Source organism: Cydia amplana, chromosome Z (assembly GCF_948474715.1).
Source record: "Cydia amplana chromosome Z, ilCydAmpl1.1, whole genome shotgun sequence".
Taxonomy (NCBI): Eukaryota; Metazoa; Arthropoda; class Insecta; order Lepidoptera; family Tortricidae; genus Cydia; species Cydia amplana.
Genome location: NC_086096.1, coordinates 5,236,707 through 5,358,515, shown reverse-complemented (window position 1 = coordinate 5,358,515; position 121,809 = coordinate 5,236,707). Strand labels below are relative to the sequence as shown.

Sequence of the window (121,809 nt, the reverse complement as noted above, 5' to 3'; positions counted from 1 at the left end):
TTTAAAAAATATGTCTTGTCGGTACGTTTTCTGTGTTTGCAACTTAAGTTTCAAAATGTATGCATTAGAGTACACTTGTTACAACATGAAACTGAGCTCCAAGTTTTGTTTGTGTAAGAAATTGCGCAGTGTCGTATCAAGGACTCTATCCTGATCTTAGATTTCGTGTTGAAGCTAGTGTACAGACTGTCGAAAACGTCAGGTGTGAACGCTTAGGTCCAGTGTATGTGGTCCAATTAATATTTTTTAACGAGATTGATTTCAGATCACCCTAAGTTCATTCGTCCTACTGCGTAAATCATAACGATTATTCACCTAGGTACTTACCGATTTTAAGAGTTCGTGTCGCTAGAAATTTGTCACTACTTTTAAAAGGAATATGTAATAATTATTTATGAGGCTGATTTGCACTTTGGTTTTACTTAGACAAGTCTGGGATACGAGCTATAAAGTAGTGTAAATTCCTATTTATAGTGTGTTTAGCACTGAAGTTCGGTACTCATTTAATGGCACGAACAACATGGTTTGACTTGAATTCGTTTTGTCTCTTAGTAAGGTACTGACGGGATGTAAGATCTCTACCAATTTTATTTGGGACGTATACACTGGTCTTACAAGGCGTAGTTCTTTTATAAGGCTTTTGCTAACCATATGCATTCGCCATATGAAAGAACGAGCTCAAAGTTGGTTATACCGAAGGTGGATTTTTAGGGAAAGGTTCAGTATTATCTAAATTAATTAAACATTTGGTCGCATACATCTAAATTAGGAATTGATTTGAATTTAGATTGTTGGTCCATCGAAATCCATTTTTCCTATTCACATTTTGCCGGTCTCGTAAGGAAAGTGCTGTATAGAAACGTTGCAACAATACACTCGTGCCTGAAAAGTTAAAGTTCAAAGTTCAAATTTGCCTTTAAGTGTGATATCAAGCATATTTCCTCATGAGACTCGCCGACTCACGTGTGTTAGGGCTTTAGCGCAAACAATGCCGATTAATAATGAACCCTATATAGAGGTGGTTTAAGGTCGACATTGCAGCTGAAGCCCCTCGTCCTTCACGTTAGAATATTCGGATAGAAGCAGTGCACGGCCATGGACTCATACGAGTGTATCAATGTGCTTATTGTTTTGCTGTCTATCTACTTAGCGCTTCGATTTAAGATTTTTTAATTGCTCATATCAATGTACGCGTTCACGTTTACTTTGTAAGTGTTGTATATCGGTACCAGGGGCTGATGATGCTAACAGATCATTGTATTTGAGAACTGACTCGATTTAAACACTTCATCTCTTTCAATAATTGTCTTCTTAAATTCGGTGTTTACTTATGGCGGCAGAGAGTTCAAGAATGTGAGAATTATCGAACGTAACACAGATATAGTGAATAATTCTTTCCCATTGATTTTTTTCGGAAACGGTCGCAATTGTTGTGCTACTTTGGTCAGTCTCAGTACAATACTGACTCAGTTAAGCGGAAGCACACAAAGGAAAGATGTCATACGACTCGCGACGTGCACCACATTGGTACTTTTGTACTGGTATACAACTCTTTGGCTGGCAACGCAGGGTACGTTTGCGCGTTTAGATATTTAACAATATACATGATACTACTACATCACTAGTACATGTTCATGTTTACGCTCAAAACAATAAATTCAGTGAGTTTCTTCGCTGTTTTACGAATTTTATAATATATTTTGTTAAATATCTCGAAGCGCATAGTGTGAATATGCAACATTCTCATAAATAAGTATTTCACATCAAAAAGCGTTGCATTAATTCATGCAATACTCGTATATGAATGGTAAACAGGAAAGCTTGCCCGCTGATCCTGATGGTATAATACTAACCGCGGTACCATTGACGTGAGGTATGTTTTTGTGAGAATCGTTACATTAGAACGGACTCGCTATCGACTAAGCATAATCTAATCTCATCTAGGAATATTGTACAAGATATAACCACCAAATAATTCATTTTAGTAGTGTTATATAGTTATTAGCTTAGATATTGGAGATTTTTTATAATAATAACTAAGTATATACATTATTGTGTAAGGACTCTGAATGCTAACCATACGGGCTGTGTTTATGTCATCTGCATCACAATATTTTTAGGTGTTTTTACGTTACGTGTGATAAAAGGTTATGAGGCGGTGTTATACATACTTACGACTCGTAGATAGATCGCTGTTAAGTTTTTATTTATTTTGAGTGTATGGCGAGACTAGGCTCGGAGGTACCATTGCATTACCAGAGATAGAAAATCAAATGCAGAAAAACCTTAGTAGAGATGGCGTTGTACAGCAGTATATTAAGGTTGTGAATATTTTACGTTCTCGAAAAAAATTCAATAAGACGCTTGAGAATTCGGACGGGAGCCATATCCACAGACATGAAGTTAAAGGATGTTTTTCCTAGATATATGGAATTATAGTCATGGTAATTGAGACCTCTGAGTGTAGTTTGATTTTGCGAACTGACCCTTTTGTTAGTGTTGTAGACATATAAGTTTGCTGTATAGTCATCTTGGGCATTTCTCAGTAAATTGATCCAAATATAAATATGTCATACAAACCAAAAGCAATAGTGCACAGACTTTTCTGTGAACCGTAGATGAATTGATTTAATATATAGAGATCAGAGAGCAATGGGTTCTAACAGAGAGTTAAACTTGTGCTATGAATATATCTCTTCCGCGAGATAGTGTCTTAGTCTAGGCATTTCCTATGTCGAATTGCATTCGTTTGGAGACTCGAATGGAATACCATCTAGTAAGTGGTATTTTAAGGCAGGATTTTTTACTCTATTATGACCAGAGATCGGACAAATTTGCGACATTGCTCGCAATAATGTGGACATGACTCCAAAATTGATTAAATAATTAATCATTTAATTAATTTCTTACCTGAGGTTTAATTTTGATTCCTAATCAATAAAAAACACAAAGATTTCTTATAATGTAAATTTATTAAAGAAATTAATCAGTATGTTTTCCAAATTTTCTGTAGGTACTCATTTTTTTATATCAATAATATATTTAAGTGCTATTTATTGACGAGGGAACAAAATTAAATCTCAAGTAAAAAAATTATTAAAATAATTAAATTATTAATTATTTAATCAATTTTGGAGTCATGTCCACATTATTGCGAGCAATGTCGCAAATTTGTCCGATCTCTATGACAACTCGCTTATAGAGACAAAGTATTTATTGAACTCCAAGATAGCAATATTTTTGACAAATGAGCATAGATGATATCTTATAAAAGCGGTTAAATATTGGATGAATGTTATCGATGTTGTTGCGGACGGCATTATAGTACCTTGTCCAATCTATCAAATATATTGTACTTTATTTATATATATAAAAAAACTTAAGGATGGTAATGTGACAAAGTACTATATTTAAATACGTTTACTGCGAATCTTGTTGGGATTCTGTCTGCCCAGTGTAGTAATATTTAATATTCATAAACCTGCCAAACTGGATGTTTATTCGGTATATCTGTCTTCTAACCGCTAAGACTAGTTCTCGTTATGTCCTGTAACAAATTATCTACTTTGATCAGTTTTAGACCGCACTTTTGGTATTTCGTTTGGGATACATCAAATATTGTATTAGAACTTGAATAAACTTACAGCCGTTCATATCGGAATAGGATGTTGACGACGTACTCGTGTCGATTCTTTTGTCAAACTTGTCGCCATTATAGTCTAACGCAGCTAAGCAGTCAATTTTGAGAGTTATGAATTGACCCTTATATATATGACACTAAGGCTATATGTTAAACGGTAGGTCTTAGCTTCGTGAATATAAGGGTTAATACACAACTGTCAAAATTGACTTGCAGCTTGCTATGGAACTTTTCATAGTTCTAATCTTTTGTTTGATTGATACCGGTAAAACATTTCTAGATGTCTGTGCTAGAGCTACAGTCGTTTAGGTACCTGGTTTTTCCACAGTAACTACAGATGCAGTAACAGCTTCCATGTTTACAGAAATCGCTAGAAAATTATATATATCCGCTATACTCACACTATACAGGGTGGATCTTTTAAACGAGACAATGAGGAAAGCTACCTGATCCCATGCTGAACGCGAACTGATTTGTATAGTGTGAATTGTGTAGGTTGGTCCTTAAGAAGATTTTGATCCTGAATAGAGATGGAGAAGATTTTCCAAAAAAAAAAATCAGAAAAAAATAAGTATAACTTTGTGTCTGATTGTTCTTTTAACCAAAATATGTACCGTGCCGTTCACCGTTAATTAAAACTGAGGGAATATCTAAAATCTTGCTCCGGTAGCTGCTCTCAGTGCCCCATTTGTGAAATCCACCCTGTATACTGAGAATAACTACGATATGATTTAATTTATGATATTTTCTCTTATGGTGCAACAATATTATTAATAAAAAGACTAGGTTATTTGTTATCTTTTTTTAACAACTACTTTGATCTATCTAATTATGATTATGACCCGGTATGTTTCGCCTCCGATGTATTTAAGGCAGGGACACACTAATCCCACGTACGCGACGTATGCAATGCATTATGACAATCTGAAACCTGAAATGTGTATGCTTATAAACATACTTGTCATGCGTTGCGTATGATGCATTGCATACATTGCGTACCTACGTGGGCTAAGTGTGTCCCTGGCTTTAGCACTGTATAATTCGTAATTTTAATTTTCAGATGTATATTTTAACACGTCAAATTTGTTAAATTAAATATTAGAATAATTTATTTATAGTAGTCTTATGGTTAGTTTTTTAAGTTTTACAGAGGGAGTTGGTTTTATTGCGAAATGTGTGTGCTGGTTTTCTGTTTCGCGAATATTTCTGTGAATAGAGTAGGAGTCATTTTTATACTTATGGTGTAGCTGTAGTGATATGATATTATTTATTCGATATTTTTATGTTTTATACAATTTTGCATTAATATACCTATAGATAAAAACAAAAAATGAAATTTCGTCATGCTTTTATTAATTAATTGATCATTACAGTTTTGAGAAATATGAGCGTATTGACAGGGTGTCAGACCTAGGTGATTAGTGCTGCCATCTAGTTCCCAGGATGTGTTATGACGTCTAGGTGCCACCTAGTGAACTTATAACTTAAAACATTTCCCTTAAAACCAATTCCGGCTGTAAGTGCTAGTCAAAATAAACAACTTAGTGATGTTAGCTAGGCTTACATTGTTTTGCTGATTAACAAATGTCGATACCTTTATACGGCAAAAGTTGCCTTTTGTACTGGACGGTGTGTTTTGATTAAGGCTCGTCGGGTAGAATGTGTACTTACTTGAAACTATTATGCGAACGTTTAAAAGTTTTAAAACCACCAAATTTGGTGCACTTATTGACCTTTTCAGATGTAGTGCATAATTATTTTCTATACGAACGTGTCTTGCTATTTCAGTCAGTGTCGGTACAAAAAGTACTGAGGTTGACTGAAGTAGGATGACAAATACGACCGTTTCCGAAAATATACAATGGAAAACAATAATGCACTACATCTGTACTCAGTTAATAGTAGACTCTGAAGATTTCCGTGTACATTGGCATTAAAAAAATGGTTAAATTATTTACACATTTTATCCTTAAAGCGTTATTCTGGTTCCATATTTTGCTGTTATAATATAAGTTATAATAGATATACTTTAGTGCCACAGGCAAATAATTTGTCTTGTATTAGAGATCGAATGTGATACAAAACTAAACTAAAATCTTCATTCGAAGATCTTTTGAATATTATCACGAAATATGTGCATTGGATTTTTCAAATACGTACCTGGCACCCTGGCAGTGATTTAATTATGACAGATCTTGAGCGGGCTGAATTTGTGGTAGCAGAGGGACCGTGGCGGTTCTCTGCAGTAGGTACCTATATACGTTTTCTATTTTGAATGAACTACTCTGCCAGAATGGAAACGGTAATGTCCCATTTTTGTGACAATAGTACCAGCCTGTGGTATGCAAGTTAGAGGTAAAATCATGTGAGCGTTATAGTCGGACCACGAGGATGCCCAAGTGCTCCCATGGGATATGTAGGTATTCGCTAGGTGCACGACTGGTGCTGCCCTCATTTTGGCGGACTTTCTACGTTAAATCTTATGGAGTAAAATTAGTTCAAGCGGCTGCCGCTAGTACTAATGGCGGACATTCCATAAGATTACCTGTGTTTGTGACGATCAGCGCCACTTCCCCCTCTACCGACTTCGCACCTTGCCAATTGTTACTCCCGAATCAGTGCAAAGTCGGCGTGGCCGGAGTCTAAAAACTACTACCGGTACTGGTACTAAAATAATTTTTCAATTACTTCATAAACTGTAGTTATGAAACAAAATGTGACGTTCCACGGCAAAAGGTACCTTATGGCACTTGGCGCTTACGTCGCATAGCGCCGCAATAATAATAGCGCGCGGCGGCGGAGCGGCGTTAATAATAGCGTAAGCGCCAACGGCCATAAGGTACCTTTACCCGGGGGACGTCACAAATGTGGAACCAGAATGGCGTCACCTAGCGACAAATTTTAGACTCGTGCTGAGCGCTGTAACAGTGTTGATATAATAACAGCCTTTTGTACATAAGCCTTCTTTAGATAACCGCAATGTATTTTAAATTTTTGACTTATTATTTGTACTTAGTCTTATAATGAATTACTTACCATATAAATGTACACATTTCTGATAATAAATTCGTTTCTATTATTTTATGACCAAGTATAAATTGTCTCATAAATTATTCACTTCTCAGTTTGTGTTTAGGTGACCGCCAAATAACTTGTGTGGAAAGCTTTATATATTGTTAAAATAATTTAATTTCATTTAAGTAATAGTAATGTTTTAAAAATCTGAGTTTTATTTTACACAATATATTTATTTTTTATAAAAAGCACCTGTGTCTTGAAAGGTATATTTTTATTTATTTAACCGTTTAACTTATAATATAATTTTACAAATGGATAAATACATTATTTATAATTAGTGTTTAACGTTTTTCTTGTTTGTAATAAATATGCAATCAAATAAAGGAATGCTGACAACGAAATTCTTTTATTTTACAACCTTGGGAATAAAACTATTTTTAAATAAGAGAGGAAAAGTGAACAGGGTGCCTAGCCATGATGCTCTTTATCACTCTTCCATATAAGTGCGACGGAGACATTGACAGTCACCGAGTTACAAAAACGTATGGTATTTTCGTAACTCAACGGGAAATTACTTTTTTTATCTAAATTGGGATTTCTTATGTATTCTACCCAGAATAAAATAAAATAAATCCACACTAAAATATAATCGGCCCATGCAAGGTCCCATTTCTCAAAAGCTTGTAAGTGGAAGTCCTTTTCTAACAAAAGCTGTCAAAAAGTGACATCCGCTTGTATTACAAGTTACAAGTTTTTGAGAAACGGGCCCCTGATAGCATTCTAGGGTTATTTAATAAAACACCAATTTTTACAATACAATTTTATTTTTATGAGTATTGAAACAATTCTAACTCTAAAATCAAAATGCAGAATGCAACAAAACTCATGTAGCTCACAATCAACGCAACTTACCGCACTAAAATTGTAAAACTATTATAACGCCATAACTTTGTGCTCTAGGTCTCTACTATTAATAGACTTTTGAACTACGTTTAACCAAATAACTACTAGTCATACGACTCATGTTTTTAATTTCTGATTCATACTTTTACAAACAGCACAAATAAAAAAACTATAAAAATATTAATTAACAATCATGTAGGTTTTTTGGTGTTGTGTTAAAATCATACTTACCTAATTGATGGCCAGTCTAAATAAATAGTTAAGAGGCTATAGTTCTCCAAATGCTACATTTTTTGCACGTATTTATTATAAATAAAAATAGAGATCCCTGTTAGATTTATGACGTAAATTAAATATTAAATGTTTGGGTCATTATTGGAACACTATTCCGAATCACATCCGTTGACAGATTTTCGTACAAGTTATCTTTTAGGAATCACAGCTACACAAAATGTGTCGTTTCCAAGCAGAAAGTCCCACTTTTGTCGCTTGCCATAAGGCCGCTATGACAGGTTATTCGTATAAAGATACAAGCAAATCTCATCCATATAGTAAGCGACAAAGTGGGACATTTGACTAGGTTTGGACACAAATATCCGAAAATGCAATCAAAATTAACAGCGATTTCGTCAAAAATGTACCAATGACAGTGACGCTGTTGAGAGTTAGGTTAGTAGATACTGTGTAGGTACACGCTAAAATGTGGTGTAACAATATAAACGATTAGGGTCATCTTTTTATTTTTTACTTACCCACAGGTATTTATTTCAAATCGTTCACGAAGATTTCTTTTTAAAGCTAGCCTTCGCCTCTCTTAGTAGCCAATTGAGCAAATAGGTAACAGTAAAGGTGATATTTAAATAAAACTGTAAAAAGTGTCCAATAATCCGTTGTATCGTTAACCTTTTCCACGCCGTGTCAAACACAAAAGCTGTCACTCAGACGCCACATCATTGAAGTGTCAAAAATGAAGTTGAACTTTATGTATATGCACGTAGGTCGATGTTGCTCTGTGGTCCGTGACCGATTAATCGGTCTTTGGCGTTGAACCTACGGTGCGGATATGGCGTCCAAAAGGTTAAATGGTTATTGTTTGCTGGATTCGTATGCGTATTCAAGGCCGACGATTGCTCTGTGAGCTTCAACAATTCCGAACCGTTCTTTTATTTTGACGTTTCCATTTTTAAATTGAAGCGCCATAAATCCAGCAGCAATTTGTTACTGGCCACAAAGGCTTTCGGATGGAGGCGCGAGCCCGAACGGTATTTACCTAAATGAAAAATAGAGCTTCAACGAAATGCTCTGGCTAAACTGGTGGAAAAAGTGTTCTGTACCAGTGTTAGACCTAGACCACGCGAGTTGCCCAATTTCAATTGTTTGATCAAAGCTAGGATTCGTTTTTCTGGCAATAACAAAAGCACGCTGCCATTAAAAGTTAAAACAGTTCCATGTTATCTGCACGACTGAAAATAGGTTGTCTCACCAGGTTTTTATTCAGTTGATTGAATTGACAGTTGATTGCCTGTGTTGCAAAACGTACCTACATATGTCGTACACATCAATTATCACTTAGGCCATTATTACCTTGACGTAAACGAATATTGATGAAGGGTGGCGCGGGAATTGTCTGGTTAATGCAGATTGTAACGATTAACTACACATAAATAAAGGCCGTTGAACGGTACGGTGTACATATTGGATTCACTATCATTTTCTTGGATTCATTATCAGTCGACTTTTTGACGTATCCAATAGGAATCCATTTATTTTATATTTTTAAAATTGTGTATTAAAAGATAGGTACTTAATGTAGGTTAGTTATGACACAATTTAAATTAAATTGTCAATTAATTTTAGATATTTGGGTAGGTATCGTAAGAGCTTCAAAAACATTTACTTTATTGTATTTTTGTAACGAGTAGAACCTAGGCTACTTTGTGGTTAATAAGTTGAAGTATGAGAATTGAATGAAACTTGAAATAAAGCAGACATGATGAATAAAATTTAATAATATTGATTTTTCATTATTTCAGGTTCTACTTACAATAAAATTAAAATATTTAGCAATTAAAACGTAGAACTTTTGTAGCGTTATTATTATTTTATTAATTAATTGAATGAAATATTAGAGGATATCCGGACTATTATATCAGAACTTTCTTAATGCTACTTCTATTTTTTTTATTAAAAAATGCAGGTAAAATAAATTGTTAGGAACAAAATGTAAATTCGACAGATCAAATGCAACAAGTAAGAATAATTAAATATTTCAATATGCTTACTTTACATACGTTTTTATTTGCTATAATATTTTATAATAATATATATTCCATGCAATGTTATACTAACTCTGTAGGTACTTTTGGTACTATAATAATTGCTTATTAGGAAGGAATAGATGAATTAAAAATTGACGTTCTACGATTAATGGTTATTTTGGAAAGGTACGACAGAATGGGTTGAAAATAAACTTATATTTACATTAATGTACATGGGTATGACTCCTAAAAGCCTTTGCGAGATGCCACATAATGTCTTAATAAAACTGTTGTATATTTGTGAAAAAATAATACAAAACACAGGTAGGTATCCGTACCTATACCTACTTCTGACAGGAAAGTATGTTTTAAAGTATTTTTTATTGAACAAATTATACACCTACTAAACCTTCCTCAAAAATCACTCTATTGAAAGACGAAAACCGCATAAAAATTTATTCAGAAGTTTTTAAGTTTATCGCGAACATACAGATAGACAGACGCGGCAGAGGATTTTGTTTTAAAAGGTTATTAATAATTAAAGAAGACCCATTTTAAGACTGAATTAACACAACCGACTAATCGAATAACATAACAGTAAAGACGCGAACATGGAACAATATGCGGCATTGCGCAAAGGCCTTAGAAGTACGTCCGTTGGTCAGGGTCAGGCTACCAAAGACACTCATTAGAGAATTTGGTCGACTTCTTCTTAAATATAGCGATTGCACGGCATCTTAGCTAGCTAGCTAGCTAGAGTTTTTGAAACTTTTTGTACGAGTGCACAATGTTCAATTGTTCAACCCTAAACGCAGGTAATATGTGCGTATAGGGTAAAATAAATACGTACATGTCCGATATTTTTTCCTTACATTTAAAATTTAGATCAATTCATCTCAATTCCTTTACATATTCAATAAGCTTGGATTTGCGGTGTCCATCCAATGAAATTGCTTGAAAAAAGGAATACTTTTTAAGTTGGTCACTCGCACAAAAAATAAGGCAAATTTTTAGTACTTTTCTGTGTATTCTACAATACCTTTCACATCCTAATGTTTCCTAGTCGATCGCTACGATTGCATCACATTACTCCGTCACTTCACTCTACTTCTAATGGTATAATATTCGTTAAATCTAAATGACTAGACCGTCTACAGGCTAGATTATCCTGGTTCTCAAAATCGACTGTAGAAAATAATTATACCATAATACTTTACATGATCACAGTGCTGTATGTTTACAAAATGAACATTAGACACCGATTAAAAGGTTTAAACTTAATTTAAATTAAATACGACAAATCATAATAAAATAATGAATATTGCACATATAACTTGTAGGTACACCTGATACATAAATTAATTAATTAATGTACACTCGCGAAAAAGTAACATTAAAAACATTTTTTTGTTTATAAGGTACTTGTGTACCTACCTACGCAAATTTGAATATCTCCGTTTATTAAAATAATAATAATGTAGGTAATAGTTAATTTCCTTCACCCTTAATAATTAATGTTAAATCATAATAATTCGTTTGTCACTCTGTAAAATGAGATATTTACAAATAAAACTTAGACATAATAACAATCAAGCCCTTCATTAAACTAATTAATATACACAGCACAAAAATGCACGTCACAAAAAATACCTGCGACATGTGATCCTTATTTAAAACATCGTAGATCCCTTGCGATCAAAATTCATTTTAACCATAAAAATCTTTCCAAAACTAGAGACGCCCACGACAATTGTGCCTATAATATTTCTAAAACTACTTACAATTTTTATGTTGTATGCCATATTGTCGTGGAACACTCTATAGGATTACACTCGCTAGTTCTAACAAAATGATCCCCGAGTTACAATTGCACTGTCTACAGAAATTATCGTGTAAATCGCTACTAGTTAGGTATCTAAATAAGTAGTACCAAACATTCCGTTTAGTTTACGACAATCGGAACTTCTAAATATTTATTTAAGAATCCCCAAAACCCTTTCAAAATATTAAAGAAATTCCGTACGTCAGTAACAACATTACATTTCCATATTTTAGTAATCTTCACATTATGTAAGGCATACTTTCCGATGAGTATTCTATTATAGATCTATATTATGATTACCTGCGGGGGTCATTTTGTTTCCATCTTACAGTGCTACAAGTAAACATTTTATTTCGTTGTACACGCAAAATAACTATAATTAAAAGATTCGTTGTAAAACTTCGATAGGTATTATATTGCTTGTATTTATTGCTTTTAGTAATACATACTAACTCTTCGTTAAATCACCAGAGGCTTGAAAAATAAAGCCAATATCTACAGTCAATGGATCGGAAACATTATAACAACATGTTAATTTTTTTTTTCAATGTCATACTTGTACCTTCATAATATATCAATCAGATATAATTAGATGCGATAGTTTGTTTTTTCAATATGATTGTGCATTTACAAGCCTCTGAACAATATACCAATCATCCCAAATTCACTGACAAAAACTTTGTAAATATTGCTTTTAACGTCTCACATCACAATCGGTTAATTATTATACATTTTGCTTTTCGAAGTTATCGTACAGTTAGACCATAATAGGCTCATTGGGGGAAATATTCAAATGTGTCTGTAGGTATATGCGTGCCTCGACCAGGCCATGTTGAACTATCAAAAAAATTATGAGGTTCTACCAACTGTATAAATAGCAAATCCTCAATATTGCGATGAATGTCTCATCAAATAATATTATTTTTATTTTTACTAATTAATTTAAAAGGCTTTTCGTCTACAGCCTACGTCCTTATATGTTGGATAGATGTAGCTTACTTAGTGTACATACATATTTGTATACATAATTACATATGCAAGGTATTGAATCCCGGTCAAAGCTTGCATATACCTACTTTATTACTAAGCTAAAACTAATATACAATTAAAAAAGTTTACGACATTCAATGCAAACAAACGAATAGCTTTAATTCTTGACTTCAAAATGACATGTAAATTGAATATTCATTATCAAACCAATGTATAAATACTTAATTCATGATTCCAATTAAAAGATTTTTTTCACATTTTATTTATATTTATCACTTGTTTACAGTCTACTTATCAGCGACATTTGGTAAATTAAGACTTTTGTCTTATTTTAATTACAATTGCATATTGCTTCGGTATTGCTCTTGTAGTATATTAGACTTATAGTATATTGCTATATGCTAGTAATGGCCTAGTAGTTACATTAAATCTAATGTTTTTATTGCTTAAGTTAATTGTGTATTGCTAGTTTGGACATTTTTTTATTTATTACTGTATTTGCAATCTTATCTATCATCTTTTTTTCCTTTTTTTGTTGTATTTATACGTTACTTAGATTGACGGGCAGTATGTACTTGGGTATTATAATATAATTTATATGAAATAAATGTAATAATTTTACGTTGTAGCACATACAGAGAAACAATGATGTTATGTACTTATGTACCTATTGCTTAATATAAGTAAGTCCTTTAAATTCATAATATTCAAACAAGCAATCAAATTATCCCGTTAATTTAAGTAACATAATTGTTTTTCATTGTAGAATTCATACTTCGTTGAGAAATTCATACTGTCATATTTTTGACCAGTAGGTAGGTATGTTGATTTCATTTTTATAAAAATGAAAGTTATTTTAAAAGACAGTGACTTTTAATACATCTTAAGCACAATCATTTTTACTGGAAACCTTCATGATTATTTTCTGACCGATTGCTTGAATGTCACTTATATTATGAGTGGCTCGACCGCTTTGCAGTGTATTTGCCATTTACGATGTTTACCGCAGCAAAGCAGTCTCCGTGTAAACTAACGACACTAGACGTGACTCACTAAGTTATAATCTATAATATATATAACTGTTCTTTTACCTACTATAAAAGGTATTTAATACTACACCTACAAAAATTGTAAAGAAGGAAAATTTTGGTACACAGGGAAATATTTACAATTAATTGTATATATTTTTGTATATAAGTTGGTTTCGTTAGTTACGTTACTTATTCGTATTCGCTACAATTACAATAACGTTAGTATAAATATTTGAATAAAATATTTTGCTTTAGACTTTTATTTAAAAGCTTCTTGCGACTACTACAAAAGACGATCGGGACAGGACAGCTAGAGTTTATAAGAGATCGAGGGAGTACTCGCGGATACTTCTACTCAGAAGGAGAAAGAGAAACGAACTTCGAACAGATATAAACCTACCACCTAGTCAATAATAAAAACAATTACTTTATAATTTACTCAATATTCGATGTCAGATTCGATTCAAATTTCAATATAGTACTCCAAAGCACCAAAAATATCTAAAAATCTACAAAATTTCTCGATTAAACAATAAATACGTACTACATTATAACCTACAATAGTATTGCTTATTCATTTACATTATATTGCTTTTACGCGCGACCATCGTCAGTTAAAACTATCAAAAAAGGTAAACCCAAATGATACTCAATAGTGATTACTAGGGGAAATATTAAATACTAGATTTAAAATGTGGCACTACAACTACTAGTAGGAATGGGAATATACGTCTAGGATCGAGTCCAGTGCCTCCCTAGGCTTTGTGTTAGTCCATGCAATGGAAGCCTCAGAGAGAGACCGACCTGTGCGCTAGAGTGAGACGCAGAGCGTGCTTTGATCTCTAATACGCAGAGATGCCCCTCTCCGACGATCCAAACAGTATGCGATGGTTTACATAGGATAGGTACAGACAGGGGGATGGCAACCAGCAACATAAATTAGACTGTGACAATGTTCGTCTCTAAATTATTGGTTTTGACAGTAAAATTGTACCAATAATTGCTGGCTTAATAGTTACAGGCCTTTATATGTATCTTATAATATTCGTTACAAAGTTCGTGCATTTTATCCCTATGTTCTCCAAACCTTATGTAACAATGTTCACGTGATCCCACTCATTAAGTAGGTACTTCAAAACCAAGCAGTCTGGATATAATTAAAACATCATATCACTTTTTCGTTGCCTTCCCCAAAATAACAACAACCATTCAGATCACTTCAACTGAACTAAATTAGTTAATAAGATTTTTAATTGAAACAGGAACGTCATCTTTTAAAAGATGGTAATTGACAGGCTTAAATTAAATCCACCAACGACGAATTGACTTGTGAGGCACTAACTAGAATCAACTGTGGTAACTTTTCCCTAAAACTTACTCTTGTTAACTTGTATAGATACTGTTACCCCAGTGTCGCTAAAGTAAGTGATTCTTTTATTTTGGTCGAATTCGATTATTTACTTCAGTTTTCAAAAAATAACCATACTGGAGCGCTTTGTTATGCATTTTTGCGTAATGTTAAAAACCTGATAATGTTGGCTGGTATTTACTACAACATGGTAAGACCCATAAATGTATTTTTATAACAAGTGAATCATACTCGTATCATGTCATAAAAATATGTTATTCTTTTTTCTGGAAACAAGGTCTTAAAAACTTGATCTTGTGGGTCATTTTATTGTCGACATAGAAAAAGGATCATTGGTTTTGCAAAATCAAACTGCGTCAGACTCCAAAACAGTCGATAATGGAGGGTAAACTTACCACAATTGATAGTAAAGAAGGGTCGTCGACCTCACAGGACGGCCAGGCTCCGAAAGTACCCATGTCTACGTCCCTACATTCCTATACACTATGGTGCTGGTAACTTTCCCTTCAATGGCCTATGCCTTGGAGGATATAATCAAACGGAGATGCCATGTCTGTAATTTTCTGTACAAAACAGTCTGCCGATTTTTGCGGGGGAGGGGAACGTCAAATGTATGCGTAACGTAAAAATAGCCATGTCAGATAAACGTCAGTCCATACATTGTGTATGACCGTTGGCCGCCTAATTTCGACAGAGGGGAAAGCCTGTTAATGGCTACTCCGTTTAGTTGTATCCTCCACAACACACATTTTCGTCCCGGTAACGCGTTTTGATCCCAACAACTGACTCCATTACATTTAAGGTAAATTTACCAAAATGATGAAGTCAAAAAAGTGACGATATATTTTTACCACAATTTTTTTGGGTTCTGCAGATATACATATACATGTATATTACTCAATTACGTGGATCAATGACTTACTAGAAATGACACCCGTCACCAACAATGAATTGTCATGTTAAACTACTTATAGATTCGTCATGTCTGTCTGTCTGTCTGTCCGTCTGTCCGTCTGTCTGTCCGTCCGTATGTCACAGCCACTTTTCTCCGAAACTATAAGAACTATACTGTTGAAACTGGGTAAGTAGATGTATTCTGTGAACCGCATTAAGATTTTCACACAAAAATAGAAAAAAAAAACAATAAATTTTTGGGGTTCCCCATACTTCGAACTGAAACTCAAACATTTTTTTTTTCATCAAACCCATACGTGTGGGGTATCTATGGATAGGTATTCAAAAATGATATTGAGGTTTCTAATATCATTTTTTTCTAAACTGAATAGTTTGCGCGAGAGACACTTCCAAAGTGGTAAAATGTGTCCGTCCCCCCCTGTAACTTCTAAAATAAGAGAATGATAAAACTAAAAAAAATATATGATGTACATTATCATGTAAACTTCCACCGAAAATTGGTTTGAACGAGATCTAGTAAGTAGTTTTTTTTTATACGTCATAAATCGCCTAAATACGGAACCCTTCATGGGCGAGTCCGACTCGCACTTGGCCGCTTTTTTCGATTAGATGACACTTCAAACATTGTTACTTGTTAACTTACCACATTATTTTAATTTAGACTAGAATTGTGGTTGGTCATGGTGCGTATCTGCGTATTTAAGAAAATCAGGAGATGTGTGTACCTTTTATCCTGTGAGGTCGACACGCGGGTGTACTACTCTACGGACTACGGGATTATCAAGACTGCGTCATTTCGACTGCGGTGCGCGACATTTTAGTGCCTACATTATTATTGCTTTTCGAATACCCTCTTCGCGAGCCGCGCTCGCCTCATAGCCTAGTTATCTCTAGCTTATTCTACGTCACCGAGTACACAACCCTTGGAAAAGCTGTGAAATGCGGTGTTCAGTCAATTGGAAGTAAACTTGCGCCTCTGTACCGTTAGGCACTGTAGCCGTCCTTTCAAGTGCAAAAACACTAGTTATGCAGTTGACAGAGCAGTGCGTATTTTGTATTACGTTTATAAGGGTTGTGTCATCGTTGTTCTACGGTTACTTTATTGCCAGTTACTTTAACATTTCTAATAATGCACGCTCAAACTAAAGGCATGCTGTCTGTTTGGCGCGGCCCTGCCTGCCGCCACAGTCAGGGCTACCACCCGCTTATCGTAGATAATAAAGAATTTTATTTTGGAAGGCTCATGACACGCTTAATGACGTGTTAGATTAAACTATGCTAGCAATCTTGACTACTGATCCTTAATTAAGGCTGTTAGGTGCCTGTTTATTTATTAGACTATTTCTGTTGGTGGTAACCCTAGCCATAGGGTGCGCACGTCGCGCCGCCGACACGCGCTCCAGCCCATTAACGTTTTTTCTCAACCTGGAAGTCACCTAAGTCTCAATAATTCATATTTAAGATTAATTAGTCGTAATACATATTATTGAAAGCCAAATGGATCCTATATATTTTTTTTGTTTTCAGTAAGTCATAAATATTATAAATATATATGTATAGCGTATAGATTACGGAAGGCTAAAGTTATTAAATGTGTAGGTACTGGTATTTGCGATGCTATACCTAGTAGATAATATGTATATAGTTAGGCAAGTACTGCTTCATATACGAGTATAAATACATTATGGCAACACTAATTGTCTGATAGACACGCAGTCGGGCGCAGTGATTAATTTACCTTTAGCTTGTTCATTATTTACGCCAATCATGGCCAAATTGGTTTAACAGATTGAGTTTGGCAAATTTATTTGCTAATTACAGTTCATGCTACAACAATAGAAGGTCGGCAATCAATTATGAAGCTAAAATATATACCTATTTGTTATATCAAGGGCCGCCGTTCACTAAAATGATAATCAGTATATGAAAAGTGATTGGTCAATAGCCATTCAAAGCTTTTTTGTCCTTAGCGAAGTGTTAGATCGTATGTTAATTTGCACGCTCTGTTGGTTACAACGCATCATGGACCCATCATTACTAGTATAAGTTATATATAGTATAAGTTAAAGGTCAGGGATTCTAGGAGCGTTTGCCCTCCGGGACAGTCGGGGAGCGGTGGAGCGGTGCGACGTGTCGCCGCTAAGGCACTGCCGCGGCCGGGCGCGGCACATGAGCGCCTTCGGACGGAAAGTTTTGGCAAGTTTCATACCGAGGGACAACCGGACGAACTGTCAGTGGCGTGTACAGCTCAGTGTCGGTTCATGTCTGATCCTGTGTACTCGGTTCTGACAGTCCCCGGCACCCGAGACGGAGACGTTCTCCTTGCTCCGTCGACTCCTCGGCTAACTTACACCCTATCTCTAACCTACGTAGCGGTTGTAAAAATCACCTACAAAAGATATTAGTTTCATCCATATTTCAATACTATGTATATAAGGGTATATTTATCGACGAGTACATACATATAGGTAAATGTTTAACGTATCGGGACGTCTGACGCTACGGCCTACTGCCGCGGGGCGGCCTACGGGGTCGTACGTTATTCGTTGTTTGCGAAACGTTGCTCGAGTGTCGCGGCGCCGGCGCCGCCTCCCCGCGCCTCCTCGACGCGGCCCCACACTCGCCACCTACACACTCATTCATTCGTACTAAGTAAATCAAAATACGACTAAACTATCTTCCGCTGTCGGGACGATCCACAAAATATTGCTTTTATATTGCTCTTGTTTACGTTGCAGCACAACCAAAATTCTTATTTAATACACGAGTGCCGAGTTCCGGAGGCTACAGGTCACGAGCGGGACGCCGAACGCTCGCTCCTAGTTTAAAAATTTGTAAATTTATATTACGCTATTATCTAAATTCATATTAATACTTTATGTTTAGTTGTAAACCATACGGCGGTTACGGTCCCTAGTTGCGTGTGCGCGTGCGCTAGCCCGACTCGGCGGGCTCGGGCTGCGGGGAATCGTCGTCGCGCACGCACGCCGACTCCTGGTGCTTGTTGAGGTAGCTCTTCAGTGCGAACGTCTTGTGGCAGCGCGAGCACTCAAAGTTCTTATCGGACGAGTGCGTCTGCATGTGCGCGCGGAGGTTGGAGCGGTCCGCGAACGCCTTGCCGCAGTGCGCGCAGCCGTACGGCTTCTCGCCCGTGTGCGAGCGCAGGTGCCCCTGCAGCAGCCACGGCCGCGAGAACAGCTTCCCGCACACGCCACATACATGCGACAGCTGGTGCGTTAGCACGTGCATCGCCAGCGCCGGCATGGAAACGTAAGCCTTGCCGCACTCGCCGCAGCGCTTCGCCGATACCGAGTCAAGACTGCGGTGTGTCTGCTTGTGTCGCGACAGGTTCGAGGAAGTCGCGTACCGTTTTCCGCATTCACTGCAGGTGTACTTGGACTTCGGTTCGGGTGGTGGTGGCGGTTCGACGGGCGAATTTACATAGTTTCGTCGTTTTGATCGGCCGTCGCTGACAAAAAAGGCGTCGTAGGTGTACGCGACGGTTTCTCGTGGTCTTTCGGGGCTCTGTTCCGCAGCTACGGGCTCAGGAGGCGGCGGTGGTGGCGGCGGCGGCTCTGGGGGCGCGGGGTCGACCCGGGGTGGTGTGGTGAGGAATACTGCGTGTTGGCTGAGGTCGAGGATGGCGTGGGCCGCGTTGAGGTCTTCTTCCGCGCGATGGAGATGTGCGGCGCGGTTCTCGAGGCAATAGGGGCGGTAGATGTCCTTCTTTTTGGGCGGGAGAGAGAGTAGAGCGCCCGTGCTCGTGTAGCACATGGAGATGGACTTGCCGCTCGCCGGTGGCGGGGGAGGAGAAGAAGACTGAAGCTGCACGTGGAGGAAGGGCTCGGGGGAGGCGGACAGTTGCAGAAGGGCGTAGGAGAGCGGCGGGGAGGTGTCGGCCGTGGCGCTCACCTCGCTCGGCAGCCGCGCGGTGAACTGCGAGGAAGGCTGCTCCTCGGTGTAGCCTGTCGACAAACGATACAATTTAAATTCATACTTCCTTTAAGTTTTCTGAAACGTTTAAGGGCAGTGAACAACATACATTAATTTATTATTGGCATTTGTGAATAAACGATTTTGGCTTGCTCCCTGGGGACCCAGACAAGATGACAATTGTTGATAGAAAATGCCAATCGAAATCGAAATAATGTATGGAAATAGTCACGTGACTTTTCGTGGCATCTGGCATCCCGATACCTTTTTTCTATTCATTTTCTCTGCGTTTGTCGATGTACGATTGTCATCTTCGCTAGGTCCCTAGTAGACCTCAAGTTTAAGTTCTTTGAGTTGACCGTGCACAATTGAACATAGCCCGCGTCCGCGCTACAGGTTACAGGATTGGCTACAAGTGACGGCAACCTGTGGCGCGACCTGTGGCCGATCTTAAGGACACACCCAGACCTACCGATCATTAAGCTACACCTGTCTATAAACGCCTTAGAAACGTTTTCACAAGGCGTTTAGTCCTGCGACTAAAACGCCCAATGAGAAAGGCCCCTAAGTATCCTCCTACAAATAATCTTACTCTATAACTGCGCATATTGTATATCAAGCCCTATCCCGCAATAATAATACGTTCCCCGAAGTATTTGATCAGAGCTCCTCTGTGACTTGATTGCAAAGATAACTAGCAGACTATTTTCATTGTCTGAGTACCTACAGATATTTCATGGAATGTTTTTTCGAAGTACTTATTAAGACATGTGTATTTTATAACGAGGTTTTTTTTAGTTTAAGAATTCACTACACATACCTAACTAAATATAATGAGTGTTGCTAATTTAATTATGCACTTATATAAATTCTTGTATCTTTTAACTACCTATGTAGCCCATGTAGACCAAGGTTAAACGTCTGAATCTGTACTGAAGTTATAAAATATATACCGAGAGAAAAAGAATTCATAATACCCTATAGGTATTTTTTTTTTGTGTGAAATTTGGTAGCGAAATACTAGTATTTTCATAAATAAGGTATAACTCAGTCAAATCCAAAAAGAACGATGCGACGATATTTAATTACGTATTGAACTTGTAGACCATATGCTTAATAAACGGCATTTATTGCAAAAACTTAAATATAAATACAAACTAAAAATATAAAAAATAAATACTTACTAAAACCCGTCCCGGGCTGTCCCTGACGCAAAGGTGCCCATCACGCTCGCTGCGTTGCCGCGTTGTATTGCGATGGACAGCCTTTGCATCAGGAAGAACCCGGAGCGGGGGTCAAGGCCCCTTTCGCTCAGGCGACGACCCAGCTCGCGAAGGAAGGTCTTACCCTCCGCGCACCAGCAACCTGAAGTCTCATATGCTTAATTAGGTATGTATAGGGCTTGTGGATACTACAACTAGTATTGGACTATTAGTTGGGTGGTTTTGTGGTTGTGTGAGCTTGGGTAAGCCAGTTAGACGGACATCATACCGATGCGGCTTCCGCATGATTTCCGCAGTGCAAATGGGACGTCGCTGAAGATGTTTTGGTTTCATTACACCTGCATTTCGTTTTACACATTACCAAAATGCCTATATTTCAAAACGAAATAGTGTGAAAATATGTAATGGGTTTTTATTTCGCATAATACATTTCTAATATACGCTACAGGTATTCAACGCAAGCAATGTGTCAGCTGCCATATTTTTCCATAGATTACAACGGAAGCGTATTACATAACGCTTCTGGTAACGTGTAGTTCGGCCTTTACGTACCTATCTCCCGTCCTGGGCTTGGTACGTGGCCGAAATGATACCTCTGGAATCTCGGATTTTCGTATAAATATACTGATTGAACATTTTAATTAACGTAAAATAATTAAAATTCATGACGGCGCCCGGCGGGACGATGTTTCGAATGTTTTGTCAGCAACACATTCGCGGACATCAATTCAATAGGCTAGATGACAAATTTTTATTTATGATATCAATCAATCAGGTTTGTTTTTAGGATCAAATGTCTATATGGGACCCATTGCATTAAAGCAATGCAAAAGTCAGATATGATAGTCAAAGTCCGACAGTCGTACTTCACTCGCGAACACGCCCCGAACAAAACGCTATATGAACGTGACGTCAAGGTCACTGAGATCGCATCTTGAAGTATGAACAAAACAAGAAAATTGCATTTTTGTCGGTGAAATATTGCGTTTATGTATATAGTTGCTATACAATCTTTTTTTTGATAAAATGTGAGGAATCGAATGGTATCCTTACTTATTTCGTATTTAAATGTGAAAAAAAAACTTAAATTTTGAAACTTTCAGGTGTTGTATTATTATTTCCATATACTTTTTTAAATTCCACAATATTGTGATAAATTGCTCATTTGCTATTTTAGTAGATTTTGTTATAAAATTCAACATGTGTCATCATCAGCTATACGAAAGAATCATTTCGATAGTTCGATATTCATGCATTATTTTGTACAAAAAAAACGAATTTAGTCCCATCTGGGTGCGTAGCCAACATGCCAATTGTTTATGCTCCATAGCGAAACAAACGCAACTGTCACTGTCTCACTATTATGAATAGAGAGACACAAAGCGTTTCGTTATCGTAGCGCAAACAATTGTCACCTTGGCTAGGCGCCCAGCAATAACCTTTAACTTAAAATATCTGTACCAGGCCGCGTAGCCAACGTGCCAATCCCTTACGCTCCGTAGCGATCGAAACGCAACTGTCACTGTCACACTAATATGGAATAGTGATAGAGAGACACAAAGCGATTCGATGGCGAAGCGATAGATTGTCACCTTGGTTAGGCCGCCTGTTCATATTTCAGTTCAATAAAACACCGTTAAAATATAGGTTTTTTGTCAATCAACTGGCCAACATAGCTGTAGGTACCTATTTGTTTACATTTTGTGATTTCTATTAAAGTCCAGTTTAACCAAAAACTGTCTGGAATAGCCTAAAGTTATGCAGCTCAAAATGTCATCCCTAAAACAAAAAGCTACTTTGTACCTGTATTATAAAGAATTTCGCCTCACAAGCGCTTTTATTCCCACATATATCTCGGTCTCCCAGTTCTATTGTAAGGAAGCGCCATTGTACCTTCGTATCTCAGGAAGTGGCCCCGACTTCGCCTTGACACACATCAGATTGTTAACAGACGGCTCGAGAAATGTCTCCAAGAATGCAACGAATAGCTACCAGCGTATATCTAATGCGGGCGGTGCACTGCGACTAAAAAGTGTGACCAAGAAGTCAAGGTACAGAATTGCAACGTTTTGTTAACGAAGTCTTGATCTCAACTTCAACGAGACAATTTTAGAGTCCGTCTAAGCCACTAATGTAGGTCGCACACGGGAATGTTACGCCATTTAGGGTCCTAGCTAAATTAGTTGTTCCATACTTACGCTATGGAATGTGCAATTTGGCTAGAACCCTAAATGGCGTAACAATCGCGGAGCGTGATGGTACATACAAGATTACCTGTTCTTCCGAAATGTTAGGGTATATCTAGGTAATATTTCGGTACAATAATATGTAAACGACACTATTATGTAATTCGGTGCATAGTTAGATTTATTTTGGAAGAAAAAATATACCACTACCTTTGAGGTTATAAAATTTCTAATCTGAATTAAACGGACTAGGAAATAATTCTTTGAATTTAACGCTATTGATCTTAGCATATTTACTGCCGAATCTTTCGCGAATTCGAATTTCGCGTGGTTATTTCGTTTCCTTTTTCAGTGTGGGTACCAATTTAGCAATCTTATATTTGCAAGCAAGGCAAGGTAATTTAATTTCAACGCCGATAAAGCTAAGACAGCTTTACAAGACGTACTACAGTCAGCATCAATAGAAGGGATCTGCTACCCTGGGATTCCTTTCCAAATAGACATATTTCTACAGTTCACGTTCAAAAGTATTTCTTGTAATAATGGGTAGATACACAATGTACACATATCTCCTTTTGTTAAACTACGTATTAGAGAGTATTTCTGACGAATACTCTGTTCCGCTTATTTTCACGCTTACTGTACAAATAACAAGCAACAACGGTTGCATTCCGGGAGTGCCCATAGAAGTGAAAACTCACCTCACTATGTTACCGACACCCGGTAACACGATACATACGTTTAGCGGAGGTATTCTATTTATTTATTATACTCGTATATTATTATCATTCTCAAATAAGATCACACTTTTTCATTGACATGTATTTGAGCGTTTTCTAAAAAAAGTGTACATTTCATTCATGTCTTCAAAATATTGACTTCTTGGGCTCATTTTACTCAGAATCATTTGTACATTTACGCCTCATACATAAAAAAAATGTGTCCAAAGATTTCCTTTCCAGATCGTCACATTCTTGTATGAAATTCTTTTTATATTTGTATGAACGTGACGCACTGGGAAATACATTTTTCATACAAAATTTTGGGACACATTTTTTCATGTATGAGGCGTGAATGTACAAATGATTCCGAGTAAAATGAGCCCAAGAAGTCAATATTTTGAAGACATGAATGAAATGTACACTTTTTTTGGAAAACGCTCATTTACATACTGCCATAACAACGTCAAATTATTTGAACATAGGTAAAGAGTCTTGAAAAGGAGTCCGCAACATAAATGTCAAGTAACATTGAGTTTTTCTTTATTAATTTAAATGCCATCTAAATTATGAGTTGCCATCTAAACCTTACGCCCCTTATGGTCACGTGATCGCCTTACGCTGTCTCGAGTTTATCATTTTTTCCCCACCTCAAAAAGTGCCCAGCGCTGCTAAAGAAGTTTTCACTTCAAAAAGGACAGCGTATTTTGGTACGAACAGCGTTGGTATTTGGTAAGAACAGCGAAAAGGAATAATAATATGATAATTAGGTAGTAATTTTATACAACTTGAAATAGGAATCTCACAGTCAATTTTAAATTTCATAACAATTAATCACGACTGCATTTTTTCCGTGCATGGTTGGTCGGGTATGAGAAATTGAACCCTAACGAGTAGCAAGCATAGAAAAATACATATATTAATAACCTATCTGAAGGCCTAAAGTAGTAAACCTCGATTTTATACAAGAATTGCATTTAGCTGGTCCCAATATATGTTATCACAATGTTATACATATTGTGAGGTATATATTGTTGCGAACGAGTAAAGTCAAATCAAGACCAAATTTTTCAATATTTGAATGCCGCTTCTGGCCATGAGATTCATATGGAAAATTTAATATCGTAACTGCACCGGGTCGGTCAACTCGAGGTAAATTTGAAAACGTTTACGTCTGTTTGCGAGTGCCATCGAGATATGCCTATTGGACGCTGTCTGTCAAACTGAAACCTATTCGAGTCTGCAATGTATCAGATAGCTCTATTAGCAGACCGTTTCAATCATAGCAACGTTCCAACACTACGAGGCCGATTCTGTGCTGAGGCTTATAACAGTTAAATATAATTTACTTTTTATTTCGATACGACCTTTAGTCATGCCATCAGGCATCTCACGCGCAGCAAAAAGTGAGAGCGTGAAATCTTAAGACACAGCACCCGATTGATGCAGCATCGCGTTGCAAGATCGTATAAAAATAAACACTGGTAAATCAGAATCGGCCCCCGCCGATTCGGCAATAGCCAGAAAATCGATTTAACAACTTGTTGGTTCGCGGCGTGGATAAATCGAATGGTGCGCCTCGGCGGGTGCAGCATTCGATTAATTAAGGCTGGGCGGGCGCCGAACAAAGACCAGGATACTACATGCTGTACACAACGTGTACATAGCCTCTGAACATATTGAGGGTTTTTATAACCGTTATCCAAAGTTAATAACAATCGGTTTAATTCGGTTTAGTACTCGTATATGGGAAGGAACTAACGTTTTACGATTACATATATATTATTCATATAATCCTGGGCCACCTGGTCGGTCCGACGTAACAGCAATTACATAGATGGGTTAGTAAGATGTCAATCAATTCTACTTCCTGTGATATTGCATTGTTTTCAAAAAAACGTGCAGAAACATTCAAATTACAAAAATAATGCGAGTAAAAACGCCCCATACAAAAGCGCGGCCTGTGAAGTCACAGTTTTTAGTTATTTACGCCGCACATAAAAAATGATTTTTCGTTATAGCATAACAAATTAATTAAGTGTTGAATATACATATGGTAATGAAAAAAAATTACCTTTTAAAAACCCAACCATATTTACAAAAGATTAATAAAAATATGTGGATTTTACATTTATGCATTAATTCCGTGTTGTTGAACATGTTTATTGAACAACATTTTCATAGTTTGCCGTAAGTTCATTCAATTGTTTACCGTATTCTCGCCATTTTGTAGGCCATGTAAATTCAATTAATTTTATGTTTTATTATAAACAACTGATTAACTTTTTTTATGGAATTAAAAAAATACTCTAGCTCTTAGCCGCCCACTCGTCAAAACTTGCCAAAAATGCAATTTTGATTTGTCAAAACAAAGATTCAAATTAGAATGGAACAGGAGACCTTTTTATAGGTCTCTGGGCGGCTATAGGCTAGGAGGTTCTTGGGAAGAATCCTTACATGTATAGAAATAACTTCCAGAAGAGATCAATGCAAGTCTACAACAATAATTTGTAAGATTTTGAACTCTAACACGGCACAAGATCGAGTATCACACAGCACTAGATGCCGTGCCTGCGTAATCGAACAATGCAATTAATTGCCACTTTGAAATTTTAATGAACGCGCTGTTTCGGATGATCGTTGCGTCGAGCTCCGGTAGATAAGGGCCCATTTAAACGATGCGAGAACTAGCATGCGAGTTTCATTACATTGCGGGTTTTGATCGGTCTGCTGAATTGGACGTAACCAATAGTCCGAAATGTAACTAAAATCGCATGCGACCTAACTCGGCGAATCGACAGACAAGGCTTGTTAAATGATGAGTTGCCAAATACAGGTTGGCTATTCTGAGGGGCTACCGCGAAAACCGAATTTCGCAAATTGCGGGGATCTTTCTCTTTTACTCCAATGAAGGCGTAATTAGAGAGAAAAATGTCCACAATTTGCGAAATTTGGTTTTCGCGGTAGCCCCTCAGCTTGTTGCTTTTGTCTATAAGTAGACGAATGGTAAAGGATAAAGTCAGAAGAGGATAATCCTTCTTTTATATTTCTGTTTGCTGATTGTTCCTATTATTAATCATGCTCAGCGTTTATCTATTTATTCGTTGTATTACTTTAAACTTTATTGTACATAAACTTGATGTTCGACTGGCAAAGTGGAGAACCTTTGGGAGCGTAACTAAGTGAAAATCGTAAATAAGTAATCAAATACGCCAATAGAAAAGCATTAGAATGTCAGAACGAGAAGTCAGTAGATCATTTCCATACGATACTTCTCAGATATACCTATTAGGAGTATAAAATGTACCAAGACAAGACCCAAGTAACTAGAATTGTTTATCAAATATTTATTAGAATTATAATATTTTCAAAATACGAAATAAATATGGTTCGACGCTATTTTTTGTCCATCGTTTCTTTGAACGCGCTAGCCCCCGCTTGCGCGCCCGCTTTTAAAGCATTCAGCAACGTACTCCCATACTCCGCCAAGCACTTGGAAATGTCTTTAACATTCTTCTTCTGTTCATTGGCTATTTTACCCACAGCCTCTTTGAACTTTTCGGCGGTTATTTCAGTCTTGTCGGCGGCGTCATCGAAATATGATCGTACTTTGTCCTCACTTTCTTTCGCTTTGTCGATGATTTGAGCTAAAAGATAAACGCCCGTCCTTTAATATATTAAATAAAGTAGTACCGTAAAATGGGGTGGGTAGGGGCAAAACTGACATTCAAACCTCGATAACATTTTATTTTTACATATGCAAACTGAATGGTGTATATAATAAGTGTTCCGGACGTTTGTATTTTAGTTTTTATTTTATTTTGGGTAGGTCCATTTCATAACTTTGACGATAAACAGGAAATCCCACCTCACCCCGTAGTCCGTCGTAATTGGGGTGAGATGGGATTTCATACAAAGGCGATTTTGGAAGATTGTTGGAACGATTTTTTTATTATAAGTGTTACTATAGCTCCATTTTAAATTGGAATACATTATTTTTGTAGCAGTAGCCTTAAAACCCCATATCACCCCCCATTCATAACCCAACTCTCCCCGCGAACCCTACTCACCCCATTTTAAGGTAAGTACGTGACAGGTCGTTAATACACTACAGGGTTAGATAAACGTCGTTACAGGAGCGTTCATACTTTGCAACGACTTACAGAGTAATTTCGAGTACATCTTTGAGAAATATTTCTCGGTGCTTGCTTCCTCGAGAACACTCGTCATTCGTTTATCTAAATAAGTAAATACCTAACACTATAATACGATGGCAATCTGACCAAACAAAAATTTGTTTGCTTTAAAGTGTGACATAATTCCAGAAGCTACAAGATCTGACAGTCACAGCGGGTCTGTATGCATCTATGTGCTCGTTTAATTTGTGCAAGAATTTATTAAGATTCAAATCGAATAGATATCATAATTGTATTCCCAAATACGTTATGAGGAGCGTGTATAATGTATACCAAAATTATGTCTCCAAATACAAATCGGTTGTTAGAAGTTAAGAGAGTAGGTACTTAAGCTTTTTTATGAAATCTAATTTATACATATTTCAACCAAACTAAGAACTATAGGTTACACTAAAATATTACTTACATCTACTTCTATATTTATAAAATACCTTCTGTGAACTTACAATCCTGCAGCCACTTTACTATGCCATCTACGCTATTTTTTCCAGCTTTCTTAATTTGATCATAAGTTGCTTGCAAATCGCCTGTTAATAAATAAACAAAATAATAATTTTTAGTAAGTACCTACTTAAATATATCTGCTGTCTTATTACTGGACGAGCGCTTGTCTTTACAAGCGTAGTCCCATTTTCCTCCCTGGCTATTGACATTATTGAAAATATTTTCGTACAGTTTGTTGTATACAAATCACAACTATGTCTGTTCTATTGTATATAGTCAACGAAGGGGTTGCATTTATTAGATTTTTTAATTAGGTATTATACGATTTAGAAGTGGAAATCAAACTCCATACAACTTTTCAAAAGCATCTAACTCTCATAAATCATAATATATGTATTTAAAATCGAAAAACATCAAAGGAAGAGATATAGCTATGGTTAATATACATTAAATTGTGTAATTTATCTGTAATGTCCATATCCAGAGCAAAAAATGAGGACTACATTTGTATGGAAAAGCAGTCGTCCTCTTTCCTCTTAATTCTTATAACTCCACGATATATATATATTTATTCTTACATATAAGTATTATATGAATTATGTATATCAAAACATATTATTGGGCTCGATTGTGTAAGTTAGATCTATAATTTAAACTGTAACTGGTTCCCCGCGATACAGGCTTAGCCTAGTGCGGAGACCTCTGACAATTTCTGTTATGTATTCTTTTGAAAATATACTTAGTTATACTTAATTTAGGAATATACAGAGTTCAATGTGACGCAACCAAGAGCCGAATTGCACATTTACACGCACTCGCTTGTTCGTGGACCCTGCTACACTACACCGTGTAGACTCATCATCTAGTCATATGGCAGGCTGGCGTGCTGCATTTGTATAAATTAGCCCACAAGCTTGCTGAAAATGTATTTGACGGGCGTGTAAAGTCGTAGCCACGTAGAAATAATCACGAGAAATAGTAAATATAAATTATCGGAATTATTAGATTTCAACTATACTAACCCATGGTACTTAGAGTTCCTCCAAATATCAACGGAGCTAACGATTAAGTATATGTTTACAAACTATTATGCAGCTTTATTCTGAATAGTAAAAGTTGTTCAAGTTTTTTGTACAAATATGTAGTATAATAATTCTTTTAACAGGATTTTAGGTTGACAATCGTCACGTCAAAACATTTGTCCGAAACGTCTGGAAATATAAACCCACTCCGTCACCGACCAAATAAAGCCATTATACATTATAAAGGTACACTCTTCGAAACATGAAAACTACAGAACGACAATTTGGTCACACCTTTAAAATAAATAAAATATTCATTGTCACTGCCCAGGGGACAGTACAACGAACAATTATTCTTGTATCTAATACCTTTAAACTAGCAATTCTTGTTTATTTATATCTAGTACCTTTAAACGAGCAATTCTTGTTTATTTATATATTTATATATATATATATATTTCGGGGATCTCGGAAACGGCAAATTTTGAGTTTTTATATGTTTTCCGAGCAAAGCTCGGCCTCCCAGATATTATGTTATTATATGTTAGTATATGGTGAAAACTAGGCGTGGCCGGAGTGTAGTTACTGCAGAAATAAATACGTCAATCAGAAATATGAAGTCACTGCGCCTCAGCAGCATTCTGTATTGTTTAGTCCACAGGTTTATTCGCCTTAGTTATTACGAACCAACAAAACAAGGTTATAATTTTTCTAGAGATTTATTTCTGTTTAAACAGTTTAATAACTTGTCACTATTTAATCCCCAAGGCGCCCAGTGCTGCACTAGCGCCCGCCTGGACCGCGGCCCCCAACGCACCCACATACTACTCCAAGTCTTTCGCTAGATCTTCGACACTCTTCTTCTGATCCGAAGCTATTGTACCGACGACCTCTTTGAACTTATCGGCGGATATATCGATCTTGTTGGATGCGTCTGCGAAATATGAACTGACTTTCTCTTAATTTTCTTTGGCTTTGTCGATTATTTTAGCTAAAAAATATAGTGTCATTTTAGTATTATAACAGCTTTTGGGTCAGTTAACTCTTATAACAATTTTATTGGGGGATTACAATTAAGTAGGTACTTTTCCAATTTCCAACAGCCTAATTTGACGTCAGTTGATCCATAGTAAGTTAGAGCCGCAATAATAAGAAAATGTACATTTAATACGATAGTTCGCAATAATACTTATAGATCACATGCAACAGATTCTAGCTAGAGGAAACTTACACTCCTGTAACCATTGAACAATGCCATCCACAGAGTTTTTTCCAGCTTCTTTGATTTTATTAAGCACCCCTTGTAAGTGAGCTTATGTAAAAAAACAGGAATAATAAATTACTCTGATCTCTTTTATACGTACTGGGAAGCAGTACCAATACCCCACATTCAATATAACGTAGAAACGTGTGTCTATTTTGAAGTAGAAAACTATAAGTTGGACGTCGAAAAGATGTAATATTTTATATCGTTATAAAACTTATGAAAGAGATTGCAATGGTAAAGTATTATCGATTTCAGAGATTACTTATGTTTCTCCCGGAAGGGTAATACCATTCCATCTTGTTCCTTGAGGTAATACGACCTCAAGGAACAATATGGAATTAAAACTAAGGAGTGACATCGCGACAACATGTGCTATCTACATATATCTTTGAAAATGGGGTGGCGTATACAAAAACAGACCCGGAAGCTTAATAAAACGTACTAACTCTTAAATAAAATACTAATAAGTACCATTGGTATGTACTTAATTAGAGCACTAACTTTTAGTATAATTGTATTGGTTACGATAGCCGTTAGGCTTTTATAGAATTATTATAAATACATATGTATGTGTTATATTTACCAACCCATGATACTGATTGAGTTGAAGTGATTTTAAAGTTTTGTAACTATTACAAACTAAACTGAAATCTAATAAAACTGCACAGCCTTTTGTGAAATAGAACTTGGTTAATAAATAAGTTAAATAACACACCTGAGAAATGAAATATTGAATTGGCTGATAAAACCTCAGGTTGACAACAAGATTTAGACGAAGTAGACAAATTTCATTAAGCCGCTTTTACACTGTTCCACAACGCCGTTGAAATACCATATGGAACGGCCTTGGCCATGGTCAGGTGGAGTGGAGTGGACTTATATTTTAAAAGATGTTTTATGGGAAAAATTTGGATTTATTGGAAAACACGATACATCGTTTCAAAGGTAAAATTGAAGTTTGGTTAAGATTTGTATTCTTTGAAATTTGGTACAAACCGACCCACACCCAACCTACACAAAACTAAGGTCTGTGCGGAAAGAGAAGAGTCATGAAATGAATGGGATCCAATACATTCTACGACTCTTCTCTTTCCGCACAGACTCTATTAATTCGTGTTCCCGCACAATGTTTTAACGCTGCTCAGTGTTTCAGTGTAGCGTGGCACAGAAATGCGCCAAGACAGCCTTTCGGCCCCGTTCCAAGCTTTCACTTTGAAAGCACCTAAGAGCTTTATGCTTTATGAAGTGCCAGTCAATAACAGTTTGATGTTTTTTGCATAACATGCTTTTTGAGTTCTGTGAGAAAATGTTGACAATATCTACAGCCGCCGTTTGTGCATGTTTCGAATGTGTAAATCATTAAATTGCTACGACGTAGCACGCTGTAGCGCGTAGCATGCCCTGTACCAAGCATACTCGTATTTATTTAAGTTCATTTAAATTTTACTCTGCGCTGGCAAATAATAAGTCCAGATAGCATTAAACCCCGTCTTGACCTCAGCCACTCATCTATAAACAAAGGTTTGAATGTGTTATTTAATTTCACTGAATGTGTTATTTTAGTTTGTAATTTATACCTATAGTAGTGTCTAGTTGGCAGTCAGATACAAATGCGCGTTTAATTTTAAAGTATAAGTAGCGTTTGAAACATCGCTGTTGAGGTGGCGAGAACCACGCCGACAACTTCCGAAGAGTTAAGCCCACTGTGTGAATAATTAACTTTGAGGAGATACCTATTCTCGCTTCTTATCGAGTCGGGAATTTCCTTAAGCGCAATCGATTTTAGCGTTCGCTGAACTATTGGGGCGGCGAAGGGAATAATGAGTTTGTGTCAATAAGTCTATAAGTCTCTAGATGGGCCATTATATTTGAAGTTGTCCCCTACACTTTTTTTTAATTTGTGAATGTATATGTTATTTCTACTCAGAATCCACGAGCTATTTCTATCCTAATACGAGAAAAAGTGTTCCAATTTTTTTTCCCATTCCGTTACCATTTTTTCATAGACTTTGTATGGCGGTTTTGGAATAGATAGATCGAAAAATGTATGGAAATCTTGTGACACTTTTTTTCTCCTATTAGGATCAAAAGAGCTCATGATTCTGAGTAGAAATAACATAAAAAATCCCAATTTAGAAAAAAAAGTGTAGGGAACAACTTTAAATAAAATGGCCCAGATACAGTAGGTAATGTAAAAGTAAAAGTTCTTGAAAATATACGTTTTCTTTCTATTCCATTTTCTCTCCGTCAACACTCGTTGTATTATAAACACTCTTAACTGTCCATTGGTGGACCTTATGCCTTTTGTAATTAGGTTTACGAACTGTCAGTTAACTGTGGTACTAACTGCCCTCGTACATCTGTCACCACCAATGGAAAAGTACGATTTTAAATGAGACACGTGTTACTTAAGTATTTACCTAGAGTTAGAGCAAGATAAGTCTGCAACGATTTTGGTAGGACAGGCAGTGCAAGTGTTATTTATATGTGATAATTTCATAGAAGTCTGACGTTTAAAATAACAGTTGTACTGCGTGTGCTATCAAAATCGTTGCAGACTTTTCTAGGTTCAACTCTACTCAAGTAGTGAGTCTTGTCAATATAATTGTTTATGAGTGATAACCTAATAACTAGGTACGGTACGCGATCTACATATACATAAATATGTTTTAATTTAAGTACCGACGGTTAAAGTTACGATGCTCTGTTTTCGTTCGTGTTAAGATTTCTTTAAAGTCAACAAAATTTCATAGCGGCCTTCAGTATTGCAAAACGCTTGAATAAATAATGTTTCAGTGGCTTTGATGCATGACAGTAACTCCAATTTACTAATCGAAGAACAACCCGCCCGTGGCACTACTTCAGTGTCAATGTCAAGGTTATTATTGGCTTGTGAATTGTGATTGTGAGGTTATTATTGGTTTTGTGTGTTTTTTATAAGTACGATTTTTTCCTAAGCTAATAATAATTTCTGACCGCGATTTTTTCGGTACTGAGCAATAAGTTGAGCGATACTTCAACGATAAGCTGGCACCAGAAGATGGACCTGCTCATGACTACTCGAGGAAAAAACATACAAAAAAATATATCTCAATTTATTATGGAAGTACAAAAAAAAATCGACACCCCTAATGGTATTTTTAACGACCATGTCTACAACTTTACAAATATTTCTGTTTTTTTTGCATCGACAACCTAAGTAGCACTGTTATCCAGAACAACCCTTAAAAATACCAGAATACATGTAGTTTTTACACAAACATTAATCAAAGTTAGTTTTTCCCTAAAATTTTAACTTTTAGTCCACTTTCACTCATCGTGGTGTATACAAAAAACGTACTGGCACTACTATGGCAAGTATTTTAGAAAGTTGACGTAACTAACCAAGATTCCAAAATGGTATAATACTCCAGGAAATCTAGGTACAAAATTAAAAAAAAAATCTAAACAATGGCCACCCCGTTCGCCCGACCTAAACCCCCTGGACTTCTTCTACTTGGGTTGTCTCAAAGACAGACTCTACTCAAAACCCATTGAAACATTGGACGAGCTTCGCCAAATAATGAGCTGCGTTACGATGAAAAAGTAAATACAAATACAAATACAAATGCATTTATTTCATTACTTTTTACATCAGTTCTTAGGTATAATATAAGGGTTAGGTAGGTAATTAGGTAGTAAATGACATTTTATCTCTAAATGTGATCCGGAATACACTAGGTATGTAACATTGTAAATCCTTCAAATTTCTTTTGAGTGTCTTGTTTGAGAATCAAACCGAAAAATTAATGTACTGAAATTTTATTATTTAAAAATTCGCTATTCCTTGTTTAGACGATTGTGCACTAATACATGTTTTATAATAAAAAACATAAGTTGTAGATAGTATATAAGTAAGTCTGTTCTATAGTCACGGAATATTTTAGTTCCTTTGCCACAAGGACACTGTAATCTACAATAAGGAAGAAACATAAAAGGATGTTCCTTCGATATTCTTATTTGTTACCACTTTCCCGATTGCTTCTTGGATGGAGCGTTTGTCCGACTCAAAGGTTAAGTTCTCGGTTTGACCTCCGTTTTATGTTGTGTTTGCGAGTACTTATCGCTTTCGGTTATTTTATTTTTGTTTCATAATGTACAGAAAAATGTTTTCCATTTCCGCTAAAATAATATTGTTCATTTTTACTTACATAAAGGAATTTATTCCTAACTTTAGTCGAAGAAAAGGAAATATTTTAGGTACGGTAAATAAATAGCTGTGATCAAGGTTTGCGAAAAATTAAATCAGAACCTAATATAAACGCTGGTTGCTATTAATTGAGAGTATATACTTAGTAGAATTGTTTATTGCTTTTTATATAACCTACATATAAAGCGATTCATAATCTTCTTTTTGAGTTATTGCTCGTTTTTAGGGTTCCGTACCCAAAGGGTAAAAACGGGACCCTATTACTAAGACTCCGCTGTCCGTCCATACTAAAAACAGAATAAAATAAAGATTTTTTCACCTCAGCAGCTCGAACAAGGGTACTTTGCTACTTAAAAACAGTGAGCAAAATCGCATTTTTCTCACTGAGTGAGACAAAATGACATTCAAGTGACCTTAATATTCAAATGTCATTTCAACATGCGGGGTCTAATACAAGTTCGAAATACTTGGATTTTATTATCTCTGTCCCTTTCACGTCGTTAGCAAAAAGAAAGAGAAAAAAAAATTTTCAAACGACATTCAACGGTATATTGACGGTTTATAATAGACCCCCGAAAAACGTCAGAACGCATCGTTCCAAAACACATACAAGTATGAATTCTTAATATGTAATTAATGAAAATAAAGTTTCAGATTTGATAAAAACTGATAAAAACACTATATTTTACGTAATTTATTGTACGATTAAAATAATGAACTCAAAAAATACACAGTATATCACGTAAAATAAATAATTGTACTTTTAAGAATTTCTACAATAGTTTACAAATAGTAAGTATCCGTAATTCGGACCGTATCTTACAATGTTTTTTTTTTACAAAAAAAAAGTTGCCGATTCAAATGTCAATCAATTGATGGTCGTTGTTTTCATATATTACCTATTTTACTGAAATTTACTACGTTTGTTTGTTTGTTTTTGTGTTTGATTGTGGTAATTATACTTAATTGTTAGTATATCTTAAGAAACATGACTAAATAGGTAAGTGATGAAGAAGGATTACATTTTTCGGGTTGTCTAAATGTTCTCACTGCTGAGGTGAAAAGTTTTATGAACTACACGAGATCAAAGTTATTTACATCTCGTGCGCTTTTGAGTCCCTTACTACGCTCAAGATTCTAAATTAGATTCTACTATAGAATCTTTCGCTTGCACGGGACTCAAAATAAGCACTCGAAGAAATATCAAACTTTGATCTCTTGTTGTACAAATAACTAAAGTACAAAAAACTCCCATACAACAAACGTGATTTTTGACCGAAGTTAAGCAACGTCGGGCGGGGTCAGTACTTGGATGGGTGACCGTTTTTTTGCTTGTTTTTTTTGCTTGTTTTGCTCTATTTTTTGTTGATGGTGCGGAACCCTCCGTGCGCGAGTCCGACTCGCACTTGGCCGGTTTTTAACTTTTGGGAGCAAAATAAATGATGCCCTAAAATATCTCTGTGCACCCAATTACTAGTATACAAATGATTGGGACCTTACAAGTAATCATATAATAAACACTTCAATGGTAGGTAAGTTAACTATGAACTATGATGGCTCTGATCTGACGACGACGTCGATATGAATCATGCATGTGCTGATCCATGTCGTCGTCTGGATCATTCATGTGATGATGAATGTTGTGCAAAATTGTAGCTGTACCAGCTTTTGGTACAAAGGTGCCTTGCGGACCACGGCCTTTTTAGCTAGCCGTAGCCAAAAGCCGATACAAAGTTAGGTCGGAAAGGGTCGGTTCGGTAACCTAGTTATAAAATATTTGTATATTTAATACTTCAATAAAAGCAAGGTTAGAATTACGAAGATCTTAGTGAAGCCACATAGATTTAAAAAATATTCATATAATTTTATTAAAAGCACATTTGTTCCAGGTAAATCCCGGACTTATGAAGCGATTTTATTAATTTAAAAGAATTTTCCAGCTTTTTTCACCCGATATTCGCTGCCTACCTTACATTTGAATTATGAGGACTGCTATTTCGAAGATGCGAGTAGTGATGTGCCGGAATGATTTGCGAAAATAAAATATTAAATACGAAAAATAAATAGATAAATCTAAATTTCATGTAATATGCTGCTTTTTAACTTTACGCCCTCGAAAAATGCTAACCGGAACCGTTTTCGTGACCTTTTAAATACAACGTGTATTTAAAACGTCACTAAATGGTTATTAGGTTTTTAATAATACGATAATTAAGTAAGATTTTATATATTTTCCTATACGATCTAAGGCATTTTTTTATCTTTATTTACGATATCCGTAAATCACCTACTTAAGGTGATTTACGCTGTACTTAGTTGTTTCGATACGAATGTACTTATGACAATAAAGTAATCCAGATAATGTATTATAATACATGCATGTTTTTCAACTTGACAAAACCCTTTATATTATTTATTCAAAGGATTCTTTGCATTATTTATGCAAAGAATCCTAAATATTCCTTGATGACGTAAATACAGGCAGTATAGGTATATATATTTTCATGAATCTGTATCTTTTACTGAGGTGTGCAAAAAAAGGCTATCAACTATCATGCTATGTACTATTAGAATAGCATATCACCGGCTGGAAAAGCTCGCGGGTGACTATAGGCACCTACCTCTACCTACCTATATAGAGACACTATACTCGTAACTAAATTGAAACATGTAAATTACCACTATTCCTAATGTAAGATTGTCAGAAAAAGCCCATCACTAGACGGATTCAGCCACCCGGACAGCCATCGCAGCCCGGCTCGCAACCAGATGCGCGCGGGTAACCAGAGCGATGTCTACTACTAGAGACATGTAAATTAATAAACACTATCAAGCTACATGCAAAGCCGAATTCTCGGTTGGAGTAGATGGAGCCATCACAGCGACAATTACTTTGTATTTTTTCGTCAATGCCTTGCATCGACATTTGATCCTTTTGATATATGTAACTTTAAAATCTATATTCAGACAATTTGGCCTTGATATCACCACCCATCATAAAATTAGCAACATAGTAGCTGCCCTTGTCACATCTCTGACTAATCGGTCCCCTGAAATCTCGTATAAAAATATTATCTATCCGTAATTTATTTTCCATCAAAACTAATTATCACAAGGAAATCATACGTACTGCACAGATTTCGCACCACCGAGTTTGGAGTTTGAACAAAGTCTTACGAATAAATAAACGTAGTAGGTACCTATATCCCAATGTTGCAGACAGCAGTCTTTATTTAAATAGTATCTTTGCTGCTAAAGACTACTGTGTTCTTGCGGCACATGGCTGCTATTATTTAATCCATTCCTTTACGCTTTTCACATTGGTTTGTATGCGTTAATGTTGAAGGGTTAATCTCGACACTGAAGGCCGTAAAGTTGTAAAAAGTTCAACTATGGTTCACATTGTAGTAAAGTAAAATAAACATTTACCTACCTAAGTAAATGTTTATTAAGAGTTTTTGTTACACAGAGGCAGTTCTTGCTACTTAAGATTCGAAAAGTAATTTTTAAGTCATAGTTTAAGAAAATTTTTCTTAAAGAAAGCCAGAAACGGCATTCGAATCTCAAAATCTAATATTGATATGTCACCTGTGGTCTAGCTAGAGTGACGCTTAGGCTTAAAGATAATTGTGCAAATGGGAAGCCCTGACATACCTATATGCAAGTGCGAAAGAGGAAGACTACAAACAACTTTTGAGCTTGATAGCGGCAACCAGCGGCCACTCGAGTGCACCAAACCGTAAGGTTAGCGGACTGGAAAATACAAAACGTTGTATTCAGGAAATACGGTGGTTATATCTTGAAATATACGCACACAACGCCAACGTAACAAGGGCAAATAAACCAACACATTATTTTTTGATTCTATACTTCCAATGACACTTCACATTTTGGTCGTATTTCCCATTCATTCAGATTTTGGTCGCACTTTTAATATTTGAAAGGCAATTTCTCATTGTAGATTTGTGCTTCCACCAAATATGTAAGTTTTAAGTAATCGAGCGAATGATATAGAACCAGAACAAGATGAAAGAAGGAAGAAAGATGAGGAGAAGAGAAGATAAGATTTGTTATCTTAATTACATTGCGTATACATTAATACACTACTTGCGTATAACTTTTAATCGCACTTCCGAACTATATTTTCATAGCAGGTCGGATACATCGACTAGGCCTACTCGTTAATAGCGTTTGTGTGATAATATTAGCATCATTAAAGGTAACAGGGAGATAAGCGACCTGTGAAATTTATCGCAAATTATACCACGCACGCAGTTGCGGTCGCGGCAAATTGCCGATCGGCACCATTACAAACGCCACGCTTACCATAAATATAGTATTTCAGCTTGTAGCTAGCGATAAACCGATCGTAAATTTAAAATTCATATGAGATATATGGAATAGCTAGCGAAGGCTAAGTCCTGGTGATTTATTCAAGACGTGCATGGCTTCACTACAAATGCCATGTTGCGTCAGGGTGAGGGTAAGGACTTAACTTAAATTAAGTATTTCTTAGTCGATTGGTCTTAGTAGTTGACGGCCTGCTAGCTTAGTCGGTAGTTACCCTGCCGTTGAAGCAGAAGGCCAGGAAAGGTGTGTGCTTATCACTAATATTTGTTTCGGTAGTTATGAATGTTCATAGTCCTTCCGTGATTATTTCTCACTTGATGGTTTCATCGGAAGATCAGCGCTGGAAGTCGCCAGCAACATGCTGAGATGGGGCCATTTCGTGACACTTTATTTTTCACTATGTTATTTCTATGTATGTCTTTTGTCTGTGTGTTTACGAATAAAAAACTATTCTATTCTATTCATAGAGGTACCTATTTAACTATATTACTTATATCGTCGTCTAATACCCACAATACAAGCCTTACTGAGCTTAATGTGGGACTAAAATATCTTAGTGGAATTAACACGCCCAGTCGACCCTCTAGACCCAGACTGCGCTTGCGAGTATAAAGTGTAGTTTAAAACTATTTTGTAAGTAAATGCTTAAAATCTAGTGAAGTGCGCTCCAGACCGGCTTCGGCCTTCACAATATTGCAGTGCAATGGTGCAGCTATAACTAAAATATATGAATTAAATCGTCTTAACTTGTCAGATCCCACGGCTCATATATGAGCCAGAACGCTTATGGGTGACGTCACACGTGGGAGTTGAGAGATGAACATTAAAGTTTCAATCCCAGCCACGATGCATTCATATAACAAAAGCTTAAAAACGAAATTAAGCGCAACCAATCACAATAAAACGCTAAAGAAACACTCTCATTTGAGCACGAATTTAAATCGAAAGCAGAGCTTAGTACGAAGGCGAAAACAACGCAGTGGGATGGGACAGCGCATTGCACCAGTTGAATCTACCCCCACCCCACGGGAGGGGGAGGCAGTACTTGTTGACGCTCCGTATAGCAGGGATGCGTAAAGGATTGATTTTGGAGGGTGAGTTCTGAAACGTTTTATGCTACCTACTTTTGCTGTTGCTGCAATGAAAGTGATGTAAAGCATAATACGGCTAACAAAAGTATAACTAAATGTTTACTTCATATAACATCATGTCAGTCGGCCCTTGCATAGGATGTAGGTAAGTCTTTCTCGTATATTCATTGTGTCGAAGATTTTAATTAAAGGTAAAGTGGAAAGATTACCTATAGGTACATACATACATAAATGTATAATCATCATATAGCCTTAAGTCAAAACTGCAGCGAGTTTTACGTGATACAAGTTGATGGAAGCATATACAGTATGTAACTAAACGAAAAGAAGAAAGGATAAATTTTTGTATTCTCTGTTTTCTTAATTACTTCTTCTGTGTATCTTTTGCAAATGTTTTAATATGTATCTTTTTGTGTTATCTGTCGTGGCATCACCGAGTGGGCCCTACGGAAGACCAGCGCTGGCTTTATAGCTAGCATTATGCTGAGTTGGGTCCATTTCGTGATGCACACTTATGGTTCTCTTCTGTTCTTGCTGTTGTTGTCTGTACATGTTCGTACATGTTTTGTGAACGTCACGAATAAAAATCTTTTATCTTATCTTATCTTATCTTAAAAGCAATTACTCAAACCCGTTAATGTTTAGGTCATACTGAGCAACTTTTACTATGGGACCAACCCCGAAAACGCGGAAAAAAATTGGAAGTTTCATAGGTACATTTTGTTGGTCTGATGTTGAAATTTCCTATGGGAGAGTCAATCTCGAGATTTCGGGGTTGGTCCCATAGTAAAAGTTGCTTAGTATGACCTAAATATTAACGGGTCTGAGAAATTGCTTTTCGTTTAGTTACTATACTGTATGTTACACTAAAAAAATGTAAGTACTCGTAATAGAAAAAATACCTCAAATTATAAGGACCTCCAGGCAAGAACGTTGTGAAACCACTTTGTTTGGATAAATCTCTATCTAGAAGACACCCGTCCCCTTCGATACGCCGCGCCCGCATCAGGGTGCTTCGAACGTTTAAAGCGGAGCATTCGGCGTCTGAGCTGATTTAGATGTCTGCCGTCACTGTCGGATCTCATTGTGGAGCTTTGGTGCTTTCGCGTCGGCACAGACCGCACCCCTTCATCGTACACGCCATTCAGTTGCGATACGACTTTTGTGCCCAGCGGTCATTCCTTCTTGTTCGGGTTTCAAGAGGACCATTGAGCATGATTGAATTGAATTGATAAATGCGTATAACACGCAAATTTGCCAATCGTAGTGAGTTAATAGCAGAGTTAGTAACACGCAGTATTAAAATTTCTAAGATGTTGAGTTTAGTTAGAGGAGGTGCGGTTGGTGCGGACCGCTAAGTGCGACGGGTTCGCGTAAAAAACAAGCAAATCCATGAGATCTCGCGTCTCGCAGCGATGCCATCGACACGAGGCGCCTGCACACTCCAACTGAATTAACATTGAGCCAACAAAAGCGAACATTGACTCTAAAATATTTCCACTATGTGTAAAAAGATTCCAACTTTCACTCTTTTTAAATTTCAACTTTATTGGCATTGTCATTAAGTTGATTCTTCTTTTTTGCGTCCGTGGCAGTTGCAACCTTTTGATTAAGGTCAAGTTTTAATGCAAAGGAGTTCTGTTCCTAATTAGATTGCTTTCTCGCGACTTGCTCTTTCTTGCACGCAAATATTCAGTTAGCATGAGAGGGAGAGTCGTTACCAATTATGAGCTCAGGGTGTATTGCGTATAAATGGGGATTTTGGGAATTACATTTTATCTCGAATAGGCGTTAGGTAGGGATCCCTAATATTAAGAGTGACTTTTTGAAATAGGTAATACAATATCAATCTTTCTTATGTAGCTAGCCGATTATGAAACTACTAACTTTAACCTAAAATTATCGAGGATTGAAATCTATTTTTTTTAATGATACAATAATTGTACGTACAATAGAATTTTGAAACAAAAAACAACGGGTTGCACTCCGGGAGTGCCGATAGAAGTGAAAACTCACCTCACTATGTTACCGACGCCCGGTAACACGATACATACGTTTAGCGGAGGTATTCTATTTATTTATTATATATTATTATCATTCTCAAATAAGATCACACTTTTTCATTGACATGTTTATTTACATACTGCCATGACAACGTCAAATTATTTGAACATAGGTAAAGAGTGTGTAAAAAGGTAAGTATAGGTTTTGAAAAGGAGTCCGCAACATAAATGTCAAATAACATTGAGTTTTTCTTTAGGTATTGATTTAAATGCCATCTAAATTATGAGTGGCGACCTTACGGGGCTTACGGTCACGTGATCGCCTTACGCTGTCTCGAGTTTATCATTTTTTCCCCACCTCAAAAAGTGCCCAGCGCCGCTAAAGAAGTTTTCACTTCAATAACAATGTAAATAGGCGACACAACTGCTGCACCACCGTGTGTGCGTCTTCATGCTATAACGTGTAACCGTGCTTCTTTAGGATGAAGTCGCACTTTCTGATTTCTTTTTATTGAATTTAGCTGGGTCTCCTTTTGGCAAAAATCATTTGTGGCCTGAGCATCAGCCGATCTAGAAGAAGAGTTGATGGATTGCTTAGCAATCCAAAATACTTTCAGAGAATTAACCAATACAATTTTGTTTATCCAACTATTTTCAGTTGAAACCAGTCAAAAGTCCACTCGCTTTGAATGCGCACCTATATTTAAACTCGTAACATTCCACTCGTACCTTTACAAAGCCTGAGCGCTCGACTCCTCTACGCTCAATGAACGATTAGAAGATTAGAACGACACCCCTAAAGGCCTGTCGCTAGCCTAGAGAATCAAATTTCATGTATTTGCATCCCTGTCACTCCAACAAGCAAGAACGATAGAGAAAGCGATCTTCGAACTTCGACGTCCGCGGTAGTCCGATTACTCGATATGCCCCCGTGTCTAACTGATGGGTGGCCCAGGCAGGCAATTTACAACTCCAGTTTAATATCAATCTATCAGTATGTATGCCTCCGTTTAATATATGGGACCTCTAACAGTGACGTAGAAGGTATCAACACTGATGGATGACATCTATTCGTTGGATGGCGGTGCGGCGCATGCAGGGTTGATTAGTCATACTATTGGATGTTGCTCGGGTTAAATAGAAGATAGGGTAAATATAAAAGTTTACAAATTGTGTACCTCCACCTGCCTAGCCCTAGCCATACCTAAGTAGGTATATTTAGCTAAATCAAAACATATTTTTTGTAGAAGAAGAAAATTAATAAATAAATAACATTGATTTATTCAGGACGGTTACAATATTGCTTAAATCTATTTTACACTTTTATAGTCATTAATTCGTTTGTTTATAAGAAAGAAAATGAAGCTACATGTATGTGTAGTATCTAGTTTAGTTAAGTACACTTTTGTATTTACGGCCGTGTATTTAATGACATCATCCTGATAGGTACATAAAAGAAGCGCATGAAACAACGCACAAAAAAAAGGTTCCGATCCGCATCGAGGATCGACAAAAGGACATAAAACTAGCGCGCATAGCCGGGAGTTATACCGAGGTAATTAAAATAGAAAATCTGCATCAGTTATGAGAACTGAATAAGTGTATAATAAGTTAGTAACAGTCCACCCTCCTTTTTTATTCAGGCACGAGTGCGATCGAATAATTCCACTGCAGTGCTGCAAATTGCTCAATACCGCGTAATAGCACTTTTATTGCATTCCACCACTTGTTTGAAATGGTCGGGAAATAGTTTTTATGCGAGATTAATCAAGTACTGGTGTTCACTTAATAAAGGAATGTGATGTCGTTTTGTAATTTCACGTCGTTGATTAGCTTTCATTTGTTTAATTAAGGTAAGAAATAGAAGACAAGCCAACAATGTTACTCCGTAAAAAAATATTATCATCTTCCTAGCATTTGTCTCAGCTTTTTGCCATGGCTCATGGGAGTCTGGGCCCGCTTGGCAACCAATCCCAAGAATTGGTGTAGGCACTATTCAGTAAAAAAATATATTAGTACATTCGCTCTTACATCGCTCAGTGGACGAATCGGAGCCACATGTTATTTTAAATTATCAATAAATTATTAAGATTATGATTATGATTACCTCCCTGGTAAAATATTCTAATATATGTTAAATTTATTATTTACGTAAAATTATCAATGTTGAGGTTTGTTTTGAGGTTTTACTTTTTGATGATCGATGTGCAAAAATACAGTCTCATTTTTAAAGAAAGTATATTACTTATTTACTTTTACTCCCTACTAATTTACAATTTTTACACAAACTTTAGTATTTTGGTTTTCGGTAGTTCTAATGCAACACTGCTCATCTCATCAAAAAACCATTTCACATTATTACCCCAACGAACTTATATAGCTGGTCAACCAAATCTTGTCAGTAAAAAAAGGCCCGAAATTCAAATTTTCTATGGGACGATATCCCTTCGAGCCTACATTTTTCAAATTTGCCGCCTTTTTCTACAGTCAAGATCTGGTTGACCAAGTATACCTATTTTATTACCAAAATTACATTGAACATGAAATGTTAAGGTGAACATCATATATCAATATAAGTAGTTGTATCAAATAAATCATATAACTTTATCTTAACATTCCCAACAAATAGTTTCTGACGTTCGACTAAGGTCACCTGCTCTGCAGAAAACGTTTTCCACCATTTCGGTGTGCACATAATACCAGTTAAGACCGTCAAAGTGCAGGGGTTGTCACTCCGAACTTTAGCGCGCATTACACTCAAATGAGCCTGAGCCGAGTTGCGTCCCGTGTACGACCCGGGACCGGCACACCTGCCCGCTCCCACGCCCGTACAAACTAGTTTACTAAGGGTTTACCACGAACTCAATTTCATACATGAAATTGTGTCAATCGGTGAACAATCATTTCACGTCAATTGACAACACCGTTTGATAAAATTATGATTCCTAAATACTATCTAGTACCTACGTAAAACTTAACTTACTGATACATTTAACTGATAATGAGCCATATTAAGTTAAAATAGAATTCGAATAACCATTAATTTATTCCTTCGATTACCTATATATGTATTAAAACGACACACATGCCAAAAAGTATCTTTGAGTGCATATGTAGGTACTTAAAATTGTAATATAAATATAACTGTTTCGCGATACATTATGTAATCAAGTGCTTAGAACGCGACAGACTCTGGGCTATAACCGCGAAAATCGAATTTCGCAAATTGGGGGCATTTTTCTCTGTCACTCTAATTACGCCTGCATTGGAGTAAAAGAGAAAGATCCCCGCAATTTGCGAATTTCGATTTTGGCGATAGCCCCTCTGCTCCTCGTTCACTCGTGGTAGGTACGCTCTCATCTCTAGATGTTTCGGTAATACCTATTAGATAATTTTGAATTTGCTATCACAGGCTATAATTAATATGACATTAGGCAAAAGTTACCATAATGTCGACGTTTATCTAGTTTCCGTTTGAGTATGATTTACAACCGACATTAATAGCTACCTTCTTCCTGTATGTTTTGGTTAAAAGAAATACCTGTGGGCTGTGGGTAATATAGTATTACCTGTAAGTAGGTAATATAGTCCAAGAACAACGGATACCCGGTAGCAAGGGCGCAGCCGCCTTTGTTACATATTAAACACGTGTATTAGTCGCCGAAATTATTTATAATGTTTTAAAACAAATTCAACCAACAATTACGTAGGTATACAAATAAATTATGAGACAGCTGTATACGAAAATAAATAAGATTCCATCGATTAAAATTTAAAGTTAAGTTAAATATTGGGAGTTAATTTTATATCATTTTGACATCACTCGCAATTGCATCTCATACATACATTATATAGACAGCCATATTCGAACTTAAAGATACGTCAAATAATAAATATCCAAACGATATGGATTGGATATGTCAGTGTCAAATAAGTGTCAAAAGTGGCGTTTCTTCAAACAAAAACGTCACTTTTGACACTTGTTTGACACTGACATATCTTGGTAATGTCTAATAGATAGCTAATAGATATCTAGTACAAAATCCGAATCTGGCCCAGAGTACGAAAAAGTTTTAGTACGAATACCGCTGCCGATATGCAGTCTTGCAAAATATAGTGTGTCAAAGGTCTGTTTGATTTCAAACATAGACAGAGAGAATCATAGGTACTATCTTTGTCTTACACTAGTACTAGAACCTAAAAGAAAAGGATGAGTATAGTTTTTTTTGTTCCTATTTACTGACAAGATTTGGTTGACCCAGTATAAAGACACGCATCGCTACGCGGCGGCGTAGCTCCGTAGCGGTCTATGCGAACCGTTAAAAGATTTTAGAATCGGAATATCGCTGCGATATATTTATATCACATTTTTAATATTCATTATAAAACGTCTTTCAAATCTGCTAGTATCATGGTTTGATATTTCTAAACAGTAGCTTTTCGGTGAAGATTTTCCATTAGGGTTGAAAGTTCAGATACCTAAGTTTTTTATTAAAGACTTAGTATCTCAAGTTCAGGGCTCAGAAGCCAAAAAAACGGGATAAGCACTAGGAATTTGATGGTAACTTCGATATCGTTCTAACCATCTGTTACTTTAATAGTGGTTTGATATTCATCGATTTATATTTACCTATAGCTCTAACTAAATTATAAATTCGGAAAGCTCGCTTGTAACACGTGGAAATAATAAAGAAATTGTAGCAAAAGATAGTGGGAGTCCGCTTCTTTTATACAAACGTACTTATTCCCCATCGTCCTCTGTCATTATAGAAAATATTTTTACACAATTTGCGCGCGGTCTTCCACTTTCCTCTCTCTTTGTTCTGTATTACTCTTTACCGCTCGAATATTCATGGGTAACTTCCCTCATTCGTTTAACTTGATGGATTAAAAAAGTGTACCATAGATAATATCTTATTTATCCACGTAAGGCCACACCATAGAAGGTAGCCTATAGAAGTGGTCTACGCGTGCCTCCGTGAGGGACAAAACACACGCAATGCGACGCTATGATTGGTCGAATTTATTTGTTGCCCACTAAAACACACCACATAATCCATACTAAATTTACGGTGGGGAACAAAAATATGTGGGACTGTGACAAGGACAAACAATAATAGCGCTTTCGCTGCTACTCCTACTGAAAGATACATAAGACTATCCCGTTCTGTCAGTTATCCCCACCACTCATGCCCAATCCAGTTTAAATACTAGATTCATGGGCCACACGTACTTGAACAAATACAAAAAGAAAGTTCCAAATTCAAAAGCATAAAGATTGCTCTGGGTCTCACGAAGCTATGTATAGTCATAGAGAAATATAGTAAGACAAGAGTGCTTACTCCATACATCAGTTCAGACTATTAATTTCAGTGTCTACATCTAGCATCGAGTAGCGGAACTATCAGTACTGCTACTTGACAATAGATGTAGCAGTATTAATAGTTCCGCTACTCGATGCTAGATGCTAATAGTCTTTTTGGTACTAAAACTGATGTATGGAGTGAGCACTCTATGTATTTTTTTCTCTATGGTATAGTTAACTCGGTAACCGAAAACTTTTCTTAATCCATCAGTAAATCCTTTCTCGGAAAGAGCTGCTGGGATAAATACCCGGCAGGCTAAGTAACCTGCATTAAAAAGTAGGTTAGATAATTCGGCTCGGTTGTCAGAGTCGATCGGCAGCTGCATTGCGGCGCCGAATGCGCTACGGTGCCCGTTAGCCCTACTAGTATAAATACATATACTAGCTTTTGCCCGCGACTTCGTCTGCGTGGAATAAGTAATTTGAGTACCTTACTTTTCAAACAAATTTGTTTTTTATACATCATTCTCTTCATCCCCAAATTAGCCCATTCTATATATTTCCACCCCATTTTTTACACCCTTAAGGGATGATTTTGGGAATAAAAACTATTCTATATCCTTCCTAACAGCTCAAACTATCCGCATACCAAGATTCATCTAAATATTCTAAATCGGTTTAGCGGTTATTGATTCCCTATACAAATTTCCACCCCCCTTTTCACCCCCTTGATGGTCTATAAAGTGTCTGTATACCAAATTTCAACTAAATCGGTTCAGCGGTTTAAGCGTGAAGAGGTATAGATAAAGTAGTAATAAGTACCCTCTTCATAGTGCGGTACTTAATTAAACAAATTCGAATACGATTTTACGAGTATTATTTTGCTTGAAATTAATAAACGTAATCAATAACCTCTAGCAGCCTATGAGAAATCCTTCTATTTCATTGTATTTTCTTTTATATTTAAAGACTAATATTTTTTTTTCTTTTTGGGATGAAATTAAGGGTGAAAGTTGGTCTAGTGGTTCTGCCCGTTATGTACCTATAAATTTGCTTAGGTAAATGTTAGTCGTGTTTATGTTTACATAACCTAAATGTTATGTAGGCATGATACAAAATCAAATATATTTCTAGCTTACCCGTAGTCTATTATTTTAAGACTAAGAACTTTCCAAACTTATCAAGAAATTTAGTAACTAATTTATTACACCGTGGTTCGTTTAAGTACGGGTCGCTATTACCTGCGTTCGAAAGTTTCAGAGTGATTAACCTCGCTTCAGTGTACTTCTTAGGGATTTAGAGCTTAGAAGAATGACTAATATGATAAAAGACTTAGAACTTTGAGCTTGATAAGGACCCAGGTATCAAGCAATGCTCCGAATATTATCTAATTAACAAATCGATGTCTGTTACTAGATTATCCTGAAACACATGATTTAGGTATATCAGGGGTCGGTAAAAGTACAAGCTATACTTCAAATACCTTGGTACTTTTTTCTTCTAGAATTCTAAGAGCTTGGAACAATCATTTAGACATTTTAGACCGTATAATATTCATTTTTCGTAAACTAGAACTTAAAAATCGTAAACTTGTGCAACACGTGAGTCTCGTTTGACGACCCCTGGCGCCATTAATTGTAAAGAAGCCAAGTATGCGCCCAACAGGGGCTCGGCGCACACACTCCCAATCCTTCAGACTGAAATTCCTCGAAGCATGTTTAGGTTTAGTAATGCTTGTTGCACTGTGTATAAGATAAGATAAGATAATATTTATTCAATAAAACTTATGCTAGTTTGATTTTTACAATGGTAATTATGCAATATATACTTAAGTAATAGGACATTCATACATACTATTTTCTAATACACTGTGTGTGTGGTATGGTTGAATGAGGCGGGTAACGCACATGCAAACATTTATACCAATAGCACACTTTACGGGTTTACTTGCTACGGATTTATCGCCGGATGCATCCCGTTGTTTTAGGGTTAGGATGCTGGCATCAATCTACCGGCGACGCCCATTGCGGCCTTGGCCCAGTTTTTACACTCTGAGCCGCGCGTGTTAAAGACATGGGACGTGGTAACGGTATAGATAATTATAGACACACAGCAGTGTGCCGGCCAAGTATTGTTTTGTACAGTTACTTAATACTAACCACTTCGAGCCTTTTTCCACCCTCCGTAAATTTTCTTTCGATTATAGCGGTGGACCTATTCAGAACTTTTTAAACTTAGTTTGATATCTATCAGTGCGTTGATGTTAATACGCCTAAAAACGACTAGTTCGTAAGCGCTTACTTACGACTCTTCGTCCATCTCCTTAGCATTAAAGGATGACCCACCTAGGTCCTGAGAGCCTACCGCGAACTACGTTCGACGTGTTACCTCCCTGTCACACTTACGTACGAATTTACAAGTGCGACAGAGAGGAAACACGTCGAACGTGGTTCGCGGTAGGCCCGCTGACCGTACCGAGGCGTCCGATACTTCGTTTTCTATGAGGGATGATCAGTAATCACGTGATGCTTTCTATAGAAAACTAAAGTATCGGGCTCCACGGCCCGGACCCGGATCATTCTAGCGTCAGTCCTCCTTTATTTCGAACCCATACAAGCAATACAAGAATTGAAACATTTATTTAACATCTTGTAACTTACCTATGTTGAACAAATAAATCTTTGAATCTTTGAAGAAATATTAATTCAATCTCATTGGATAAACTAGACGAACTGAAAGTCGAAAAGGTATTCAACAGAATGGTTTTTTTTATGTAATGTACAAATCACTTTGAGCGCGAAAAGCCATAAAATGCTATAAAAAAATAAAAAGCAAACAAATGGAAAAATGGTTACGCGAAGCAAATATTTTGTGCCAACGGCGAGGGCCCTGTTATAGGTTCAGGCGGAGTATGTCACTTTCTTAGGACGTCACATTCTGAGTTCGTCACTTTCTGACTTTGTCACTTTCTGAGATCGTCACATTCTGAGTTCGTCACTTTCTGACTTTGTCACTTTCTGAGATCGTCACATTCTGAGTACGACACTTTCTGAGGACGTCACTTTCTGAGTACGTCACATTCTGAGAACGCCACTTTCTGAGGACGTCACTTTCTGAGTTCGTCACTTTTTTAGCATAGGTACGATTTAACAGTATAATATACCTGCACGAAAGATGTATACTGCCAGCAACCAGATTAGCTGTTCGACATACGGTCGCTTTTATATCCTACATAGCAATACCAAACTCTGTTTGCCTTATACCTGACTGGTAGAGAATTCCATTTGGCAAAACGTCCTATGTTTCGTGCAATAAAGTGAAAATAGAGAAATAAATAATAATAATAAAACAATCTAATTATGTTTCAATCAGAGTATTTAATTCAGAATAAGTACTTAGAAACTAAAAGCACCAAAACATTTAGCCACAGATTGGAGTTAGGCCGGCAACAGCTTCGATTCAATACACATAAATGTTTCGCACAGTAGGAACCATGATTTTGTCATTCGCCGCTGTGATTAGCTCGTGAAGGTATCACGGCAAGCTCGCTGACACCAGTAGTAGGTCATTCCAACATATTTATATTTAAACGGACTGCCGCTCCTTTCGTGACAACATATTCTTCAGCATCTTCTGTCATGTCTCCATAAACTCAAACGTCTTTTTTTCTGATGGTAGTGTAAATTTTGGATACCTATCTGCGTATAAAATCAGCATTGCAGTTTTGTTTCAGACAATATTTCTTCTCGTGTCATCTGTGGAGAATAGGCGTCAATGGATTTTTTCTTCAAAGCGTTGCCGAATTTCAAAATATATGTTCAGCCTCAGCCATCAATCACTTCTGCGTATGGAGTGATCCATACTCTCATAGTTCTCATGTTCTTTATTTGTTTGTTTTCTTCCTATATGTATAGGTTACACGATGAATTTTTAAATTATTATTACATTATACTTTTAGCCTGACAATAAAAATCTAGCATGTCGCCGATTTGACATCGCTGATTTTTTTTCTATTTAAAATGCGAAACTACAAAAAGGTTATATATAAGTAGTTTGTCAAAGGACTCTCTCATTTCAAACATAGACAGAGATAATCATACTATCTTTGTCTTACTCTAGTACTAGCACCCAAAAGAAAAAAGGATGAGTATAGTTTGTATTGTTCTTATTTAATGACAAATTGGTTTAACCAACTATAATTTGATAATATGGTGCGCTAGCTTCGACCCGTGACTTCATCTGCGTGGAAATATGATGATAATAATTATAGCTGGTCAACCAAATCTTGTCAGTAAAAAAAGGCGCGAAATTCAAATTTTCTATGGGACGATATCCCTTCGCGCCTACATTTTTCAAATTTGTCGCCTTTTTCTACTGTCAAGATCTGGTTTGGTTTGGTGTTTGAAATGAGACAGTCCTCAAACTATATATAACCTTTTTGTAGTTTCGCATTTTAAATAGAAAAAAAATCAGCGTTGTCAAATCGGCGACATGCTAGATTTCTATTGTCAGGCTAAAAGTATAATGTAATAATAATTTAAAAATTCATCGTGTAACCTATATAGGAAGAAAACAAACAAATAAAGAACATGAGAACTATGAGAGTATGGATCACTCCATACGCAGAAGTGATTGATGGCTGAACATATATTCTGAAATTCGGCAACGCTTTGAAGAAAAAATCCATTGACGCCTATTCTCCACAGATGACACGAGAAGAAATATTGTCTGAAACAAAACTGCAATGCTGATTTTATACGCAGATAGGTATCCAAAATTTACACTATCATCAGAAAAAAAGTCGTTTGAGTTTATGGAGACATGACAGAAGACGCGGTATGCTGAAGAATATGTTGTCACGAAAGGAGCGGCAGTCCGTTTAAATGTAAATATGTTGGAATTATGACCTTATACTGGTGTCAGCGAGCTTGCCGTGATACCTTCACGAGCTAATCACAGCGGAGAATGATAAAATCATGGTTCCTACTGTGCGATACATTTATGTGTATTGAATTGAAGCTGTTGCCGGCCTAACTCCAATTTGTGGCTAAATGTTTTGGTGCTTGTAGTTTCTAAGTACTTATTCTGAATTGAATACTCTGATTGAAACATAATTAGATTGTTTTTTATTATTATTTATTTCTCTATTTTCACTTTATTGCACGACACATAGGACGTTTTGCCAAATGGAATTCTCTACGAGTCAGGCGTAAGGCAAACAGAGATTGGTATTGGTATGTAGGATATAAAAGCGACCGTATGTCAAACAGCTATTAATCTAGTTGCTGGCAGTATACATCTTTCGTGCAGGTATATTATACTGTTATTCTAAATCGTACCTATGCTAAAAAAGTGACGAACTCAGAAAGTGACGAACTCAGAAAGTGACGTCCTCAGAAAGTGGCGTTCTCAGAAAGTGACGTACTCAGAAAGTGACGTCCTCAGAAAGTGTCGTACTCAGAATGTGACGATCTCAGAAAGTGACGAACTCAGAATGTGACGATCTCAGAAAGTGACAAAGTCAGAAAGTGACGAACTCAGAATGTGACGTCCTAAGAAAGTGACATACTCCGCCTGAACCCTGTTATATACTGCCTGTTACCCGCTAAAAGATTTTACTCACATTCGGACGCTTTCCGATGACCATTCCATCCGTTTGAAATAGTAAACTTCATCTGTTTTTACTTTTTATTACCCGCTCGCATTTGAACATATCTGTTTAATTCAAAGCACAAAAGTAACTATGACAAAACGTCATTTTATTCAATAGGTAAGCGTTATCATGGTTATGAATTCAGAGTTAGCTTAGATAGAACAAAGTGTAATGGTGTCATTATAAAGGTCATTATTTAGCTTTGTTTACTAGATATTTTAAATGTATGCAGCATCATAAAAACAGTTACCTTCGTTTGTATAAACATGTTAATATAATTTAGCATAACTCACTGCATTTGCCTTAAAAATACTTCTACTGCTTCTTTCTTACATAGAGCAAACAAAAGAAATGCATACACCTCCGAGTGAAGTGCCATTTACTTTTTTAACGAACCAACCAGACTCCAGCTCGACTTAAACCAGGAGATGTATGTTTTATAGAGTCAGACTGAGATAACTCTGCACAGACTTTTCAATGACCTAGTGTGGTAGTGTCACCATAAAGGTCAATTTTTTATGGGAATCTTCATCAGGAGATCTTACACATTTTTTACAAAATATAATTAAAAATTAAAATAATTTAACTAAAACAAAACGTATTGCCTTCAAAATATTCTCCTTTAGCTTTCATACACAAACGCAAAAAAAAAAAATCAATAATATGCCGCAGTAAAAATCCTAGTTAACGTATTTTTGGGCCATCCTGTGTATACAAAGTAGGTACGAGCATAAAATTTATATGAAAAATGTGCTCCGAAAAGGGCACATCCTGAATCCTAATTATTTAGTCGAAGTTCCGTTGCCTAACGGGCAAAGTTGGGTGGTTAACGATTTAGGCATTTAGCTCGACACATTAGGGTCATTCTCTCATTTCGTGCAAATCGGTGAGATTCTCTCGATTTGTAATTTTTGTTTTAAATGGTAAACTTTTGAGTTTCGTCAATTTGTGGATTCATTTATTAACATTTTTCTGCTAAAGGCACCTTTGTAACGTTATTACTTTTCATTTAATAAGGCTACTGGTAATGAACTACGCGCTGGTAATGAATTCGGCCGAGATGGTAATTTTATCAGTGGACGGTAATGAAACAAACTTATGAAATCGAACATATTCTATGTATATAAGTATGTATTTATCTATATACGTATGTATATCGTCGCCTAGCACCCATAGTACAAGCTTTGCTTAGTTTGGGGCTAGGTTGATCTGTGTAAGATGTCCCCCAATATTTATTTATTTATTTATTTATTTATTATTTATATAAAAAACTGTATTTCAAGAAAATTAACACCAATTAAAACCAACAATATTAAAAACATGTGTCTTAAGCACTGCGGAGATGATCAAACCGACTTGACATACACTTGGAGTTGACAATCTCAACTTATAATGTTCAAGCTAGATGGTACATTCACCATTTACTTATCATCATTATAAGTCGAGATTGTTAACCCCAAGTGTTTGTTAAGTCGGTTTGATCATCTGCGCACCATATCACATAAAACATAGTTTTAAAATTTTCAAAAATTAGCATAGACAAAATATATTTAAATCATTCGCGTTTTGTACCTATGTAATTTTTTTTTATCGTTTTAACCCTATAGTGTGGGGTGTCGTCGGATAGGTCTTTAAAAATAAATAGGAGTTTGCAAACAACATTTTTTGATAAAGTCAATCAATTCGGAAATAATAATTTAGAAAGAATAAAAAACGGTTATTCCTTCTAACTTTTGAAAAATCGATCCAAAAAATATGGAAAAAAATCATAAAAATAGTGCTTAATAAACTCATTCAAACAAAATTAAAGCGAACTTGATAAGTTAAGCCGTTTATGAGTTATCGCTAAAAGTCTTCCCTTCTTATTTTATTTAAAAGCCTGGCAAACCTTATTTGTGACCGGATTTTCGCAAGCAACCCTATAACCACATAATAGTGACCGGAAAAAGATAGGCAACCTAGTTGATTTATATTGTACAAGTTGTATACTTTCCATTGGAACTTATTTCGTTTGTCAGACAGATCGGTGAAATTTGAAGAAAAAAAATTTTTTTTTTCAAAAAATAATTAAACATAGTTTTGACCATATTTCTTTAAGCAACCCTATTTATTTATGTTCAGGAATATATTTTCTTTCATAATATGTAAGTTTCATCCGTCAGACATATCGGTGAAGGTCGACCATCTTAGACTACAAAGGCTCCCCGGTTGGGCTCCCCTATTATCATATACAGTTTTAAATGTTTATAACAACGTAATATTTATAATAACTAAGCCTCTTTCCATTAAATGCACTGCCTCGAATATATTATCATTACCTTCTTAAGTCATTCATTACCTTTCCCAGTAAAATTAGAAGGAAAAGAAGTGAATGAAACCGATATGAATGAAGTTTTGGAAGTTTTTGTCGCCTACATCAGTTGGCATCAGACCTTAATTTTGCAGAATAAACCATCTGAAAGGGGACACTAAAACACTTCATTACGTATAATTATAATAATGTACACTTGCTACTTACTGTATAAATCACGCGATGGCGATGAAGACTAACGAGAACCACACTCCTTCCCGACCCGAGAGATCGTATATATTTTCGCTAACAGCGGCACACGGGCGTCCGCTACGAGATCACGCGGCCAACTGACTGACGAACAATGTGTTGCATCGGCGGTAGGCGCTATATACCCTCGCTATATAGCAAAATATAGCTAATCTATTTCTCGCGTCGGTAATGAAGAAATTACTTGAACCATACACTTATAAGGCTGTATAGTTTTTATTATTTATTTCTAGCTTCTAATATTATACGATTTAAAACATAACTAAATAAGTCATTTATTGAACAAACAACGAATTTTCTATTTGTAGTATCTTAAGGTTAAAATGTAGGTCAAAGTTATATCTTCACGCGTTACATGTAGAGATGAATGAAAAAATTGGGTGTTAATTGTACATATAAAGAAAATACATATCTTTTTAGAATTGTTCATTGGAGAGACATATACTTTAGGCCCTATGTTACAACCTTGCATTAACAGATATTTGAAAACGCCACCACATTTTTGGTAAATTTCCGAAAACACCGATTTGCACGAAATGCGAGAACGACCCATTAGTGTTGTACCTAGTCCCGAAATATTCGTAACGTAGACGTAACAATACTGGAAAGGAATAATCCCAACATTAACTTATTTTGATGAATCTGGATTTTATATACGTCAGTGCTACTTATTTTAAATATTTCCCTAATGAACCGTAGGATTACTACAACCACTTTTGGCCTTTTGCCCCAACGCAAAACGCTCATTAAATAATTGAAATAGGTATTCGCAATGTTTTCTCTATAATAAAGTAAATCAAATTATTAACTGACACTACGATTTTTCAAAAAATATAACCTGAAAAGATAATACCTAATTTCAGTTTAATCAAATCATAAACATTCAATGATTTTTAAAATAATAAAAAGTGTTTTGAAATATTCAGAATGAACAGAATATTCACATATCTTTCTATGTATGTAAATATGGGATGATAAAAATTCCTCGTTTAAATTTTCGTGACAATTTTCTGGAACAGGCAACGTACCTAGTCATTTTCCCAGAACCGGCAATTTTCCCTCGCCCCGGCACTAGCCGCTCAGTCTGGACCGCAACGGCCTTACCGACGGTCGGTTCCACTACCCACTTAATAAACAAAAGGCTTACGACAATTGTGAATTCATTGCACTTACGTCCCTTTGACTTTGGGATAGTACAGTTAGCCACTTGCAATCTGGTCACTCAAAGGCCGTGCTCCCCTTTGATGCTATTACTGTAGTGTTAATTTAATACGTACTACGTGTAGAAATTGGTATACTTGTAGTACTCGGAGTTGATTGGCGACTGGCAGTCTGTTGCTCTCGAGCTCATGTGGCCGAGTTGATTTAAATACAGGCGAACTGGACCTATTCGATACCTAGCGTGCTAACTTTGAAATTTAGAGTAGAGCGTTAGGAATATTTAAAAAAAGTTATGGCTGTCTAGCTGTACATTTACTATATTCTGATTAATAAATTACATTATTATATTGAGTAACGCGGTAGTCATTGTTGTCATCGACTTTTATTTTTGAACCTTATTGCAACCGTAGCATTACGCTGAGTTCCTTTTTAACGTCTATCTCATCTATGTATTTTATGTATGTAATAAACGGGTTTGGTTTGACGTCAATAAATGTATTTTCTTTCTTTCAACGCTATAATACTCGTACCTACCTACAGCCATCTATAGCTATGGTCAAATGAGTTGTAGTGCTTTTGTTTTGAACCAATGGGAAAATTCAACCCTTCAAGAAGAGTCGCTGTGGCGCCAATGGTAAGCGCAATTCCACGGTTTGGAAGAGGTAGCGGGTTCGATTCCCGTCAGCGGCTGCATTTTTTTAGTCTTATTTTTTACTGATTGGTTTTTATAATTTTGTTATTCGTATTTTAAAATAACTCCATACTTTTACAGTTTTTCTTACTGAAACGAACGTAAAAGAAACGCTAAAAGTCGTGGCGAATAAGAATTTCAAAGAGGCACAGGATACAGTGTGGAAATTATAGGACACAGTATATAATAGTTAGGATGTAATAAAAATAGTGAAGATCCGTTAATTTTTTTTCCTTTTTTGCCGAATATGCCCTTAAACGGATCCCTACTATTTTTGTTACACCTTGTATAAATAAGGGTGCCCTATATAAAGGGTCAAACTTTAGCAAATAATGCGGTTATGCCACAGACTTAGGGTTATGCTCAACTTTAACTTTATAAAGGTAAAATGTAAGAACATTTTTGCGTATAAGTATTTATGAATTCTACTCCCACGCGATCCCTTGCACGTATAAGGATTTTTAAATATGCCAAACTGGCCTAACGGTTACTGGCGAATACCTAAAATATTTTGGAGGTATTTTGACCTTCAACTTAGGGCCACCCCACATCTAGCCTCTTTCGAGCGTCGGCGTCTAGTCAGCGCTATGGAAAATGACGTTGCGTCAACGTTCGGCCATAGAGTTGTAGACGCCGACGCTCGAAAGACGCTAGATGTGGGGTGGCCCTTAAGGTAGATTTAACCTTTATGCAGTACGGTCCACACTATACGTAACAAGGCCCACATGTGACAACACCTGTTGTTACATTTTAATGTAAATACATTAATTTAATAGTTAGGTAGGTACAACAAGTAAATATTTTACACAACACTGATTATAGCTATATAAAGACTAAATATAATTAATTAATGAATTCTTGGACATGAAATTTAATTAATTAGACTTGACTTGTATAACATTAATAATTAATATATTATAAATAGAGACATTATTTGTATATGTTTTGCATGATAGTTTATAAGTTTTGTACATAGAATAGAATAGAATAGAATAGAATAGAATTTCTTTATTTGCCAGAATACGTATGGTACAAGATGACAACAGTTTTACATGTAAGTATCAGTATTCAGTCGAAGACACGACATGCAAATAATTGACTAATAATAATTTTAACATAAAATAAAAGCACAATATTGAAAAAACTTAGATACAAAAATAAAAACTGTGGGTAATTTTTTTATAGTTAAAAAAAAGTCATCCACTTGTATCAAATTGAATAGGTATTAAATAAAATAAAATCGTTACAAGTTACATAATGGTCGTCGTGTACATAATTTATTTAAAAGTCATTGGGAATATAAATGAATAGTAAGATGTCAAGAAATAAACCTAATCTCTGCTACTTAAAATATTATTCTATTTGATTTAACAATTTCTGCTCTAAAAATTCCCTTACACTATAAAAGCAATTTTCAGACAGCCATTTTGTAATCTTATTGCTAAATTGGTTACAATCAATTTGCTTTAGCTCATCGGGAAGACTGTTGAATAAAACTATACACATATTGTAAGCATTTCTGTGGTATACAGTAGAATGTGAAGGAGGCTGATATAATAGGTTCCTGTATTGCGCTCTCCGATTCCCGGCAAATACATCAATTCTCTTTTTAAAGAGTTCAGGGTGCTTTTTCACAAACAGACATGCTTTTTTGATGTACATGCAAGGTAAAGGCAAAACATTAAATTCCTTAAACAGTGGTTTACAGCTGTCCGTGAACCAAGCGTTGGCTATCGCACGAATGCACTTTTTCTGCCGAATGAACGCTCTTTCAATGTCGACCGAATTGCCCCATAGTAAAAGACCGTAGTTAAGTACAGATGCCACATATCCGTGGTAGGCAGTTGTTGCGGCCTGTAAGGATACCGTAATTCTAAGTTTCCTTAGGGCGAACACAAATCCGTCAAGTTTGGAACAAACAACTTCGACGTGTTTTTTCCAGCTTAAGTTGTTGTCAATATGTAAACCTAAAAATTTCACATTATCACATTTTTCTACTAAGATGTCATTATATTTGATGTCTAGTTGGTCAGGATTGGTTTGATAGGAATGAAATTGAGTGTACACTGTTTTCGTTAGGTTTATATTGAGGTTGTTATTGCTGGTCCATGTACTGATATCAGCCAAGGCTTTATTTATTTCAGCTTCATACGTTAGAATGTTCTCTCCCTTGATCATCAGTGTAGTATCGTCCGCAAATAATATACACTTTTGTGCGGTAGCTTGGGGAAGATCATTAACATAAACTAGGAACAACAATGGGCCCAAATTACTGCCCTGAGGGACTTATTACATATTTTGCATACCATTTATGGTTAAACATGAAACCTACCACCTATCGCATGAACACCGATGTACCGTAATGTTTATCACAAATAAAAGATTCTTATTCTTATTCTTATTCTTATTCTTATTCTTATTCTTATAATAAAATACTACCTAGCTACCCGCTTCTGGAATGGTGCCTAGGACGCTTGCGGCGTTGCCCCTTTGCACCGCCCTCTATTCTAAACAAGGTAAAAGATTACCGTAAAACGGGGTGAGTAGGTTTCGCGGGGAGAGGTGGGTTATGAATGGGGAGAGAAGGTTTGAGAGGGGGGTGAGAAGGGATTTTAAGGCTACTGCTACAAAAATAATGTATTCCAATTTAAAATGGAGCTATAGTAATACGCATAATAAAAAAAATCGATCCAACAATCTTCCAAAATCACCTTTGTATGAAAACCCCTCTCACCCCAAATACGAGGCACTACGGGGTGAGGTGGGTTTTCCTCTTTATCGTCAAAGTTATGAAATTGAACTACCCAAAATAAAATAAAAACTAAAATACAAACGTCCGGAACACTTATTATATACACCATTCAGTTTTCATATGTAAAAATAGAATGTTATCGAGGTTTGAATTTCAATTTTGACCCTACTCACCCCATTTTGATTATATGATTTATGATTCATAATTTATAAAAATACCAAATGTATTTCCTAGACCTAAGCCTGTGACTTGTAACTTGGTGTTATAAATAAATTATTTGTATTTGTATTTGTATTTTACGGTACCTCAAAAAAAGAGGTAAGCTTGATGTAATGCACGACGCTACGGTGCGCAAATTGCAGTAAGTAAGAACATAAATATTGCCGTATAGGAAAAAACATGAAAATCCATTGCCGGCATTGACTTATATCTCAGGACTGGCCTTACGTGCACTAAAAATGGTACTAGTTCAGCGGTGTCACTCACGAATTCGAGCTGATCGTGTAGTCTAACGCAACTAGTTGCGACAAATCGCGCGGCTGCGCGCGCATGATGCGAACTCATCGACCAATCGCGTTGCAGCGTTTTCACACCGCTGTACTTGCCGGCGTCTCTCCCGGGGAGTACTCAGTAGGGTCAATCAGTTACGAGCCCTAAACAGTTAAAGGCTGCGTGACAAGCGTAAAATGCTTGTGTTTGTATGTATGTACAGCACGGAAGTGGGCCGGGAAATGAGGGTGGGTTTCATAAACGTCAGTCCTAATGTATACATCAGTAGCCCGTTGTTAGTTCGGCTCGCGTGCTAACACGCCGGAATTTGCTGAGTGTAGCAACGCGACATGGGAATTAGAAAAGTTAAAGTTTATAAATATAAGAATTGTGAGAAAACCCTGCTTAGTTACCGTAAAATGGGGTGAGTAGGGGCAATACTGACATTCAAACCTCGACAACATTTTATTTTTACATATGCAAACTGAATGGTGTATATAGTAAGTGTTCCGGACGTTTGTATTTTAGTTTTTATTTTATTTTGGGTAGTTCCATTTCATAACTTTGACGATAGACAGGAAATCCCACCTCACCCCGTGGTCCCTCGTAATTGGGGTGAGATGGAGTTTCATACAAAAGTGATTTTGGAAGATTGTTGGATCGATTTTTTTATGAGTATTACTATAGCTCCATTTTAAATTGGAATACATTATTTTTGTAGCAGTAGCCTAAATCCCATCTGACCCCCCCTTTCATCCCTTCTCTCCCCATTTCTAACCCAACTCTCCCCGCGAACCCTACTCACCCCATTTTACGGTACGTAGACTAGCTTATGCCACATTCACAACATATGCGATACGAGTGGGTTAGGTTAGTAACTTAGTCGCTGTAAATGTAAACTTCATGATTTCAAGTAAAGTTTACATTGGATCGCTTACGCCCATGACCTTGACGTGTGGAAAGACGTTTTTTATAGACGTTCAAAAGGGTTAAGGGCCGATAGCGATACTGACTGACTGTATACAGGGGCCTAGCCAAGATGACAATCGATGATAAAAAACGCTAATCGACACATAAATAATGTATGGAAATAGTAACGTGACTTGTCGTAGCTTTTCGCAGCCTTGGCTAGGCTCTATTTAGTATACAAGTTGCCGCTAAATTCTTCCATCTGTTCAACAGTATACCATTTCTATAGACACTAATGGTGAAATGGCTTGTGTCAAATCCCTAAGCATTCTCGAGGAGTGCAACGCCGAAACAGTTGACAGGCGAAGCACAAAGGCACGCTCCCAAAGCCACGATACAATGCTAGCTGACAACAATGCAAAACTGTTGCTTTAATGTTGCTTAACAATTTCCAATGGCCCGTGTTCTGCTAGAGTACTTATGTTCCGCCAAATTCGAGGAAAAAACCGAGCAGCAGCGTTGTTTTTGTTGTTAAAGATAGGTACGCTCAAGAGTTTGATCACTTTGTATACTAAAATCATGTTAAGGTTTTCATTACACTTTTTTGTATTGAGACAAAGTGATATATCTTAAGCGCACCATTTCATGTATGTACCTACTCGTACGAAGAAGTGAGAGCGAAATGCGTGCGCGAATAAACATCATTTAATTAATTTTGACATCAAAATGTTACTTCCAATAGGTGTCCTGGCCAGATACCTACCTACATCGTATAAATTATATTTTTTTAAAGATGCTGCCACTCTTTTGAGCGCAATCAATTCCAAGGAACACATTGTAATATTGCAGGTTTAATTTCCTTTTTAACTGGAAAAGTGAAATCAAAACAACCGTCAGCTCAATATGGAAATATTTAATTATTTTCCCTCGTTTTCTCACATACGCAACAACAATTCCGTAACGCGAATTAACCATTATAGCTCCGGGCTAAATGCTTTTTGTTTCGTAGTTTCCGTGTCCAAATTTGATACATCGGTGGTTTTAAAATGAATAAAGTGCAAGTACCAGAATGAAGCCGATTTTATTTTTATGGGGTGAGTCAAAACTGAAATTCAAACCTCGATAACATTTTATTTTTACATATGAAAACTGAATGGTGTATATAATAAGTGTTCCGGACGTTTGTATTTTAGTTTTTATTTTATTTTGGGTAGTTCCATTTCATAACTTTGACGATAAAGAGGAAAACCCACCTCACCCCGTAGTGCCTCGTATTTGGGGTGAGAGGGGTTTTCATACAAAGGTGATTTTGGAAGATTGTTGGATCGATTTTTTTTATTATGCGTATTACTATAGCTCCATTTTAAATTGGAATACATTATTTTTGTAGCAGTAGCCTTAAAATCCCTTCTCACCCCCCTCTCAAACCTTCTCTCCCCATTCATAACCCACCTCTCCCCGCGAAACCTACTCACCCCGTTTTACGGTATTGTGTGACGGCATCCTTGTTAGCAAAACATAATAATATGTACTCGTACCGCTCTGTAATTGCATCATTCACCCCGAGCTGCATTCAAAACGCCGATCACTGCTTATTAGATGTCGTTATAGTATTCAGCAAATAGGTTAAAGCGCATTAAAAATATTTTGGTAAAAAAAATTAAGTCTTCCTTCATTTATCTCCGGTTTCGATTATAAAAGTGGTCACTTATTTACGATACGAAACATCCATGTTTACACGAAATGCATTATCGGTAGATAGAAACAACAGAGAGCCCATAAAGTTGGTTAGTTCTGGGCGGTCCGACTACCCATCACAAAAGACCTCGATATCTGTAATAATTACACGTGATCCTGGGTCAGATTACGCTGTTCAGTCTGAGAAGCTCGGCGAATGATGGTAATATCAGTTGACAAGCCATAACAAATTAATGCGATGTACCTACGGCGAACACCAATTTTATCACTTAGTTTATGAGGGAACGAAAAGCCAAGACAATTTACTGCAATAGTACCGTATAGCTATATGCAATAGCGCGCTAAAAAATCTAAAAATACCTGCCACAAATGGTTTTATAAATAGATGTATCTCTACAGGTAAATTTAATAAAATCTCCCGCAATCTAAGTAATAGTTGACAAACAGAATAGAATGTTTCTATTTGGTAAATTGTTTTAGTAGTCTTACAAATAAGTAAACTGGAATGTTTGTAAGTATTTACGATGTTTTTCGACGCGTTGTTCTATCCGACACTATTGCAGTTGACTGTGCTGGAGTACCGATGATTACATGTATGTAAGAGCATGCAATATATGTATTGAGTATTATATGTACGAGTAAAGGAGTGGGCAAACTAATAAGGGACATTTGTGGCAAGATGAGTGGACGTTATAAATTCCGAAATCGATTAATTTTCTTCCCCGATTTATAAAATATATCTGCTCGCATTCATAAAATAACTATGTATATGTAAATTAAAAACTTAAAAGTAGGTATACCTAGTAAATTAAGACCCCGTTAACGATTTTAGTGCAAAAATTATTTTCTTATTAATATTTATTATTTTTCTTTTTCCAGATCGGTATCATGGTGGAACTGAAACGTAGCGGTAGGTGTTCTTAGGCTTACGGTAACATGCTTTCCTCTTTTATAGTTTTATACCTACTAAAGTTGCTCTAAATTTTAACTGCGGCGCGTTTATTTTTTAAATGATCCGCGCTTGACAAAGTTAATAATATAATATTTAATGTTGCATCACAGTTTCTATAAATTGCGCTCGGAAATGCCAAGTTGCGTTAAAACACCGCGAAAAGAGCTTCTAACCGAAAAACGAAAATTCATCTATAATTTTTTAATTTGAAAAATGGAACATGAAGACTCGTGGCTCCCTTAATTATATGATCAGTCAGTGAGACAGTGTGTTTCAATTTAATTTTTATTTTTCATATTTAAAAAGTTCGTACCGAAAAGGATTTTTTTTGTCTTTTTAACCACTTTTTAACTACAGAATATTATTCTTCCTCTCACATATTTTTTAGAAAGTGGCGGTCACGATACCAGAAGATACAATTGCGTCCACCTTAAGCCGACTGGTTGTTGTTAAAGTGTCATTCAATAGAACTTGCTAACTATGTAAACTTACTATAAGGCGATACCTCGCATATGCAAAAAAGATTTAAGTTTCATAAAAATCAAATTCGCAATATCGCATTTAGGCATAGCTTAAAGTAAGAAAAGAAGCTAAGAACTCAGACAGATTTTAGGTAAGCGAAGGTTAAGCTTATTTGGTAGCTAGACGGGTGAAGGGTTCGAAAATATCTACACACGCTCTTACTCTCTTAACAATAAAGTTGTGACCCGATAATTTTGAACACCTAGCCCGTTTAGCTACATCTGCTCCTTAAGCGTTCGATTAAATCTGCATTAAATCTTTAAAGATGCATCTGGTAATCTGGATCGAAGAACATATTTTTGGAATAAAAACTTACTACCCTCTACTAACTAACAAAAACTAAATATATTTTTGAAAAAACTACTAGAAAAAATCTATCTATAATACAATTATCTGTCTAAAGTCTGTCAAGCCATTACCGTCAGTAAAAAAAGCGGCAAAGTTAAAAAAATTAGGCACGATAGAAAATTTGATGCGCCTTTTCTACTGAAAAAGTTGACCGGCTATATTCGATATTAACTGTATGGTGACAGTGGCGCCCGTCTAGCCATTATGCGACGTTGACAGTTGACAGCTGTCAAATAGTGGATTTGGATCATATTTGGATTTACACAACATCAATAAAAGCCGATGGTGATGAAACAACACGTAAAAAGTATCAGCCTACCGAATAATTTTCCAACTAGAGATAGAAATTGAAAAGTATCTGCTAGAGTCCATTGACATAGATATCTAGGCTTTACGGGCAATAATAATGAGGCATGACAGGGGCCAGTACAGCGGTGTGAAATCGCTACAACGCGATTGGTTGAAGAGTTCGCATCACGCGCGCGATTGGTTGACGAATTCGCATTACGCGCGCTATTGGTTGCAACTAGTCGCGTTAGACTGTACGATTGGCTGGAATTCGTGGGTAGCACCGCTGAACTAGTACGATGTTTAGTGCCCCATTAGCCCGTCCTTAGATATTATACGTCAATGCTAGAGTCTAATAATTGTTCTTCATAGAGACGTATCTCTCTTTGATCCTATAAGAGAATGGTACAGTCACGGACTTTAATTGTTGAGCCAATTAGGGTTTACTTTACATTGGACAGTCATACTGTTAGTATTGACAACCAAGTTAGCTTGAACCGTGACTGTCTAGATACTTTTGATGTGTAGTCATTATTGATGCTGACTGTATCCACCTTATTAAATCAATAGCGTTAAAGCTCCCATTATGTCCATTTATGTTCATAAGCTTCATAAAAAAAAGATAAATATCAATTACTTATATCTCTCCAAGTTTGAACTACTCCAAGACACACATTTATAAAAAAGTTATTTATGAACTACAAAACAGTAGAATAACGTAGATCTAATTTAGTGCTAATTGTTTAAGTTGTTTTGGGCTTTTAACTGAGTTGTAATAATATCAGGGACATATGAATTAATGGTCGAAAGGAAAACCAACATTCAGTTTCCGTTCACTTTGGAGATGTGAAGTTGTAATAGAACTTATAGAATTCTAACTACCTATTGATACGTAAGAAAATACTTACCTTATTTGGGTCAGTGAACCTTACCTTATGGGCCAATTACTACATAATATTTAATGCACTACATAGTATATATCATAGAAGCTTTGCTTCGATAATGAATGTAAAGGATGGTGCGATAAACGTCATCGTGTAAGTACATATAAGTACTTAAATATATAGAAAACACGATGGAGACACTATACGTTATTTATTGGCGTATTAAAACGTATTATCAAGCATGCAACTTGACGATGTGATAATATATTTTATGTGTATATTGACTACGAGTAAAACCCGATTTTTATGACATGGTTGCGTTATTTTAGCGTTTATTTTACGTCTAAGCAATATTTTGCCCAACACTAGTATTTTACAGTAACGCTCGAGTTCCATATCCTCGTATGCGCAGTTTAAAACAGAAACGTCGTAAGCACATGTATATTCGGTAGCAACATATTGTTTTTGGGATCGCGCGGGGTATGATAGTGTCTCCAAGGTGACGCAGGACGGTGGCGGTCGCAAGGCAGCGCTTACCGTTGTAGAGGAGCGTGGGCTCGGGGTCGCGCGGCGGAGGCCCCGGCGCCGTGGCGGCGGGCGCGGGGCTCCGGCCGCGCCCGTCCCCCACCACGTCGATCTCCTCGTCGGTCTCCTCCAGCTCCGCCGCAGGAGCCGCCTTCCATTTCTTGGCCATGAGGCAGCGCGGCATCGCGGCGCCGGCATCAGACGGCCCACCCACGCGGCATAGAAGACAGACGAATAAAGAAGAGAAGAGAAAGCGCCCCAGGCGAGCGGCAACGCGCGGCGTTCGTCAGCGATTGTGCCGATCGGGGGTATGCGCTGAGGTTTTTATACGAGCGGGTAGTTGCGCGCGCACCGATCGATCGCACGCCGCACAAACTTTGGCCAACACACTCGAGCAACCAGTGGGGACGTCGTGGGGTGGATATTGTATTTGTTTTCTATTGCGGCTTGCGTTCGGTTTCAATGTAGATAAAGCGTAGGTCACTTCGCGAGTTATGAGATAAGCGAAAAGGAAACTTGATGTTGTTTTTCACTTTCTAAATCCAATTAAATATTTTATTTTTCTTTACACCTTGAATTTATGTTTATGTTACCTAACATAAATCGCTATGATTAGATAGTGAATATAGAGATTGGTGAAACAGGAGTAGAACCCGGATTACAGTATTAGCAAGTTAGCGGGTAGCCACTACAAAATTCTTGTCGTGTCAATCGCGTTTCGCTTCAACCGACGAAAAACAGGCCCCGGGTGTTTTAAGTCTCCGACCGATAGTATGATGTATTATTTAAACAATAAATAATGTTGTGTAGTTATATCAAGTTTTTCTTATATTATTTATTGATTTTATTGTGTTTAACCGAATAAAAAATATTGAGTAAAATGGTGCTTTGTGGTATTATTCCTGCCAAAATAGAACCCTAAAAGGAACATCATTCCTTCAAACCTAAGAATCCATAAAATACTTGTTATTTAAATGTATACTTAAGTGGGTATTTTCTAATAAAACTTTCTCAGACAAATGCTACGCACTAGTTCAAAACTAGATTATAATTATTACAAGTAGAGAAACATTACATCGATATTTATTAACATTTATGGCCTCTCTACTAAAGGACCACGTGACTTGTTTGTTGAAATATTACGTTACGTTATTGTGATACTGATATTTGTAGAAATTGGTTGCGCCTCTTTTGAGGGGCCTCAGTTATAGACTAGGAATCCTCTAGACGGAGTTTAGAGCAATTATTTCATGAAACCGATGCTGCCAAAAATACTGGGTTGCGGGGGACGAGGTGAGCGAATCCCGTGCCGTGATTGGTCCGTTCAAAGACACGGACCAATTACGGCACGAGATTCTGACACTTGACTCGAAGATGGAGTAAAACTACCGTATATTTGTGGCAGCTATCCTCATCCTCATTACTATGCTCAGTCTAGAGGATGTCTTGTCTGTGGGCCACAGTACTAGAAGCGGATGGAACCCTCGCTAATTTATATTTGCATAGTAACAGTTCCATGAATTGTTTGTTTACATTTATGTAAGTCGGTCAACATTTTTATGTAAGAACCTGACAAGATTATTTTTAACCCCCGACGTAAAAAGAGAGGTGTTAATTGTTTGGCGCCAATGTCTATCTCTCTCCAACAACGGATAGGGCGATTTCGATGCGGTTTTTTTAACGTGAATAACATTGTGTGTAACTCCGAGGGTAAGAATATTGTAAACTTGAGCCTGCGGCTGTCGTGAATTATAGACCTCGTTTACAAAATCTCGCTTACCCAAGATGCACAATGTTCTAATTTATTTCTTATTGACGATCATGATATGTGTTCAATACTTCATGTAAATTGACGTAGCTTAACAATTTATAGTATAAGCAGGTACTTATTCCTATTATAAAAAAAAAACAAATGTACCTTTTCTAAAACTTAGGCCTTACTACTCTGTAACCCTTTGATCGTGCTTCTGTTAGAACTTACGCTTGACATAAGGTCAATGTGGCTAATTCCGTCATAGGGACTATTCCGTCCACTAGCGTTTTTTCTCGAACAACGAACAAAATTGATAATTTCATCAACAAAGCAGCGATTGCTTTTAGTTTCCGCAATCAAAAGCAGATGGGTTATTTTCCTGCTATTGAAAATCAAAGAAATATACGCTCGTAGACGGAATTAGCCACATTGCCCACATTGACCTTACATGACTGTAACGTCTGTAACCACGCTAGAACCATTCTAGCACGGGGGTCGGATGACACTTACATGCCTATTGGTTTTGTACCATAAAACAATGTTAGTGCACTAGCATTGCGATTCAACGTGGCAATGTGGCCAGCCTTCTAGGCACGTTGCCCATCGGCAGTGACTTGGAGGCCGTTTTTTATTTATAAGGCGTTTATTTTAAGTTTATTTATAAATAGTTTATATTATTATTTTATTTAATGTTCCATATGTATTTTTTTTTAGTTTCTCAATTACATTAATACTATTTCTTTAGTTAACTTAACACGTATAAGCACTTCTTTATCTCTATCTTTAAGGACTCACGCTAGACCGGGCCGGGGCCGGGCCGGAGCTTCCGGAGCTTCGCTTTCTATGGAACGTGAACACCGATCCGCCGTCATAGAGAATGACATGTCGAACGCCTCGGCACGGGCTCGGCTCGGTCTAGCGTGAGGCATCCTTTACACCCGTACCATAGACTAGGAATCCTCTAGACGGAGTTTAGAGCAATTTCTTCATGAGACCGATGCTGCCAAAAATACGGGGGTGCGGGGGGACGAGGTGAGCGAATCCCGTGCCGTGATTGGTCCGTTCAAAGACACGGACCAATCACGGCACGGGATTGACTCGAAGATGGAGTAAAACTACCGTATAAGTGGCAGAGGGGGTAGCGTTACTATGCTCAGTCTAGAGGATGTCTTGTCTGTGACCCGTACAAATTGTCCGTCCTATCCAATGATAAGCGAGGCGATGTCGCAAATCCATCTGAAAACGAATCCGTCCTCCGGGACACGTCGAGAAAAAGGGGATAATCCAAGCGGATACGTCATAAACAAACTTTTATAACAAATATTTTCACTTTACATATAAATGTAGTCTGGAAATTTAATGGGTTAACTGGGGACCGATTTTTGAAATTCGACCGCTCGATTTCGTGTATTTCGTTCAGTAATATCTTCACTACTAGGCTTGTAAGTTCTACTAATAGAATTGAAAACGAGTAGTCAATACCACTAGATTCCCAATTTCTATCGATCGAATTTCAAAAATTACCATTTCGTCGTTTTCCACCGATTTTCGAGTGACTAAATCGAGCGATCGAAATTCAAAAATTGGCCCTCTGAACATTTATAATGTTTGAACAACGGTTAGCATAGAACTTTAGCCTTACCACGACTCATGGGCGTCACCATGGGAAGACAGGGGGGCATTTGCCCCCCCCCCTCTAGAGAACAAAATTTCTAAATAAATGTTCCCTCCCCCCTCCTCTTGGCCATAGGTCGTATAAACTCTTGTATTATCATCTCGTAATCACAGGAACTCTAATTTCATATTATTGTTAATAAAAGTCATACTGCCGTATTCGAACTTCAAGATATTCACAAGAGACGACACGTACTAGATCTATTCTAGATACGTTATAGTTTAAATTTCAACTAGTTCTCTTTTGCAGCGCAATTCGGGCAACCAATGTCACTTTTACGTTAGATAGAGTTAGATATCTAATAGATGTGAATTGGATCTCTAAGCCATAGTATCTTGTGGAAATCATTCAAGAGTATCTCCAGGCAGCGTATCATGGTCGCATTTTTATCACTTCTCATGTCATGCGTCTCTTTCGCACTTACATACTTGTTAGAACGTGACAGGCATGATGACAGATGATAAAAAACCGACCATCTTAGCCCTACAGAATCGCGCAAATGTCAAATTTGACAGGTTAGATCTTAAACATATCGTTATCGTATCTTGGTGATGTCTAAAAGATATCTAGTAGATGTCTATTTCAAAATCCGAATCGGGCCCAATGTCAATTTGTTTGTCTGTACAATTGTATATTTCTGGACGTAAATAAATGCGAGCTCGCGTCCGTCAACGCGGCACATTTCCGGAGGTCGTTTCGGCTCGTGACCCGATCGTGGCGATCATTCATGATTCGGGATACAACGGGAATATGAAATTTCCCGGCTTCCGGCGACGGTTCGGTTCTGTCGTGCTTTAAATGTTGGGTAGAAGATGAAATAACATGGGTCCCTTTGTTTGACATAATTATTAAAAGTCATAATAGAATGATTGTCAGATAATCATTGGTCATAATTCTGAAATCGTTAACTTTTCAGAATTTTCGTAGTTTTCCTATAGAACTTAACTATAGAAGAATAGAGCTACTCTAACCTAACCTAGGTTAGGTTTGTTATATGGCAACTCTGAAAAGTTACGCGTTTCTGAAAAAAAAATATCATTAACGAAAATGCCGTCAAATAATACATTGTGAGTTAAAACTTTACGGGAAACAATAGAGACCCGAAATAACAAGGTTTTTGTGGGCTTTACCTTAATGGAATAAGTTAAATAGATAAATATTCAGAGATCGTCATAAGATCAGTCATATTACGCCTATTATTGCAGGCCATGTGCCTAGGGTTTGCACGACGGATCCGAAATGTATGGGAAGATCCGCGGATCCGGATCCAGATACGGATAATTTCATACATTCTGGATCCGGATTGCAAACCCTACATGTGCCTCATTGATATACTGTTTTCGTAGCGCTCGACTACGTGGCGTAGCAAATGCTACGACATGTTACATACAAAAGTTACGAGAGACTAATTCGAATATATTTTACAAAATAAGTTTTTGCCAAAAAAATAAATTTTTGGTACAAGCTTTTATCGCTATCTGTACTTTTCTTTCCACGTGCATCTTATCAAGACCATTGTAACAACCGCAAACAAAAGTAGTTTGCGTTGTTTTATCACAGAGTTCCCATGGCCACCTTCGGTCCCCATCATGTAAGTACCTATGTCAGGGATCGGATACCGGTATTTTTTGTATGGGAACGGGAACGGTATTTTTTCGTTCTTTGCTAATTACTTCATTTCTAATTGGGCAATCAATTAATACGAAGTCGTAACCTAAAAACACAACTGAGTCCTACATTTGAGTATATTTGTATTTTGAGTATAAAATAATTCGAAAAATATGGTTACTTCTAAGTTTTTGCAAAAAACCGGTTCCGATCCCTGACCTATGTATAAATGAGAGTGAGCAACATTCGCAATACCAATACCATATAATCAAATTAATCAATTTAAATGTGAAAAAAAATCTTAAACGTCAAATACTGGCGAATCAAATAAAATAAAACAGCATTGTAAGTGTACTACAACTTTATTATTATAGAATTATATCTAATGTACATTATTCATTACAATTAAGCAGTTCATTAATTATTGCTGTTGTAGTCCTGTGTATGCTGATGCATACACAGTGTATTCTTAATTATATGTGTGGCAATCCAAATATTACAGTTAGTTCTTCAGCACATGGAAAAAAGGAGTAAAGAAACATGTCAGAGCGACAGTTTTACCTATAGGTACTCATATAAATAATTGATAAATTTGCAAATGATATATATCGTATATAGGCAAGTTCTGAAAAACTTAAGTACCATTAAATGGGGTGAGTAGGCGCAAAACTGAAATTCAAACCTTGATAACATTTTATTTTTACATATGCAAACTGAATGGTGTATATATTAAGTGTTCCGGTTTTTATTTTATTTTGGGTATTTGCATTTCATAACTTTGACGATAAACAGGAAATCCCACCTCACCCCGTAGTAGTCCCTCGTAATTGGGGTGAGATGGATTTTCATACAAAGGCGATTTTGGAAGATTGTTGGATCGGTTTTTTTTATTATGAGTATTACTATAGCTCCATTTTAAATTGGAATACATTATTTTTCTAGCAGTTGCCTTAAAATCCTGTCTCACCCCCCTCTCAACCCTTCTCTCCCTATTCATAACCCAACTCTCCCCCGCGAACCCTACTCACCCCATTTTACGGTAGTACGAACCGGGGTTTGAATCCGCAACCTTCTGAAAGGTGCACTTGTGTATCTTACCGCTACACTACAAGCGCTGTTACAGTGAACAAGTGACATTTTTTGTAAAATATATAAACAAAAAGTGTTCAGTTCACCGGAAACGAATTTGAAAACAACCCAACTTTGTTGGCCCGCGCATACATCGTTTAAACGTCGATTCACTCACACAAGCTACAAAGTTCTCAAACGGGTTGTTTTCGTACAAAATGTCACCGAAAATCAAACCTGTTTCAGAATGTTACAGAGTTCGTGAACACCGCTCAACCGTTTCAAACAGCTAACAATATTTTTCATCCTTTGTTTTTGAATTTTATTTTCAACGAGTGGCGAATTTCAAAACACGACCGAAGGGAGCATAAAGGTTTAAAGTTTCATAATCATAAAGCCGACTTTCTGTCTCGGTGTCTCCATTAAGTACCAACTTTTGTATAACATGCTTGAATATGTAGGTTTTAACGTTATTTCCTATAAATGCTGTACTTTTTCATTTGGATTGCCACGAAGCACCCCGAAATGCATAATTTCAAACTATTCGTCCCTCTCATTCTTAAGCTCAGAAAGCGCCGATAAGAGAGAAAACACGATAGTTTCGAATTTTAATTTCGGAATCATTCCGGTGCTAATAGACCGACAAACTTTTAAAGTTACAGGTATATTTAAAAAAAGTTATACGGGAGCTTTACCAGGCACATGCCAGGTTTACATTTAAATACTGTATTTTTTGTTTGTGAAAAAGGACATTTCTATTAACATAGTGATTTTTTAAAACCATAATTTATTACCGTGACCTATTTAAATAAGCGATTGCAGATAAAATATGAATTTCGTTCCGTTACAGTTTTTAACGATCAAGCTTAAATATTTTCCCAAAAGTACGCTGCTGATTTTCACAGTTAATTAATGCTTGGTTTCAGTATTTCGAGGAATGTATCTCTGAATCGATCCCATATGATTTAAGGGGAGTGTCTTTTTAGTTTTCTGTTATTAAATTGGTTCGCAAACTTTTTTTGTTCATCAATTTGCTGACCATAATTTATTAACGAATTCAATATTTAACTGACCGAATATATTATTGGTTGACAATAATAAAAATGTTTATAAATCTTTTTAACAATACCCATTATTAATGAATTATTAAAACCCTCAAAAGACTAGGTAATACCTAGGTAAGACTAAGTAATAAGACTAGTTAAAACAAACGCTAATTGTCATACAATTAAATATCTTAGGCTCGTCAATTCTTAAAAATATTGACTAGATTGTTATAAACGCAGCACAGTAACGCCAAAAGCATCTCTGAGTTGAAACAGATTCCGAAATCCTACCCAAGGCCCTCTTAATAGTTAATTAGTAGAAAGAAACGCTTGGAAATATCGTTTTCTTATAAAATTAGTATTAATTGCTTATTACTGGTAGTACATAAATACTCGAAAGTTGCTTCTGTCGTTGGCTTACAGTAGGTACTTGGCGTGCACCAAAAGGCGCGTCTCAAAACTCCAATCATTTCTTAATAGCTGAAAAATTGTATTTGGTAAATTATTAACTTAGACACTTTGGTAAAGTACAGATTAGGCTTATTCATCACGTATATTACTGATAGGATTTAATAACTAGATGAACATAACAGACCCTACCCAAAGAATACTATTAACTCGAATGAGATTTCAGATAAATAACATAGGTACTTATTACATATAGTATTCATTTGTAAATTAATGATTTAACCTTTTAACAACCTTTTGTCATAATTTGAACTAGCAATTAAAGTCAGTCAATGACGCTTTACCTATTGCATAGTATGGCGGTTAAAAGGCTAAATATTTCACAGGGTAATAAAAATATGCATGGATTTAAAGTACAAATATGGACTTACAATGTTTAAAATACTTTGTTTAAATTAGACAAAACTATTAGATTTCGGTCGATAAAAAGAAATCATTTGATGTAAATTAAATATAGCTGGTCAACCAAATCTTGTCAGTAAAAAAAGGCGCGAAATTCAAATTTTCTAAGGGACGATATCCCTTCGCGCCTACATTTTTTCAAATTTGCCGCCTTTTTCTACTGTCAAGATCTGGTTGACCAAGTATAGTTAACATCCACAGGTTAACGTTTATATTTGTTACGCGACCAGTGATTTCCATATAATTTCATGTCATTATATATTTTTGTAATAAATACTATTTTTTTAAGACCGTTCTCAAGCCTTATTAATATTAAATATAATAATGAATGTCATATATCTCATCCCAGTACAGAGTCGTTGTAATTTTTGAAATGCCGAATTAGTATATGTGTATCTTATTTATATATAAAAATAACTACAATTTTATTCTTCAAATTTCGTTGTTACAAATCGAATGCATTAAAGAAGTATCTATCTTGTAGGTAACTCAAACCAAAATAAACTTGTCAAACACCTATAAAAGTCTGATGAAAGCATTTGGTATCGTGGACATCCTCAGCATTAGCAAGTACACTTGAAACATAATTAATAACCCTAATGCATATGTTTTTGTAACACTCACGTACACAAAACACAAAAAATACTAGTCATTAAGGTAGATTCAGCGGTATTTTTTCAGGGTATCCTTCATATCACAAGGGCGGAGTTGATGCCTCCCGTTCTCTGATGTTACAATGCACCAAAGGAATTAAAAGTATCTTTACACTTTACTCCATTTGCTCCTACAAACCAACTCTGCGTATTTTACAGACGATAAGGAACCTTAGCGTAACCCCGTAAGGCTTTAACCGAGGGAATCTAAAAGTTGTCCGCGCTGGTAATTTTCCCGTTAAGGACAATAAAAGCAGACGGCCTGTAGTTAAGTCCGTGTTTAGTCCTAACCCTTTTTCTCGTTTTTAACTAACGACCGCCAGTTTAAACTGCCCATGAATTCTTTTAAACAGAATTTAACCTCAATTTAAAGGGCCGGCGCGTAGTATTTGTTTGTTTGGAGAAACTAGAATGGTTGCCTTTATATCGTTCGTTATGCTTCTACCTGGCTATGCTTTAGCTTAACAATTATGTTGAATATTTAAATTAGCTCCGTAAATATAAAAAATACAGGGCATTATATGCTAGGGTTGATAGGTACCTGGCTAAATGTGTGTTAGTTATAAGTTTGTAAATTTCTGTACCTATTAGCTCGACATTTGATCCCCAAGTTTGTATAATTATATTATATATTCAAGTTACTTAGGTACAGCCAAATGCGTAGGATGTACACGTGCCCTCGTGAAAAACCTCAGCTAAATTATTACTCTAATTTCTCAGAAGCCCTCAGATTTCTTGTCCTTTAATGATAACATATTTAAGATAATTCATAAATTATACCTACATTGTGATATGGTTTAAATTAGACGTACTTAACGAAATCATGCACAACTAATACGGTATTTGACTACTAGTCAAATAAGTTTATTTTTTCAAACTGTCAAAACGATTTTGCTATTATGGAACATCTATGGAATTTATAATATAAAACACTAGCATGTGACGTCACGATCAAATTACCTACTCTTTATAGTTATATATATATGTTTTAAAATAGAAATTGTGTCTACGTTTCTCTATTAGCTTCTGGTGCATTGTGTAAAATAATTTATTTTATACAGTCAAATACCCTATTATTTCTCACTTCCAATACTAAATAAGACAATTTTACCTAATTCTGCCGTATCTGATCACTGAGAAATAGTAGGGCACTACTAATAATTGCACAATTTTTACATCCACACTTGACATTTGGGTGCAAACGTCTGAGGTTTATGTGGCCAAGGAAAATCGCGCCCGTTAAATTCTGAGTATATTACTATTGAAACAGGTTCCGAAAACGTTGAATTAACTATTATTTTGTTGAATGAGTTTACCACGGACATTATGTAGTCTCTAACGAATGCGTAACTCACGCGTGCTATCGAAAACTCGAATTTACCCCGTATTATGTAGCTAATTATTATCTGTCCCCGAACTTATGCCTAATGCACTGTTGCTGTATGATTTCATTTCTTTGTTTTGTATAATTTTTTGGCAATGGACTATTTTTTTGTTTGTTTTTGGGATACTAATATTTAGTATCATAACTAAACATTCCGTAAGAAATATGGAATAAGTAGCAGACTTTAGTGAAATATACTCATAAAGAATTTATGGTTCCGTAAATATTCTTAAATATGTATCAGAGGTAAATATAATTTTGAACCTGAATTTTAATAATTGTTTTCGCTTACATATTTATTTCTAAAATTGTACGTTACATATTGCTTTTTGACATAATTTTAAGTAGGATTTTTTCTTTACCCAGGCTACATACATATACCTAAAATTGTTAAATTAAATAAAGACAGCCTTTTTCACTACTCGATATTTTTGGCTCTACGGAACATCTAAACTTCTATTAAATCGAGTATTAAAAACTTAAGCGCACACGATAGTGGCAAATAAATGGCAGATTTTATGTTAGGCGCTTTACCGAGAGGTGCCCACCTTGTTCTATTTATATTGCCATCAACTACAATGATATAACATTATCATATCTTATCATATCCAACCTGGCTCCTCCAATATGACACAACCGCAGTCTTTCACAAATATTTTCTAACATTCTCACTTCACTTACCTTTTCTTAAAAAATACTTAAAAGAGTAAATGGTAACACCGTGATTTTAATAGTTTTATTTTGTAGTTGATTTATCTCAGCGATATTTTGTATAAACCCAAGACGAGTGATAAATATCATCCATTCTTGCGTACGTATTTCTACCAATGAGTATAAATTAACGTCTTTGGAATATTGGTAACTATTGATTTAGGTATGTATCACATTCACAGTTCAACAACTTAAATAATAGTCATTTTTAATGACTGCCTACAAACACTAATGAAGTAAAAAAGCATTAAAAAATGGTATGTGTAACGAACCTTATTACCTATTTTACAGAAATTGCAGTATCATTTGCTGGTATTCTGGTAGCTTATTTTAAGTTCTAAAAGTACCTACTTAGTATTAAATACCTCTTATACTATAATGCCGCTACTCGGCACTAATACACGAAACTTTATTTACCTATTATAAACAGTAAAAACTAGTGCTTAAATCCCAACTTATTCTAAGTGTGATCTATTATTTGACACTCAGTGATATTAATTTATAAGTGAGTACTTATATTAAGTGATTGTGGTTTAAATTACAGTTTATGGGTTAAGCTTCGTCTCGGACTGGGAAATGCTGATATTATTATTTGGTACTAAAAGTCAGGTAAGGTTGAATGGCATATTATGGCAGTTTTACTTTATAGAAGTAGATTTATCATAAAATGTGTACTTAAAAAATAGCCAAGCGAGCTCCAGTTGATAAGGATCAGGAAAATTAAATAAGTAATTTTCTCATTGTTTCTACTGCTTTAGGAAATGAAGCATTTCTAATATCCACAGCACATGTCTTGTAAATATATTTTTTTACCAACTTCCAACGTAAAGTGATATCCTGAATAAGTAAAATCTACAATTATATTTTGTGGGACCAAGACAATAAATTTCGTACATGAGCGCTGTTTTCAAACAATAAGGCCTGAGTGGACGCTCGAGTTGGGCGAGCAGCGGGGCGGGGCGTGCAGCGTGCATGTTAAACAAATGCAAGCGTATAGGAGTGGCCTTAGTGCACGCTGCTCAAATCCCAGGGGAGCTCGACGCCACGCTTCACGCCCCGACGAACGCTCCGCTCCGAGCGTCCACTCAGGCCTCACACTAATACAGGATTGTTTTCTTCATCGCAAAAGCAGCGTTTGCTTTTAGTTTCAGCCGTCAAAATAAGGTGTGTTGCCTACGGTTGAAAAAAATAAGATAAATACCTACGCTCTTTAAAAAAAAGCATAAGCTATTTTGTAGTTTGTAAACGCGGTAAAGTAATAAAGTAAAACCCCGCAAACGCCTACACTACCTAATACTGATATCACTTTAGACATTTATATTTAAAAATTTAACACAGTTACAAAAACAGGCTATAATTAGTTAATCTACTATAATTTGCCATTATAACCATCAAGGTTTTATTATGAAAAACATAATTGTAGGTACAGCAATAAATTTTATTGAAATATTAATAGGGAGGGATAAAAAGAAAAAATGTTTTTCACCACACCAACTGGTAAACGCTCTCTTGATTGTTCAAAAACTGATAGCAAAGTTGCATTTTATTCACATGTGAGGCAAATTTATCAAATGCAAATTTTGAGTTGTTTTCTTATGTTTGCTGGTAGAATTGACTTTTGAATGATGATTTTGAATGATAAATATTTAATTGCATTCATTTGGATTTGATTTGACTTTGTTTGATATTTTACAGTTCATATTTTCTGCGGGTTGGTGTGATGAAAAATTTTGTGTTTCACTCGGGGGCAAATTTTGTTTAACCCACGTGCTTTGAAACCCTCACAACGCTAAAGATCCCATTTTTTGATACTTTCGCTTGCTCGGGTATCAATATTAGCACGAGCGATTAAACAACCACTTTGCCCCCTTGTAAAACAAATAACCATTTCCTCATATTTACAGTTTGACATTGATTTCATGTAGTATGTCCAACTAACATAAAAATATTTATATAAGAGAGTATTTACATTACATACGGCGTGAATTAGTTTTGTTGAACTTGAGTATATTAACACGTAATTTTTGATTGAATTTGACTTTAACAGCAGACTTTACCCACTAATCATTAAAATATGTTTACGAAACTTTAGTTAGACCAAAGTACATGATTAATTGAACTGATTACAATTTAAATTACTTAGTTGTAACTACGCCAACTAAGCAGATATCTTTTTAAACTTACTCATTAGTATTCTAACACTGGTTCAAGAGTTTTTGAAGTTTATAAACAACTACGCGCTATAAAGGCGTAATGCGAGTTTAGAAATCAGCTAGGTTCCATTCAGTTTGACTTTTTTGAATGATTGTAGCATTTTATCTACGAGATCACAAGGAAAGCTACAGGTTTATTACCTCTGGCTTCGCTTCTGATTCGTACGGTGACACTTTGCCAATGGTGTCTGGGCATAACATTTTTTGTTTTATTTTAACCATTTAGGTATGCCTATAGAAATCCAATGTACTATATCAATGCACCCCGCGTTCTAACGGATATTCATACATTTTATTACATTAGATTATAGCTGTGTGACATTTATTAGACAAATGCACATGCACAATCGTTCAATGACACCTGCAGCCAAACTTATGTTACCTAAGCGCATAGTTCTGCATCGAGCTGGCGTAGCCACATCCATTAAGTTATTTAACGCAATTGAGACCGTTACGATGATTGGAAGACTTCCTCGATATACCGAGTCGACTCGGCGCCCGACCGCTACCGCACTCTTCTATCAGTCTTATTCTGAAGTTTCTCAAGAAACCGTTTAAAACGCAAAAGGAACGCCAAATATTTAACTACTATTACTATTGTACACGGGAAACTTTTGGAAAATATTTGCGAAACGAGATGCTTTCAAAGGTTCACTGATAATGCATTTTATTGTATATAGACACCATCAGGTCGGATCAAATATATCGTAGCCAAGATCATCTCAAATATCTGAACACGACTCTGTTGTCGAGACGCTAACGTCGTAACGTAGCGTAACGATTTTTGTACAGTTACCCTTAAAGTGACTTAAAAAATTAGTTCGCGAACAGACATGTTTTAAGCCGAATCATGTAAATGTATCGTACCACTTGATTCTGTTACTTATTTGATTCGATTGAATACAGCTTACAGAACCATGAAGAGGCTACACAAGCACTAATTGACCTTAGGCGGGCTTACGTGACATAAACACATTTCTCGCTCGTCTCCTTTTTAGGGTAACTGATATATTATTTCTACTGATTTATTGACAAATTTCTTACTGTGGGTTATGTAATTTTTTTAATTTACAAATCAATGCATTAATTTATTGTGTGTATAAACTTTGAGCGCTAAAAACATTGAATCAAATTACGGTGTGCAGTTGATAATGTTACTGATGTGATATCATGTAGAAAAAACTAATTACTTAGTTCAGATTATAACTGAAAGAAAGAGTGTAGCAATACAAGGACATTGATCGATACCTTAAACCGTTTAGTACACGCCTACAACTTCCCGTTAACACATTACATGATATGACAGCAGGTATATATTCCTGTCCTCATAAAAATTGTTTAAATAATTCTGACCGCCATCGTCAGTCGGATGCTCTTTCATGGTTAATAGAGTAAATTGACAAAATTATCAAATTGACTAGACGTATTTATAACCTAAGGTGGGTAGTGCTTAAATACTACATTCTACAAATGATTCTCTCTATTTATACATCGCCATCGCAAAATATACGATGAGAATTTAAGCCATCAAAGAAGTTTGTTTATAACGATAGATTAATGTAGGAATCGAGATTCTTAATCTTATGTCTACAAAAAACATGCCGTTTATTTCATTTGGACGTAATAAACAAAAGTAAGCGACATAAATCTATTTTTAGTATGTATAAGTAAAGTAGATGAAATACCATAATGTGATAAGATTAGATCTTTACTATCCTAAACTCAAGCAGTAAAACTTCTGACCAAACCTTAACGATATTGAGCAAAAACTATTTTCTAATTTCATTTTCATTATTCCAAATACTTTAGATGAAATAAATAATTCAGTAAGAGCTATCATTGTTTTCGTTGCTATATCGTACTATTGTGTTATTTTATTGTATTTTCTTTGTAATCGTTATATTTTTCGTTATACTTTAATTGAACAGTTGATTCTACTGTTCTTTATTACATTTTTTTTATATATTTTACCTATGTATTTTCAACATGGACCTCGTTATTACTTGGCTACGTATTTTGGGAGGTTATCAATTTATCACCGCAACAAAATATACCTATTTATGTAGGTAAAATTAAATAAGAACAGTTATTGTGAAATGTGAAAAGCATTATACAAATGGTCCTGTTTATTATGTTCGGGTTGTATATTTTCAAAGCATAAGTAGGTACCTATTTACAAAAGATAATCCCTTAATCCTACCGTACATTAGGTTCACGTGCAGTCATCAGGGTTACTCGTATTAAACTTACCCAATATTAATGCAACTATTTTGATGATGTGGATCTGTTACAGCATACGTATTTTGGAGTTGTCCCATACAGTAGGTACATATAAAGATAGTCTTGAACATCAATAACGTCAGAAATAGCACTCCAATTCACTCACATTAACTGAGCAGCATGACATGGTTACACGAAAGAAAAGTCTATATACAAACTAACCCGTTTTTATTGCTTGTAGGAGTATTTTCGTTTTTGCGTCTTCTCCTTAACTTGATAAAATATGATTACATATTTGCAATATGAACGGTTATGCAACGTGTTCATAATTATATAGTTAGTCGTCTTGTTTGTATATTGTCATATCGAAAATGAGGATTTAAAAATCTAGTAATACAGCATTGCCACAAAAATCGTCACTGCTGGCTGTGGGTGCTTACAACACGCGAGTGCCTGCAAATGTGATAACGGTTAACATATTGTATACTTAAGCCTAACAAATGCCAAAGGAATGACAATGTGAAATATTCAATATTCACGTAAAATTTCAATTTTCTATAAAAATACTTTTCTTTTAAAACCCGCACTTCAAAACTCGTCTTACTTTACATACTTCGATCCGTAATTTAGAAAAACGCATGCATTACGCACCAACAACATGCACTTGTCTCCTGACACAATCACTTGAATGCATAAAAGTGGTTTATAACTTAAATGGTACCGAGAGTATATCCAGTCATATGTGACGTTTCCCTATGGGGAAACGATAGACGATCGATGTGAGAATTGTCTCACCCTACGACTGCATCGTACCCGATCAAAATTAGACTTCATAACAGCAAAGTCGTCTTATATTTTCCTTGCGTAGGTACTCACGGCATTTTAGACCCGACCCCAATCCCTGACGGACCGCTCGCTTTTACCGCACCAAAATAATGGCGACATTTTCCAACACATTTCATAATTTAAGCTGCTTTTATGTCCAATATTTAAGTAACTTTTGATTACTCGATACATTTTAAATGCAGGTTAATTTTAAAGGCAAAGTCAATAGTTATGGGTAATATAATAGTGAGCACTTTTCATTTCATGCACATTCGGAGTATTCCGCATGCCAAATGTAGTTGCAACTGGTGGTTGGAGCGAGCGAGTTCTAATGGCCGTGCGCCGACTACTTACTAAACGCTGGACTTACAGGTATGTGTCTTTATATACCTTTAAAATTGGTCGTGTTAATCCCTATATACTCCTAAACTTGCAAAATTTATTAAGACTGAGTGAGCAGTGTAAGAGCAAGTTGCAAAACAATGTGTTTTAAGTGTGACGTCCACGGTTAAGTCAAAGCGGCGTTCGCTCGCAGCGGCCGCGTCCGCGGTCTCGAACACGCCACCAGCCTTGCTTGAGTACGACTACGCTTTGAGCTCGCGAGCGCGGCGGAGTGGTAACGGGCGCGGGCAGGTCGGGTCCAGATGCGGACGCGGGCGCGGTTGGCGGCAGCGCCCGAGCAACAGTTTGGTCCTCTCGGGCCGCTACTCGCTAAGCTACTCGCTACGCCTCGCACGCTAATCGTGCGTCGCCTATCGCCTATCACTGGCACTCTACGCTCTTTACTTTATTGCTCTCTTAGTACCACAGCTCGACGGTTTCATTAAGTCTCTACGTATCACCGTAACTACTATCTAAGTGTCACACCACCCATGCGACGCTAACTTAACTATACATTAACGTGTAAATATTACACTACTACTGTAACATACAGGCTCTTGCCATAAATTGACACGATTCCGACTCGGGACTAATAATTGAAAAATATATATACTTTTTAAATTTAGAATTATGGAAAGAGCCCTATCGTTATTAGGTACGTTATTATTGCTTATTTTTCCTTCGACGCCGTCGAAACTACGAGCCGCTATCTACTTTAATTTTGAATACAAAGGTGTAAAGAAGTTCATAGAGAAACTTTCGTTGCATAAATCGCGACGCTTGCTCAGGGACCTTCCCCGCGAGGCAGGCAGGACGTCTCTAGGTGCTTGTTGAGATAGCTCTTGAGCGCGAAATAGCGCCGGCAGCGGCAGCACTGGTACTGCTTGTCGGAGGAGTGCGTCTGCAGGTGCGCCCGCAGGTTGGAGCGGTCCGCAAACGCCTTGCCGCAGGACGCGCAGCGATACGGCTTCTCGCCGGTGTGAGAACGTAAGTGCCCCCTGAGTAGCCACGGTCGCGAGAACTGTTTGCCACACACGCTGCACTCGTGTCCCATTCGGTGCGTCAGCACATGCATAGCCAGGGCGGGCATCGACACGTAGGCCTTCCCGCACTCGTTGCATCGCTTCGCCAACATCGAGTCGAGGCTGCGGTGCGTCTGCTTATGTCGCGACAGGTTAGAAGAAGTCGCATACCGCTTGCCGCACTCGTCGCAGTCGTATTTCGCTCGCCCCTTCGGGGGAGGGGTCGGCGGAGAATCTTCTTCCGGCTCCGGCGGTGGCGGCGGCGGCGGCGGAGGAGGAGGCGGAAGTGGCGGCTCGCAAGGTGGCGGCTGATAAGTTATGTAGTTGAGTTGTGGTTCGATGCCGGTGAACTCAAAGGGCGCTACGGCTTGAACAGTAGTGTAGACGGGGAGCGGTGGTTCTTCGGCGATGATGTATATGTTGGTGGGTTGTATGGTGTACGTGTATAGCGGGAGGAGCGGCGCGGGGGTGGGTTCGATGACGGTGACCACGGCGGGAGGTAGCGGCGGCAGCGGCGGCACGCTCTGCGCGAGGGAGAGCAGCTCGTGCGCGGCCTCGGTGTCGGCCGCCGTGCGCTCCTGCACCGGCCCGCTGCCCAGCTCCGCATACTCGGCGGTGCGAGGCTCTGCCGACAAACACCTATGGTTAGACCCAGGATCGTGTGTCACTCAACAATCATTGTGACAGCCAGCCACGATAGCACTGTGTAGGTATACCAAAAAAGGCCGAGTTCTTATTAGCGCTAAAGATTTATAGCATTTGTAGAGAAATACTACTCAGAATGAACTAGTCATAATCGTACAATAAATCTCAAGTGATCCCAGCGATATTATGATTTAACAGCTGATTAAAGATTTTATAAGAATCCTATACTTATAGTTACGATGTTTTGTTTTTAAAATGTGTGAAAAGATCCATTAAGATCTTCGACTTATCATACCCGTATTTGCCCAAAAAAATAACGCTTATTGGTCCTCGTGAAACGGACTCCGCAGTCGTCTCATAAGGCATCTCGCTTGCATTTATTGCGCCTGAGATGCCTGATGACTGATAGGTACCTACATATGATGACAAAATATCAAAACCTTTATTAAATTGTTACAATAGAACTGGGCTGTTCCGTTCAAACTCCGTCTGAAATTTTGAATTTCTCGTCTAACGTTGCTGCCTATCACACCTGCCTATGACAGGAGTAAGAACTCCCAGGCAAGACAAATCCTATTCGAGACCTGTCAATCCACAATTCGCATTCACCTTGTATCCGTGGCTTAGAAAGCTTTCCAAAATATCTTCTATTTTTCGCCCTGTAAGCTTATCCTTCTTTTTTACCCGACTACAGGATAGGTTATGATTTTGGCAGTATATGTATGAAGGTAAGTATGAACGTGTAGGTAGGTATGTATGAATGTGGGAATGTTTGCGTGATATATTTCACCGTAGCGTTAAAACACTTAAAACTACAGAGCCATTTGCAAACGGTTTAATTTAACTATTTGTAATATAAGTACTCGAATGCCGTATTGGAACACAAAATATAATGCTCTAGCTAGATCATAAAATGAAGCAAATGTATATATATGTCGGAATCGTGGGCGTATCATACTATCAGGAGTACATCAGGACCTTCAATCATGGATGACGAGCCCTCGTCAATGAAATACGTTATTCAACTCACAGTCTTTACTGGATAAGACTGATTACAAATCATAGCACACGTTACACTTCTTATTCAAAGCAAACCAGTGGATTAGACCCAGGAACCGCCACAGACGTCATTTTCTCCCGTTCTTTCTCATCATGTTCTCATCTGAAGATTGATTGACACCATCACTTCAATTGTTCTGGATTTCATTTGTTTTTGACAGCGCACTCTATGATGCCTTAGCGGAACTGAACTTAGTTTGCTCTATTTGTCAAAGATTGCGTGATGAAACACCTCTTCAAGGCGATAGATGGCACATTTCAGCCATTCTCCGACATATAAATAAATTTGTTATCTAATGATGGCTCCCTATTAGTGATGTGATGTGCAGCTAGCTGGTTTCCCCTTTCCGGAAATATTTCCAACAACGCGTGAACTACCGGGAGGATTATTATATTCCCAGTAACATTCCCCAAGCAGGAACGTTGGATTTCATCGGGCTTACATTTTCTGACAAAACACCGTGCTAAACAGGATAACAACTGATTTTACAATATAGAGCTGTGAATTGTGAAGTATGTTCTACTAGAATCAGCCAAGGTTCGGGGTAGCATTAACAACACATCACTAATCCCACTTATGTACGAAATATCATTTGATATTTATCTACCAGTCGCCTTTTTGTGAAGGAAAGCCTACTGTGTGTAGTTAGGGCGAGCGAAGCGAGCCCTATCACTATTCGACAAACTATGCATTCTTGTGGTACACTTTACGGAAAAACTATCGCACTTATAAGTTTGAAATTTAACATAGTAATTTAAATTCATGTCTAGATGTGTTATCAAACATAAAAATATCATTTTATAAACCTAAAAAAATAAAATAAAGGAAAAACACTTTGTATTACTACTAGCGCCATCTGTTAGAAAAATTACAAATTAAAATTCGTGCTAATGTACTATGTGCTAACAACGATGAATACAAAAAAAAACCGACCAAGCGCGAGTCGGACTCGCGCACGGAGGGTTCCGCACCATCAACAAAAAATAGAGCAAAAAATCGTGTTTGTTGTATGAGAGTTCCCCTTAAATATTTATTTTATTAACCTGTCATTTTCTCTATCTAGTATCAGTCTGTGCATATTAGTTCCAAATGTCAGGCTTAGCATAGTGATTAAATTTTCTCTTTGTTGGGCTTCAGAGCTCAAGACCACATGCATTTCTAATGGTGAACCACCAGACCAAGTTCAATTTACAAATGAAGTATTTGTGACCATTTCGGGCAAAAGGCACCGTATGGCCGAATGATCATAAGAGCGAGTTCCTATTTGTACTGTAGGGCAGAACCATACCTAAGCCAGGCGTGTCTCACTCCGCGATTTCGTCGCTTTGCTACAGGTAGCTAGAAGTACATCCTTTCGGCCCCAATTTTGGGGAAAGCCATAAGCCGCGCGTGGCGCTGTCGCCACCTAGCGGCCATATCTGTGCTGATCGTAACAGACGCGTTTTGTTAGAGAGTGAGTCTTCTGTACTTAGTACTATTCTGTGCCTAAGCACACCTAAAATCCGCTTTTGCCATTCACAATAACAACACAAATCCGGGTCCCGGGAAACAATACGTCGCTCTTTGTGCTCCTTCCGACCGTATTTACTAAATTAAAACCTATTTAATAAAGTTTTTACAACTTCTGCCAGAGCCGCTTCGCCCAGCAGGAGTCCGATTTAATTTAACAACTTGAACTTGTTACGGTTTTGATCTTATTTTGATACGACCTTGAAGATCGCTCACGTCACCAATGTGCATGCTAAATGAAGTCTAAGTCGTAAACTGTTTAGAGGACAACGGTTTCACTCACTTGAATGTTTAATCGCTATTGGCGACATGTTTCACGAGTTGCAGTCGCCGCGAGCACTCGAGCCTGAGGAAGGACCCCAGAAGGGCCCGAAAAATGTCGCCAATAGCGACAAAAAATTCAAGTGACTGAAACCGTTGTCGTCTAAACAGTTTAAAATATGTCTCACGAAAGTTTAATATCGAAGTGTAAGTCGTGCGTGAGATGCGCTCCAATCACCAAGACGATCTTCGAGGTAGTGTCATAAATCAGTTTAAAACCGTAAATAGTTGTTTTAAATCTAAATCGGGGCCCAGGAGCAGTTTAGTACGCGATACCATAATGATACAGGCAAAACTGTAACGAATTTTAAAATGATACGTGTATTACCGCCCCTAACTTTCAGAAAAGTTAGTCGCTTCATGTATATGCGTTGTATTGTGTATTGCGTGTAGGTATACAGTAAGTTAACGGAATTCAATAAAAACACGGTGTAGGTACGCGTGCAATTTGTTCGGTTTAAGTCGGACGCTGATTTTTACATGATTTTTGAAGAGCAGTTTACTCCCTAATAAAAATAACGGAATCTTAACTGACTTAATTAAATTTCACATCATTCAACATTTATTAGTATTTACAGCAACCAATGATTGCAATACCTACGCGGAATTTAACAAATTAACGAGGATTACGTGGAATCTCAACCAATATGGAAAACCGCTCGATTTACACATACCACCACAAAATGATTAGTCAGGCCGGCAATTAAAATATAGAAGCATCGTTACACGATGAGATGGTACGAGTACAGTCGCCATCAGATATATCGGATCGGCCACGCTGTTCACAATATCTGAACACGCACTCTAACGCCTTGACAATAGAGGCGTGTTCAGATATTTGTAAGCACCTTGACTGTTCCGATATATTTGATGGCGACTGTACATAAAGAAACTCACTTCACTGTAAATTAATATTTAATTTCTTTTACAAAACGGATGATGTTCGCAGCACCATTACTGCCGCGATTATAACATGGAATCCGTTTTTTTACCAAGAAAATTGATATACGGCCCCGACACTATCATGAATAATGACATTACTTTGAAGAAATTTAATTTTTAGTGATAGTGTAGGGATTGGCATGAAGGAGTGACGGACAGAAATGAAGTTATTTAAATATCTTGCCTCAGTATTTGAGTTATAATTAAAATGATGGAATCAGAAATGACAGAAATAATGACGGAAGGTAATGAAGTTATAATTTTTTTTTTGTTATTTTTGAAGTAATGCCAAAATAATTACATGATACTGATAGTGAGTGTAGCGCGTCATTATAATTGATAGAAAAGCGCCCGCATCAAGGCCGCAGCAGTAATGTCGAAACAGTAATAATCTGAATCGGCCTCCGATTCCTCATGCGAGATTCAAGTAAGATAGTATGCTGGCATGGCTGGCTACAAGTAAAACGTAGTGGTTTTATTCCCTGTGGCTACAAGAGTCATGTCTTTGTTTTACTGATACCATTCGCATCGGATCTCCCTTGAGCCCGCCCTCGTAACGAAATGAATGAAACCAAGTGCATTGATATTGGATATCCCTTCAGTTTTATTAGATCCGCCGCTTTGTGGGCTTCTTGCTACTAGTAAGCGGATATAAATCAATACCGCGTACGATTCTTTAAGGAATCCGTGCAGTCGGCGACTTTTTAAATTCTTCCGTGACAAACGGTCGGTCTCATGGTACAATGGTTGTACTAGATCATAATTTTGTATAAATTATTGGACTACATTCGGGTTGTAAATGAATCCATATTGTTTTCTTTATTAAACAATTAACATAATATTCTGTATAAAATGTATGAGTATACTTTTAGACTTCCATTTTACCAATATCAGACGAGAATTTTATTAATTGATGTAATTTACTAATAATTAAAAAATACTTTATGGATCAGCAATTAATGAGCAATTTTACTCAACACTGTTTTTCCGCCAGCTATATTCAATGGTGATTTTCATAAATTGTTTGTGAAGGAATTAAAAATAATTGGTTAACATTAATCTTGTTTTCAATACAGTTCGTAATATGGCAACCAATATGTACAATACCTTTTGTCAAATATTCAAAACGGGAAGCTAATAGAATGGTACAGTCAGCAGCAGAAATCGCTAAGCGGGCGAGGTGTTCAAAATTACCTTGACACGCTCTTATTCTCTTAACAATTAAGTCGCGTCAAGATCATTTTGTGCACCTCGCCCGCTTAGCAACTTCTGCTGCTGACTCTACAAACAATGGTACAAAGTGGTTTTTTCCATATTATTCTGTATTACTGTGTATTCCGTGTCAATTGTTACTATGCATAATATGGGTACCTTACCTGTACAGCTACCACCTGTTTGACACTGACATAAACGCTAGCGTGAACGTAACTTACTGTCTATGCATTTCGCTCGTACTGGCATATTAAATTACTCTATCACTCTTCCATGTTAGTGCGACATAAACATTGATGTCGTTCGACTCAGTAGTTGTCATACCTAATGTGTCAACTGCAAAGAAGTCAACTGTCTACCCTCCGCAGCGTCCAATTTACTTTCCTTCCTTAAAGCAGGCCACTGACGAGCCTTCCAAATGGATGCCGTTACAATGGATTCATCCAAATGGACGGCATCCTAATATTAAACATTGTACGTTATTGACATTCACGGACCGATTTTGGATTGCAGCCACGCTATTTGGACTGTTGGAAGGCTCGTCAGTGGCCTGCTTTACTCTCAGTCTGTACGCATTTTTGCCAAAATCTGATCATCGATTTAAAAGCAGCAATCCAAGTTGTAAGGGATAAATAAAGCTTAAAATAAAAAGCGGCCAAGTGCGAGTTGGACTCGCCCATGAAGGGTTCCGTATTTAGGGGATTTATGACGTATTAAAAAAAAACTACTTACTAGATCTCGTTCAAACCAATTTTCGGTGGAAGTTTGCATGGTAATATAAATCATATATTTTTTTTAGTTTTATCATTCTCTTATTTTAGAAGTTACAGGGGGGGGGGACACACATTTTACCACTTTGGAAGTGTCTCTCGCGCAAACTATTCAGTTTAGAAAAAAATGATATTAGAAACCTCAATATCATTTTTGAAGAACTATCCATAGATACCCCACACGTATGGGTTTGATGAAAAAAAATTTTTGAGTTTAAGTTCTAAGTATGGGGAACCCCAAAAAAAATTTTTTTTTCTATTTTTGTGTGAAAATCTTAATGCGGTTCACAGAATACATCTACTTACCAAGTTTCAACAGTATAGGTCTTATAGTTTCGGAAAAAAGTGGCTGTGACATACGGACGGACGGACAGACAGACAGACAGACAGACAGACAGACAGACATGATGAATCTATAAGGGTTCCGTTTTTTGCCATTTGGCTACGGAACCCTACAAACCTAAATAAAAAAACCAGACCACTCAGCTAGCATAGCTTAAACCCTTCCTTTTATATACACACATAATTCGCATTACGCCGAGTAATTCAATCGAACACACAGCTCGGCGAATGCACAAAAAGGCTAATTGTCATGCGATTGCATGCATACAGGGAGGATTCACTAATAGAATTACGACGTGTAGCACCAGTTGCTCGGCTACTCCCGCGGACATGTATCCAAACAGACTGTGCTTGTATGTACCAAGTGACGTGTGACTTAGTTTGAGTATAGCCGATTGTGGACTTTCGACTGACGTCAAAAATAATACGTCATTCGGTTCTTAATTTGTAAAATTATTTATGAATAGGTACCATATCAATCATTTTTCTTGCGTTTTACCGTAACGCCTAAACTTTCATTTATAATACCTTTAATATATTTAATATATACAGAATTAGCAGACGTGGTTATACATTAGATCTTACAATTTCTTAACTACTCTTGATGATTTTTGAGCAATATACCTATTTGTTGTTTGTGTTTATAAAATATAAGTAACTAGATTTTTTTATATTCATTCATGTATATTCAAATTTAAATAATAAAATGCTATTATTATAATAGTATAATAAAATTCTATTAGAACTAAGTTCAAAAACAAATTCTTCATGGAAGTAACTAATTAAGAAAAAATTGGAACCATTACTCTCTACTATTTGCGTATTAAACAGAAGGTTAAGGTGATCGGAAGGTTAAGGTGATCTGGCATTGTATATATCTGTGATAACTCCATTATGAGACAAATTATTGCCGTCTGGCAAAAGGAGGAAAATAATATTGAAGCCCCGGAATACACGCTGCTGATAATTTACCGTAAAATGGGGTGAGTAGGGTCAAAACTGAAATTCAAACCTCGATAACATTTTATTTTTACATATGAAAACTGAATGGTGTATATAATAAGTATTCCGGACGTATGTATTTTAGTTTTTATTTTATTTTGGGTAGTTCCATTTCATAACTTTGACGATAAAGAGGAAAACTCACCTCACCCCGTAGTGCCTCATATTTGGGGTGAGAAGGGTTTTCATACAAAGGTGATTTTGGAAGATTGTTGGATCGTTTTTTTATTATGTGTATAACTATAGCTCCATTTTAAATTGGAATACATTATTTTTGTAGCAGTAGCCTTAAAATCCCTTCTCACCCCCCCTCTCAAACCTTCTCTCCCCATTCATAACCCACCTCTCCCCCCGAAACCTACTCACCCCGTTTTACAATACTTGGAACAGGTTGAAGCTGCTTGTTGAACGTGTTTATTTGTACTTCAATACAAGAGATGGTAAATTGCGAATGTACATTTTAAACGAGCATTAAGTGGTTAACATTTTAAAGCCTTTTAATGACGATTGTACATAAAATATAAACCTATTTATAACATATTTACAGCGAGGCTATTTTAGCACTAGTATTGTAGTTATTGTTACAAGCCTATATTTAACTAGTAATATTTGTATGTCCCTATTGTATTGTGGCTCGTTTTGCAAATAAATTTTAACCTTATTTTAGTATTTGGTTGACGGAGCATTTCACCAGAGTCTCGCTAACGGGATTGGCGGGCTACAAAGCTACACGACCGTACGGCTGTGGCATGGCGCCACTACGGTGGCCTTTTAACCCTTTGACCGCCAAAGACGTCAACTGACGCGCGCGGCTACAGCCTAATATCAACCTTTGTGGTTTGCGACAAGGTTTACGATGACGTACACGATAGGCGCGCGTGGCGTTCAAAGCATTAATGAGCTACACGTAAGAAAATGCTACAAATCTAAAGACCAGTGAATGTATTTTTGTCGCGCTACACGAGGTACAATGCTGTAAGTGCTACGTTGGGCTACGTCACCAGTTAGCGCGGGGTCCTCGGCCGCGCTGTAGCACGGCGGCGCTACGGTGGCCTTTTAATGAGCTACACGGGGTATAATGCTACAGAGATACGGTGGGGCTACGGAGAGCTACGTCACCTGTGAGCGCGGGGTCCTCGGCCGGGCTGTAGCACGGCAGCGCTACGGTGAGCTACAGGGGGTATAATGCTACAGATACGGTGGGGCTACGGAGAGCTACGTCACCTGTGAGCGCGGGGTCCTCGGCCGGGATGTAGCACGGCGGCGCTACGGTGAGCTACACGGGGTATAATGCTACAGATACGGTGGGGCTACGGAGAGCTACGTCACCTGTGAGCGCGGGGTCCTCGGCCGGGATGTAGCACGGCGGCGCTACGGTGAGCTACACGGGGTATAATGCTACAGATACGGTGGGGCTACGGAGAGCTACGTCACCTGTGAGCGCGGGGTCCTCGGCCGGGCTGTAGCACGGCGGCGCTACGGTGGCCTCGGTGGGGCTGCACGGGGGAGGTCCGTCATGGCGCTGGTTGCTCTTCTTTACCATGTAGCAGCGCGGCATCGCGGCCCACGCTGCAACAAAGAGCACAAGTTAAAACATTTTGGGGCTACTTTAATAGATTTAAAACGGCCACTAAATTAGAATTATACTTTATTTTTTCTAACTTTTTGTATAAGTTAGATTATTAGTTATTAAGAATTTTTGTTAACCTACTTCCAAAAATCCCGTAAAATTATTATGACTTAAAAACTGAAATTTAAAAGTTACCCTGGTTTACCAGTTTTAAACCTTTTAGCACGGAACATTGCTAAGTCCATCCTGGCATGCGTATTTACTTGAAACTTGCTCGAAGGTCAACATTGTTTACCAACGTTACAAGTTTATAATTATTTGTTTTATTTTATCTGTACACGCTTATACTTATTTGCAAAATATTTAATTCATAAATTGATGGGAGCACGTACAGTAAAAGATCATTAATATGAATACATTTTTAAATTTAAATCACATACAATTTTATTGGATTGGTATTTTTTTAACAGCCTATGGGCGAAGCGAGTATAGCGGTGAGTGAACGCTGAACGTACGCAAACACGCCCCCCGGACATATTGGCCATCGGCACCGGAACTAACGCGGTTAGGCTCTGGGGCCGAAAATGTTTACCGTCACCGCACCTGTTACGCAGGTCGCGCATTTTAACCTACTCCTACAAAAACCTACTTCATAAAACTTTGGGAACCGCTGAAATGTTGTCCCTTTCTAACAAACACATTAAAATTGTCAAAGGATATGGACAAACGATTATCAAGGGCTTGTTAGGCTTTACAAGCGTCTATGTATAACGCCAATAACCTTTAACAACATAAGAATAAAGCTGAAAAACAGTTTAAATGCTATCGTTCTACAGTCTTCATCAGCAGTTCCAGTTTAAAAATAAAGTACGTAGCCTAAACAATTCCCCGTTTGCATAAAAGTCCCTCATTCGTGTCCACCCGATATATATCATAATCTGTGTACTCTCTACCCACAATACAAGCCTTCTTGAGCAAATTACGATCATTAACTGATTAATTTATAGCAGCCGTTATAAATAACGCCATAAGAAAGTTACTTTAAGATAATAAATAGGTAGCTCATAACGCATTTTTTCTACTCCTGTACTTTTATTTGTCATTTAAAGGATACAATCAAACGGAGACGCCATGTCTGTAATTTTCTGTACAAAACAGTCTGCCGATTTTTGCGGGGGAGGGGAACGTCAAATGTATGCGTAACGTAAAAATAGCCATGTCAGATAAACGTCAGTCCATACATTGTGTATGACCGTTGGCCGCCTATTTTCGACAGAGGGGAAAGCCTGTTAATGGCTACTCCGTTTAGTTGTATCCTCCAAGTTTAAAGGGTTGTGCACACACCTTTAAACCCCTATCTTATAGTTGTCAAGACAAGTCTTTAGTCTATTCCCCAAAAAAGTATTTGTGCATACACGCAGTATCTTTTTGGCGATTTTACGATACTTCGTGTAATGACCACTTAAAAAAATATTGAATGAAATACAGTGTTATCAACCTTATTTTAAATGTCAACTCTGACAAATAAGTGAACCACAGACATGTATTTTTTTTAATTTCATAATTTTCATTCATTCATTCATTCTTTTCCCGCCAGTACCCTCAATTTTTGCTACTTCTTGAATTAAAAATATTTGTTAAATTTACAATTTTATTTCAAAGTAAGTGGTTGGTCGTAGAAAAAGTATTGTATGCAACGTTGTTTAACAGAGTCAAAAAATACTCGTGGCGTCTTTATAACAATTTTCGGCTTCGCCTCAAATTGTTACTCACGCCACTCGACTTTTTTGACCTCTCTTAAACAACGGTTGCATAAAATACTATTAGTGCAATGTCGCAGTTTGTTAAAACAATGCTGTTACGACTTAAAGTAACCATTTAATTCAGATAATAAAAAAACATATTACAATACAAATCCGCTCAGTAGTTTTTGAGTTTATCGCGAACATGCAAACAGACAGACGCGGCGGGGGACTTTGTTTTATAAGATGTCTAGTGATGAGTTATTCAATGATGAGTTATCAAAAGCCATGTCAATGTTTCCCGCCCACCGCTACTCATATGTCAGTGGGGCGCCGAAAATCACACGACAGCAAAAATTGAATTACTCTCCGACAGCTGAATATGCAAATGTGACGCAAAAATGGTACAATTCATTTTCTGTCTACTATACCCATTCTTTCGCTATTCGGATTTAGCATATTTAAATCTACCTCAAATATATTTTACGCTAGCAATAATTGATAAAATAATAAAAGCAAACGTATCCTGTCCCAAAAAGCTATATGCTTGTGTCATTATCGGAAGTAATGCCAATATTATTTTTTCCGTATTTCAGATATACCTACTCATAGTTTTATTCAGCAAAACAGAAATAACACGAAAACTTTTCGTAATTAATAGAAATATCAAATACATTCGTGTGCTGCCCCAAACAAACTCATACGTTCGAGTTATTAACTAAATTGGCATTACATTCGGTTTAATAAACTCGAAATTCGGCATGAAATCTTAATCAAATCAAATGACATGCCGCTTTGTGAAGCTAATTCTATTAAACTAACTGGACCTCTCTTTGAACTAGATTTCGTCACTCGCTCGATTCGACAATTTGGGTAAGTCTGCCTTCTACGAGTAGAATTCTGAATATTGGCGTACCGTAAAATGGGGTGAGTAGGGTCAAAACTGAAATTCAAACCTCGATAACATTTTATTTTAAAATATGAAAATTGAATGGTGTAAGTATATAATAAGTGTTCCGGACGTTTGTATTTTAGTATTTATTTTATTTTGGGTAGTTCCATTTCATAACTTTGACGATAAAGAGGAAATCCCACCTCACCCCGTAGTGCCTCGTATTTGGGGTACGAGTGGTTTTCATACAAAGGTGATTTTGGAAGATTGATGGATCGATTTTTTTTATTATGCGTATTACTATAGCTCCATTTTAAATTGGAATACATTATTTTTGTAGCAGTAGCCTTAAAATCCCTTCTCACCCCCCTCTCAAACTTTCTCTCCCCATTCATAACCCACTTCTCCCCGCGAAACCTACTCACCCCGTTTTACGGAACGTTTTAAATTCGTACGTGCTTTTCATATTACCCGATGTGAATATTGGGGCAAACAAGAGACTATAAAATAAAGCCAGGTGGCTGTTTTTATTTAATATGACTAAAAATGCTTTTATTATTTTTGTTTGATTTATTTTTATTGCTTCTAATATGTAGGTGACTGTTTGCGGTACGGTACTTGTGGTTACTGACAAGGTGGCTGCTAGGAGTCCATCTAAGCTTACTTTGCACAACTTGAAATATAACAAAGTGAGGTGACATTATAAACGTCATACTGTCATAGAATTTTAACATTAATGATGAAATTGCCACCCCTTTTCATTGCTAATACAATGCAGAGTTAGCTTCGCCCGACTCTAAGCCGTCTTGACAACACTATATAGTCTATATACTCGTACCTAACCGATTATAGGCTAGGCTGCTGAAGGTCTCCAAATTAAGCGACTGCCACCAAAGCGAGAAGACTAAAGCGAGCAGCGATGAGCGATCATTTTATTTGCAAGAGAGTGTTTTTCTATAAAAAAAAAGTGTATCGTATTTAGAATGTGAAAGACTCCGATGTAAAAATAATAATGGCAATCGGTATTGACACCGTATATCGACGACATGAAAAATTTACGTTTCCAATAACAACAGTTGACTTCACGTGGCGTCATATCCTAAAAAGTTTTAAAGTTGACGGCCCGAATCGTTTTTTTTAAGAATCTATGTCAAAGTGTAACCATGTGTAACATAACAAAAAAACAAAAACTGTTGATTACAATGTCAAAGCATAAAATTGGAATGCTTTGACTTGCAAACTAGACTGGAATTTGACTTGAATATCTCTGGATTTCCAATCCAAAGTTTTAACTAGTCGTGCTTCCGTGAAATGACACATATGACAAAATACGTAAATAGCAGCCGTTTTACAAGAATTATAATGCCCAACAAGAAATTAAGCGACCGTAGCTATATGGAAAACGGACGTGAAAAACCCTTACCGATAAAGAAAACAGGGATAAGAAATGAACATTATTTTTTTACACCGAACAGGGTCAAACGCAAAAACGGTTGGTCACCCCTGCTCTAGTTGTATACTCATAAACGTATACCTTAACCCTGCTTAGGTCGTTACACACTAGCGGAGTTCCCAGAGAAGATTCAATTCAGTTGCGTTTCCACAATGGAATACTGTGTGCGCATGGCTTAGCTCCTGGCTGAACACAAATCCCAAATTGTCTCTTGTTACCGGCAGGTGCTCTAACTAACGCTTTCGCATTTGATCAGCTGTTTCATACTAAATGCGTAACATATTATTTAGTATGGTCCACAAGATCAACACCTAATTATACAAATACCAACGTCATAAGTATTTTCTGGGTGTTTTCCAGCATTTATTAACTCAGAAATAGGTACCGTAAAACGGTCCTACTTTGCTCCAAAATTGGCTCCACTTTAAGGAAATCTTGAATATTTTTTAAACAGTTCCTCATTTAAAAATTCAGACAAATTGAATATGAAGAAGAACATCTCATGTGACATATTTCATCGGTAAATCAACTTTATGAAATGTTGTTGAAACGAAGCTTTGAATACGGGGCACAACATACCTACTTATTGTTGGGGGTATTTTTGCTCCTACCTATAGTTCACTTAGAGGTGCAAAGTCACCCCATTGTGCGTGAAATTAATAGACCCCGCCAAGAAAAGAGATTAATTTTATTACTAAAGTAGCAATTCAAAAAATATAAATAAATAATAATAATATTAATGTACTTAAATGAATGAAAATATAAAAAACTACGCAAGTAGCGAATCAACTTTAATATTTAGAATACTTTATAATTTTTGTTTTTATTATGTTATTTGTACTAGCTATGTAAGTTGACATGTACCTAATCACCTATTACCAATAAAGAATGAGTATGAGTATGAGTATGAGTATATGCAATTTCGTTTATCTGAGTACCTATATAAATAATAATAGAGAAATATCATGGTTGGGTATAATAAACGATAAGTCATTTTTAGGGTTCCGTAGCCAAATGGCAAAAGACGGAACCCTTATAGATTCGTCATGTCTGTCTGTCTGTCTGTCTGTCTGTCCGTCTGTCCGTCTGTCCGTCTGTCTGTCCGTCCGTATGTCACAGCCACTTTTCTCCGAAACTATAAGAACTATAATGTTGAAACTTGGTAAGTAGATGTATTCTGTGAACCGCATTAAGATTTTCACACAAAAATAGAAAAAAAACAATAAATTTTTGGGGTTCCCCATACTTCGAACTGAAACTCAAAATTTTTTTTTTCATCAAACCCATACGTGTGGGGTATCTATGGATAGGTCTTCAAAAATGATATTGAGGTTTCTAATATCATTTTTTTCTAAGAGACACTTCCAAAGTGGTAAAATGTGTCCCCCCCCCCCCCCCGTAACTTCTAAAATAAGAGAATGATAAAACTAAAAAAAATATATGATGTACATTACCATGTAAACTTCCACCGAAAATTGGTTTGAACGAGATCTAGTAAGTAGTTTTTTTTTTATACGTCATAAATCGCCTAAACACGGAACCCTTCATGGGCGAGTCCGACTCGCACTTGGCCGCTTTTTTTATTGGAGCATAGTTACTCACCAAGGCAGGAGCAAAGTAAGCACATTTTACGGTACGTATATAATCCAGTCACACTTAAACCACTAGCTGTATACTTAGCTTTGGACCATAAATAGTTGGTAAATTGTTGGTAGTTAGATCATATTTAGGTAGTTTTACGGCAAGCCTATTGGATCAATTCGTGAGTTTTACTAGTCTTTGTATTTTAGTTGAATGCATCCTGCTGGATAGGTAAATCCGACCTGAGCTCGACCACTATTCATTTTCCATTGTCGATCAGATATAGAGTAGTTTTGGCCAACTCTGATTGTTTTCGCAGATAAAGGGTTAACCGGCGGAACCTCAAGTAATTCAATTATACTCTGAAGCGGACAAGCTGTGTCAAGAAGTTTCCACTATTGAGTAGTAATTGCAATATCGCACTATATTTGATACAGAACCCACTACTTGTCACTGGATATGACAAATAATGTTCCGTTAAATTAGTTAATTCAATCAGATGCTAGTAAATACAGAAGATTAAAAACCTGCGTTATTTTTTTCAAATACATCTCTGACATCTACAAAATAATGTCAGAAAGTACAGTCAGCAGTAAAAGCGTGTACTTAACAAAAATAAAGTAACATGTTAAGTAAATAAAAGTACCACTAAGATAAGATAAGATAAGATAAGATAAAAGATAGTTTATCCAAGTAGGCATAATTACAATGCGCTAAATTGTAAATAGGTAAAGCAAAACACACTAATATTATCAAAATACATACCTAGATAATATCTGCAATTAGGAATGCATCTAGCGTTGAGCGCAGATATTTTATTTTCATTTGTTTGACTTTGAAATGTGGACTGTAAACATTGTGGGCATTAAGTAGCTTTTTGAACATTCTATTTAGTTAATACTATAAATGGTAAGGACCAGTAATCTCTGTTTTCAGAGGTGTTATCACGGAAAAACATAATTAGGGGCGAGGCGGAAAACCAGCAGAGTAAATTTAATTTAGGACAACGCAATAAAACATTACAAACCTGTATATTTCATAGGGTACATATAAAACAGGACTTATTACCTAATTTAGTGTTGCCCCAAAACGAAGCCCTTTTTGTATCTAGTAGTGAAGTGAAGTGTGTTACGTTACGTATTTATTTGAAATTTATAATATGACGTAAGGTTTGTAGTCCATTGCATTTTCGACATTCGACAACGACACTGCATTTTCAATTTCGTCAGGATTGACGCATTAGTGCGGCGCGCCGTCCAAGGAATACCAACATCTTGCGCCAAAACCACATCTCAAATGCGTCAACTCTCAACTGTCTCAAGCATGCTCAAGTATACTCGTTAAATCTTCAAACGCTAAGTAGGTTTAGCGAGACTAAGCTTAAGACTAATGAAACTTGAGCATGTACGCCCCAGGCCACCAGAAGAATTTCCTTTTAATAATGCTTCTTAGTTTCATAAACGAACTCGCAATTTACTACGTCCTTTGTCCTGGCTAGCTTGTAGACAGCAATAAATAGTTATTTCAACAATATGTGGCAAGCGTGCAAGAATTTAATGGATAATTTTATAGGTACGAGTAGGTAGTATTGAAAAACACATTACAAATGGATTTTGTTTAGAAAATGATATTCGTACGAACTAAAACTTGTGAATTACACATCACATTGGTGCAATAATACACATCAAAAAAAGAGAAATACAGGTTAAATTTCGAACGCACCTCGGGATATTTTCCACCGCTTTTTTTAAATTTCTTAAAAGAAATATTAAGCTTGTTATTTCCTAAAAGTTCCTCAAAACTCATTGGTACGAGCCGGGGTTTGAACCCGCGACTCCGGGTTGAAAGTCGCCCGCTCCCACCGCTAGACTACCCACCTACCAGCGCCTCTTGATTGCGGCCGAGTTAAAAATATGAATTTATTGATTAAGATGAAACGCTATATTATTGTGTAAAAATAACAACTGAGTGCAATTACGAATGCGAATGTAGTAGGACTGCAGTCGCGTTTGCGTACCTATATTGGGTAGAATCATGAATAGGAAGAATCCTGATTGCGTTAAAATAACGGCTGTATGGAATCACGAATGTAGTACCGGTTGTAGTAGTAGAATGTAGTAATGTAAACTGCGGTTGCGTCGAAAAAATATTGTGTAGAATCACGAATAGGAAGAATCTCGATTGCGTAAAAAAAACAACCGTGCGTGGAATCACGAATGTAAACTGTAGTTGTGTGGAATCCATATTGTATGGGAATCACGAATAGGAAAAATTGCGTTTGTGTTATCGATCGCATAATCCCCTAAAAGTAGGTACCTAAATGGGTGACTGTACTTTTTAGTATCACTCGATGCCATGGTTAAGTCAGTATAATAATATGTTAAGTACCCTGGACTCCTCTTAAAAATCTGATTTTATGGCAGCCATCTACTAAGCATGTTAGTACTCGTAGTAAATGCGGAGTAAATTTTTGACTAAGTCTTGAAATATATACTTATGTAAAACTTTAAAAAGAATCGAGACAGTAGAGATCGATGAATCGATGCATATGTTACGGATATCATGGTCGCGGTATTGACCTGATAAAGTCATAATCAGTTTTAACACTTCGCAATTGATAGAAATGAACACTGTCTTTATTAAACAATCACGTCGATAACCGCAATCATCATAAGCCCGCAATAAGCAACCAATAATTCTACAATCCTGTTTAATCTAAACCGGCAGCTGATGCAATAGTTTTGATATTTACTGGCAACTAATCGCACAGTTCCATTGAATAGTGTGGTTGAATTGAGAATCCAACGTTTGATATATCGTACTGTTATGCCAAATGGAGTTATTCATTCTGTTTAGATTGTTTGAATGTTTTTAAATATATGCATTTCATAAAAGAGAGAATAATTTTGGAGTGTTAATATGTTTGCGTTTCGATATTCGATACCTTCGTTAATAGAATTCAGTGTGAAATTTAGGAGATGTGTTTCAGGCACATTTATTAGGAAAATTAAAAAGAAAGAAAGAAAATACATGTATTTGCGAACAAACAACCCTTATTGTCAATGCACTGCAACATTGATAACAGGGTTTGGTTGAGAATGTGTGAGTGTCGCGCGTCGAACCCGGGGAAAGCAGGGTGTTATTAATTCACAGTTTTGCCATAGAGACCCCTCTTTCCCTACCTATCTTCAACTCTGGGGCTTGATTTATAAAAAAGTACACACAGCTTCGCTAACGCCCGACCTTGAAATATTTACTCGTTAGACAATCCCTGCCTCCCCGGCCTCACGGTAACTTAATATTGAAAGAGAATTGTTTACCAATAATCGCATTTAGCCTGAATTCGCGCGTCTGGGCTGGGCCCTTTTGTTTTTAATAGCTATACAGTTTTTAGGGTTCCGTACCCGAATGCCAGAGGAACCTTAATACTAAGTTTACGCCGTCTGTCCGTCCGTCTGAATTTTAAAAAGCTGTGTGTTTGTAACCGTCTATTATAATGTCCCGCTGCCAAAGTGCCAAATCAAAAGGCAGAAGCATGTCCCCTTGATCTCCACGACTTCAGATTTAGTGCTTATACTTGCACTTACTACCTACTATTTTAAGAAATAGACATATCTAATAAGATATCTACTTATCAACTAAAATTATATTATAAGTGGTCTTACATTTTCCAAAAGACTGAGGTGAACGTAAATGTTACCTATCTAACTTCTCCTTATTTGATCAAATATTCGTCCAATTCTGTTTCACATAATAGTCTATGAATTTGTTGTGCAGAGCAAGGAGTAAACGCCTCCTTTATTGGCTTTATGGAGGCACTGTACATATCAAGCACTGTTAAAGTCAACAGAAACACACGGACTACGCTTTCAAGTTAAAAGGGACTGGGACACCAGTTATCGTCAAAGTAGGTATAAAATATGAGACTGTTAAATAAAGTACCTATTCAATAATTTATTAATTGACAATGGCTACTCATCATCATCAATAGCTATTCATCTAAACGAACTAGAATAACTATAGAAGTGTGACAAGAGCGACCCAAATATATATTGTAATGTCGCGCAAGAGGTTTGACATTTAGAATTTTATTTTAGCCAATCAAAACTTTTGTTGACCAATCACATCTTTTTTATATAGCGGGAAATGGTGTATTGAGTAATATCCATAGCTGTGGGCGGCGTAGGAATATTTACGGAAAAGGGATAAATTTAAGTGATATGTGGCAGATAAGTGTCACGCATATGTATATACTAGCGACCCGCCCTGGCTTCGCACGGGCATAAAGACAAAACCTTAATAAATTATACCCCTAAACCTTCCTCAATAATCACTCTATTGATATGTGAAAACCGCACGAAAATCCGTTTAGTAGTTTCTGCGTTTATAGCGAATATACAGACAGACGCGACGGGGGACTTTGTTTTATAAAATGTAGTGATAAATACCTATTTATATATATTGCGTCGCTGATATAAAACACCTCTACTCTCTTATTGAACATGACTAGTCGTTGCCTCGGTAATATCTTGCAATACAGACATGACTACAACATCAAAACGACGTAACGTACTATCTATGTGCTTGACCTACGTCTTCCTGTTTCGAGACGCGTGTAATAGGGATGCACCGGATATCCGGTTACTATCCGGTATCCGGCCTATCCGGCCGTTATTTTAGTATCCGGCCGGATACCGGATAGTGACCTACTATCCGGCCGGATACCGGATAGTAAAATTAACACATTTTGGGGTAAAAAATGGAATCTAAAAAACAGTCACGGTCATAATGCTGACACAGTAGATAGAAATGAATACGTAACCAATGTCACACAATAAACTTATTTGTTTACACAAAAATACGCGCGCGCACTTGTAACTATAAACGAACTTACTACGTAATGACATGATAAAACTCGTTACGATCCTAGAAATGTGTCCGCGCGTACGTTCACTACGAAACAGGGGGCCGATTTTTGAATTTCGACCACTCGATTTCATGTATTTTGTTCAGTAATATCTCCACTTACTAAGTAGGCATATCTTGTATTGTTATATGAATAATAAATAATAATAAATAATAATAACATAAATTCTACTAATAGAATTGAAAACGAGTGGTCGATACCACTCGATTTCAAATTTCTATCACTCGTATTTCAAAAATCAGCATTTCACCGGTTTCCACCGATTTTCGAGTGACGAAATCGAGCGATCGAAATTCAAAAATCGGCCCGGTCGAAACCTGCACGACGCGCACCTGCAAAACTCAAAATATAGGTATAGTTCCGCCGGCCGGATAACGGATATTTGGCCAGTGTACAGGCCGGATATCCGGTATCCGGTATCCGGCCAAACAACTATCCGTTGCATCTCTAGCGTGTAATGTCACACTGCCGTGCAACTTACTCTGGATGCGGGTCACTGATTCTCTATGAACTTTAATATTTGTCGAAGTGTAATGGATGGTATTACGCTGTGCTGTGCCCGACAGTTATTTATGGGTCATTCCATACCATGGCCGGAGGAACATTAAAACTTTAAAAGCAGTGCAATACACTGGGTGATTAAGAGGTCGTGATCCTGAATGTCAATGACAATCATTAGAGATTAACCACAAAATCGCAATACGAGCGATCCGCTGAGATTTGGAATATTGGTTAGGTATGTATTGCATTTAAAGATAATACCAGTTTCATTTTGTAATAACTAACTTTAGTAACAGTTTGAACTCTTTCGAATAAAACATTTTCGCACGAAATGCACAAAAAAGAGTGTGAAAGCAAATAAATCCCGATTTTTACGCAAATAATCTACCTACCTACAAAACAAATAAACAAAACATGCTGGTTTGAAATTGAAGAAAAACATTTGTTTTTGTGCAGTGCTCTACTATACAGAATCACAGGCGGGAATGTAGCAACATATTTTATCCACATTTGTAGTTTTTAGTGGTCCTATAGTACCAGGTCATGCCACTATGACGAGTTAAAAATACATAGTAACCAAATAAAAAATATACCTATCAGTTCAGCACTGGTAAGTTGTTCATTGTGCTTATATTTCTAATTTAATTTAGGTAATGTCACTTATCGGTTTTCATTCAAGTCAAGTGTGATTATTGTAAATTTATGACTTTATTATACCTACTGAACCGATAAAACATGTACCCTTTTCGCCCAAAGTTCCGCAATATTAAATTCCATAGCAATATAATATATTGGATTACCATTCTACAGCGCTACGATTTGCTACAAATTACGTGGGATTTGAGGCCTACGCGCTGAGCTCGGCCCTCGCCTTGAACGTACATTTTCGACCGAGATATTATCGTAAGTGATCTTAGAAATTATTCTGTTCCTCGTACGTTAAAAAATAAAAATGATAACCTTTATTACTTAGATTTAAAGTTGCTGTTTTAAAGTCACATTCAACAGCTAAGGGATCACAAACATATGATAGATAGATATATTGCAACTACAAGCTTTTACTTATGGTTCTTGACTGTCATATGTCTACTAACTATTTTTGAGCTCTGTACAAACATTAATTGTAGCAGTTATTACTAAACTGTTTATACGACAACGGTTTCACTCACTTTGAATTTTTAGTCGCTATTTGTCTCACGAAAGTTTAATATCGACAGTTATTACTAATTTAAATCGTTCGTCTAACGTTAATTATCCAATAAGATACAGGGTGCTTCCTGTAACAGGAGCAATAAATTAAACTGTAGGCTGTCCTCCTCAAACTGACCAACATTTGTTCAGCAACTTTTGAAAATAACTCATGTTTTGATTTTTATTACACTTTAAAGTATATTCTAAGACGCAATGTATTGCAAACTTTGTTATGTTTAAAGCGTAACAAGCAACGTCAAACACACTGATGTCAACATGTCACATGAAGGCAATATTTATTTTGTATGAATAAGAGGAAGTCTAAAGGATTCATAATTTTTAAAAGTCGCTGATCAAATGTTGGTCAGTTTGAGGAATACAGCCTTTAGTTTAATTTATTGCTCCTGTTACAGGAAGCACCCTGTATATTACTTTTCATTCGCGGCCCTACAACTGTCGCGTTAGAGTCGACGAACGCTTTAATCTTTCAGATTCCGGAATAAAGGCGACACTTGCAAATAAAACACTATTTTTAAAACGATACGGTTGCTACTACGCTGAATGCTTCTGAGAACACTGTTTAGTTCAGGAACTTTATGGACGCCGCGTGCAAAAGCAAATCCTTCACATACAAGTATAAGGTTGTATTTTCAACGCTAGTTCCTCTTAGTCCCTCTGACAGAGTCCAGACGGATTTGAAAAGGCTTATGTCTAGCACATTTATTAAGATATAAGTCCTTTAGAATTAGTGAGCTTAGTTACTGTGTAAGATCGTACGTTTGTGGCTTCGTATTCAAGCGTAGATCTGTGGGCGCGGTAGTGGTTGCATGACTGTGGGACTGTGACAAGCCAAATGGGACTAGGTACCTATATCAACAGAGAGGAGCAGATACTATACCGCATTACAATTCAAAATAACAATAACATTAAAACAGCCGCAATTTCGTACAAAATATGGTAATAAATATAATTGAATAGAGTGTCAAGCCTTTCAGGTATCTGACTGGAAAATTACATATTCCAAATAATTATTGGCGCCTGTGTTTAATTTAAAGCTGAATTTAAAATTACTCGGTATTTTTCATTTCATTTCATATTGTAAAGTTTTTTATTACATTCTTATGCAATAATTGTTAATGAAAACGGATCAGTCTGTGTGAAATCACTCGTTTATATTGCCATTGTGTGTAATTGGAATCATAATAATTAATATCTACCCTGTTTCACAAACAACAACCCAGTCTACAAATAAGTAGGTAGATAAGATAGTAAGTTTTCATTAATAGGGAAATTAAAAGGAAACAAAAGATATGGCGTTATTTTATTCTGTAGGTAATAGATACGTAATACAATTGAAAAAAAAACTCGTATTTACGAAACTCTGCGCTCAAAAAGCTTCCGAAACTTTTGATATTTTTTTGTAATAAAAATTTGAGTTCTCTAAAAAGGATCAAGTCTTTACAAAAGACTCGGGTCTGTAACTCTGTATAACAAGTTGGAGCTTATTTTGCCAAAACCTTAACCAAAACAAGACATGAGATGACAATATGGTCACCAGGTCATTTAAACAAGCCAAAGCTCTTCGGATCTCAAAAAGAAGTGCTACCAATTCGAAATTTCTCTTTAGGCAAATATAAGAGTATTATCTATATTTTAGGCGGTGGAGCGCGGGCCAAGTGATGAATAAATAAAAGTAGGTAATCAACAGGTATTCCGGCGTGAACGGAACCGAAAATACCTACACTACGGAGCGGATCTACAGTTATATGAACCTATTTATATCTATTCTCTTAACTTAAGGCTCAATGTGCATTACAATGTAGATTCCGTTTCAATCTAATTATAATTTAAGATTATCTTAAATTATTATTTCAAAATGACGCAGCCTGTTGCGGAGTTCATCATTCGTTTGCTTGGGACGAAGCATGGTGCTGATTTGCATTTGGAGCCACCTGATGAAGCTTGCGTGGCGGATTGATTTTTTTGGGCGATGGAACCAAAACTTGTCCGCCTTTATCTACTGGCAAAATTGGAAGGCAGACTATTGGTTCATCACATGAAGGCTGATGTTACTTACGTAACGTAGTACGTATACATATACATAAGTGAAAGGGGCGATTGACATTCTAGCCCGAATGCGATCGACGTGAACATGGTTGGCTTGCAGGTGCACTCGACAAAAGCGATTAATGGAACTCTGTTTCAGGCATTTCGCTTATCCTAGACAGCGTGTTGGTCCGTTCGTACAAAGATGAATTGATTCCTGCTTCAATTGACATATAATGTAGTAAGTAGATGTCGATGTACGGCTCCGTAGGTTTTTTATGCGGTATTAAGAAGAAAGCTAAACCTACTTATACGATGAATAGACACGGAGGCCGATTCGAACTTTATAAACTGGTTATGAAACTGTTACGGATATATGATCTGTCAGCTGTTAACAGTGGTAAGAATGTCACCGTTGACAGCTGACTGACCAAAACCATAAAAGTTGCATAACAGTAACAGTTTCATAAGAAGATTATAAAGTTCGAATCGCCGTCCTAAAGTGGTATTCAAGCCAATATCTACTACTGATGTGATTACTCGCAGCGCATATCGCTCGCGCCAATATAATAAAGGTGCAAGCGCGATGCACGGACTAGTGATGTCAAAATGAGATCAAATTGATATCATTACATAAGTTCGGAGTCCTCCTGTACGAGTACTAATGCATAGGCGCAATATAATGGCATGGAATGTGAATGCTCACACGGTAATCGACTACGTGGAATGGATTCAGAATTGCTTTGACCTGTGCATTTCCTTTGTAACAGTCATTCCGCGGTATTCGGAAAACAAGATCCGTGCTAGACTAGAGAACGATACGATTTGTACTAGATACGTTGTAGTTTAGATTTCAATTAGTTCTCTTTTGCAGCTCATTTCGGGCAACAAATGTCACTTTTACGTTAAAATATCGTAATAATATCTTGTGGAAATCGTATCTCCAGAATCACACAAATGTCAAATTTGACAGGCAAGATCTTAAACATATCGTTGGCGTATCTTGGTGATGTCTAATAGACATCTAATAGATGTCTAGTTCAAAATCCGAATCGGGCCCATTCTTTGTGTTGGGGTCGAAACAGAGTGGAGTAGAGTGGTTAAGGGCTCATTTAGACGGTGCGAGAACTCGCATGCGAGTTTCATTACATTGCGTCATTTGATTTGTCGGCTGAATTGACGTAATCTCAATGGTCCGCAATGTAACTAAAATCGTATACGAGTTCGCACGCCGTCTAAATGAGCCCTAAGACTCGATAGCTTTCAGTACCCATCCTTCGCTATAATACTCGACCCAGTTTTACAGACTGTTATAATTAAGTCAAAACTATAGTCCTAGTTAATTTGTTAGAGGTCCGAGTAGTTTTTAGAAGCTTGAGTCCTTTTCAGAGAACTCGAATCTTATTTCACAAAACTAAATCAAAATGCATTTTTGCCTTCGTGTAAGATCATTAATGTTCACCGTACAAAAACTCTTGTATTCTTTACTGCTACTGGTATTTAGATAAAACCTACATATAATTGTTGACGGAGTCTTTATTCGGAGATTCGAACCTTTTTGAGTTACCTACGCTTAAAAAATACAGTTTTTTAAGCGCATAGTTTCGTAAAAACGAGGTAATTTTGAATATCACGCCACCGATTAACCAGGGCTATAACCGCGAAAATCGAAGTTCGTCAATTGCGGGCATTTTTCTCTGTCACTCTCATTACGTCTTGATGAGAGTAAAAGAGAAAGATCCCCGCAATTTGCGAATTTCGGTTTTGGCGGTAGGCCCTCTGCTTCTGCTGCTGACTGTACTGCGTTTAGTTAGGCGCCGACTAATTAATATTGAGTGTTGCTGACGTGACAGTGTATTGACTATTATGGCGTCACATTGATGCATTTCAGTTGTACGAGTAAGCGTTCAATAGTCAGATGCTGCTAAATTAATGTTCGGGTAGGGCACAGACCGTTTACTAACTAGATGGTACATAAGACATGCTGGTCATGCTGTTATTGGTGCCACCCTTGTATACTTAGAGCACGTCACTTTGAAACGTCGCATGATTAAAAGACACCTTTCATTCCCACGTCGATAATTTACTACCCCTACTAATTACCTATCCCCTTGTAAAATAAAAGTTTTAGCCAAAAATATTAACTTTTGAACTAATTTTTAGGTTCATATTGACTGGCTGCACCACTCTGGTCATACAAAGTTTATTCTAGCTATAAAATTTTTAGGGTAAGTCGAAATAAAATAAGAAAGAAAGAAAAGAATTATGAAAATTACAAAATAGATACTACATCAATGTCAAAAGATGAATTCGATATAACGCCTACGACTAGGGGAACTGGACTTGGTCCTGACAACCTAAGGTCAGAATGGCTGACCACTTTATTTTCAATATTTCCCGATTTTTATTGAGGTACAAATTTATTGATGTCAGGTACCAAATAGTACAAAAAAGGTACTAAAACTTGGAGTAACACTCGATATAAATAGCTATCCTATCATGGTCCTGTCATCCTGACGCTCACGATTTTTCGAATAGAAATTGTGTGTAATAATGACTAGGTACAGTCATTTGCAATAACTGTCGAGTGCTCCATTTCTACATAATGTTCACAAAATGGAAAGATTGCAATACAATTTATACTTTAGTTTGAGTTGTTAAATTCGGAAATTCGTTGCTCAAGACATTACGAAAGCACTCTTTTAGTACTTCTGAAATAATGGATACTTATAAAATGAAACGTAGAAAGTTTAGCAGTGATGCCACGTTTGCCACGTGGCGCCACTATCGAAATTATTGTTAGAGTGGCGTTGGGCAAGCGACCACCTTCCACCCGTTTTTGACCGACGCCAAAAGAGTGGTGTTATAAGTTTGACCGCTATGTGTGTGTATCTGTCTGTGGCACCGTACCTCATAATGGGTAAAGTCGGGTAAACCGACTTGGGTGAGGTTTTATTTTATTCGAAAGTAGGTTTTCTAGCGCTCGTTCCTAGACATATTTTCTCAAAATCTATTCTACCGTGGTATTGCGTTGGTTTCTTAATTTATATGATAACCGGTCAAACAATTATGAGCCTACAATAACAGTTAAATTATAGTTTTAAAATTGAATATTGATAATATTTTAATAATAATCAACATCTGTTTACTATTAAAAATTAATAGACCAAATATGAACTTTGAAAGAGATATCTCATAAAATACTTAATCTGTTTAATTACGTAATTTACCGATGATACTCTACCTATTATTGGTAATGTATAGGTATAATTAATACCGAACCCCAATAGGCAGGGAAAGGTGGATATGTTTCCCAAAGTGTATTTAAAATGGCTTCATCGGTTTGTTGATACATTATTAATTTATTACTATAAATACATTAGTTATATACATAACGATACATTGAGTCCGCGGATATAATATACGGTGACTAGTATCGTTATTTATGGAATGGGGAGTTAAATATCAGGAATTGTATGACAAATCCATTTAAACCCAAATTTCAGATGCTTATCGTAAAAAAATATCATAATATCGTACTTGGAACGTACAATGCTCTAGTGCAGAAACGTATCATTTTCTGCGCACCTTTTAAAACAACAATGACCCTCTTTCAGAGCATGAGAAATGAAAAAGAAGTTAATTACAATTTTGTATAAAGATGCAATTTAAAATATTGTATTTAGATGCTGTGTAATGGGTGGCTATTTAGAAGTAACATGCGCCATAAGCTTTCATCCGATTATGACACCTACATGTAAGTAATAGGTACACAAACTTGACTTAATTTAAAATTTGAATTACCCACAGAAGGATCGACAACAATTGGGCATGCTTTTAATGAGATGTACAATTCGTCGCCGTGCATTCATAAATGTGAGCGACATTAATATTTATATAACTCTTAAATATTATGCCGTGTTAATAAATGAAATGCGTGTAATATTTTATATGAGTTAAAACTTTAATTAGGACTGGCTTTAATACATTGCTAGTGTTAATAACATATATTTTACTGCATTCTGTACCTATTTATAATGAAAATTATTATTATGTTTGAATATAACACTTTAAAAAATAGTAGATAGGTATTACTGTAGATATTTTATCAGATGGACGTGAGTGTTTGAGGGTGTGTATTCCTCTAAAATAAGTGAATTAGGTAAGTAATGTCAATGTCAATGTCAAAGATACTAGAGAAAGCTGTGTGTCTACAATTAGTGGAATATCTGGAAAATAACAATAAGTATTTGACCTCCTAAACAGTCAGGCTTCAGAAAGAAACGTAGCACAGCAACTGCCCATCTCAACGACGTCGATGATATCCTCGCTGCTCAGGATGATGGGAATGCCACTATCATGGTTCTACTAGATTTTTCACGCGCTTTCGATACAATCAACCATTTGTTATTATTATCGAAACTGACGTACTACGGATTTGATCGTAAGGCAATAAACTGGTTCGCTTCATACCTTGGCGAGCGGACCCAGCAGGTTGAAGTGCGAAACTCGGAGGGCTTATCCTTGGTCTCCGAGAGGACCAGTCACCAGGGGCGTCCCTCAGGGATCTATTTTGGGGCCCATCCTTTTCATTGCCGATATAATAAATTATATCAACAATTTTAAATGCCACTTATATGCAGATGACTTACAAATGTATATTTTGTTTAAGCCTGAAAACACAAATTTAGCCATTACAAAGTTAAATCAAGATCTCAATCAGGTTGCATACTGCCGGGCTAGCACATGATTGGCGCGACAGTATCTCGCGGCGAGATGGACTACCCGTCCCTCTTTTATTAATGTTGTTAGAAAAAGACGGATAGTCTATCTCGCCGCGAGATACTGTCGCGCCAATCATGTGCTAGGGGTGCTGGTCTAAGAAAAACAGTTTAGTTCTGAATCCCTTGAAATCAAATTTTTAATACTAGGTACGAAACATCAAGTGGCAAATACAATACTACGCAACCCACAGGTCCGTATTCTAGACGAAATCATTCCGCGCGTGTCAGAAGCCAGAAACCTGGGAGTCCATAGAAACTGCAGTTTGAAAATCACGCTCTAGAAACTGTACGTAATTGTTTTTACCGCCTCACAGTTTTATACAAGATTCGGAACTATTTAAGTGTTGACATGCGAATAAAACTTTGTGACACCCTTGTATTGTCTAAACTAAACTACGCGGATACGGTAATTGGAAACTGCTTGTTATCTCGTACAAAAACTCAGCTACAGAGGCTTCAGAATGCCTGTGCCAGATTCTGTTTTCCGATACCACCGCGAACACATGTGACGCCATTTTTAAATAGTGGCAATATGCTTAAGATGGAGGCCCGTAGAAAATTACACTTTGCTTCCCTCTTGTTCGGGATTATGCTGACCAAACAACCATCGTACCTCTACGAAAGACTCACGTTCTCCCGTAAACACGTAAGGCAAGCCTCTTGCTCATCTGTCCAAGACACAGGTCGGCTAGTTTCCGTGGCAGCTTCCGGTACGCAGCCACGCGGTGCTGGAACAACCTCCCGCCACCAATAAAAAATGCCAGTTCACTATACGTGTTCAAATCTAAACTGAAACTACACCTTCTCAAGGAACAAACGATCTCCACCTAGCCGACCTTTACCTTTACCTACCCTCACCTGTATTTGTACCGACTTCTGTGTTGTAGAGTTTATATAGATATATGTATCTATTTATGTATTGTCCAAATATTTATAAATAAACATGTCCCGGTTTTATAAATAAATTAGTGTCAACTGCACATTCTGTTGTATTCTGCTTCGGTTTTGTTTTTATGTTCTGTGTTGTTTTGTGTTTGTTTTAACCCATTCAGGGCCAGCGACTCAGCGTATGGGTCATGCTCAAACAGTTCCGCAGGGCCAGTGACTCACATGTGAGTCCTGAATAAATTCTGATTTAAACTTAAACGAAACGTAATTTGATGTAATAACGTAAGTAACATATAAGGTAACAATCATTTCTATAAGGCATATTAGGATAAAAATTATAAACACGTTTTTTTTAATGAAAACAGGGTCTCGAATATTCAAGTTTGGTTTACTATCAGTGCAATATAGTAAATATACTGAAATTCTAGATACATAATGCGATGCAAGCAAACAGAAAAATCTATATTGAAAAAATACAAAAAATATATATATTTCAGAAGTTATTGACAGGGCTCAAGGTATGGGTCACCGTGGCCTGGCGCTACTTGTAAAAACTGCTAATGTTTCCGTAGCAGGCTAAAATAAACTTTATTGGCTGGTTTTAAAGCTTATTTCATGTTGAAGCTGTTTAATATTGTACCATTTTACAACTGATTACTGTTTGGATGATGGTAAGCAACAATTTGTAGAAACCAAGCCGTAGTATAATAATATTTTGTTTTGTATGAGGGGTAAGGCAACGAGGATTTTTTCCCACTGTACTTTTATGTCATAATATTTGGTGATCGTTGTATTGTATCTTAGGCAATTACCTACTAACAATGATGTTAAAGTTAATTTTTTTTCGTTTCAATATAGAACAAGGCGGTTGAAACAGTCACCACTAACTAATATGTATTGTATAAAAAATAGTTTGTGACAAATATTTACAAGTTTTTTCAAACATCGTGGTTTCTACGGCAGATTAGAAAGTAAGTACTATAATACATTTTAAGTTCTCTATTGTTACTAATATAATGGCGTTTACCAAAACAAAGATAATGACCGACCAGGTGTAAGCTTATCGGACACACTTGGACAATAAACAAGGAATGCATCCGAACGGCGGCGGCGGTATTATCTTTCATGTGGTATTTGTCACAAGAGTTCAAGATGTGATTCATCCCATCCATTAGAGATGTATTTTGGAGTAACATGGAAAATATTATTTAGTCACGATTTATTCGTTGGCGACTTTATACTCCTCCTGTGCTGTTTAGTGATTTCGTATTTTGTGACCATGGCTATGGATTACCGGAATTTGAACCAGCCTAACCTGACCGACTGTGCTATGAACTGGACCCCGAACCTGCTTCATCCGAATGACCTGGCTACGAATTCTGGAACCCTGAACTCACCTTTGTTGAATTTCATCTAAATCGGGAAACGGTTCTAATTTAACTTCCAAGATTTGCCCCAAAAAACAACAACAAAAAACACGGCAAGTTAAATAGAATCAGACTAAGCTAAGTTGGCAGCGATTTTGATAGCACAGGCTGAGTACCTAAGTGTAATTTAAATGTCATACTTATATGAAATTATGACGTTTAAATTAACACTTGCACAGGCTGGGCTATAAAATTTGCTACCAACTTAGCTTGGTCAGACATTAAACGCTTGTAGAAAGTAAAAATATTCACTCCTACAAACTGCAATAATTAGTCTTTTTTGATAGGCACAGAAAATCGGTGGTTAGTAAAAATGTTGCATAATGCTGTCTAACTGGCCGGCTTCATAAGCGGCGATTTATTTACCGTTCGCGCCAGGCTCGAGACCCATAAGCTGAGTCATGCGTTTTAGCTAAAAACGATTTGTATGGTGGCCTGGCGTATTGTGTACGCTCGGCGGTTCGTGGCCATGAATGGGTTAAGTGTCAATGGGTACACTGAAAATCAGCGTCGTAACACAACTCATATGCTACGACACATGCTGAGTGTTATCCTTTTCTGGAACCCCTCACAACACTGTTACTTACCTACTAATTTACCTAGATTTAAGCCTATGATAGTGTTGTTGTGTATGTGTGTTTCGAATAAAGCATCATTCATTCATTCAAGTCATTTCTATTTTTCATCGAATCTTTTCCTCGAATTAAGATTAAGAATTTCGACTATAAAAAGTGTGAAATGGTTCATTGTAGCCACATAGCCAACATATCGCTAACTCTTGTGTAAAGTTGCAATGTCATGGCCAAACTGACAATTAGAGCGTTGTCACATTGTCCGATCCGATATCGGATGTCGGACACGACTACAAAGAAGCAAATATATAGTATGTTTTTATACATTTTTACATCAAAACAAAGACTTGTCATAGGGCATTTTCTAGCCACTGTTATTGTCCAAAGGTCCGATAACGTATCGGACAACGTGTAAACACTCTTATGATCGCTTTTAAAACTTTTTCTACTCCCGTACTTTTATTTGTCATTTAAAGGGTCGTGCACACACCTTTAAAAAACCCTACCTTATAGTTGTCAAGACAAGTCTTTAGTCTATTCCCCAATTTAAAAGAATTTGTGCATACACGCAGTATCTTTTTGGCGATTTTACGATACTTCGTGTAATGACCACTTAAAAAATATTGAATGAAATACAGTGTTGCCAACCTTATTTTAAATGTCTTAAACAATGCCTAAAATTCGTTTTTGGGGAATAGACTAAAGACTAGTCTTAACAACTATAAGGTAGGGTTTTAAAGGTGTGTGCACGACCCTTTAAATGACAAATAAAAGTACGGGAGTAGAAAAAATACTATTATAGTTCTGGATTCAAATTGGGTTCATTTTACAAAACGTAATTATCAGGTTACGGATCTGAAAACTTTGACTCTTTCCTAGTTTTCTTGAACTCTAGGTACTTATCCGACTTCGTTGCACTGTGCACTGTTTCAATCTTGTTTCGGTATTAAGTATGTTACATATTAAATGCCGTTCCCAGCAGCCGGAATATATGAAACGAGTCGTTTGAAATATGCGACGGTAATGTAACGCTCCTCTCAAAAGTTCCCAGGGAACTGTACACTTAACTATAATTTAAATAAAATGTAAAAGGTAGGTATGTCACTAGCGCGCTTTTGTAAAATAAAAGCCTCGTCATTTTAACTGTAGGTATGTCACAGAGTTTACATATAGCTTTAGAATCAGCAATTAGAATTCAATTATAAATTTAATTAGAATGCAAATAAAAATGGGTCATATGACGGATTTCAATATTCTCGAGGCAGAGGTGTAGGGTTAGAGCCAGTGTAACATGTCTACTTGATTAATAAACTATCTTTGTCTTATCTTTAGGCTCATTTAGAATTCAACCATGAAAGGCAATGAGTTCAAAACAGAACAGTGGTCGGCACACCGAGTAACCTTATATGTTGTCGACCCCTGCTCAAGTGTTCATTATTCATTATAGAACGCCGCCTCAATTTCCTACAAATTTCCCCCGTTAATAAGCAAACTCGAAACGCGCTATCGTAAAAACCTTTGATTCAAAAGAGCCTATATTTTATTCAAAATCGAAATGCTGTCGACAGATAAAATAGTTAAATCCGCCTATCGACGCGAGAAATATTGCGATTGGCTAAGCCTCGAACCAACAGCCATTTAATTTTGAGTGGATTAAACGGAACAAACTATTTATTTAATGTATCTATACTATTTCATAATGTTCATAAACTTCACTGTTTGTAAATTCCGCTGTCATTGTCATTAGGTAAAAAACATTAGTAATACTGCCGTATTCGAACTTCAAGATATTCACAAGAGACGACACGTACTAGATCCATTCTAGATACGTTATAGTTTAGATTTCAACTAGTTCTCTTTTGCAGTGCAATTCGAGCAACCAATGTCACTTTTACGTTAGATAGAGTTAGATATCTATTAGATGTGAATTGGATCTCTAAGCCATATCTTGTGGATATCGTTCAAGAGTATCTCCAGAATCGCGCAAATGTCAAATTTGACAGGTTAGATCTTAAACATATCGTTATCATATCTTGGCGATGTCTAAAAGATATCTAACAGATGTCTATTTCATAATACGAATCGGGCCCATAGTTTCTTAAAATCTTTGTTACCGTGAAAGGTGCCTACTTTGGTCCCCAGGGGTGGATTCCAGGAATTTCAGGATTTTGATTTGGGTGGGGTTTGGGTTCAAGCATGAGGGTAGGTTTAGGATAGATAGGGGCTCAGATGCTTTTGTGGGCTTAAAATCACATCATTAATTTAGGTACATAGGTAGTTCATTTTGCTCACGCCAAATTTGGTGTATCGTTTCAATTCATTTATTTTTTGTGACACGTAGGCACACACGTATCACAAAAAAATATTTCGTACACGTACGTAGTTACTACACTCAGCCCGTAATTGAGGTGCCGGCGGTGTTTACCAGAAATGTTTTTACAGCAAAACCAAATAGCCCTAAAAAGTCTATAGTAGGTAACTCTGAAAGGCTGTCAGTTTTCAACGCTTGTTTTTGCGTTTCGCTCGGATTGTCATAGTTGTAGGTACTCGTATTTGTACCTGCGTTTTCAGTGTTTCCTCCTAAAATTGGCACAATAAAGATGTTTTTGAAACAGTAACAAGCAACGGCTAGTCAGAGAGTGATAGCTTAAAGCTTTTAAGAAAAATTGTTCATGTCTGGACTACCAGACATGAACAATTTTTCTTAAAAGCTTGTCTAGTTTAACAAGAGTTTAACAGGCCCTTGATAATCATTTGCCCTTATCCGTCATTTTGACATTTGCGGATAACCGCAAATTTTGTCCTTTTCTAATAATAGAAAAGGACAAAATTTTACAAAGTTTTGTTAAGTTTAAATATGTTTGTTTACTTATAATGGGGTTAGTTTATCACGATAAAGGAATATTAATAAAATAAATATATAATGCATTTTTGATGCATGTATGAATTTTACTCAAGGTGTATGTTGCCTTTTTACTCATAGGTACTATTATATTTCTTTTCACACAATTTGTATTTATTGCAAAAACTTAAATATAAATACAAACTAAAAATATAAAAAATAACTACTTACTAAAACCCGTCCCGGGCTGTCCCTGACGCAAAGGTGCCCATCACACTCGCTGCGTTGCCGCGTTGTATTGCGATGGACAGCCTTTGCATCAGGAAGAACCCGGAGCGGGGGTCAAGGCCCCTTTCTCAGGCCTCTTCCCAATTTGTATTTTCTAAGATGAACTTGGAAACCTAACATAATTCTACAGGGAGAAAACTGATAAAGGAGAGGGAAAAGATTTTGAACCAAGCATAAATTTCCATATATTATACATGTTGTCCTATCTTTGTGGTATAAATTCAATATGGATAGACAACGTACTAAGCACAAGATTGACATAAGTACGAGTTTTAAAACGTTGAGAACTTTTAACGTACGTGTTGTATCTAGTGTATGAAAAATATTCTTTATTAATAAATTAAATTACAAGATAAATTAAAAATTATGAAAAATTGAACACTTAATGCAAACAAAATATCACGGCAATAAACAAAGAAAACTGTATGCAGGTACGACTACATACAGTCGCCATCAAATAAATCGGATCGGCCAAAGTACTCAGTAATGTCTGAACACGCCTCTATTGTACGGGCGTTAGAGTGCGTGCTCAGATATTTTTGTGCATCTCAACCGCTCCGATATATCTGATGCACTAGAGTCCGTCTAAGCTAACTTTGTACCGACGTGAACAAAGCATAGTTGAGAGTGTCATTATAAATATCATATTGTCATAGAAATTTTGACAGCAATGATAACATTTTACACTTTATTTTTGCAAATGGCATGCATAGTTAGCTTGGTCCGACTCTACTTTAATGATTTATTTGTTTATAACCGTGTTATTAGTTTTTTCTTTGTTTACATCTATTTTGGAATGTGAAGGCATGTGAGATTTCAGGATGACATTTCCTGCAAGAATACGATTGAGTTCACGCAGTCGCTAACGTAAATGTCAAACGTCAACTCGTGGTAGCCGTGAAGTTCCATACAACACTTGTACCCACGGAAGAAAGAAAGAGCGCGCCGTTGTTTTGTGCTTGTACCCCTTTTCACTTGAGCCACAGATCCGAGATACCTCATTTAAATAAAACTTTTTCTAGCATATGGCGTAACTTTTTAATTATGTTGCCCGCTATTTACCTAACGTTACCGCCCGCCCGCGCCGAAATGCTAAAATTAAATTAATTATGTCGTAGTATTTTTTTATTTCGCACCTTGTTTGTGTTTTCCATTTAGTCCTAGTTGTGTTTTTGTTAGATTACGACATAGATGGTATTGCTTTCCTACGGTATGAATAAATGTGGATAAAATAAACATGAATGTGAATTTTAATTCTTTTCCTGTACCAACTTATTATGTCTCATTTTATTTAAAGCTAGCAACAATTAAAATATTAAGATTTGAAATAGTTAATAGTAATTAAGTAATATATAACTACATACTTACCCTACATATTTATTAAAAATAGAATAAATTCTTGTATAGAAAGACAGTAGGGGTAAGTATAGCTACCTAATTAATACTTTGGTGGAGTCTAATGAACCGGTTAGAAAATAGAATGTTTATGAAACTTTTTTCTTAAATTTTACGCTCACATTAAAATTGTTGATTTGAAAAGTGAAAATATTTTTTGATATTGAGTTTACTCTATTATTTGTAAACAATAAGTTTATGGAACTAAATTTATGACAGTATAGTAAGTTTTTACTTATAAGTAACCATAGGTATTTAATTTACGGTCGTGTATTATGAAATAGGTACCTTTAGAAACATTTTAAAACTGTCAAAAATAATGAATTTGTAGGTACTTGCATCTTTTCTCACTTATTTATATTTAACTTGGAAATGTAACTCAATATTTTTAAATAAAAGTTTTAAAGTGCACGTCACGATTCCGTAGGCTCCCAAGCTCACAAAAAGAAAACGCGCAGCAGCATTCAAAAAATATCGCACAATACAAGGGAGCGAACCACATAATTTTCCGGCAACAAAAAGTTTGCAAAGTCCTAACCACAACGTTGGGACCGGCCACGCTCGGCGAAAACAATTTTAGAGTGGCGGGAAAGCATTTAAGATGGCGGCTAATAATTCGCAATGCCTTACCTCAGGGATCACGGGGCCTCCATCAGTTAACAGGTGGGCCAGACTTCGCAACAAGTCGGACCTGTTACCGGCGTGCGGCGGCGGCGGCGGCCCGGCGGCAACACGCGACGCCGTGCGTCACAACGCACGCGCGCGCCGCCCCTCCCCCCCATCGATTTTCAAACCCCGGTATTTACTAATGCAGAGAACTGAGGCCCCCTAAGATTTTACCCCAATTTTGCGATAAAACAACAGGTCCTTAACAGGTTAGCTGGAGTTTTCCTAGCGAATCGCCCTTTACAATTTTGAATGGAAATGTTTTCTTCGGTTGGCGACGGGACAAGTTTTCCATTCACTCAGTTTTTTTTAGAGTAGCGAGTAACGAGGAAGGAATAATTATACTTAACGTGAGGTCAATGCGACCAAATCAGTCATACGGGAAATTCCGTCAACAAGCGTTTTTTTTTAAACAGTACGCAATTGGTAATTTCCTCGACAAAGCAGTGATTGCATTTAAATAGTTTCAGCAATCGCTGCTTTGTCGAGGAAATTATTCCGTGATC

General features: G+C 36.8%; 3 protein-coding genes across 3 annotated transcripts; all 3 read right to left on the bottom strand.

Moving 5' to 3' along the window:
* Positions 1 to 18,056: 18,056 nt before the first annotated feature.
* Positions 18,057 to 67,853, bottom strand: LOC134660910 (transcriptional repressor scratch 2-like). Its single transcript, XM_063516786.1, has 2 exons — positions 67,319 to 67,853; positions 18,057 to 19,911 (listed from the first exon to the last, which is right to left on the bottom strand). Exons 1-2 carry the CDS (start codon positions 67,488 to 67,490, stop codon positions 18,881 to 18,883), a joined length of 1,203 nt encoding a protein of 400 aa, XP_063372856.1. The 5' UTR covers positions 67,491 to 67,853; the 3' UTR covers positions 18,057 to 18,880.
* On the bottom strand, positions 27,394 to 29,673 carry LOC134661581 (uncharacterized). The gene is made up of 3 exons (XM_063517709.1): positions 29,670 to 29,673; positions 28,650 to 28,730; positions 27,394 to 27,654 (listed from the first exon to the last, which is right to left on the bottom strand). Exons 1-3 carry the CDS (start codon positions 29,671 to 29,673, stop codon positions 27,404 to 27,406), a joined length of 336 nt encoding a protein of 111 aa, XP_063373779.1. The 3' UTR covers positions 27,394 to 27,403.
* Positions 67,854 to 83,946: 16,093 nt separating the features above from the next.
* LOC134660919 (zinc finger protein SNAI2-like) lies at positions 83,947 to 121,551 on the bottom strand. The gene is made up of 3 exons (XM_063516801.1): positions 121,268 to 121,551; positions 93,973 to 94,107; positions 83,947 to 85,360 (listed from the first exon to the last, which is right to left on the bottom strand). Exons 2-3 carry the CDS (start codon positions 94,094 to 94,096, stop codon positions 84,498 to 84,500), a joined length of 987 nt encoding a protein of 328 aa, XP_063372871.1. The 5' UTR covers positions 94,097 to 94,107; positions 121,268 to 121,551; the 3' UTR covers positions 83,947 to 84,497.
* Between the last annotated feature and the right edge of the window lie 258 nt (positions 121,552 to 121,809).

Excerpts from the sequence above, each read along its gene's own strand:
- LOC134660910 (XM_063516786.1), bottom strand. The coding sequence starts at position 67,490 with ATGCCGCGCTGCCTCATGGCCAAGAAATGGAAGGCGGCTCCTGCGGCG. Across the intron at positions 19,912-67,318 it reads GCCCACGCTCCTCTACAACG|GCTACACCGAGGAGCAGCCT; the intron begins GTAAGCGCTGCC and ends GTTTGTCGACAG.
- LOC134661581 (XM_063517709.1), bottom strand. Across the intron at positions 27,655-28,649 it reads AGTAAAGTGGCTGCAGGATT|CTCAAATCATCGACAAAGCG; the intron begins GTAAGTTCACAG and ends TTTATCTTTTAG.
- LOC134660919 (XM_063516801.1), bottom strand. The coding sequence starts at position 94,096 with ATGCCGCGCTGCTACATGGTAAAGAAGAGCAACCAGCGCCATGACGGA. Across the intron at positions 85,361-93,972 it reads CGAGGACCCCGCGCTCACAG|AGCCTCGCACCGCCGAGTAT; the intron begins GTGACGTAGCTC and ends GTTTGTCGGCAG.